Here is a 142,242-nt window from a genome sequence, read left to right on the forward strand (position 1 = left end):
GAGAGGGTGGGGGTGGGAAGAACACAGAAACTTACCTGAATCCTGGGATTTGGGTCACAAAGTGTAATTAGACCACAAACTCAATAACCATGCCGTGTATAAACATGCTGACTCAAGCATCCTAAAATGTTTTTCTCCCTGTGCTTATTTATAGATAACGTTTTACTATATTTGGAAGAATGTCTCCTTTCTACCCACCCCTCCGAAGGCAAATTCACCATGAAACCTATGGTTAAAAACCTTACAAATGTGAGCTCATTTCTTCTATATAACAGCCCTCAATGAAGAGTCAAGGTTGTTGAGCCTAAGACGACCCATTATTTGAACACCCAGCATCATTTGTGTCTGTATGCTGACCTCAGTATTAAAGTCCCTGCTTCATTCCTGCGAAGAGGGTGTGTTTCTGTGCCTAGCACATGTGCTACAGACATGGGCGGCCCAAGCCAGCCGGAGCATTCTAGAAGAGTAATTTTAAGAGAGAAGTGGCTGCTTGGACTCCACAGGGGGTTGAACCACCCAACATTCCTGAGTTAAAATAGCATTTGAGACCCACAGTTCCACAGACATGAGCTGGAACCTGAACCCTTTCTTGGCGTGCTTGGCTGCTATCCGGTAACTTTATAGCATCACCACAATCATGGAATTAGCTCGATTCCCCAGCTCCCCTAAGAATGGTGAAACGTGTGAGAAACCCAGGCAATACCCAGCCTTCTGAGAGCATTTTTGCCAATCCCTCGTGCCAAGATAGAAATGCCTTTTGGGTGCTCATTCCCTCTATCTGACAAGACAGCTGGTTTTATAAATCCTACTCTGGCCATGGGAGTGGCTTCAGTCGTGCTAATCTCTGTCCCACGGCTGGGGGGCTCCGCCTAGAGACAGGAAGACTGGCCTCATTAGGGCCCCCTTCCATTGGTCCAGCTCTCCTCGTCTGGGTGAAATGAAGAGAAACACGGTGTGCTGTAAATTGGGTTCGCTGAGTTTAGAACAGAACTTGGGAGATCCAGGAGGAAGCGGATTCTCTAAAGAAGAATTTCTGAGAAGCCTGGATGCCACAGCAGCCTCTGATTCTGTGCTGGGATTTGTGAGGCCTGGGTTCTAGGACTGACATCGCTTAGACTTAAAAGTTTCTTCTCTTGGAGATTTTCCACCCCTCCTATCTTCCCCTTCCGGAGTTTGGGAAAATTGTGTTTGTGACGTCTGCAAAAGGTTTTGTCTATTCCAAAATGTCTTTATATGAGGGCTGCAGGGTTTTAGGAAAGGTATTTGTACTCCATTCTGCTCCCAAACAGTTACCCCCCAGATAATACCATCTTCCTTCTTGCATGTACGGCATATCATGTGTTCTTGTACATGAACTCACTTGAACCTTTCATTAACTCCAGTGGTTCCCAAATTATGTTCTCTTTCCAGCATTTGTTTATAACATCTTTTTGGCAGACTAGAGCTCTTTGGGTTCCTCTATGTGTTTTGTTGCTTTCAAAGCACTTTTTTTTTCCCTTGCTGAATCATAGTATCACCAGCAAGTCCTGAAGAGAATCAAATATTCCTGAATTAGCTTTGCTGCATGTGTATCTGGGGGATACAGATGTGATTTGTAGACTCTGTGAAACTAAAATGGCCACAATTTCAGTCCAAAAATCCTTTGGCGGGGGGTAGGGATCAACATAGCTTTTCACTTCGGAAGTTTTGTGGTCCTTTGTCCCCATGCTGCTTTTCTACAGGCCCGAACTCTGCTGTAGACTTTTAAAATCAGGCATGGACTGCACGATGCTTTATTGAAAACTTCATTTTATTCAGAAGAAAACCCAAATCATAACCTCCTCAAAGGTAATAAGAAATAAATGGTAATCAGGAACCATGTGAAGACTTGATTAAAAGTGATAGAATGATTGTTGATTTTTCCTCACTGTCTGTTTAATGAAATCTTTTATGTTTTGCATTATGTGGGGTGTTGTTTGTTTGTTTGCCAGGAGGTAGTTTCCAGAGCACAAACTGTTACTGTATTCCAGCAGCTTCTGAGAAGGTTCCTAGACCCCAGGGTGTGAAAAGCAAGCAGCCAGTGTTGCGTGTCAAACCTGTTATGAGATTTATCTGTTTGCAGAAGGTCTCCCTCTGATGATCACCCGGTGTTTGCAGCCAGAGGAACATTTAGAAAAGTTTCATTGTTTTCTTTTGAGTGATTGCTAAGATGTATTTCCAAGGCCATAAATACTCTTGAGGATGCATCAGAATTTCACTTTGTACTTCAGCCTTTGAGTCTGAATCATTTCATGCTCTCAATTAAATCTTGCCATCGTGGGGCTCCGTTGCTCCAGCTTCTGCAACAATCCATCATCGGAGGAAGGGAAATCACCCCAGTTTGACAGAGAAGGGAGGGGCGGGGGTGGCTGCGGCAGGGGTTGGAAATGGGTGGAGACTTTAACTGTTTGTTTTCCTTTACAGAGAAAAGTTAGAGAATTTTTTTTTCCTTTATGGCCAGAAAAATCCCTTTTGTTAATTCTAACTTTATACTTTCTGAGAGTGTAGCCTACAGAGATACGATTAATTGATATCAAATTTCTGTAAGCTGGAGTTGGAGAGTTTTAATAAAAGACTATGTTATAAACCAATTATACTCTGTAAAGGGTAAAAAAAGGAAGGGGAAGCACTTTACAAAAATTGGGTGACCAAGAGAATTGTGTGTGAGAAGCCTTGAGGACACGGCGAACGTATTTCAGGGCCTTCTCCCCGCCCCGCGCAGATCTGCAGCCACATGGCCTTCTGCGGGGACCTCTGTCTAGGAAGCACTAAGTTTCTGATACAACCCCATGGGGGATGAGAGAGACTCCTGTGGGTTCGTCTCCCTTCATCCCACGCAGCTGCTGCCCTGTGATAGTTCACCCATCCTGCTGGCCGGGGTCACGGCCAATAGTATCTTTTTACTTGAAGGGACTTTTGTTCATGTGCAAAAGTAAAACATGTGTCTTTAAAGATCATGGGTCTTTCTAGGCACTTCCCGAGTGTCTGCCTTTCCCGGACAGGCCGGTAGGGGGCGCTGGTCTACTTGGGAAGCCAGGTCGGTCCTCGGTCCCCGCACGCAGCGTCCGGGAAGCCATCCGCTTGCCGGCTTCCAGGCAGAGTCCCTCCGTCCTCAAGGCCCCCTGTTGCTCTAGGGAAGGGCTAGCTTGCTGACTTCTCTAACAGGACAGTCACGACGCATGAGCCGTAAGCTCAAAAGGCTAACACTAGGGGCAGGAAGAAGCAGGGAGTGCCAGGTTACCGGGAGATTGTATGAAAGAAGCAGCAGACTCTGGGGTTTTGTCTGGATTTGTTGTTTGTGTTTGGTAAAGCAACATTCTGGAAGCATTTGATGTGCGCGGGCCAACCGCCGTCACATGTCACTATGCCTTGGGTTTTAGAGCCTCGTAAAATAATCCCAAGTCACCAAGAGAAGAACAGTATTCCCCAGGCTTTGGTTGGGAAGTCCGGGAAACAACATAGACCCAATTGCCTGTGCAAATTACACACGCATGCTTGGTCAAAGGGGTGTGTTAAAAAATAAACTTCAGGGATTGCCTGGGTGGCTCAGTTGGTTAAGCAACTGCCTTCGGCTCAGGTCATGTTCCCCAAGTCCCGCATCGGGCTCCCAGCTCCATGGGGAGTCTGCTTCTCCCTCTGACCTTCTCCCCTCTCATTCTCTCTTTCTCTCTCTCTTTTTCAAATAAATAAATAAAATCTTAAAATAATAATAATAAACTTCAGGGGTCCCTGGGTGGCTCAGTTAGTTAAGTGTCTGGCTGTCGGTTTTGGCTCAGGTCATGATCTCACCATCCGGGACCCAAGCTCTCTGTCCGGCTCTGCACTCGGCCGGGAGTCGGCTTGGGATTCTCTCTCTCCCTCTCCCTCTGTGTGCATGTGCTCTCCTGTTCTTTCTCTCTCCTCTCTCTCAAACAAAAAAAACTTCAAAGGAATACTTTCCTCCATCATTATGCCAGATAAACAATATTATTTGACTTCTATTAGGTACCTACCGTCTATTAGTTCATGTTAAGCCCCTTAGAAATACGAAGTTTAATTAGATGGGGAGGGACTGAATGTTACTGGTTTATGGTTGGATCTTTGCAAATGGTGAACCACGTGTTGGGTTTGAGGGAGCTCACCAGCACTCAGACAGCCAACTGTACAACATCTGAACGCTGTCGTGGCGTGCAATCCGGAACGTGCCCTTAAACACATCAAAGAACATCACTGTGCGTCTTACAGCCCAACCCTACTTCCCTGCTGCTGGGAGCCAAGCCCTTCAGATGTTTTGTAGGGATCACAGTTTTATTTTTTTCTGTCCTCCCTACCACCACTAGACCATCAGCTTCTAGGCAAACAGAATTCATTATTTTGCCCCTGGTCCTTAGCCCTATACAAGGCACTTAGTATGTGCTCTGGGCATCATTCTCGAGAGAAGAGCCCATACCACCGTGAGCAATACGGGACAGTATCTCTGAAATCCCAGATTGCACGAAACTCCTCTCCCCAACCACAGATACCACAGGACGCGAAGACACATTCCACCACGGACGCTAAGGGGACACAGGGTGCAATGAGGCACTCCTGCTCCCAAGGGCCTCATGGTCCTATGGTGGGGACAGACGCAAGAAAACAGCACAGCAAGTCAGTGCCTCCGGGGCCAGAGAGAGCTTGTAGAGGAGACTGGACGGCACTCGAACTATGTCGAAAGCAAGGTGAAGGGCGGCTGTTTGAAAGGGAAGGACAATCCAGGGCAGAGGCTCCGAGGCCCACGCATGCTCCGGAGAGATGACGATATGTGGACACAGCTGAGGGCCTCGGGCTCTCTTCCCCAGGGTGGAAGAAGGTCACAGAGAGAGCGTGAGCTGCAGAGCTTGGGAGATCTACCCCCGTAGGCACGTTGAGCAAGGTGTGGGGGGGGGGGGCAGAGGGGCAGAGGGGGGCCGGGCAGGGACTCGGGTGGGCACAGGGCACCCATGCGAGGCTTCCTTCGGGACTGACGGCATCTGGTGCCTGGCTGGAGGTGGGCAGCTGGCTGGGAAGCAAAGGGGGGGACTTGGCCTTATCCCCCAGATTCTGGCTTGGTGCCTGGTGGTTCTTCTTGCTGAGGCTCGGGACACACAAGGGAGAAGGGGGATGGGGTTGGAAGGGCAAGTCGTGAATAGCTTTTGGACATTCTGAGGGAATCGGAATCATTAGATTGTACCTAAAATATGGGGTCACAGGACACCTGGGTGGCTCAGTCTGTTAAGCATCTGCCTTCGGCTCATGTCATGATCCCAGTGTCCTGGGAATTGAGCCCGCTCAGTGGGGAACCTGCCTCCTCCTCTCTCCCTGCTTGTGCTCTCTTTCTCACTCTATCTTAAATAAATAAGATCTTAAAATTTAAAAAAACGGGGGCACATTACACTCAGATTGTTGCCTCCACAGGTCCGTCTGGGCTATAGATTTGGGCAGGGAGAGTGAGAAAAGGAACAACAGAAGAACCCGGAGAACGTGTGCAGTTAGGGAAGGACAGGCCATGGACTGGGAGGAGGTAGGAGGAGAGGCCAGAAAGGACCCGAGTGTCGCCCGGACGATCGGGCCACTGAGTGAAGTCTGGTCATGGGCCAAAGTGATCAGGATGTTCCTTGGACCTCTTAGGGTCTCTGGAACATGAAAGACCCAGGACAGTGGCAGCGGAAGGTGCTTCTGGCCATCACCTCTGCGTCTGTGTGCAAACCCAGGATCTGAAAGCTGAGCACACGGGGTCCAGTCCTGCTGCTGCATTCAGCAGTGACACAAACAAGCAAACATTTCAGTGCGGATGGTGAACAGCCTTGACTCCCCAGGCGTCCTGCCAGCAAGGACCTTTCAAACACCCAAGGACACCGAGACATGTGTGCTGCCTTCTCTTCCGCCTGTCCACTGGGCTGCTTCTCTCTGCTGAAAAAGGCTTTTTAACTAGCCTGGAGGCGCGGTGCATGGCCTTGCCATCCTTCTCTGCGTGCCAACTCTACAATATCAAAGGAGAAATTGAGGATGAAAGTTCTTTAAAATCCCGGGCCAGGAACAGCTCCTGCCGCAGCAGGGACGTACAGCCGTCTATCTGGAAACACCGGATCCGTGTGTCTGGGCTCAGCCGTTTGTGGCAAGATTCTAACACGTTGTGGGTGAGGTTCTTGCAGGGAAAGGGCCTCCCTCTGCTGGGGACTCATCTTGGGCCATCAAGAACCGTCCTCAAGAGCAGCAGGTGTCACTCAGACCAGGGACCTGTTAGCCGCAAGCCCCTGTGGCTGGAGCACTGCGCCCCGAGTGCGGGCTTCCCCAGAGAGCAGAGCCCCGCCTGCTGGCGCGATGTTGGAGGGCCCCACGCCCCCCCCCCCACAATGCCCTGCCCAGATTCTGCCACCCTCCAGGCGGGGCTCCGAGGCTTCCTGGCTTCCTGGGCACACTGCCTATCACACAGCGTGCCCAGGACTGCCAGGCCTGCCCAAAGCAAGCAGAGCACACCACAGCCGGTTTCGAAAAACACGTCTCCAGGGAGCAAAAGAACAAAGGCTCCTCTTCCTCCTCCGGGGAGAAGTCTTCCTCACTCACCGCCTTGAGTTGGCGCGGGTCCCGCAGTTGTGTCTGCAAGCATCGCAACGGCAGGATCCAATTTCCCACAGGAGCAAACATTCTCACCGAGTGGGTTTCTAGTCCCTGCTTGTTGTCCTTATCCTGGGGACACCTCCTACGGGGACAGCTCCTACGGGGATGGCAGGGCGAAACTGTCCCCACTTTCTAGATGTGGAGACACGGCGGGGGGGGGGGGGCACCCGGCTCCGCCCGCTGGAGGGGGCAGAGCCCAGAGATACCCCCGGGTCCTGGTCCGAAGGGTCGCATCCAATGAGCTTTTCACTCTGCCCACCCACCCGAGGGCCGGCAGTCAGCACTCTCGAGGCTGCATTTAGGTTTCAGAACAAAAACAAACAAACAAGCCAGGTTGCTGGAATCCTGTCGTTTGATTTTTTTAAAGGGGGGGGGCATGCACAAGCAGGGGGAGCAGCAGAGAGAGAGGGAGAAGCAGACTCCCCGCGGAGCAGGGAGCCTGATGTGGGACTCGATCCCAGGATCCTGGGACCATGACCTGGGCTGAAGGCAGATGGTTGGTTGTTTGTTTGTTTGTTTGTGTGTGTGTTTTTAAGATGTTTATTCATTTGCCAGGGTGAGAGAGAGAGAGAGGGAGGGAGAGAGAGCACAAGGAGGGGGAGCAGTAGGCAGAGTGAGAAGAAGAAGCAGGCTCCCTCCTGAGCAGGGAGCCCAGCATGGGACACAATCCCAGGACCCTGGGATCATGACCTGGGCCAAAGGTAGCCGCTTAACCACCCAGGCGTCCCTGAAGGCAGATGCTTAACCGACTGAGCCACCCAGGCATCCGGATATCCTCTCATTTAAACTAAAATGATGAAGCTGTAGTGGCCAGCGGCAGGGAACGCTGTGACTGAACAGAAACCACACCCCTGACACGAAGCCACATTCACGATCTGAAATGCGCTCAGTCAGCCCTGAGTGTTTTACGGGATAAAGCTGGAACTTTGACGTTTTTCTCGCTGCGTACACAGGTACTCAACATAACTGGAGTGCTCAGCCCTGCTGTTTACACACTTGCACCACACACATGGGGCAGATCTCCAGGCCGGTGCTCACCCTCTCCCGCAAAGAGTGTACGCAGGCTTCTTGCCTATTGCTAAAGCCCGTGTAGTTCTTTGCAAAGTACAATTAATTTTTCATCAATAACCTTAACCCCTAAGGAACTCATCACACCAATGAGACCAGAGATGAATATTTCAGTTTCACATAACTCTGTGTAAAAATAGAACCTAAGAAGTGGACAGGGATGGCATCATGACCAGGAGATTGTCCTCCGAGATTGCTACCAGACATACAGAAGGCCTAGGGATTAAACGCAGCCTGAGGCGGGGATGCCTGGATTGGTTCCTGCTCACATCATAGCTGTGTGACGATGGGCAAGTCATCACCCTCTCTGTTCCTTCATTTGTAAAATTAGATCATAGTAGCTACCTTGCAGGGTGGTGAAAAGGATTAAATGAGTTAATATAAGTAAAGGCTTAGTGCAGTGCTTGGCACATGGTCATTAATGCTGCATTAATTAATGTTAACTGTCATTACTACCCAGAACACCTTCCCCCAAACACTTGGACTTTCATGCCTCCCATTTCTAGATTCCTCTAAGGTTCAGTTCCCTACCGTGCAGTCCAGTATTTGATGACAGGCAGTGCTGTCTTGTGAATCCAGTGTTATTTCAATGTTTGAGTCTTAATGCTGCATCGTTGATAGACGGGAGATCCCTGGTCGTAGGAAACATGTCATTTACTTCTGCTGGATTCCTACAGCACACAGCCCCGTCCTGGGTAACTGCTGGACACATCAGCACCGCTGGAGTGAGTGCCTCACTACAAACAAGCAGGAACAAATCCGGTGCTCTGGCATCATATACGGGTGCCACAGCCAGCAGCTAACACGCTAAACGGGAAGACTTGGAGAGACGCAAAAGCTCCCACAGTGAACGTCTATTGGGAGACAAGAGCCCCCAACTGGAAACCAACCAGATGCCCTTCAACAAGCAGATGGCTAGACAAACAGCGGTCTCTCCACTCGAAAACGGCAAAATTGTAGAAATGGCAATGGATTAATGGTTGCCAGATGTTACAGAGGGACTCAGAGCAGGGGGGAGGAGCAGCTTGTGGGACCCTTGGAGGATGGGGAAGACCCACCTGCATTTTGATGGTGTCACTGTCAACATCCTGGTCATGGTATCCTGCTGTGTGGTTTTGCAAGACATCACTGTTGGGGGAAACCGGGCAAAAGGTACAGGGAACCCTCCATGTAATTTATCACAACCGCATAATCTACAATTGTCTCTAAACCAAATGTTTAATTTTTAAAAAGCCACTATGGCATTCCCAGCAGAAGCAGAAAGAATAGATTGGGTTGCCCACTGATGGGAGAAATATGGCAAGTCTCTTCTAGAAGGGTTTTATTTTTTAGGAAGGAAGTTTGTCGATTGTACTTAACATTTTTGTTTCCATTAGTACTTAATCCTTGGGACATATTAATAGCAGTGTTTAGTCATGCTAAACAACATTATTGTCTAACACCATCAGGATTCGCATGTTTTTTTTAAACTGGGAGGAGTCATCAAGAGCTAATCTTTTCCAATTCTCTCATTTCACTAATAACTAGCAGCATTAACCAAGACTAGGACCCAGTCATCCCAGGATCCAGGCCTGTACTTCCAACTGCTCTGTATTTTTATTTTCTAAATGCGGCACAATGAGTGGATCTAGATCAATCTCCTGAATTACCCCGGTGTCCATGCTTAGGGCCTGAGATGACTCATTGCCCTCCAGCAGGGGTGCCCCTGCCCAGTTACAGGGTTGCTGATGCTGGTGGGGACAGCAACTGACTCTGAGAATAAACCAGACTGATGGGCCCCTCACCCTACAAGCACATAATGGGACCAGGGTGGGAAATGACGGAATAGCCCTCGGAAGACTGGTTAGAAAGAAAACAGAGAAAGAAGAAGCTGCGAGCAGAGCCAGGATGAGAACCAGCTCTCCACACCCAGATCAGGGCTTCTCTGAGGAGGGACCCCAGAAATGGTCACCCCAGTGTGAGCTTTTCATCAGAGTATGGCCAGTGGTGTTTATTTAAGTCATCACCAGAGGGGGAAGCCAGGCTAGGGACAGAGAAACGGAAACCAAAGTTTCCAGAACACCGATTACCACCTGGGGCCCTGGGCAGGGCCCCTCCTTGCTTCTGTCTTGACTCAGTTTACCCATTCATACAACAAGGGGTTTGGATTAGCCAGGAGAGCCGCTCCAGATTTTGTCCACAGCTTCTTGTGCGGACTAAACACACGAACAAATAACTAAAATCAGCCTGGCAAAATAAGACTCGTTCAGATCGCCAACCAAGGACAAATGTGTAACAGACCTGAGTCATTTCCCGGGCTTATTAAATCAGCCCCTGCTTCCCCATGGGTGGCGGTGGAGATGCTGGCTGCAGGGAAGGGATGCAGGGAAGGAGCAGTAAAAATTTCACTTTTTGGGAGACATTTTGTGTGTTGCACAAACAGCCCCCACTGCCAAATGAGTCAGAATTTCCAAATGGCATCATTTTAGGGCCTCCTTGTGGTTCCCTCTCTGGGCCACTTCTGAAAGGGAGGCCTCAGGGCGGGGTTTCCTGTGCTCAATTCCAGAGATGCTGGAGGGGCTCTCCCCCCACATCCTTTGCCAGAATTTTCTTTCCAGAGCAGTTTTCGTCTCTACTCCTTTCTGTAGCCTTGGGTAATGCTGAAGATAGAGGTGAAGGTTTACAGAGTCCCTAGCTGCAAACTCCCCCTCTCTCCCACTTTGATTACTCAGCACATTCCTGGTCGGTGTGGACTACTTTGGAGTGGAGGAAGACTGCCACAGAATTAACAAAAAATCATGCCCTGTGCTGATGTCAGGCTTGAGAAGAGCAACGGGAGAGTGTCCTCACAAGTGACCAAGCCCTATAAAGCTGAAGAGAATACTAAGGACGACAATAAATCTCCTAATATTAGCACAGAAAGTATTTTTATCACATGTATTCTCACCCGTGGAATATTCTCGCTATGCCCACTCAAGAGATGAGCCTTTCTCAGAGGTTACACGGCTTGCTGGGGTTCACACAGGGTTGGAACAGAGAGCTGGGTCCAAAGTGTGGGTCTCACAGCTGTGAGGTGGCACTCTGTGCTGTGTGGTGAGGGTTTGGGGGTTGGGGGGGTCAATGGGGCCGCTCGGGAGACAACCCCCCGACACAGAATCATTGCACTGTGAGCTTGTCCTCTGGCAGTAGGCCTCCGTTTCTCACTCTCCATATCCCCAGGGACTCACACATAGTAGGTGCTCAGGAAATGTCTGATGATGTGTAACAAAACTGTCATGGCCATGCTCTGCCCAGAATAGCTCATATGAATGGGGTCTCACACCACCAGGTGCCAAACCATTCAAGATGGATTCTTATTATTGGGCGCATGTAACCGAAGAGGAAACTAAGGATGAGTAATGAGCAGAAAGTCGCCAGCTCGGGCAGTTTGACACCAACTTGAGTTCTTTACCCCAACTGTGCTAAACCATCTCTCCCTGCAGGAAGCTGACTTCTGCTGGCCCGCTGCTCCCCCGTTCCAGCAGTGCTGGTGGGACCGTCTTCCTCCTTGTGCCAAGCACCTGACCTCCATCCTAAGACAGACTCGGGAAACTTTTCTTAACCACCTGGAAGATCTCAGCAGAGATGCCACGAGGAGATACGCGTGAAAGTGTTTGGAAAAACAAAGTGCGTTTCCAAATGCCAAGTATCTTCATAATTGCTCATTGCTGTCTGGACCTTCAGCTTGGCTGTAACCCCAAGGGTTGTGACAGCCCCTCGGATGGAGGTAGGATGATAATGAGAAACATAATAGGGCACCTAAAACCGGTCAAGGGGAAGCGTGGGAGAGGCCATTTGTGGGCATCTCCTAGGGCCCTGTGCATAATTATAGCTTAATGAACAGAGTTCTGAGTTAGAGGGTGTGACTAACACCGGCATTGTGACTCCTGCTAGATCTACCCCAGTGTTACTTCTGGGCTGTGGCGTTCTTCGGCTTTGCCCTTGGTATGGAAAAGGCACACACACACCCCTACACACGCATGCATGAAGTGCACACACACCCCCCATTACTATCTGGTCCTGTTTTTCAATTTAATCTTTGTCTTCAGATACTGATTTGTTCAACCAATGAGGATAGAGGACCTGCCAACCTTACTAAGGAACAGAAGAGGAAAATACCCTCTGGGAAGCCATAGATCTGGGCCAGCTCCCTACTTTTCAGGCTCAGCCTTCCTGTTTTCTCTGCAAAATGGGCATCACCGCACCTGAATTGTGAGGACTAGAGTCCCCCTGGTACCCAATTCCACCAGCTGTGTCCCCTTAGCCGCTCTTATCCCCATGCACAGGAGACAGAACCATCAGCAAAACATGTAATTAGGCTGACAAAGATCAAGGCTGGGGTGGAGAGACAGTTCAAAGGGCCTTGGTGTGCCGGGAGCTAAAATCGAGGGGGTAGATAAGATTCAGACATTCTGCGGCAAGGCTTAAGAGTTGGTTGAGTAGCTGAGCAAGGGTGAGAGGACCTGTCTTTGGGGTGGGAGTGCGGCTCTGGGAGGAAAGAGAGACACTTCGCGGGCCTTGCTTGGGTGGGAGGTCCCAATTAGGCTAAGAATTCACATCCCTTGCGGCTCACGCACCGTCGCCCCCTGGGGGGGCCCCCATCTGAGCCTGGGGCCCCCATCTGAGCCTGGTGGCTCCAGGCGCTGGGTGGGGGGAGGGACCGGATGGGGCGCCCCCACGGTCAGGCCAGCTGATAGGTGTCACTTCCTTCTCGGATTTCTCGCCTCCGGGAGGAGTGCCCTGCCGTTAGCCCCACCGCGGCTCTTGAGGGGGCAAGACCTGCCAGCCCCCGAGCCTTCTCCCCCAAATCTGGACGCCAGAGGAACTCCCTCCCCGATCCAACTTTTCCCGGGGGAGAGGCATTTCTGTGTCATCCCCAAGGATGAGACCCCGGCAGAGGCAGGCAGGGGTCCGGAGATCCGGGTGGCTCCCGGGAGCGAGTGCGCAGCCCCGGGCGCGGGGCCGGGGGTGAAGATGGGGAGCCCCCGCGGCCGCGATCCCTCCTTCCGAGGGGTCTGAGATCGGGCGCCGGGGGGCTGGGGCGGTGCACCGGGGGCCTCGGCGGAGCGCGCGGAACCCCGCGCGTCCTTCCCCAGCCCTGCCGGTGGCACTGCCCGAGGGCGGCTCCCGCGGCAGGTCCCCGAGGGGACTGGGCGGGGCTGGGGCGAGTGTCCGGCCCCGCCCCGGGCCCGCCCCTCTCCGGAGCCTCCCGGGACGCAGGGAGGAGGGCGGCTGGGCCAGAGCTGCCCGCGGCGCCGCGCTCCTGCAAGCTCCGGACCGGGTAAGTGGCACGGGACCCGGAGGCCAAGCCGGGGCGGGGAGGGTCGGCGCCGCAGCCCCCCGCCCAGCCGCGACGCGTCCCCCAGGGGCATGGGTCGCCGAAAGTCGAGGGGACCCGGGGAAGCGCGCCGGACGCGGGGGCGGGGGCCCTGGCGTGACAGCTGCGGGCGGGCGGGTATTTTTAGTTTAAACCCAACCGTTCCCTGCCGCCTGCGAAGTCCCCGAGCCTTTCCGCTCCCCGAGCCCGGAGGTGCGGCCCCCAAGAAAAAGCCCCTAAGCCCTGAGCAGCGTGTCCCAGGCGGGCCGGGCGCCGCCTCCCGTCTTCGCTCAGCCTCCGCTTGGGGCCAGGGGACCTGTCACCGCGGACACGCGCCGCCGCGTGTCCCGGGCCTGGGCAGTAAACGCGGGCGGGAATCCCCGGTCCCGGCGACCACGCGCTCTCCTCGTAGTGCCTGAGGCAGCCCAGAGCCCGCGTGCTAGGCGGGGGAGGTCGCCCCAGGCTCCCTCGGTTTCCTTCACACACCTCCTGCCGGCTGTGCAGCTCTGGGCGAGCCCCTTGGCGTCTCTGAGCCTCATCCCATGTCTCTCAAGGAGGGCCTAGCGAGCCAAAGATCTCTTGCACGGCCTGAGTGTGCCCGAAATGGATGCTGACTCCCCTCAGGGTTTTCAGATCTTGACTCCAGACGGGGCACCTGGTAGGGGTAACCAGGTGGTCCACCCAGGAGCACGTGAGTGCCCCACGCAGCTCAGCCAACCTCTGCCTCAAAACTATAAGGCTGCGGCAGGTGATAATGAATGTTCTTATTTTATCACTTTGGTCCTAAACCTCTGGCCCAAGGCTGCCCTGGGACCCTCTCCCAGGTCTCCGCAGGGATCACTTCCTCCTGGCACCAGTGGGGGAGCCCGACGTGCCCAGGAAGCATGCCCCATCCCAGGTGAGAGAGGGCAGGGGGAGACATGGGGGAAAAGAGACCATCCTCCCACAAAAGGGAGGATGTCACAAAAATCACAGCCCTTCTGAGCATGGCGGGACAGCCTTCTTTATCCACCAAGGAGAGAGAAAGCAGGCCGGGAGATGAGGAGTGGTTTGCCCAGATCTGCACGACCAAGAACAGAAACTGGCTCCCTCCAAGGGTCAGGCCCTGCCTCCTGCACAGCCAGCAGCCCCCGGGGGTCAGGAGCTGGGAGGCGGGAGGGACAAGCTGGTGCCAACGGGCTGTTTTGCTCTGTTTCCTGTATTCGTGCCCCAGCGAGGCTCTCTGACACATGTGGGTCTGCACATTGCTCAAGCAGGACCTCACTGGGCTGCTGACAGTCACAGCTGTGCCAAGCCTGCCGGCCCCAGGGTGCTGTTTTCAGCTAGGGAGGCCCCTCTGGGGGCAGCTGGAGGGGGGAGTGGGCTGGGGAGGCTTATTTCTGGAACTTCTGCTTTGCTGGGGGTCCTGAGGAGGCCCGAGGATTTGCTAGTGGCCCTGAGGGAAGGTCTGAGAATCCAGACTCTGGTTTCTGCCCCAGGGTGCAGGCTGGCCCCCTGTGGGCACCCACTTTGGGGTGAGTTTGAACTCCTTGCGTCTCCATGGGAACAACCAACCCTCTCTCCCAGCTGCTTTGCATGTTCTGTAACTGCTGAAGACCTGTCCTTGTCTGTGTGGCCTCGAGGCCTCGTCATGCCACAGCCTGGGGCCAGGACAGCTGGGGGATCCTGGCATGGCTGCAGGGTGACCTCTGCTCTGGGGAGGTAAGACTGGACAGGTCCAGCATGACCCTCTAAAAAGGGTGGAGCCCCTGAGAGCCAAGAGGGTGATGGGGCCTCCCATGTGGCCCAGCTGTTACGAACAGGGGTGGCCACGTTAGACCCAGGCTGCCTTGAAAAGCCAAAGATCGTAGTCCAGTCCAGCTCTGGCCATGAAAAAGTCACTTCACCTTTCAGAGCTTGCATTTTTTTCCCCATGAGAGGGAGGTGACCATAATGTCCCCATCTTGGGTGCTGTGAGCATTAAATGAGGCATTCCAGGAACAGCGTTTTGCATCGGTCCAACAGAGCCCATGCAAACAGCTGTCACAGCTTACTGTGACAGGGCCCATGGCAAGGGGATACCTGAGTCCCCTCTGACCACCACAGCTCTGCCCTTTCTTCTCTGCCTTGAAAACCCATGTCTGTCCAGTGGCAGGTGGCCCTGGAGCCTTTACACCCCTGAAAGCTGGTCTTTGACCCAGGCAGAGAGATTGGAGGGGGCCTGCCAGGGAACCCCATGTGTCTGTGGGCTCTCAGGAAGCATTTCCTGTCTCTCCTATGGCCCTGACCACAGCCAAGGCTGCCACTCCTGGCCCATTTACAGATGAGGGGACAAATGCAGAAGCTGGGAGCAGCAGAGTCAGGATTTGAACTCGGGGCCATTGACTTGCTGCTCTTCCTTACACCCCACAGCGAGTCTCAAAGGAGGGACTGTGTTATCCGCTGGCCCTCAGGGGAATAGTACTGATGAGGCAGGACCCTGGTTATCACTAAGACATTGGTATTTGCTGGAAAAGAATGGATTGCTCAACAGGGCCCCCCGAGAGAAGAACCTGGGAGGAGGAGATGGGAGTTCTGGAACTGTCCGCTGACCCTCTCTACATCCCCCCCTCTGCCCCGCCAAGGAATCATAGCCTTGGGATCTGGGGACAGCGTTGGTGGGGCTAAGCAGCTAGGAAGCAGATGGGGGACAGTCCCAGCCGCCCAAGCCTCACTTTGGTCATCTCTAAAGTAGAGATATGAGGCCCCCACACCTCCCTGTAGGGTTGCTGTGGGGGATAAATGAGACAATGGGGGACAAGGCTCAGCAAATGCCCCGCAGGGTGGGGACATATCAGAGGAGGACTTAACCACAGTTTTATCACTACTAATCCTAGTGTAACCGGAACAATGTGCCGCGGCCTGCCCCTCTGGCCTGGATTTCTAGTTTGCATACTCTGGGCAGGGAATCCCAGCATCTCCGAAATGCTTTGAAAGGCTGGGCAGAGAGCTGCTAAGTACGAACGAATGTCAAAACACAAATGCTAACCGTGAGTTGTTCAGCGATGCGTATATGGGAAGTAGAGCAATGGTGAAGCGGGAGACGTGATCCCTTTTAATGAGTCAGAGATGACCATTGCAGGGGGCATCGGGGTGGAGGGTAAGAGGGGATTGGGAGGGTCATGGGGTCTGCGACAAAGGGGGTCTGTAACTATTGGTAGGGACATGTATGTTTTCCGTGCGCCTCTCTACATAGATCCTGTGCTACAGATTTAAGCAGATTTTATAAAAGGCAGGGGAAAACCAAACCCAGGATGGTTATCTTCGGAGGGGAAGAGGGCACAGGGCAAGGGAGATGCACCCTTGCTGGCATCCATCACGTTCTGTTTCTTCTGTTGAGTGGTACGCTCGTGGGTACTCTTTTAAAATAGTTTTATGCGTCTTCGTTTACAAGTATGTATCTGATTCTACACACACACACACGCACACACACACACACATATTCCATTGTGGATATCAAATCTTACATGCAAATAAAATGAAAAGGTAGTATGAAATATGAAACATTTCAGGAAGCTCTCTTAGGAAATCAGACTCTTCCCATGGATTCAGATGTTAATCCAGCTGGATTTAAGAAATAAAACACAGACAAATCCTAGTGTGGGACAGACACATGGTTTCCTCTTCTGGAGAAATCATCTCCCTCTTCTGAAGTCCTAACAGCTAGAAGATGGTGTGAACACAGCAATCTCAGGTTATCAACAGGAGTTTCTAAAGTCTCCATGTAATGATTTATGCTTATGAATCAGAAAGTCCTGAAATGTTTGAGCTGGGAGGGACCTCGTGTCACCTGGACCAACCTGCTGGTTTTATGGCTAATGGAAGTGCCCCGGCCAAAATCAGCATTAGGCACATAAGCAGGGAAGAGAGCTCACTCTGAGCTCCCACACCTGTGACTCTCATCAGGACCCCACCTGCCACACCCAGGCCACCACGGTGACAAGGGTCGCCTCCTTGGGACAGGCAGAGAAATGGGTGGCATATTCAAGACTACACTAACATGATCATTTTAATTCTTAAAAAGTCAGAAAAAAGCTACAGTGTGCCATGACCACACACATGACCACTTCTAGAACTTCCATGAACACAGACGTGATCATGTCCTCCAAGGGCGTTCATGAGCAGTACCCACATCCTCCTTCGCTACGAAACCCTCCTAGGACAGCCCCTTGTGTTCCTCCTGGTCTTTTTGGGGCATACTTGATCTATTCATAAGTCATCAAAAGAGCTTACTGCCCTGGGTATGCTTGCCCCCACTTTCAGTTGGGGAAACAGGATCAGAGAGGTTGATTGCCTTCCCCAAATCCCAGGGCAGGTAAGGGCTGGAGCGGGGGTCCCACCCAGAGGAAGAACTGAAAAGACAGAAACTGTTTTGCGTGTGCTGTGTTGTGAATGTGTCCTTCGCTCCCCAGAAGCTGCAGTCCCTGGTGGCTCAGCCCAGCGGGCGCGTCATGGGAACATGCCCTGGTCGAGCATACCTGGGTGGTGTCTGCCCACCTGTCAGATTGCAGAAGGCTCTGGAGGCTGCCAGCTCTAATGCCGCTTCTTCCTGCTTATGGCAGAGCAGGACAGCAGTGCTCTGAGATTTGGGGAATCTATCCCATTTTTGACCCTGGTGCTCCCTTCAGTTCCGGGCCACCTTCCTTCTGCCCAGATCACAGCTGTTCTTCGGGCCTTCCCTCTGCAGAGGCCAATGGGGCTCAAGGCGCCAGGGGGACTGATGCGCTCGGTGGTGGTTCTCCTGATCTGCAGCCGGTGCAGAGACGGCTGTGTGTCCAGCCTGTGCGCTCACCTGTGCGGTCGAGACCAGGGCCGGTCCCCGTCCCTGCCCTGTTTCCTGGGGCCAGTTGTGGCACCGTGAGCCCATCCGTCATGTGCCTGTCGGGGCTGGTGGTGCCTCCCCACCGGGCAAGGCTTATGCCCCAGCCAGGCGGCTTTCAGAGGCTGAGAAACAAGCCCTGCCTGTCTGTGCCTGCGGAGATTGTGTGTGCAGTGTTTGCGAAGGGTTTGCAAGTGACAGCTGCAGCGGAGAACAAGAGCCAGCCCGAGCCTTGTCTTCATCTCCTCTGGGCCTCTAATTTTCCCCGTGGGGAAACAGAGTCTCAGTGAGCGGAAGTGCCTGGCCCAGGTCTCTCTGGTGCCTCGGGGCCAATCTGGGATCTGAGATCGCATCTTCTGGTCCCCGGCTGGTACTCTTCCCTCTAAGCCACCTTCCCTAAAAGTCTGTTTCGTCTGCATTCGTGCCATAACACCAGGTGGGCTGGGCAGATGATGTAGACAGACTTGTCTTCGGGGTTAGGCCGTCTGGCTCATCACGGAGGCCTACATAGAAGAGGTAAGGCCCCTGGAGTCACTGGTGGGCCTCTAATTAAGCCAGGAGTTTTCTTTGAGGTCTGGAAAGGGCTGAGCCCCTCCCTAGTGACATTTGGTGAACTAATACAGCAGGCTGACTCAATGGGGTAGCCTCTTTCCTTGTTCTTTCAAAGAGCTGTCCCTTCTGTGATGATGGGAGGTGCTGGCCGGTCCCCAGGCACACTGACCTTTGCCTGGGCCAGTCTTGGCTCCCTGCCCTTCGAAATGGGAGGCTGAAATTAGGAGAGCTCCAAGGTGCCTTGAAGTCTGGATGTCCTCTCATCTAAGAGCAATGGCCTCGAAGGAGGTGTCTGGGGACATCTGAGTCTCCCGCTGCAATCTGCCCACCGTAGCGGAGAGCAGGTTACTTAAGCAGGTGAGCCCATGCTTGTCCCCTCCAGGGACTCCCCTTGCTTTGAGGACTAAGTCCCAGGCCCCCAGGCTGCCCGGCTGGCCTTTTGTGCTTTCTACCACCTGGGCTACCTCCTGGTCCCACGAGGCCACAAACGCATCCTGGACTTTCCCTGCCTCCAGACCTGTCCCCCTCCCCCAGCTCCTCCCCACCAACACCTGCTAGATATCTCCTCCTAGAAGCCTGCCTCGGGCCACCCAGTGGGGTTGAGGGTTTGTTTTCCTATTCCTAGTGTACTTTCTTTCCATTTGGTGTTTGAATTTCAGCTTTCGTGTCTGATTCCACAAGGATTATGACCTCCTTGGGGACAGAGATATGGGGTTTTTCATTCCCTTGTTGTTATTTCTTAATTAAAAGGCTCTACACTTCAAAATCGCATCTTACAAACTCTAGGGGTGCTGATGCCGCCCTAATGAGTACCCCCAACTGGAAAGGACAGGGCAGGTCCTAGTAATTCCCAGGACACCGAGGAGAAAGGTGTCTCCCCAAGGCTAGGGAGAGAAGGTGGGACACTGGTCGACTCCCTTTGTGGCCCTCTTTGGAGACTGTCTTCTTGGAGAGCTGTCCATTTTCCTGGGCTCTCCCAGGCGGGCGCCGGACCTAGGGCCTGTCTCGGATCCGACAAGTCTTAGCAACCCCTGGGGCTCACATCTGACGCTCATTCCCTCTCTGAGTCTCTCTTGCACTTATCACTCCCTGAAATCACCCTACCTATTGGCCCCTGAGCTTATCCTCTATCTCCCCTGTTGGCAGGTCAACTCCGTGAGGGCAAGGATTTTTTTTCTGTCCCCAGAGCCTCACCAAGGTGGTAGGCGCTCAGTCCCTATTTATGGGATGAATGGAAGTAGAAACTGACAAGGGGCACCGACTGCCCCCCGAGGGGCCCGGCACACTCGATCCTGATGGCTAACATCTGCTCAGCACTCAGGAGTGGCTACACTGCCCCAAATATCCCCTGCGTTTGCCCCTCCCTGTCCTCCCAGCAGCCCAGGAGGCAGGCTCTGAGGGTAGCCTTTTACAGAGACGTTCAATACTGTGCCCCTTGGCCACTTTGCAGCGGAGTTAGAATTCAGCTCTGACCCTCTGACTCCACAGTCCGTGCAGGGTACCCGCAGCCTTCAGTGGCCTCTCCACATTCCGTGCCGGGCACGCACTGGGCTGGCCGTGGTGAGTCACACCTAGAGTTCAGGCCTCCTCCCCAAGCATTGCGTTCTTGAGTTCTTCCTCGGCAACCCCCAGAGGCGCTCAGTCTGACAGGCCATTCCTCAGAGGAAATCCTTGCTGTGGGGCCAGTGTCACATGCGTCCAGGAATGCCACAGGTTTTCCAGAGCCAGGGCCCACCCCGGGGGCGCCCCACCCCAACCACGCCCTTTTGTCCCCGTGGTCCCGGAGCTCCGCCTGTGGCTTGCTCACTCCCTGTTGAGAACTTGGTGACCACAAGCCGGCCGTTGTAGGCTGGATGTGAGCCAGTTGGGTCTGTCAGGTTAAATTCCTCCATTCAGGACTGAGCAGCAGTGAAGCCTGGCTGATGTGATTTGCCTGTTTATCTGTTTGCTGGTTTCAAATGCAGCTTGGCTCAGAAATGAGTTTAGAAAATGGATTTGTAGGAAATTCCATCTGCGGCATCTCTTGTCCCCATTTCCTTCTAGGCAAAACTACCAGAATGCCTGGGAGGGGGGAGGGCAGAGGCTCCCAGCAGTCTTTGCTGCTTCGTGTGCTCCTTTGGCCCCGTGAGGGGGTGGCCCTGTAGGTCCCCATGCTGGTCCCCTCTAGGCAGCAGCGGGGTTAGTCACGAGGCTCCTCGCTGGACCCACTTTGCATGGAGAGCCAGAGAGACATGAGTTCGTGGCCGGGCTGTATAGCTCTTTGGTGCTGGAAGTCGCATGCCTGACGTCCACTGAGCTGGACGGGGGAGGAGGACTCCAGAGGCACGTCTGTGCCCTGTGGTTCGCAGGAGTCTTGTGGGGGAGTGCCATCTTGGCAAGTCATGTCACCTGCATGGGCTGGGCCAATTCACCTGTTCATGGGGCTGGTCACACGTTCCCTGCAGAGTGGCACAGGTGGACAAGGGATTCCCAGCTCCCAGTGAGTGCTTGGTCCCAGCTGCACTGGCTCTTCCATTTCCAGCTTCTCTGAGCACTCCCCCTTTTCCCCAGGGTGCTCCCCAGCTGGGGAAGTGACTTTGGTGGCAGGTGGGTCACATGCAAGGGACCTGGCCACTTCCGCCCGCCTCTGCTGGGGAAGTCCCAGTGGCTGGATCCGCATGTTGCTGATGAGTCAGCTTGGCTCAGGTGTTCCTGGCGGGGGCCCATGCTCGGGCGGGGCCCAGGGGCGCTATGGGTGGAGTTTGGCCCCCCAACCCTGGGAATGCTCTTATTGGGGTGTATAGGGTGCAGACTGTGTATCTTGATCACTCACATTCCTCCCAGCATCCCAGCCATCCCAGAGTGACTTTTTTCTTTTATACAATTGACTGTGGGAAAAAGTCAATGTCACCCCACTGGGCCCTCCAGTCTTATCCCACCCCTGAGCCTCGGGGTCCTCAGTACAGTATAAGGGTGTAAATGAGGTCCGAGGTCTGAGTTTGGACTGGGGGCTACTGATCACAGACAGGACAAATGTGGTGACATGTGCTCAGAGCAGGTAATGACCTTAATTCCCTTCTCCATCTTTCTATCCTCCCCTCTGACTCTTCCCCTTTAACCTTCAGATTATGCAATGTTTTCCTAATCACCTGGGCTTAGCTTTAGGTCAGTGTACAGATCTGGACCCAGGGCTGCTTACCTGTGTTTTTTCAAAGCTCCCTGGGCGATCCTGCCACTCGGGGTTGTTTGAGAACCGCTGGGTTCTGTCTCTGTGGGGTCCTGTCTGGCTCGAACGCTTGCCCATCCCTAACGATGAGCAGGCCTTGGGCACAAGCTAGCAACAGCTTCAGACGGAGTTAAATAAACGGTGTTTGCATGCACTGTGTTTATCCCTTATGAGGTTCTGTGCATGGTCATCGGTCCTCACTCCGGTTGTCTCTTTGAGGTAAAGATAAAAATTCTCCTTTTAAAAGAAATCTAAGTGTAAGTGGGAATAATAAAAAACAAAAAAACACTAATGAGAAAAAATAATCAGAGCGGGCATCCCTAGATATGGCCCAGACTGTTCACATCAGCTGCCTGGCCCCTGGGGAGCCAGGGTTAGCAGAGTCGGGGGTGATAGTGCCTGAGGTGTCCCCCTCTTGCTTTACTCAGTGACCCTCTCCTCCCAACAGGCCAGCTGGTCCTCTCTGTCACAGTGGGTTTCCATCTCTCCCGGATCATAGCGGCAGCTCAGGAAGCCCCCTGGGCCACACTCAGGGTTTTTCTTTTCCCCCGGAGACATTGCTGCATAAACCCAGTGAATGCAAAGTCACCAGGATCTGACTCCATAGGACCCTGGCACCCTCACTGGCACATGGGAGAACCAGGTCTTGGAGGGACGTGAGAAATCTGCTGCTTCAGACTTTGACTTTGCAGATGGAGGAGGGCCTAACCCCCTCCCTCAGTGCTTCAACTCTCCAGAAAGGACCTGGAAGCCGAGCTCCAGGAGAACAGACCCTGCCTGGCCCCAGCCCACTTTTCCTGCTTGCATCTAGGGGAGCCACCTCGTGCCACGGGCGAGCTGGCCCATGAGCCCCTCTTTCCTGACTGTGTGAGGTTCCTGTTGTCTTTTAACTGGTCAGCCCGATGTAGATATCAAGGATTGCAGACTTATGGCCGAAAGGAATAGCATGGAGTCTTCTAGATTTCCACACCTCTCAGGAATGCTGTGCTGATCGGAGCTGGAGGGGTGAGGTCTTTGTCTGGAGCTGATAAACAGCGTTGGCAAACCTTTTCTGTGACGGGACAGATAGTAACTATCTTTGCTTTATGGACCATGCAGACTTTGTTGTAATGATTCAGTTCTCCCGTTGTATGCAAGGCACCGTGGTTGCAGCCAATAAAACTTTGCTTACAGAGGTTGGAATTAAAATTTCATGTCATTTTTACCCATCATAAAATATTACTCTCTCAGTTTTTTCCCCCAACCATTTTTTTTAACAAGATTTTATTTACTGAGAGAGCATGAGAAGGGAGTAGTATCAGGAAGAGGGAGAAGCAGACACCCTGTTGAGCAGGGAGCCCCATGCAGGACTCGATCCTAGGACCCTGAGATCATGACCTGAGCTAAAGACAGATGCTTAACTGACTGAGCCACTGAGGCACCCCTTCATTTGAAAACAGAAACATCATTCTTAGCTGGAAAGCTGGATGCTGAAACAGGCAGTGGGTGGTGGTTTGCAGGCGCCTGTACTAGAAGCCCCAGCTGCTGGGAACGGTGGGTTTTGCAAATTGGAGTGAGTTGTTGTTCTAATCATTTTGGTTCTGGATGCTAGTTCTGAAACAGGTCTCAGTCTTTGAAGCCTGCTGCTTAAAATAGAACCTTGGGTTGGTGACTCAGTTCCTGCATTCAGTTAAACCTCAAGTCTAGTGGTGGGGAAGAGAGGAACCTGGAAGGAGAAAACTTGCCCTGTGCTGGCTGTGCAACCTTGGGCAGGTGGCTCAGCCTCTCTGAGCCTTGCTTCTTCCATCTGGAGAGGCAAGAATAGTGGGACCTACCACAACAATGGAATGATCAGTGCAAGGCTTAACACGTACCATGCACATAGCACACTCTCCAGGGAGGTCAGCTGTGTCCTCTCCCCCTGCAACGAGTTCAAGAGCACAGGTGGCTGGGGCAGCTTTTTTCCTTCAGCCAGCAACCCTGCACAGTAGATCTTACTTGGCACTTTGTGGAGAAGGAGGCCCCGAGAAGTTACAGAGCTCATCCAAGGCCACGGCTGATAATAAACAGTAGAACTGGAAGGCTGTGTAACTCGAAGGACCTCGTTCTTTCCATGCAATGTCCTTCCAGTGGACCAGAGCGGGGATTAAGTCTAATTCAGCTAAGTACTTGCTGAGTGGTTAATGTAATCATCTTTCCCTTTCTAGCCAGGCTCTGTACTGTGCCTCAAATTCTTTGGGGGATGAGCATCATTTGGGGGACTGTACAGACTTCCAGCAGCCCATGGCAGGCTTCAGGCTGAGGGTTTTCTGTAAATATCTTAGGGGAGAATCTTTGTCATTCTGCAGGGAGTTCTGGTTTAGTAGTCCCAGCCTGGAAACAGGCATCTGGAGGAAGTCTTTAAGTTTACCAGACTCCCCTTGGGCAAGAACATCTGTGGTGTCTGAGTCTCTGTAGGGTTAGTGGGGAAGGCTCTAGAAGGTTCTAGAAGACTGGATTCAGGGTAGCTGCATTTGAAGAATGGAATCCTTGGGGTCTTAGGAAACAGATACTGGCGGTGAGTTCCTAACCAGTGTTAGGCCTCGGTTTTCTGGTCTGTAAAATGGGGATGGAAATGTCATTGTTAGTGGCCTGTTGCCTGAGCATGTGTTTGTCTGGGCGCCTGCAGTGGGCCTTGCTCTGAATGCACAAAAGAAGGCTGGGGAGGAAGCCTCACCTTGGACTGTGGAGGCCACTGGAGATAAAGCCCAGGCAAGGGACACCGTGAAGGGATCACACATCTGGGCCAGCTGCGGTTAGGCTCTGAGCTGGGAGAAGAGGCCAGCCAGGGTCTCCAGCACTCCTTGCCCTTGTCTGAAGGCAAAACACACGGACATTGGGCTCGCTGGTCAGCTGCCTGCCTGTAACCTGGAGCATTTCCCTCTCTCGGCTACCTGAGGACAAGCGGCCTGGACACAGGCTGTGGAAACCCAACCCCACCTGTGAGTGGCTGAGAGGTTGGGGTAGGGACAGGGGCATCAGGACTGGGGGAGGGGTCTTGGGGGAGAAAGATAGATGGGCACAGATGGGACCAGCTGTCCCCAGTTTGCCCTAGATGGTAGAGTCTCTTGGACTACAGGACTTTCACGGCAGAAACGGAAATCCTGGAGCAAACCAGAACAGGTGGTCCCACTTGGTCAGTTGGTCGCACCGTCCCAACCGCGGCGCTGGGCAGTCTGGGTCGTGGCTGGGCGGTGTAGGAGGGGGTCAGCTCTCCCCTGAGCCTCAGTGTCTGCTCAGAGCCCCTGTGCATGAGGACTCACTGGGTCTGTGGTACATGACGGGAGACACCAATCCCCACCGCCCGCTCCTACCCGCCTGCCGCCTACTGAAGGTCCCAGAGCACAGAGCGCTCCATAAATGCTGTAGGGGGACTGGCTGGGGTTGAGGGTCTCCCCCACGCTGGGGCGAATGACTCAGATGCTCGTTCATGCTTTGCTTCTTTGCATGAGCTCTTCTCCGACCCTTGGCTCCTCACCACAAGCTGTGTCTCCCAGCCCCGCTGTGCCCCTCTGAGCTGGACCTCACTCAGCTCCATCACTGGGCTTCTGTGTTTCTGCATCTCTCTCCCCATATACTGTGAGCTCCTCAAGGGAAGGCCCCCGCTGTCGTGTCTCCTCTGCTGCACTTGGCACCTGGAGGCCCTGTAAAGGTTTCTTGGAGGAATGAATGACACTGAACGTGTAGAGCAGAGAGTCATTTATTCCTTGCTGAGGACCTACTGTGTGCCAGGCACGGTCCCAGGAAGTGGGATGTGAGCAGTGAGCATAACTGGCAGAGTCTCTGTTCTGATGGAACGTACATTCTAGAAAGCTCTAGAATCCTCTAGATTCAACAAGCAGGCAAGAACGGCACCGGCCGGACCAGAAGGTTGCACGTGCTCTGAAGAGGATGTGAAGGAAGAGGGGAGTCGCTGAACCCCTGCCGGTTGCCAGCAGGCCGGGGATGGCGCCGCCGATGGTTCAGACCTAGTACAGGCAGCGCCTTCCCATGGAGGCAGAAAGAAGGCACTTTCCCCTGGGTGGTGGCGGCCCTCCTGTGCAGTGTGGTCCACTCAGGCTTGGTGGCACGTGGGCCCTCAGTCCCTTCCAGGAAATCTGTGAAAGCCAGCATTGTGTGAGGGCAGGAGACAAAACACATTTTAGAAAGTCAGATGGTGTCGTGTCCCTCGTGTGGGAGCTCAGTATGTGTCTGCTCCTCTTCTTGGGGTGGGAGTACCAAGTGCCAGGCTCACATGTGGGCCACCCTTGTCCCCCCGCCCCACTGGGTGGGTGACCTTGCCAGGGCAATGGCCAGAACGGACATGGGCTCGCAAAGGGACTGGTGGCAAGAACCCGGGAGCCCAGGCCTTTTCAGGAGGAAAGGGATTAGTCTCACTCCAGCCCTAGGCAGGGGACTGCCAGGGAGAGGGTCAAGGGGGATATGGAGGGTGACCGCGTCATCAGATGCCATGGGTTGTCCTTGACAGTGGAGAACTATCCTGTGGGACTGACGGGGCACCCAAGCCCAGACACGGGCCCCTCCAGGAGGGGTGTAGGGCCATAGTGCCCTGGGACTGGGACACACACCACGCCCCTGAGCCCTGGAGGATGGCTTCCACCTGGTGCTGAGGTCCAGGCAATTTGGGTGGGACCTCTATGCCTACAAGGATGTCACTCTGGGGGTCACACCCTCCTGTTGAGATCCCAGAGCACAGAGTCGGCCTACAAGCCGGGTGCCCTTGGCTTTCCACGGACATATCCTGAACCTGGCATCTTGAAGCCCTGGCAGAAACAGGCATGTGCTAATTATAATCTGCACTGCCTGTTAACAGTTGACCTTGGACTGCAGAGAGATGAAGGTTCCCTGAGGGGAATGTCTCCAGGGTGCCTTGAGGCTTGCAAATACGAGGCAGGGGTTAACAATACAGGGTGTGGACTCTTCTGGCTGGCCCTGTGGAAATCACCTTGCCATTTCAGCAGCACGGGAGGATTTTAAACTTCTTGGGCTCTGCTAAGAGGAGAGAAGATGGCAGCAGGATTACTTGCTGTGTAACCCTGGGCAGATTATTACAATCCCCCTGAATCTTGATTTTCCTATAAAAAAGGCAATCAATCATTCCTGCTGTGCGTCTGAGAGTAGGTGGGAGACATCAATGAGCTGAATGTACATGAACACTGAACACAGTGCCGGACACCTAGTAGGTATTTAGCAACGTTAATTCCCAGCCCGCTACCCACTGAAAAATCCTGGAGAGCTTCCTGGAGGCAGTGATGGGTAAATGGAATCAGGGAGAGAAGAGCATAGAGGGGAGGGCCCTGCCCAGGAAGCTCCTGTTACAGGGAAGGAAGTGGGAAGTGAGGAAGGTAAGGCTGCAGAGATAAATGGAGAAGGACTTTAGGTGTCCTGTTAAGCATTGAGGATTTTCTCAGGGGCTATGGAGCACTGAAGGGTTTAAGTCCGGAAGGCCCTGACCCTAACCCCCAAGAGGAGAGGACTCTGGTCCTGCAAGACTTTCTCCTCTAGAGATACCTGAGGTTGTCCTGGGAAATATGAGTGTTATGTAAAGGACTCTAATCTAAGCTTCTGGAATCTTGCCTTTGTTCATATGTGTGCTGTTTTCTACACACCTGTCGTTTATATTCCCAGTATTGTATTCCATTATGTAGATGGGGATTTTTATCTTTATTTATAAACCAGCTATCTGTGGACCATGGGCTCTATTTCTGAAACTTCAGGGGCGCCTGGGTGGCTCAGTCAGTTAAGCGTCTGTCTTCGGCTCAGGTCATGATCCCGGGATCCTGGGATACAGTCCCGAGTCCATTGGGCTCTCTGCTCATCGGAGAGTCTGCTAGGCTGCTTCTCCCTTTCCCTCTGCCTTTACCCCTTGCTTGTGCTCGCTCTCTCTCTCTCTCTCTCTCTTTTTCTCAAAATAAATAAATAAAATCTTAAGAGAGAGACTGGCGGGCTTCTGGGGGAGGAGTCGAAGCACCCTGATGCCTAAGGCTTGGCAACAGGCATGGCTTTGGCTCTGTCTGGCCTAGGGTCTCCCCAGGGTTCAGTGAGCACAGCCCCCAGGGCTCCCTCCAAGAACTCCCATCTGGAATGAACACTCCCTTCCTGGGGCTGTTCTTCCCACAGCTGGAGTGCTTTTTCTTAATTGAAAAGTGATGTTCAAGTTGTTGTTTTCTAAACCAAACCTGAAAACCACAGCAGGGCATTTTTCTTACCTGGAAAGAATGCCCAGCTTTCTAATCTGCCTGTTCTTGATGGTGACACAGGCCCAGGGACAGAGGGATCTGGCTCATGTGGATCCTTGTGGGTCCTAGTGGGTCTGAGAGGCAAGCCCTACTGTGCCCCAGGCTCAGTGCCAGGCTTTTGTGTGCTTGTGGGTGCCGTTTTTATTCTCACTTTATAAGTGAGAAACACGGAGGAACAGAGAGGTTGATAAACTTACCCAATGTCACACAGCAAACAGAGCAGGCAAGTTCAGTCCCAGACCCGCCATACTTCAAAGTCTACCTGTTCTGTGCAGCATAATGTCATTGTTGGGCTTAATACTCACGTGAACTTGTTTGGAAAGTCTAACAGAACAGCGAAATCTCTGAATGTGCTATTAGAGTGTGTTACATTAAAGCCCTTCAATTTTTTTTTTTAAACTGTGACTACCACCTTAAGGAAATCGAAATTACAACAATGTACCTGTGATTCCACTGCTCTAAGAGTACCCCTTGTCTTTTTCCACATTCCTTTCAATCTGTATCTTTTTTTTTGTTTTGTGTTGACACAGCTTTTGCATAATTTACCAACAGGAGTTGGCAAACTACAGCCCCCGGCCAAGTGCCAGTTGTTTTTATAAACAAAGCTGCTGGAACCCAGCCATGCTGGTGGTTCACGCGTTGCCCCGGCTGTGTTGACACCACAACTGCAGATCTGAGTAGCTGTGACAGACACCATATGGCTGGGATACTCCCCGATCCTTTCCAGCAAAAGTTTGCCGACCCCTGGTCCAGAATGGGCGGAGTCTCCCGGACTTATGCCTCGGTGAGAACCGTCACATGTTTTCATTGTGAATGGCCCAGAATACTCCGCGAAATGATGCCTCAAACTTTTCTCCATCATTTCCTCTTTGCTGCATTGTTATATCGCATCTTGGCTTTGGTTTGTTTTCCTTCCTCCCCCCATTTGTCAACTTATTATTTATTTAAAACACTTATGTAACCCTTGCTGTTTACCTGCACTGTTCTAACCAGTTCACAACAGAGCTCACCTTTTTCTCAGATCAGCAATAGGAAGTTCATATTATTGTTATTACCCCAAATTTAAAGATTTTTTTAAAAAATGTATTTAAGAGAGAGAGAGAGCAGGCAGGGAGAGCGGGGAGGGGCAGAGGGAGAGGGGGAATCTCAAGCAGATTCCATGCTGAGTGGGGAGCCCAATGCCGGACTTGATCTCACGACCCTGAGATCATAACCTGAGTCGAATCAAGAGTCGGTGGCATCACCAATTGTGCCATCCGGGTGCCCCTCATCTTCCCATTTTACAGGTGAGAACGTGAAGTCAGAGAAGTTAAATCCACTTGGCTTAGGTCTGAATTTGCTAAGCAGGCTAGCTCCGGAGGCCTGGCCGCTTTGAGGAAGTGTCCAGAAGAGGCAGGCCTTTGCGCCTGGGTGGGAGGGGGCTCTGGGCAGTGACTCACCAGGATGAGCTCCACCCTGCCCCGCCCAGCCGCCCCACATCACCCAGATTTGACCATTCTCTGGTCTTCCTTGTCACAAGCCAGGGGGATAGGGCCCTGTGACCACATGTTTTGTTTCTTTGTGGAAAAGGGGGTTCGCCGCCGATGCTGGAGAGAAAGAAAGGGCAGGGCCAAGAAAACGATGTGTCCCGGTCTGGAAAATACCATGTGTGTAATACCAGCAAGAGTAGATCAGAGACTCAGTTGTTAAGTAAGTGATACATTTGCCAATTCTCTAGTCAAACTGAGAACAACTCCACCAAAAATGCGAAACAGGAATGGCTGAGGATGGTTGTGACATCCACCTGTGGAATGTTCTGGGGTCACTTACAATGAGAACTGTTAATGGTTAAAACCATGGGTGGTGTGGGGCAGGCTCGGTGTTCATCTTCCCCGAGTCAGGGGGCCTCATGAGACCTGCAGACCTCACCAGGAGGAAAGGCAGGCCCAAAAGGCGACATGAGGTTCCTAGCTCAAGGAGCCCTCGTGGGCCGCACCTGAGGGTCTCGGGGGACAGATTAAAATCCCTGGTTCACAGAGACATTCTGAAAGGTGAATTCAGTGAGTGCTTCCCACAGGATGTGTGAACTGGGGGGTTGCAGAAGGTCTCAGGTCGAGAAACGCTGTGTTACAGAGATCGGGGGTGGGAGGGAGGCTGTGGGAGAATGGTGAGCCCCGTGCCCATCGGCAGAAAGACAGACTGAGCTGTCAGGCCACCCAAGGGTGTAGGACCTCAGCGGTTCTCTTCCCTTCTGTGATTTTCACGCTGACCCACAACCACAGCGTTTGGTGGAGAGTAGGTGTTGAAACGAGATTTGCCATTAAAGGGACCAAGCCTCTCCCAGGCTTCCGAGCGGAGGGGAAAAAAGCCTGGTGTGGTTCTCGCTTAGAAGATGAAATGAGTCCAACCCAAACACCTGCTTCCTCCCTCCCGGTCCTTTGAGAGCCTGACCTTCATCTTTCCTTGGCCTGTCTGGGTGGAAGGAGAAGGCACAAGGAGGGAGAAGGGAAGAGCTGGGTTTTTCTCAGGCTTCATTTTCTGGAACCCCCGGCCTAAGACCCCTGCAGCTGGGACTGGTGACCTTGTCTGGCCATACAGCCAGGACACCTGCTGGGGAGGCGTCACCAGGCCCAGCAGCCGTCACCTCAAGCTATGCAGGCTTCTCTCCGGCTCGTCCCCATCTCAGCCGCGCTCAGTGTGGGGGGCTGGCCCCTGCCGGGGAGCCGCTGGGGTTTACCCCCGAGCTTGTGTGCCTCTGCAGTCAGTCGGGTGTGTGATGGGAAATCCTGTTCTGACTCAGAAAGGAACCCCCCTTCTCTTGCCTTCCTGACTCACTTCCTCATTTTGCTGGCCATTCTGCAGCCTGGCACGGGTGCTGGGGCAAACGGGCCTGAGCTTGCTCCCACCTCTGTGCCTCGGCCGCTGTCTGACCTGGGTAGGACAGCTGGGCCCTCTGAGCTTCTGTTTCCCCATTGGAGAAGGGGCACAGTCACTCCTGCCTTGGTGTCGGTGGGTACGGGATGCCCAGCACCTGCCCCGTGCCCGGCCCACGGCAGGGGGCCTCCCGCGTAGGAACTTCTGCTCCCATCTCTCCCAACCCCATGAGCCTCCTTGGGCATCCAAAGGTCAAGGTCTCTGATAAACTTGACACCCACCCAAGGGCAATTGTAGGTCATAGATGAGCCAGGTAGGGACAGTAGAGCAGGCAGAGTACCTGTTACCTACCAAACAGCATTGGCCACAGGGCGTGGCCGGGTGCTTTGCTGGCTGAGGGCCCACAAGGACAGGCTTCAAGTGCAGACGCTGCTGGGGGGCTGGAGGCCGCTTTCTATAGCTCATCAGACGTTTGCACATTTGATCAGTTGTCGAGAAAGATCTTTTGACTTGCACCCTTGCCCTTGTGAGGGGTGCGTTTGTGATGAGAAGGGAAAACGACACTTTAGGAGGCATTTTCCAGCATGTGGCCTGAGGTGCCAGGTTGCAAGGAACCTGCTCAGTCCCACGTTGTTTCACAGGGGTGGGCAGATGCTGTCCGCTGCTTGTGGGGCTGCCCCTGACTAGAGGATGCCACTCCCTCGCTCACGGACCCTCACTGGCTCCCTATTGCCTGCAGAGGACAGTCAGTCTACGCCTTCGCATCCCCGCCATTCAGACCCCGGAGCCTGCCTCTCTGACAACTGCCTCCTTCTGTCTCCCTTTAACAACTCCCAAGCCCCCTCTGCAGCCTGAACTGGGCCTTGCAATTTTCCACCTCCTCGCTTTTACACCCGCTTCTCCGTCCACTTGTCATGCTCTTTGCTGCTTTGCATCTTAGGCAGACCCTGCTTGTCCTCGACATCTCAGCCAGGGTGTCCCCTCCTCTGTGAACCCCTCCCGGGATCTCCCATCATTCTGTTCTCTAGGCTCCAAGCGCTTCTGGTGTGCTTCTCCACTTGGGCACCTGTAACGGCCCCATTCAGAGTCCGTGCTCGTGCAGACCACGAGCCCTACAACCGGCAGGCCGTGCCAGGCTCAGTGCCGGCCTCCGCACTGGGCACATCTGGGTATGGAAGTCAGATGAGCTTGGATTTGACTCCTTATCGCCCAACTACTAGCCCTGGGCCCCATGTAGGCCGTGCAACTTCTATCTCAGCATCTTCATCTATAAACTGGAACTGGGTATTGAGAGCCAACTCTCAAGTATAACAAAATATTTTTATGATTAACTCAGCAGAAGCTGTCACATCAAGTAGCTTCTCACAGGGGGGGTTTGCTCCTCCCAGGAATTCCCAGTACCAAGTGATGTGTCCTTGAGTTGCGAACCCTGGCAAGCCCGCTGGAATGCTTCCCCGGGCCTCACTCTGCTCCACGGAGTTTGCCCAGTGTCAGCCCGCCTGCCCTGGTGACGCGGTCCTGGCCGGCCGCACTGCGTGCTCCCAGGCCCGTGCTTTGCTCAGCCTGCCAGGCTGCTGCCTTCTGCCTCTCTGTGGGGTGGCAGAGTTTGCTTTCTGTTTGTTCCCGTTTCATGCCACTCATGTAATGTCCCAAAGCCCGGCTTGGATGCTGGCATGGTGTCAGGCTCTCAGAAGCAGTCTGGCCCGACTGGCTGGCTGGGCTGCACCGCTGGCGTCTGAGACACCCAGGTTCAAATCCCAGCTGTGCCTCTTGGGCAACCACAGTGACCAGTTCTGAGATTCTATTTTATTTTTGAGAGAGAGAGAGAGAGCGTGTATGAGAGATTGAGTGGGGAGAGGGGCAGAGGGAGAGAGAGAATCTTAAGCAGGCTTCATGCTTACTGTGGAGCCCAACAAGGGGCTTCACCCCACAATCCTGAGATCCTGACCCAAGCCAAAGTCAAGTTGGTCACTTTACCAACTCAGCCACCCAGGTGCCCCTGAAAGTTTGAAGTCAAGTTATTTCACCTCTTTGAGACTTAGTTTCCTTATCTTTGTAGTAGGGGCTATCATAAGAACCGTCAAAGTTACCTTAAGTGTCAGGTGAGGCCATGCGGGCCAGGAGACAGAGAGGTCTCCTGGTACTTAATAAGTGCTCAGTGGATGGAATGTATAGGTTCACCATTTTACAAAAGATCTCAGGTAGCCCGTTAACTCCTCATATAATGGCATACCACTGGTAGGGTTCAGGGTTTGGATCCCCGGAGGGAAGAACTTCCTTCTCCCCTGAGCTTTGTAAAAAGAGGATGGGCTGCTGTGAATAGGTAGTGAGCCACCCATCACTGGAGATGTGCAAGGGTCTTAGAGGCCTTTGGATGGGTACATTTTTAAGGAAATTCAAACAAAGATGGGTGCTTAAACTAGGTCTCTTTGAACGGCCCTCTTAGTTTTTGGATTCTGATCGTTTCTTAAAAAAACAGCTTTATTGAGATATAATTCACAACATGCACTCCACCCATTTAAAGTATGCAGTTTGATGCCTTTTAGTACATTCACAGAATTGTACAAAAGTTACTGTGATCATTTTTAGAATATTTTTATTCCCCCAAAAGGAAACCCTACACCACCCCCATCTCTCCCCAACCCTTGCCTTAGGTAACACAAATCGACTTTCCATGTCTATAGATTTGCCTGTTCTAAACATTTCATATCAGTGGAATCAGGTGGTGTGTGGTCCTTTGTGATTGGCTTCTGTCGTTAGCATCATGTTTTCAAGGGACAATTATAGTATGGCTTTATGATGGCTTCATTCTCTTTTCTTGCTGAGTAACATTCCATGGTATGAATATAACACATTTATTTACCCATTTATAAGTTGATGAGCGTATTGATTGTTTCCACTTTTTTGGCTATCATGAACATTTATGTACAAGTTTTCGAGTGGGGCCATGTTGTAATTTTCTTTTGGGTAGACACCCAGGGATTGCTGGGTCCTCTGGCAACTATGTGTTCATTTAAGGAACCACCAGGCCATTTCTCAAAGTGCCTGCATCATTGTATATTCTCACCAGTAGTATCTGGGGTTCCCCTTTTTCCACATCTTCGAGCATACTTTGTTATTGTTTATCTTTTTGACTCTAAGTGTCCCAATGAGCACAAAGTGGTATCTCATTTTGGTTTTAATTTGCATTTCCCTGATGGCTAATGATGTTGAACATCTTCTGATGTGCTTATTGGCCATTTGTACCCACATCTTTGAAGCAATGTTGTTCAGATCCTTTGCCCATTTTATAATTGGGTTTTTGTCTTTCTAGATAGACGTCCCTTATTAGATAAATAATTTGCAAAATCTTTCCTTCTGTGGGATTTTCTCTTCACTTTCTTTTTTTTTCCCCAAAGATTTTATTTATTTATTTGACAGAGAGAGAGAGATCACAAGTAGGCAGAGAGCCAGATGGGGGTGGGGGGGAAGCAGGCTCCCTGCCGAGCAGAGAGCCCGATGTGGGGCTCGATCCCAGGACCCTGAGATCATGACCTGAGCCGAAGGCAGATGCTTAACCCACTGAGCCACCCAGGCGCCCCTCTCTTCACTTTCTTGATAGTGTCCTCTGAAGCACAGAAGTTTATAATTTTGATAAAGTCTGATTTATCTAATTTTCCTTTGTTGCTTGTGCTTTTGGTGTCACATCCAAGATAACAGTGCCCAGTCCTAGGCCAGGAAGATTTATGCTTATGATTCCCTCTACGAGTTTCATAGTCCGACTCTTTACAATTTGACTTTTGATCTATTTTGAGTTACTTTGGTCTATGGTGTGAGGTAGGGGTCCAAGTTCTTTCTTTTGCCTGTGGATATAAAGTTGTCCCAACACTATTTGTTGAAAAGACTCTTCTCTTCTCATTGAATTGTCTTGGCACCCTTGTTGAAAATTAACAGTAACTATGATACTAATTGTTTTTTATCAGTGGGTCCCTTTGAAGAAACGTGCATTACATAGAATGTGTTTATACCACAGTAAATCCTGGCCAGAGCTCTGCTATTGAGTGAATTCTTGGGTGGGTCTCTTTCTTTCTGTAAGCCTCAGTCTCCCCATCTATAGAATGGCTCAGTGAGCTAAGAGGATTCCTAAGAAGGGGTCCAATTGTTACATGCTGAGATTCAGGGAGGTCTCTGTAGACTCTTTCGTTGGCTCTTTGGGGTATCCCGTCATGCTGTGAGCCCAGCCCTGCAGCCGGAGATCTGGAGCCAGTCTCAGATCTGAGGGCCATTTCAGCGACTCCCTGGTCAGGACGAAAGCCAAGCCTGCCTTTCCAAGAACGTCGATGTTGTGCTCAGTTAGTAAGCAGCACTGCCTTTCTCTACACCAACTGTGCTCCGGGCCTATGTGTACGGAGCAGGTGAGACACGGCCTCCACCCCCGAGGGCCACAGTCTGATGGGAAAGTCGGCACATCAGCGACAGTCATGGAGCCAAGTGGGGCATGCTGGGTGACAGGGGTACCCGGGGTGGTGCATACCAGGGGCTACAGGCGTGAGGGGCAGATGGCAAAACACTGCTTTGCTGATAAGGCCATAGGCCTGGCCCAAATGCCAACTCTTGCTCTAGGAAGTATCTGGAACATTAGGTTGAGCTGTACAGGTCATTCATGGGTCTTTTATCTGCCACCCAGCTACGGTATTTACTTTATTGACACCCTAGCCTTCCAGTCTTCCCTAACATGCCAGCCAGGTAGTACTGACCGCTTGTCCACAGGGAAAGAGCCGTGGTCGAGGAGAAGAAGCCTCTGGAGTCCCAAACTATCAGAGTTTCAATTCCAGCTTTGCATGCTTTGGGGAAAGTTATTGAAGATCTCTCTGCTTTGTTTCCTTACCTATAACATACCTTGGTAGGGTATGGCCCAGAGAGCTCGCTCTTATGAAGGTCTCCAGCTAGGACAGTTAGGAGTTGTGGGTTGGAACAATGTAGCGTTCCCTCCAGCATGGTAGATGGGCTTCCTGATGCCTTGTTATAGCTCATGGCTGTTGCACATTGTGACCTGGTAACAAAGTAAAATTAGCCTTTCTGTCCCCAGCACAGACGATGATCATTAAAAAGTCCTGCACTTTTGGATAGGGCAGGGCTTCTTGGTCACATATAATTCCTTTATTAAGAGTGATTCTGTTGGAAAAAAGTCCCAAGGTGAATTGGGTGTGCCCTTTCCCTTTGTGACAACCTTCAGTTTGAAAGCTCAGAGAGGATGGAAGTCAGGTGATGACTTTGATTGCTTCCACTTTGCCAACAAGGAGACTGGGTTTGGAAGCTAGGTGGCGGTAGTCTGCACTGGAACCAGGGTCCCCTAATCCCATTCCGGGGCCCATGTCACCCACAGGAAGGCTCTGATAATGGGTTAGCAGAGTCGCTGATGTTCCCCCTCCCGCATCCCCGCCTTTCTCGGATTTTCCCCAAACCCATAGCATGTATATGTACATCAAGGACAAGTATGGCCAGAGAGATGCTCCTTCTGGTTCCATATTTCTTACTTTTAGGAAAAAAAAAAAAAGAATTGAGCTGATAATTACCAAGTACCAACTTAAGTGACAGTGGGAGTAAATACTATTCTTTATAATTTCCAGATTTACCTGTCTGTTCACAAATATGTGTAACACCAGCCATGTTCAGTGTCTGTCCCAGGTACCTTGATCAAGGGAGCAGCAATCAAGACAGGCAAGGGCCAGGCTCAGATGCAAGTTCACGTTCAAAGGAGCTCAGTGCGGTTGGGGAAGTTGTCACTTTTCATCCCGTGGCAACCACTGAGGAGCTGAGTTGCTGAGTTGTGTGCAGGCATCCAGGTCCCTTTTGAACCCAGCCCGTCTGAGAGCTCCAGGAGCACAGAATAGGGTGCCCCCCAGAACCCCTGTTTCAGAGCTCAGAGAGACCGTCACATGCTACATGCTTCTGGCTGTTGGTTCAAGGGTTTTGGCCTCAGAGAACCACCTGTTCAAGGAGTCAGCTGGCAGGTCCCTTGGAATTGGAGCAGATTCCTGTTGGCTGCGTGTCCCCCTGTCACTCAGCTCCCTACTCCTCTGGCCTTCAGCCCATGGCCAGGCTGGGAGCTGAGCCAGGGACAGCCTGAAAGGAGGAGGGGCCTGGGAAGTGCTCTGCGGAGCCTGGGAGCTTAGTAAGGGCGCTCGAAGCGCAAACACAAGTCAGTCAAGTGGTTGGCCTTTTGGGACTGCAGATTAAAAGTCACAATAAACTATCCCGGCACACCGATTGGAAGAGGCTAAGATTGAAGTCCTGGCCGTGGGAGGATGTGCGGGAACCAGAACCCTCACACACACGGCTGGTGGAACGGACGGGGGTGTGGCCGCTTTGGAAAACAGCCTGGCAGTTTCCAAAAAGTGTAAACATCACACCAACCACGTGATCCAGCCTCTCCACTCCTACGTGTTTCTGCAAGAGAAATGAAAGGGAATGTCTATACACAAGTGTTCTGAGCCACTTTATTCGTAAAAGCTGCAAACGGTCCGTCTGTGCTGTCTGCGCAGAATGGGGCCGTTACAAAGCACAGAAAGGAATGAGCCATTGATACGGGCATCCGCGTGGATGTATCCCAGAGTAGCTGTGGCAAGGGAAAGGAGCCAGGCCAAAAATAAATACACACGTACATAGTGCACCATACGATTTACATGAAATCCTCCAGAAAAATGCCAAGTGCCCTGCAGGGACCGTGCACAGATCAGTGTTTGCCGGCGATGGGGTGTGGACAGAAGGGAGGGACCAGAAGTGGGATCAGGAACCCGGGGCGTGATAGATGTGTTCTTTATCTTGAGTGGGGTGATGGTTTTATGGGTGTACATGTCAAACCCTATAAATTGTGCGGTTTAACAATGCCTTATTCATCAGTTATACTCCCAGGGAAGCCGTTGGAAATGAAGGTGACCCCATCTCCAGTCCGCTAACCAGTAAGATGACTCTGACCCTGCCCTCCTTCAGAGAACTCCTCAGCACATACGAGCAATGGAACAGGAACAGCGCTGTCCAGCGGCCGGGTCCCATTCTGGGTCCGTGGCTTACTAACCATGCTGTGCCCCCCCCCACCAAGCAAAACCCAATTTTCTTTCCATGAGATGGAAACCATGATCCTAACTCCCTCCTAGGTCGGAAGGAGAACATGGGGAAATCCACAGATGGTGCTTAGTAAACCTATAATCAACAGCGGTGTACACAGTGTCCACGGGCTGCTGAGGAATGGAGGGGTCGTTGGGCGGGGAAGGAGGAAGCTGGGAAGGTCTCCACCTCTCTCGGTGGCTCTAAGTGGATCTTGGAAAGGAGATCAGAGAAGTGTCTGTTGGAAGGAGGCGCATAGGGGTGTGGTAGGAAGGGACTTACCAGCCAGAACTAAGCTGGAGGAGGGGGCAGCATCCAGACTCAAAGCTTCTGGAAGACTCTACAGTGTGCCTTGTGGTGCAGCAAAGTGGAGCTAGGGTTAGTGGGGAGCTCAGTCCTTGAGGGTCACGAGGAGCGCTGGCTTCATCTGCCAGTCCAAGGTTTCTCAAATTAGCACCCGAGGGAGATGTTTCTGGAGGCCACAAGTTGTATGACAAATCTAGTCTAATAAAAACAAATAAAAAGTTAAAAACTATACATGTTGGGGCAATGCTCTCAGATTGAAAGGCCAGATTTTCATCTAGCAGAAAGTTCTCATTTCTGGAATCCGTCTTGGTGAGAGTGGGCTCTGAGAATACGTTACGTGCAGCCACGATTTCTCCTTTAAAAAGGTTTGCCATCGCCTTTTTCCACAGGGGAGCCGCAGGAGGCATGGGGCAAGGTGTGCATGGTCGCTGTGGCCACACTTCCTGTGGGCTACGGTGCAGACCGTGCAGGGAGCAGGCTCCAGTTCTGGGGGAGGTGCTGTGGGAGGTCGGGCCAGAAGGCCAGGCAGGTCTTGTGGGTTCAGGGATGACTGGGGGATTTGCTGCTCCCTGGGGGAGACTCCCCCATCCCACCACCTCCAAGAGAAGGCGTGAGGCACAGGGGACCTGATAGATGCCTCAGCTTTGCAGGGCCAGTGAGAGGCCTGGAGGAGGGGCATGGGGATGTCTGTCACTGCCATGCTGTCACAGATCACTTGGGAAGGGAGGCCAGGGCAGGTGCAGGGACAAAGGGCTGACACCTCATCCTGGCTTCCACCCCATTGGGCCAGATCTTCTTAGGCCGGGGCCCTGGAGCCTGGGGCAGCACCTGCGGCTGGCCTGGATGTTCTCCCGGCCCGGAGCCTTAGGGGGTGTCATCACAGTGTCCTTGGGACTGTGAGCCATGTTTTTTACTGCCGGAGCCTGGATTGAGTCATGACCCACAGTGTGAAAAACCAACACCCACCTAACAATCTCTTCTGAATCAGAAGCCAGTAGGACCGCCTTGACCGGCCTGAGCGACCTCATGCCTGTGGTCTAAGGCTCTCTGTCCCAGCCAGGTCGGACTAGGACTCTGACACCCTGCCCAGTGCTCTCTGATCGCCATCTGACAGCCAGTCCCTGCCTCCTTGACTTCTCACCGCCCTGACCCCGCTGCCAGGAGCCGGCTGTGACCCTGGGGCCTCAAGATCCCTACAAGGAGCCCACCCCTTTGAGGCCTCTGACTGGTCCCCGCCTGCCCCCTGCCCCCCCCCCGCCCCGCCTCCAGCCGGCAGCTGGAGCCGAGCACACCTGTGCCCAGGAGCCCCTGCCCTGCCCCGCCCCAGGGGTGCATTCTGCCCCCATTCTCTCTTAGTGGCCATGTGCGTTCTCTCCATCCCCAGATGTTTGTATTTGACCTCTGACCATGCTCGCCAAGGTTAGCGCTCCCTGGGTAGAAATTGTGGCATCCTCCGCGCTGTGCCTTTTGACAGAGAGCTTGGCTTCAGTCGACTGAGAGGACTGGGACACGCTGTTTCAGAATCAGAGTCTGGGGCAGGAGCTGGGCCAGAGAACAGTGTTCACTGCCAGCGGCCGTTTATCCGTGACGGGGGCTGTTCGAAAATCGTTCTCAGAGCCCTCGTTGTGAAAGCCGTCGCTGGCCGGTCCCCTCTGTGGCTGGAATTGTAAAGTGGACCCCACAAGCCTGGTAGGATGAGGGGGTTTTGGTGTCAGCAAATGGGATGGGCAGGGCTGGGTTGCGGTGGCCTGTCGTCTGTGTGGCTTTGGGCTGTCCCTTAGCCTCTCTGAGCCTGTCCTTCCCTCTGAGATGGGACAGAGCCCAGCGATTGTCCCGGCTCTGGATTCAGGCCCTCAGAGGCTGTTAAAAGATGAAATAAGGTGGTGCCAGACTCTGTCCCCACTCTTCACGCTTTGTTCTCAGAATCACCTTCTGGGCATGCTGGGCAGGAGAGAACTGCCCCAGGACCGTCCTGGTGCTCCAAAAGACACTCTGAATGGTGGCCTGGCCACATCATCGTCGCCACACATAAACAAAAGAGCGCATTCCCAGAATCCACTTGAAATAAGCTTTGGGATTCAAACCAGCTGCCTGAAATTCCATCTGCATCCATGAGAGCAGCGGGAATGAGTAAGGATGGAAACTGTGGCAGGGCAGGAATGAGTCACGGGGAAGCTGGGCGAGTCACGGAAGGGGCGCGAGCCCCCTTCCCTGGGCTCAGGGTCAGCGTGTGGTGGGGGCCGCTGGCCAGGCTGGCAGGGCAGGCACAGCGGGCTGTCACTCTCCATAGGGTCTGCCACGGGTCCAGGGGTTACTGAGGTCTGTGTGCTGAAGGCTTCTGGGTACCAGAACGAATGCCAGTGGCCAGGCACTGCATGACCGTGGCTGCCTGGTAGCAAGGGCCAGATCTCTGAGCAGAGGCCCAGATTTCCCCCTGGAGTAGCCTTTTTGGAACTTTGACGTTCATCAGAGAGGATCCGCGGGCTCCCCACACTGCATGGGCAGCCCTCACTGGGGTTGGGCAGCTGGGGGCCACGGGCAAAGGCATGGACGCTTCGTAGAACCGTGGTGTTTAAGAGCAAAGGCTTTGGACACAGGCCAACCTGAGTTCAAGTCCTGCACCTTCTACTTAACGTCCCTCTGACTTCGGGTGACATTCTTAGTATCACGGATCCTTAATTTTCTCAGCAATAATGTGGGGGTAATGCCGAGTCTCTCACTGGGGCTTTGTAGGATAAATGAGTTAATAGCCATAAGCCCTTCATCCTAGAGTTAGGCACACACACAACGCCAGACCCTTGTTGCCTATCGCAATTATTATCCTTAACCCTGCGTCCGCCCCTTGGGGCAGGCTCATTTGCTTTCCTGGGTCTGTTTCCATCTTTGTAAATTGGTACCAATAATGCCAGCCCCATGACAGCCACTCTGTGAACCTGGCTTTGCTCCTCTCTCTGCCCGGGGGGTTTGGGTGTCCTGGGGTACTGCGTTCCCCAGTGGAATTGGGCGAGATCCTAAGCAGGGTGGTGACAGCGTCCAGATCCCCAAATGGCACGTGTATTACAGTGTGTGCACGTTCCCAGAGGAGGCGTTGAAGGGATTGAGGCAGGGGACGGTCCCAGCCTGGTCCTTAGGGAGTCTGGTGGCACCGCAGAGCCAAGGAGGGACCTGCACTGTACCGCCTCCGCTCTGCAGGTCCTGGGAAGGGGAGGGGGGTCTGTGCACCGACTGTCAGGAGACGGGCTCTGAGCCCCAGCTGGCCGTCAGTAGTCAGTCAGTGGTTTTGTTGCTGCAGTGCTCGGTCCTGCTGCTCAGTGGCTCCCAGCCCTTGGTCCCTCCAGTTGCGTGAAGGTGGCCGATCTCCCGGCTCCCTCTGGTCTTCTCGAGGCTTCTCGGCTCCTGCACCCCTGCGTTGGCCGGCCCCAGAGGTTTGCCGCTGGACTGAGTGGATTTGGCCCACCTGGTGGGATCCTGTCCAAAACAGAGTCACTGCCCGCCCCGGGGCACTTCTGTCAGATGCCCCAGGGGGCAGGGAACTGGACTTGGCTTTGGAGACAGTGTGGTCCGCGGGACGGGCACAGACTGTGGACTCTGACAGAAGGAGTTTCAGCTCTCAGCCTGAAGCCGTGGGTCTGTGTGTCTAGTCTCAAAGTTTTTTTGTTCTTGTTTTTTCCCAAAGATTTTATTCATTTGCCGGAGAGAGAGAGAGAGAGTGCGCATAAGCAGGGGGAGCAGCAGGCAGAGGGAGAAGCAGGCTCCCCGCTGAGCAAGGAGCCCGATGTGGGGCTTGATCCCTGAGCCCCGAAATCATGACCTGAGCCCAAGGCAGACGCTTAAACGACTGAGCCGCCCAGACGTCCTAGTCCCAGTGTTCTTACCTGCGAGGGGAGAAGTGAGGGGGCCAGCGCTGGGCTCGAAGCACCTGCTTTCCTGACGAGTCCCCACGACATTCTACAAGGAAGGTGCTGGTGGACAGGGGGAGGCTGAGCTGAACTCCCGCCGCCGGGCAGCGTGAGTCTGCCGCCCCCTGTGTCACCTCCCTCTCAGGTCGGGGTGGGGGGTGCCCTGGGCCAAGTGCCTGGCGCAGCGTAGGCCATTTACCATGGCAGCTGTGTTCGTGCCTTTCTCTTCCCTTTGGGCTACATCCCATTTCCAGCACCCTCTACCACGGCACACATATCAACTGCGTTTGGGCCCCTCACTTTGCCCTGAGCCTCCCTCCTCAAGCTCTAGTTCAGCTCCCCCCCTTCTGATCCCACAAGTCTTGCCTACTAACATGTCAGCCTCTCATACTTAGGGGTTTTGACCTGGGTTCCAGCTGAGCCCCTGATCTGTCCTGCCTCAGCTTTATTCCTGGGCCCTGGCCTGGCTTGTCTGTCGTCAAGGCCAAAATGTCATTTCTCTTCCTGCCATCATTTGTGGTAACCACACAGGAGGCTGGAAACTGGGACCATTTCCTTTCGCTCTCTCTCCTCCTACGGACCAGCCCCGTGCTCACTCCCATAGCCTTCCCTCAGGGGTCCTCCTGCCCCTGCCCCTTTAGGCCCTAACCCCCAGCCTCCGCCCACCCCTGTGAAGGCTTCCCCTCTCTACCCTCCCCGGCCAGGGTCACCTGCCCAAAGCTCAGAAATAGTCGTGTAGCGAAGCCCCATTGTTAGCTCTTGTGATTTAATGTGTTAATAAAAAATTGTGTGTTTGTGCATGTATATCTCATTGATTTAGTCTTTTGATAACTATGGGTTGTTTTTTTTTTTTTTTAAAGATTTTATTTACTTATCTATTTATTTATTTAGAGAGCAAGCACAGGAAGGGGGCAGAAGGAGAGGAGAGAGAGAAGCTGAAGCAGGTTCCCCTCTGAGAGCAGAGCCCCACGTGGGGCTCGATCTCACGACCCTGAGATGGTGACCTGACCCGAAACTAAGAGTCTGACGTTCAACATTCTGAGCCCACCCAGGGCCCCTGATAACTGTGTTTTCAGATGATTGGTTTCCTTTGTAATTCTTTGCATTCTATTGTTGCCATTTCAAGCCTTTATTCAGAGAAAGCTCTGGAAGTCTAGAGCTGTCCGGCTTCCCTCAAACCACCCCCACGCAGGCCCGGAGCACACTCATCTGCAGCCCACATGCGTGCTCAGTGTGCTGCTTCTCTCCCATGAGCTTTTTTAATTTTTTAAAAAAGGATTTTGTTTACTTGAGAGAGAGAGAGAGCTGTGAGCACAAGCAGGGGCGGGGTGGGGGGGTGGGAGGGAGCAGACTCCCTGCTGAGCAAGGAGCCGGACGTGGGGCTCAGTCCTAGAACCCTGAGATCATGACCCGAGCCAAAGGCAGACACTTCACCAAGCGAGCCACCCAGGTGCCCTTCTCCTGTGAGCTTCTTGAGACAGGTCTGGCTGCAAGCTTATGTTGAGTTCCTGTGCGTGTCATGGGGAACGAAATGGTTGCAAAACAGGCTAAGATGCCCCGGTCTCCTGAACTCCGCCTGGGGCTCCCCGAGCCCAGCCTCATGAGGTCCCTCAGTGGAGGCCGATCCAGGGGTCTGAGGCCCACCTGAGCCCCACCGTACCCCACTACACCCCAGGTGTCCCATGTAATGTACATCGTATGACGGTGTAACGTACAATGTACATCAGGGTCTCCAAACCACCCTGCCTTACAGGCCCTGGGCATTTGCCACCAGAAGGGCTCTCCCAAGCCTCTCTAGGGCCGTGTGGCAATGAAGAAAGTTCTTGCCAGCGGTCCTGCCCCCAGAAACTCTGGAAGACTCCTTTCTGCCCCTCCCTTGCCTTGCTTTGTAAAGTTACGTAAAAGCTGAGCTTTCTGGAAGCCAATCAAGTCCCACACTAGACAGGAGATTAAAGACACAATGAACCAATTTAAGCGCCCACACATTCTACTGTGCTTTACAAACGGAGCATTCAAAGACAGGGAGTGGCTTCAGGGAACTTATTAAATTGTTAGAAAAAAAAATCAAAACAGCTCTGAAAGGAAAACAACAGGATGGGACGCTGAGCTCCAAACTGCAGGCCCAGGTCCCCCTTGCAGACCGCCTGCTTCGGAGGTGAAGGCCCGTCCCCTGCACTCTGGAGACACAGCCCAGCCCGTGCGGCCCTGGGTGGGAGCTCAGAGCCTCAGGCCCTCCGTCAAGACTTGTTGGACCACAAGCTGATGATCAAGAGGACAGAGCCAACACACAAGTTAGTTCAACCTTGTGAAGAAACCGTTGTTTTTTTTTTTTTTTTAAATTTTTATTTTTAAAGGGGTGGTTGCTCTTTCTAGAAAATTCCCAAAGTGCCTGTGGAAAAATAAGGAAACCGAAGCTTCCAACTCTATGTTTCCACCATCCACAGGCCAACAATCTCTACCCGAGCAGCCTCCAAGGACACTGTGCCAGGAAAAGAGAGGCCTGAGGTCACGTGGGATGTGGCTTCAGCCACTGTGGGCCATGCCCCCTGCAGTCAGTCACGTGGACCCGTTGTGGCCGGACTGCCCGACCTTTCCCCAGGAGCTTAGTTTTTTGTGGCTCTGTTTGCTTCTAGTGTAGTGTTGTAACTACTAAATATACAATTTTGCCGAATGTTTTGGTGTCGTTATATTGTAAGAATTCTCCATCATCCATTCATTTTAAGCGTACTTTTCGTGGGCTGCATAATATCCTGAAAGGTGGGGAACCCTGCATCCCTTAACTAATGCCCCACTGTTGGGCATTTGGGTTTTTCCAGTTTTGCTTCATTTGCCATTTTAACCAATGCTACATTCGTTTTTCAGTGCCTTAAACTTTATACCAGTCCTGGGCCGTCTCAGCATTGGCGGAGGGCTGACTCTGTGCAAGGCGTTATGGGAGGTTGGGGATAAGCTACACACAATCCCTTCACATAAGATGCAGATATAAATAACTTTAATCTGAAGTCGGTTATCGTGGCATAAGCAGACAACTAGAGCTGGAATACAGAATAGTTTTGCCTGGGTTTAATGGGATTCTAGGAAGGTTATGGGCGAAAATCTGCGCCCTGGTGTCTGCAGCTGAAAGGTAAGGGCGAGGGAGCGGAGGGCACCGTAGGGAGGGCTGCTTTAGCTGGGGGATCCAGGCCTTAGGTCTTCCCCTAAGGCGGCAGAGCAGGTGGGTCAGTTGAAGGTGCCAGGTCATCTCAAGCGCAAGGTCAGTTGAATGTCCGTGGCCACCACAAGCTAGGTGGTCTGTGGCTCAGCGGAAAGACACCAGTGATCGTCCCCCATGGACCCAAGTTCGTGGAGAGCTAGCAACAAGACCCCTGGCGGATGGGGCCCATCCCCATCCCTGAGATGGTAATATTCAGGAGGGATTCCGGGGCTGACCTCAGCTTGCGTGATGCCAAAAATTATTTCTCAGGGTGAGACTACTGGATCCATTGAGATCATGATTCATTATATGTCATGGACATCTCAGACTGTATGTGATTTGGGATTCTCCTTTGGAGGGGTTTCAACCCACAGAGACAGAAGAGGGTTGGTCCTGAGTCCCCAGCTAGGGTGAGCGGGAGGCAGGGATGCTCAGAGGCCGGGGAGAATTTCTGCCAGCCCGGCGCCCAGGGCCTGCTCTCCCATAGGAGAGACCCCGTCTCCTCCGTGGTCCTTTGGAGGACTGTGCAGCCGAGTGGGAGCACCAGGAGGGGCGCTGGTGGGATGCGGGTCTGTCCCCAGCGTCGGTTCCACCCCCCACCAACACTACCAGACGTTCTCACCCGCCGGCCTGATCTCATGTGGTCCTGCCTTCAGCCCCTGCAGGTGCCATGACTCAGCCGCCCCAGGAGGACTTCGACAGGAGCGTGGAGGACGCCCTCGAGTGGATGAAGGCGGTGCAGGAGCGACTGCAGGTCAACGACAACACCCAGGGGCCCCGGGCGGCCCTGGAGGCCAGGCTGCGGGAGACAGAGGTACGCAGAGGCCGTGGCTTCCGTGGCCCCATGGCCTTGGCCGTGTTCCTCCCCTATCAGGCCTCAGGTTTCCGGGCTGATAAATGGCAGGGGTGTGTCTCAAACTCGGATGTGTTGGAATCTCCCGGGGATTTGGGTTTGAGTGCTGATTCTGATCTGGGAGGTCAGGGCAGCCCCCCCCCCGGACCCCCGTCCCCACCGACGGTATGGCTAACGTGATCCGGGTGACGCAATTGCAGCTGGTCCTGGGACCATGCTTGTTCAGCCGCCATCTGGTTCTTCTGCACCGGCAGAGGCTCCATGCGGCCAGATGGGTCCCTAGCATCCTTCTGCTTCCCTGAGTCCCTGAGCTGAATGTCCCTTCCAGGTCTGGGTGGGTCCAGATTGGCCTTCAGGAGGGAGGTTCTGCCTAGTGAGAAGTGACCCCAGGGCCAGGGTCTGGCCTTGCTCCCCACAAGGCAGGGCTCAGGGTCTGTGGTGCTATGCCTACTAGAAGTGCTGGTGCCTGGGGCCTGGCCTGGCACTGTGCTGTCCCCATCCGCGGGCACCTGCTCCAGGCCCAGGGACAAGGCAGGAACATCAGCATGAATCAGAGACCTGGGTTGGACTCTCCATGCTGATGCTAATGTGCTGTGTGACCTTGGCCAAGTCCCTCTCCCTCTCTGGGCCTCAGTTTCCCATCTGTGAGCAAAGCCGAGATGGACACATCTCTCAGGTCACCTCTATCGGGATATCCTGCAATTCTAACTTGTCACCTAACAATGGCCGCTTTTAAGGGAGGCTTACTTTTTCCGACACAAACCGATCTCCCAACCAGGCCAGAAGTCGAGCTGACCCCACACCCAGTGTCCTGGGTTGCTTTCTTTTTTTCATGTAGTCTTACTGATGTGGTGCATCTTTCTGAAAATATCTAATGCTCTTTTTAGAAATGGATGGTCAAAATGAAGAAATTCATATCACCTTTGTAGGGCTGATATTTAAGGCTCAACACAACATTGTGAAGGAGGAGCCTCAGTTACATATGGGGAAACTGAGGCCTAGGTCATGTGACTCGTCCACATTGGAACAGTCTCTGGGTGGGACATTCCCTCCTGGAATTCGGATCTTCTGAGTCCTTGTCAGATGAGTTTTCTGCCTCCCTAGAGCGTCATGTGCTCCTCTGATGACCAGAGATGCTATTCACAATAAAACTGTGCCCAGCAGGGCAGAAAGCAGAGCGTTCTGGTTTCTCTGACATTCTTCTCATAGAACAGCTCACTGGATTTGAGTGACACCAGGCTATGGAGTCTGGACATCTTGGGTTCAAATCCCACTTGGCTTCTTGCTGGTTTTGTGAGCACCGGCCAGTCATTTGACCCTGTTGGGCCTCTATTTACTTCCTTTCTAGAAAGGGATGTGCTAATTATCTCAGAATGGCGCTTCTCATGCCTTCAGTGGCCTGACTCTGGTGGACCAGGGACCTGCCCTTTTGAGTCATGTTTTTTCACTAGCTTCCCCTGCAGCAGGCCTCAGACCATGGCCTTGGGACTCCCAGGTGACCGACTCATTCCTGTCCGCTGCCCTCAGGTTGCTCCCGACACAGTCCCTTGCCACACACCTGATTAAACACAGCCCTGTTCCTGCAAGGTAGGCGTGGAGGGCCCCCCCCCCACCTCTCCCAGTGGGGGGTGTCGCCTGCTTGCTGGGGCAGCATGAGCACTTGCCAACCTGGGCCACGTGTCCTCCTAGGACAACCAGGAACAAGTGCTTGATGGGGCTGGTCAAAGCCCCCCACCAAGTGACCGTCAGGGCAGGAAGGCAGGGACACTTTTAAGTCCTATGATCAAATGCTTCCCGATTGGACAGTGAAGTGAGCGGAGAACCCGGGGCTCTTGGAGAACCCCAGGGAGGTTGTGTCTCCCAGCCTGGGAGATCAAGAGCGTTCTCTGGGTACAAGCGACTTTACTGTTGAAGCTCCAGTACAGAAGAGGTAGTCAGGTGGAGGACTGCAGGGGCGAGGCTGGGGAGGAGGGGGCTCCAGGCAGAGGGAACAAGTAAGAAGGGCCTGGAGGTGGGCAGAGCCTGAAGCACACACTCGGAGCCCTAACGGGGCTGGTGTTGGGACAGCACCGGGTGTCAGGCAGAAGCAGGGGATGGGGCCAGAGAGGTGGTTAGGGGTCAGAGGGGGATAGCCTGGAGCACCAAGCCGGGGGGTTTGGATGTCTCTTCCGCAACAGGGGGGATGGTGGTTTGGAAATTCGGAGGGTCCGGGATTGAAGGACTCCCCACTGGAGGGGAGCTGCCAGCCCGAAGCCCCTTCCCGTGTCAGACTTGGCCTTCCCCATCAGCAGCATTGTTATTGACACCAGGAGGCACGTATCCAAAGATCCGTCCTCCCAGATCACTGAGAGCCGGGGCGCGACATTCATTCACCACCTGTCAGTTCCTCTGGGCAGCACTCTCCGCTTTCATGTTTATTTTACAAAAGCCCTGTGAATGCTGTTTTACTATGCCCACTTTTCGATAGCAACCTTTGATTCCTGGTCACAGTGAGGAGCCAAAACTCCAGAAAGTGACCTCGTCAGGGCTTGAACCCATGCATGAGTCCTGAGCGTCGCTGGCCATCCCCATGCAGGGGCCCGGGGCAGTGGAGGCAGGCGAGGTCCACCTTACCCCAGGGCTCACGACCTAAAGGGGGACAGGTGTGCCCAGAATCCACGCCACACGGGGTGTCCTGATGTTACGATGTGATTCTCCTCCTCTAAAACCTTCCATGGCTCCCTGTTGCCCACCAAAGAAAACCCAGACTTCACCTGGTGTCCAAGTCTGCTCTTCCCTACTCGACCCTGCTTTCCGGCCTCAGCTGCTCCAGCCCTCACCCCGAGCAAGCACACGTCCTCTCCTGTTGGCAGACAGCCTAGATGTCTGCTCAGCAGGCCTCTGGCCTGTGCTCTTGCCTCTACTTGGAACACCCTTTACTGAGTGTGGGTGTGGGTGTGCTTGTGAAATGAAGCACTGCCCCCCGCCCCCCGCCTCTCCACCCGCAGCCCAGCTCCTGATGCTCTCAGTCCTGGAACACTACAGCCCTGTATGACCCGCTGTCTCAGGTACTACCCATCCCTTTGGACCTGGCACCCGTATACCAGCAGGTCATCACCCTCTGGTGGTGTGAGGCAGGGGTGGTAAGCCGAGGCGGGGGTGGTCCTGAGGAAGAGCCTGTGCCCACCCCTGGAGCCTAGGGGGAGGGGTCTGTCCTGGGTGCTCCACCACCGGCTCTCCCACGGGTCTCAGGCATGCTCCGTTCTGGGCTCTGACATTTCAAAACCAATTTTGCAATAAGAAAGAAAACATTTCGCTCCTGCCATCTGGTGAAGGGAGCTGCTAGGGACTTTTCTACCTCCCCAGTCCCTGGGACCTCTCTCTGGGGTCTCGGGGTCTCCCTTGTGGGCCCCCCCGCTACCCCAGCTCAGTGATGTGTGTTCCTGGTAATCATTTGCTGGAGTGGCGAGGGTGTAAGTTCCAGTCCAGCTGTGACACCTCATAGCTCTGTGGCCAGGAGTGAGTCGCATGCCCTCCGCAAAGTGCAGGGAGGGTCCTCTCCCTCTCCGGCAGCTCAAGGACCCCCAGGGTGGTGGAAGCCTTCTGGGAAGGGAGACTGGAGAGTGTCACTCTGGAAACTGGGGCTCTGGCAGGCTGGAGTTCGAATCCCTGCGTGGCCGTTTCTCCCAAGAAACTTGGGAGAGTTTCTGGAACACCTGGAGCTTAAGATTGTTGGGGTGGAGGTGGGGTGGAGGGAGCAGGGAGGCAAATGGCTTACTGGGGTCCTTGGCCAAGTGCAGGCCCCCTGGCAGAGCCGGCCCCGTGGGTGAGGTAGTTTCTCGTGGTTTCGATGCAGGAATGGGTGCGTGCCGACCCTCCCTGCCCGTGCCCGAGCCTCCAGGAGCTGGTCCCCTGGGTGCCAGCATCTTGTCTCTTTGCCCTCTGGTTCCCAGCCTCCGTGGCCCTGCTCCGGGGCCATGCCTCTGCTGGGCTGCTTCCTGGCTGGCTTCCAGACCACCGGCTGTGGTCAGAAACAGGCTTCGTTCCCTAGGACTTGGCTTCCAAATGCCGGACACACTGTGCCTGAACACCTTGTGCTCCTCTACCTCTGCTCAAGCCCCCATCGCAGAAGCTTGCATGTCACTAAGAGCTGGCGCCAGTGCCACCTCCTCACAAAGCCTCCTCGGGTTTCCCCACGTCCCTCCTTGGAACTCTGGTCATTACCTTGTTGTGTCTGTGGCTCATTTACAGTCCTCTGTGCTCTTGGCTGCAGACCCTACCACACCCTGAAAGCACTGGGCCGTATTGGTTCATCCTGGACCCCAGGACCCAACACAGTACCCAGCAGAGTACTGAGAATAGTACCCAATATAGTACCTAGCATCATACCCAGCATAGCACCCAGCATAATACCCAGCACAGTACTACACATAGTACCCAGCATAGTACTCAACACAGTACTGAGCACAGTACCCACCATACTGCCCAACTTAGTACCTAGCATAGTACTGAGCAGACTACCCAGCACAGTGCCCAGCACAATGGCCAGTATATTACCCGCTATAGTTAGTGCCTGGCATAATACTCAGCACAGTGTCCAAGTCAGTACCCAACACAGTACTGCACATAGTGCCCAGCATAGCACTAAGCATAGTACACAGCACGGTTCCTGTCTCATCCTGGCTGCACTGGTGAAAGCCCAGACGGACCCTGTCCCTCCAGCTTTCCTGATCTGGTTGTTCTCCTCTCCCCTGAGGTTTTCGCGCCATCCAACCCCCACCAGACTGTGACTCTCACTGGCTCCTTAAGCAGGATCATTCTGTGGCTGCAGGTCGAGTGCCCCTTCCCAGCTGGCCAGCGCCTCCTGCCAAGCGCTCCTGGATCTTGCCTTTGATCGGCTGTAAAAGAGCTTCCCACCAGCCAGAGACCGTTGTCCTGACAGTAGTGAAGGAAGGTGGAATCGGCTTCTTAAAAGCTTAGGCCCAGCCTCCCGGCCTCAGGCCGATAGCAACTACCCGACTGGTTGATATTTTGGTTTGGGGACAGATGTTTCTGCTTTGGGCCAGGAGGGGCTGGCATTCTGTCTGCCTTTGGGCCTGGCCAGCTCTCCCCTGTTTGGTAGGGAAACCTCAGACTCCCTCCCCTGCAAAGGGCAGAGGTTTGAGAGGGCTGCCGTGTCCCCTCCATCCAGCCTGCACCTCTCCGAGCAGAGGAGGCAGGAGAGCAAAGGGCCAGAGGCCGACAGGAGGTCACGCCGTCAGGACACTAGGTTGTGGGAAAGGGGCCGTTGTTTCCTGGGGACTTTCCAGGCTTGGCTGGCGCTCTCTCTCTGGGGGTGAGACTGAGCTCAGCGTTTGACCCCCCAGCCACTGGCCCCATGGGTTTATAGAGCCAGATTCTGACGGAGCCTCATTTGGGGGGCAGGTATGAGGAGGCCGCTCCCACTGCTGTGGAGAACTGTCCCGCAAGGCTTCAAGTTTCTGTGGGTTCCCAGCGCCCTTGCCTATGAAACTGCCATTACCGGGGCACCCCTCTTGTGAGCTCAGCGTGTGGGCATTCCATCTACTCCTTAACACTGGGGGTCAGAAATCTCGGGTCCTTCATCAAATTAGATCTCTGAGATGACAAGAAATTCATCCTGAGCCTCACTGCGGGATCCCTGCTCCTGAGTGGAATGACATGGTGGGTAATCTCCCTCAGCCCAGAACATTCTGCAGGGGCCCCCAGATCTTTAGTCCATGCTAACTACTAGGGTGTCTTTGTCTTCCACATCACAGCCTGATACTGAGAGGGACCCAGCAACTCTGTAGGGTTCTTTGGGGTCCTGCTGTATCCCCCTGCTTGGCCAGGCCCCAAAGCAAACAAAACCTCTTTTCCCCTCTTGGGGTAGCTCCCTGCTCTCCATTCTGCCTGTACCACCCGCCCCGATGCTCACAGACCACAGAGAGCCTGAGAAAGGAGCTTGTTTAATGTCACTCTTTGAAAATACAGGGAGGACGACAGGCCCCTATCATCGTCATCACCGTAATTGGTAACCATTCTCCTAGGAGGTGACAAGGGCTGACACCACTGCCCATTTGCACATGTTGGAAAAGGCCCTACATCATATCTCAACCTTTTAGAAAGTATACTAACCCAGCAATGTTTTAAGTAACTATATTTGTTTAGATTAATGGCATAACCCTATGAGGTAGACGAAGTGGGAATTGTTATCACTATCTCAGGGTGTGAAAGGGAGGACCAGAATGATCCGTTGACCTGCCTGGGGCCACACAGCCATCAGTGAAGTGGCATCTGGCTTCCCTCACCTGGTCCCAGTGCCCACCACAGAGAAGGGTCCCAGAAAGCCAGGCCCCTGGGACTTCATGCCGAGAAGGCTGGCAGCCAGTCACCAGGGAGACAGGTGGGATAACAAAGCTTGAGCAGTAAGCAAATGTGCTGTCACCGAACAGGGATCAAAGGTGGGAAAAGTCAGTGCTAACAGTGGACAGTTGGTAGCTGACAGTGGAGCATGGCCAGGTGACGGTGTGCCCAGGGCTCTCCCTGCATCAGGGAGTGTGACCATGACCCTGGATGGCGTCAGGCTTGCATTTTACAGGCCTGGAGAGTCTTAAGTACTGTGATGAAGGTCACGCAGGTAGGAGGGAGTGGTTTTGGAATTGGAATCCAGTTGTACTTTTATTACAGAGACCATACTTTAGTGGCCAAAGAAGTAAATAATGCCAGTCAATAAGGAGACAACCTGCTGTTAATCAAAGGCATGCTAATTGCTACACATGGTGTGTTAGTCTGGGTCCTCCAAGAGGCCAAGGCCAAGGTGAGATAAAAGCTCAAGATGGTTTAGTACTGGGAGTCCTGGCCTCAGCATCAGAGAGCAGAAAGAAAGAAAAGGCACCCAAATTGGCAAAGAAGAAATCACTCTGCCTTAGCAGATCACATGATTCTCTATGTAGAAAACCTGAGAGCCCCCAGCAAAAAATTGCTAGAACTGCTACAGGAATTCAGCAAAGTCACGGGATATAAAATCGGTGCACACAAGTCAGCTGCATTTCTATATACTAACAATGAAGCAGAAGAAACAGAAATCAGGGAATCGACCCCATTTACAACTACATCAAAAACCATAAGATACCTAGGAATAAACCTAACCACAGAGGTAAAGGGTCTATACTCTGAAAACTATAGAACACTCACGAAAGAAATTGAGGGAGACACAAAGAAGTAGAAAAACATTCCATGCTCATGGACTGGAAGAACAAAAGTTAAAATGTCTGTGCTACCCAAAGCAATCTACATGTTCAATGCAATCCCTACCAAAATACTATTGACATTTTTCACAGAGCTGGAACAAACAATCCTACAATGTGTATGGAATCAGAAAGACCCCAAAGAGCGAAAGTGATGTTGAAAAAGAAACCAAAGTGGGTGGCATCACAATTCTGGACTTCAAGCTCTATCACAAAGTTGTAATCATCAAGACAGTATGGTACTGGCACAAAAACAGACACAAAGATCAGTGGATCAGAATAGAGAGCCCAGAAATGGACCCTCAAGTCTGTGGTCAACTAATCTTCAACAAAGCAGGGAAGAATGTCCAATGGAAAAAAGACAGTGTCTTCAACAAATGGTGTTGGGAAAATTGGACAGCAACATGCACAAGAATGAAACTGGACCATTTCCTTACACCACACACAAAAATAGACTCAAAATGGATGAAGGACCTCAATGTGAGACAGGAATCCATCAAAATTCAAGAGCAGAACCCAGGCAGCAACCTCTTCGACCTCAGCCACAGTAACTTCTTGCTAGACACGTCTCTGAAGGCAAGAGAAACAAAGGCAAAACTGAACTATTGGGACTTCATCAAGATAAAAACCTTCTGCACAGCAAAGGAAATCATCAGCAAGACTAGAAGGCAGCCTACAGAACAGCAGAAGATATTTGCAAATGTCTTATCAGAAAAAGGGCTAATATCTAAAATCTAAGAAGAACTTATCAAACTCAACATTCAAAAAAACAAAAAATCCAGTCCAGAAATGGCCAGCAGACTTGCCCAGACAATTCTCCAAAGAAGACATGCAAATGGCCAACAGACACATGAAAAAAACCATGTGCTCAGCATCACAGAATCAGGGAAATACAGATCAAAACCACAGTGAGATACCACCTCACACCAGTTAGAATGGCTAAAATTAACAAGTCAGGAAACGTCAGGTGTTGGCAAGGATGTGGAGAAAGGGGAACCTTCCTACACTTTTGGTGGGAATGCAAGCTGGTGCAGCCACTCTGGAAAATAGCATGGAGGTTCCTCAAAAAGTCAAAAACAGAGCTACCCTACGACCCAGCAATTGCACTATTAGGTATTTATCCAAAGAATACAAACATAATGATCCAAAGGGGCACGTGCCCCCCAGTGTTTATAGCAGCAATGTCCATAATAGGCAAACTATGGAAAGAGCCCAGATGTCCATGGACAGATGGATGGATAAAGAAGATGTGGTATATATATTCAATGGAATACTATGCAGCCATCAAAAGAAATGAAATCTTGCCATATGCAACATTATGGATGGAACTAGAGGATATTAGGCTAAGCAAAGTAAGTTACAGAAAGACAAATACCACATGATTTCACTCATATGTGGAATTTAAGAAACAAAACAGGTGAACATAGGGGAAGGGAAGGAAAAATAAAATAAGATGAAATCAGAGAGGGAGACAAACCATGAGAGACTCTTAACCATAGGAAACAAACTGAGGGTTGCTGGCGGGGGCACTGGGTAACTGGGTGATGGGCATTAAGGAAGGCACGCAATGGAATGAGCCCTGGGTGTTCTATGCAACTGACAAATCACTAAACTCTACTTCTGAAACTAATAATAATACATTATATGGTAATTAAATTGAATTTAAATAAAAAAAAATTTTTTTTAATCTCAGTATGTTTGATAGGGAAACATTTATGAGAGAAAATGAGTTGGGAGCCCCATCAGGCTGGGAGGGGCAAGGTCAGTCTGATGGAGTTCTGACCCCCCAGTCCAGGGGATCAGGGAGTGTCTGGGACTGTGGTGTGGTTCTAAGGGAGCCTGGTCAGGCCTCAGGGCCTCCTGGACCAGTCACCCATCAGAGGAGCTTGCCTTGATGTTCCTGCTTGGTCCCTGGAGGGAGCAACTGAGAGGCCCTGGGTCAAGCCCACCCCTGCCAGTAGACCTGAGAGATTCTCATGGCCCCACACACCGTGACATGGACTTGCATTTTCTCATTTTATACTGAAAAACAACAATGAAAGAAAAATTTGGGAGCTAGTTACTATAAATGACCCCATTTTACAAATGAGAAAACCATTTGTAATGGGTTCCCGGGCACTAATGCAGCTTGTCTGAGCTCACACAGCTAGAAATGGTCAAGTGAGAAAGGGAAGGAAGTTACACCATCTGACAGCTCTGCGGGGGCGCGGTCAGCTCCGTGGCTCCCTGCTTCCGACCTCAGGGGTGCTAGCTGGCTGCCCACGGTCACGGGAGAAGGAGGCAGGGGCTATGGGGAGAACCCAGCCCCTCTGACCTCCAAGGCCTGGCTCTTGCCATCATGCCAGTGTCTTGCCAAGGTTCTGTCCACTTGGACTTTCTTTGTCTCACCCCTGGAAACTGGCTTTTGTGTCCATGACAGAAACTGTGCCAGTTGGAGCCGGAGGGGCGTGTGAAGGTGGACCTTGTGCTGCGGGCGGCTGAGACCCTCCTGGCATGCTGCCATGAGGACCAGAAGCCCCCAATCCTGGCCCAGCTGAAGGACATCAAAGCCCAGTGGGAGGAAACGGTCACCTACATGATTCACTGTCACAGGTAGGGTGGCTGGGGACCCTGCTGGGGACCCTCCTTGTCCACCACTGCACTGTCCGGGGGTCCTCTGCCCAGGGGACATTTCTCCAGTCCTGGGATTGCTGGGAACAGGGCGTTCTCTGGGGATTTTGGCCAGCGCTGCCTGCCTCTTTCTAATTATAATCAAGCTTAATGATGATAATAGACAGCGGGAGCGGGTCGTGTTTTGCCAACAGTTAGTTCTTAGCAGACTTGCCTGTGTTCATCCTTCAGCAGAATGGCAGAGTGAAAATTAACTTGATAGCAATTTAGCCTAGATTGTCCGCCTAGACCTGGGAGCCAATGAGGGATGGGGTATTAGACAGACCTGAGATTGCCCCTTGTTCTGCTGGTGACTTGCTGTGTGGTCTTGGGAAAGTTACTTGACCTCTCGGAGCGCCAGGCTCCTCCCCTGGATAAGGGTGTGATCAAGTGATCCTTGAAGGTGGCTGAGAAGAGGGAAAAGGGTAACAAATGTCAAGGGCAAGGCACGGTAGGCCCCCGGTACACGGGAGCTAACAGCGTCCCCTCCATCTTTATGAAACCAGACGTGAGTGGCTGGGGTGACTTGGCCCGGTGCTGTCGGCTTTGCAAGCCCCTTCACTTAGAATTCCAAAGTAGTTCGATGTTGACTGGATAGATGGGGCCATCTCCATGTTACAGATGGGGAAACTGAGGCAGGTGAGGAGTCAGGGAGATGCAGCCAGTTCGTGGCCCCTCTGAACCCACATGCAGGCCCCCAGTGCGCTGCCTCCCCGGAGCCCGGGACAAGCCCCCAGATACTCCCGCACTCTGGACGGTATTGGATACGGCAGTTCACAGCCTCACGCCGCTCTGTCCACAGCCGCATCGAGTGGGTGTGGCTCCACTGGAGCGAGTACCTGCGGGCTCGCGATGAGTTCTACCGCTGGTTCCAGAAGATGACGGTGGCGCTGGAGGCCCCCGCGGAGCTGCAGGTGGGCCTGAAGGAGAAGCAGTGGCAGCTGAGCCATGCCCAGGTGCTGCTGCACAACGTGGGCAACCAGGCGGTGCTCCTGGACCGGCTGCTGGAGGAGGCGGGCTCCCTGTTCAGCAGGATCGGGGACCCCAGCGTGGACGAAGATGCCCAGAAGAGGATGAAGGCCGAGTACGGTGCGGTGAAGGCCAAAGCCCAGGTGTGTGAGGTGTGGCGGGCTCCAGCTTCGCCCCTGCGTCATTCACCCCTGCCCTATACCCACACAGCTAAGCACTCGCTCCCTGCGCGTCCGCCCCCCCAACCTGGACGTCCCCTCATGTACTCACTGTCTGCGGTGCAGCCCCCCAACACCCACTCATCCGCTGGCCCCCGCCCTGCAGCGACCCGCCCCTGCTCCTACCCACTCCCTGTCTGTCTCCTCCCTCACTAAACTACCTGATCTGCTGTTGGCTCTCCTGCCCCTCACCCCCCTGCCGCTTACCCCGCCCCCCAGCCATCGCTCTGTGTAGGCACCCTCCTGGCCCTCTGTTGACTCACTCGTCTGGTCGTCTCCCACCAGCCTAACTGAGCTCATATTCCATAACCCCCCACCTCTCCATCCGCGCACTCCCCCATCGGGCATCAGCCCACCGCCACTCACTCTCCGCTGTCCACCACCCGCTCACTCCCTATCTACCTTGTGCCCCCTGCCCACGCACTCATGACCACATACCTGCCTTCCATCCGGTCACCGCCCACCTCTCCACCTCCACCCTCCCACCAGCCTCTCCTGTACCGTCCGGACACCTGGGGCTGCCAGGGGCTGTGCACACATGTGGTGCTTAGCCCCTGTGCACGGACTGACCGCCAGTGATGCTGCCCTCTGCCCACCTTCTCTCCTTTCCCCCATCCCTCCCCGCTTCTGCCACCCTCCAGCCCTCCCTCCTCTGCTCTCCTGACCTTCCCTTTCAATCCTTCTGCCCATTCTTTGTCCCCATCCCCACACATCGTTATATCCTTGCCCTCTTTTTAGTACAGATTTGATTGATTGATTGATTGATTGAGAGCATGCAAGCATGCTCTTGGGGCAGAGGGAGAGAAAGAGAATATCAAGCAGACACCCTGCCGAGCAGGGTCCAATGGGCCCATATATTCTTGATTTTTATTTTATTTATTTATTTATTTATTTATTTATTTAATTTATTTATTTTATTCCTGATTTTTAACCAGTCCATTGAATTCCCAATTTCAATTAGTATTTTTAAAAGAAATTGTAATTTTGTTTTCTGATCTCCACTGCTCTTTCTGTCATTGTGTAAATGTTGCCCTCCTTCCGGATCCGGGCTCTATCTGTCAGTGTTCTCAGTACATACAGTTTGTAGTCGCCATCACACTGTTCAGGTAGCTGAGGTTCCAGAGCCTGACTCTGCTGTCCATTGGGTCTCCTTAGAGGGCAGATCATTTCCTTGGGGACTTTGTAGTTTTGAGCTGTGAGCTCACCCCAAGCGGACTCTGTCTGCAGAAGCCCCGTGGCTGGGGCCTGACCCCTAAGTGGCCTGTGTTTGCCTCAGCCAGGCTCCCCCGGGAATTCACCTGCGTGATTCCTCTGTTCATGTCAGTGTGTTCGCTGGGGAGTTCCTGTTTCCAAACTTGAACCCCAAGCCAACATTATGCGAGAGGCTCCTAGCTCCATACTCTGAAAGGTGATTGTTTTTTGTTTGTTTTCTATTTGTTTGGTTTTATTTTTATCCTAGAGCCCAAGAGGAAACCCAGACTTCTTTCTTGTATTTTGCGTATAGGGAGATTTTTCTGGTTCACCCTTAAGGGTTCTGACATTTGGCATTTGCCTCCGCCTCCTCTGGGCCCAAAGTCCTACTTCCTCTTCCAGCCTTTGCACTAACCTCAAGCACACCCATGAGTTTAGCAATCTAAATCTTTGCTTGGGGTCCACGTGATGTCTCTTCCCTTGGTGTGTGCACACACAGGCCTGCGTTTAAACAACGCTTTGTTAAATTGTATGTGGCGTTTTGGGCTGTCGGTCCTGGGGAGGTATTCAGGTTTTCTAGCCTGCCATATTGCTGGGTTCCTTCTGATCACAATTTAAGGACAGCAGTCCTATAACGGACAGGAATCCTGGAAAACCGTAGCAAGAACAGGACTCCCGTCCCCGAATACTTGGGAAGGGACCTGGGTTCCCTCCAGGCTCTGCTGCTTCCCAGCTGCGTGGCTCGGGGCAGCTCACCCTATAAGCAGCCGGGCTGAGGACTGAAGGAGTTACAGGTGAGCCCTTTGCAAACCGGCAGGCGGCCTCCCAGCAGGAAGGACACCTCTGCTCTGCTTGCAATAGCAGTGAGAGTAAATAGCGACCACGACCACTACCACAATGCAGCCTGGGACACAGCGGGTGCCAGGAGCTATTTACAGAGTGAATGAGAGCCCTGCCTTTCAGCCTGGAGGCGCACAATTCCCAAGGCCCCGGAGGGAAGGAGGTGGTGGGGCAGCTGCGCTGGGGACAGAATGGACGGGTGGGCCAGGCAGGCAAGGAGCCTGGTTCTCATATGTGAGGCCAGTTGACCCTCCCCAAGTCCCGGGCAGCAAGGACAATTACTCTCCAGGTCTGCCCCCGGGGCCCCCGGCAGAGAAGGCACCAGGCCCCCAGGGCCTCCTGGTTGTGACTTTACAGGAAACAGGTGCTGCTGTCAATCAGCAGACAGCCTCCGCAGCAGGCAGAGGACAGGAAATGGAGCGTCGTTAGGCATGGGGGGGTGTGTTTTGTGTGTGTATGCATGTGTGCGTGTGTGTGGAGAGGGTGTGCCAGGGACCCCGGGTGAGCACCAGTCCACGTGTGGAAATGATCACCTCAGAGATCCTCCTGGTCACTCCGGGGGCCCTCCCCCTCACTGGATCCGAAAGATCATAGAAAGCACAATTCTTCTTGGCGATGTCTGTCTTTTCTAAGTCTCTTCATGTCTTTGGCCTCACCGGGTCCTTCCAGCCTTCTCTGTGGTAGATAGAGCAGGTTTGCCTAGGCCTGTTGTGCAGACTTAAAAAAAAAAAAAAAAAAAAACCCAAGTGGCAGTCCCTACTGTCCCTCTAGAAAGACCCAGAAGGTTCTAGGTGACGCTCCAGCTAGGCTCTACTCCCAGCGGTGCCTCGGGTCCTCGCCCTGCACCCTTCAGGGTCATGCGGAGAAAGTGGCAGGCAACAGCAAGTGGGAGATCTGGAGCCCCTGAGGAGGGAGCACCGTGCTTCCCGCAGTGTCTGGGAGGCAGGGAACAGCTATCAAGGTCTGTCGAGCAGAAGCTTGGGGGCTCCCATGTTTGCAGGGTGACCTGGTCCTGCGTGGAGAAGTGAGTTCAGCTTGGCTTCCGGCTGCTGGCTGAAGCTCGCAGACGCTGGGTTTTCGCTTCCCAGCCACCAGAGCCTTGGGAGCTCTGTTCCCACTCACGGGGAGCCCTGTCAGCCCATGGTCATGGGCGGGAGCAGCTGCCTGTCTCCCCCAGAGCGGGCCGCAGCGGACCAGAGGTGCTGGCTGGGGAGGGCCAGGGTGGGCTCCGCGAGCCGTCCAAAGTTCTCTGCAGACTTGCGTGAGTTCATTTGCCTAGGGCAGGAGCCATAGCTTCTTCCAGATTCCAGAGGGGGCCTGACCTCCCGAACACTGAGAATTTTTTTTTTAAAGATTTTATTTATTTATTTGCCATAGAGAGACACAATGAGAGAGGGAACACAAGCAGGGGGAGTGGGAGAGGAAGAAGCAGGCTCCCCACTGAGCAGAGAGCCTGATGTGCAACTTGATCCCAGGACCCCGGATCATGACCTGAGATGAAGGCAGATGCTTAATGACTGAGCCACTCAGGCACCCCAAGACTCAGAATTTAGTGAGCAAATCCAACTTTGGTGCTGTCCTTAGAGATTTAACTTCCAAGCCCAAGGTCCTCATTAGTGAAATGAGACAGAGCCCCCGCCACACAGACACCAACCCCCAGGGCACACCCCAGCCCTGCCGCCCTAGACCACAGGAACATTCCGGAACTCTGAGCTAAGCAAGGCGGGCAATACTCCATGTCCTGGGGCCCCTGAGGATCCATTGTGGTCCAGATGCCTCCTGTGCACCTGCCGTGGATGTTGGAAAAAGGCTTCTCCTTGCATGAAAGGATCTCCCCAGGCAGATAAGAAAGCCGTCCCGAGGCGGGCCTCTGAAACGCTCCTAACCCAGGGACAGGACGAGGCCGGGTCAGAATGCCCAGGGATCCAGGCCTGTGCTCAGGGTGGGCCTCTGCGGCATCGTCCTCGTCCGCTCGGGCTGCCGTCACACGACACCACGGCACAGATGTATTTCTCACAGTTTTGTAGGCTGTGAAGTCCAGCATCAAGGCACTGGCAGGTTTGGCTCCTGGTGAGGGGCCTTTCCTTGGCCTGTAGATGGCTGCCTTCTTGCTCTCATGGCAGAGAGGGGGACAGTAAGCTCTCTGCTGTCCCTTCTTCTAAGGGCACCAATCCCATCCTGGAGGCCCCATCCTCATGGCCTCAAGTGACCCTGATCTCAACGGCCCCACCTCCAAATACCAACATGTTCAGGGATTCGGCTGCAACCCGTGAATCGGGGGTCACAGCTCCAGCTGTAGCAGACATTCTTGCGTTAACACCTGCCTTTTCCCAGTGAAGAGTCCATTTCGACTTTTCTCAAGCTAGTCAGCTGCCCGTTGCTTTCACCCTCTGAAAATCCGTGTTTGACTTCCGATGCGTTCATTAGCCGGTGTTGAGGAGGACAGGAGGACAGAGGCACTGTGGGGGCCACTCTGGGCTGTGGCCTTTGCGACCACCCCTGGAGGGAGACCCCGGGACTCCATTCATTGGCCAAGCCCTGAGGTGAGCAGTGTGGCGCACTGCCAACCCCAGCCCTCGGAAGTCAAGAAGAGAGCAGGCTGGTTGCCAGCGGGGTCCTGCTAGTTTACTACGAGGTGATTTTTTTAAACCACCCATTATGTTTTGTGAAAGGGCCAGGCACCCAGCAGCATCCTCCTCCCCCGGCTTCCCCAGGTGGCTCTCGAAGGGGGCGTGTCTGTCTGGCATCTGGGCCGTGAATCAGAGCCGTTGGCACAGACCTACAGACATCAGTCCACGCTGCCCTTGTTAATTGGTTGGGTTTTGACATTCCTGACAGCTCCGCCTGCCACAGATGGTTTAATTGTTTGGTCTGATGCGGGAAGGCTAGGGAGGCCCCCATTTGTCACCCCCGTCATCCAGCAACGGTGCCTGCCCGGCCGTGGCTGAATTGTGCCCGGTGACCGTTCTGCCTGGCACAGAGCAAGTCTGGACGCCTGCCCTTCTCGACCGCGCTGGGCTCTGAGCGCCTGCTCAGTATCACGGAGACTTTTATTGACTCTGCCTTCCCTGAGCGTTGGCCAGCACCTCATTGCTCACCCGCAGGGCCGCCGGCCAGCATGTTCGGGGGAAGGGGGTGGGGGGACACTTGTCACCATCAGCATCAACCTGCATTTATTCTCTGTTTGTTATTCCTGACCCAGTTTCAGAAGTGAGGCTTTCCTGCGGAGGGGGTAGCTCTTGGAGGGTTTTGATGGAGGCACACGATCCCGCGGGAAGAGGGAGCCAGCAGGGGAGGTGTGGAGCGGGTCATGGTCTCTTGGTCCACATTTGGAATTCGGGCACCCATTGGGTGCTGCTGGTGGTGCACCAAGCCTCGGTCCATTACTGGGAGGCTCCCGGCTCTTCAATGAGGGCCTTGGTCCCGTGCCTTGGTTTCCCCATCTCCAAAATGGGGAGAGCTCCTCCTCCCTGTCCTGGTTGTTAAAAAGGTCTAAATGAATTACTATTCCTATTCCCAGGTTTGGTGAGGACTTTCTCAAAGGGCGGGGAAGTTTTTTGAATCCACGGGTCTGTCCACACTTGCCATTTGGGAACTTCTGACTTCGTTTCGGAGAGGGTCAGTGCCCTCCTGGACACTGCCTGCTCCCTGGCCGAGGAGGAGCTGAGGCCAGCAAACGAGGGCCTGTGGGCCCAGTCCACCCCATCTCCTGATTTTGTATGGCCTGCGAGTTGAAAATGGCTTTTACCCGCTTAAAGGGAGGAAGACAAAAAACAGAATCTTTCAGGACATGTGAAAATGATACAAAATTCATATCCCAGCACCCACATTTGAGTTTTATTGGAATACAAGCTTGCTGGATGGGTGTGTCTCTGGTGGCTTGTGAGCCACAGCCTGGCGCTTACATAACTGCCCTACCAGATGCTACAGGGCGGACAGGCCAGAAAACATCCAGCTTCTAGTCTGCCCGCCTCCGGATTGGAGCCGGGATTTTGGAGTCAGGCACTGGCCGTTTAAATCTTGTCTAGAAGGCCCTTCTAGAGTTACGTGACCTCCCAGCATCAGCCTGGACATCTGCAGAATGGGCGGGCTGCCCTCCTTTTGGAAGATAAGATCCCGCATGTCCCGTTCCAGGCACTTAGCGGGTGCTCATGAGAAGGAGGTCCCCTCTTTCGCTCTTCTTGGCTCTCCTTGAAAACATCCCTCTGCTGGTCATACTCTATGTTGATTTCTTCCTGCCGTTAGGGAAGTGTTCATTCTCAGAGCCACCCTGCACAGGGCCTGGAGAGGAAGTCAGCCCGGGGCAGCCTGGTGTGTAGGGAGCCCTTGGCTCGCTGAGAAGGTGACAAGGGTGGACAAGGCCAGGAGGGAAGCACAGGACAGGGGGAAGGCCGCTCATTCAGCCTGGGAGCAGCCGGCCAAGGCAGAGAGGAGGTGGGGCCTGGAGGTCAGCGTATCCAGACGGAGCTACTCTCTTGCCCACTCCCGCTCCGCTAGGTGTGACAAGAGCACAGGGGACAGCAAGTGACAGGAGTCAAAGGCTCATGGGCATTAGGGGCTGACTAGCCACCCATTGTGGTTCTGGGGTTCTGTGAGCTCTGACCCATTTAATCCCACTGCACCCCGGTGAGGCAGGGACTGCTACTAACCACATGTATAGATAGGGAGACTGAGGCAGGAGGCAAGCCAAGGTTTAGGTCATGGGCAGGGGGCTCCTGAGCGCAGGGTATTGACCTCAGAGCTACAGCCACATCGTGAGGTCCTGCCCTTGACCCATAGGCTATGGCCATGAAATCTGGGCCTATGGGCAATGGGGAGCCTTGGAGGGCTTTAGAGAAGTGGGGCTGTGATCAGGGGTGTGTTTGAGAAACAGAGTCCCTGGGCACACAGGTCTTATAGCAGGGACACTGCTAATTCCCAGGTGACAGCCACCCTCAGGACACCATCTTGTCCCCATGTGGTTAGAACAAGAGTGGGATTGTCTGCAAAGTGAGGTAACCGCAGCCCATGCCGGCAACATCACCGTACCCAGGAGGAACTGGGGGGAGCCTCTGTTTATTAGCATGCCTGCAGACACCGCTGGCCCCGTCTTGCCTTCTGGGTTTGAACCTTGGCACTTTCCTACCCAGGTGACCTTGGGCAAGCACTTTCTGAGGCACCTCTCTGTGCCTCAGTTTCCCCATCTGTCCAACCAAGATAATAATAATAATAGTGTAAGCTGATGGGGTGGTCAGGAGAGCTCAAGTAGATGATAATACCCATGAAAGTTCCTCAAGCAGTCCCGACACCTCAGTGAGTGCTCCCGTGATGGTTTTGTGTAGTAAGAGTTGTTGTTACAGCATGCCTGTCTTGAGGGCCACCCCCAGGACATGGCAAGACAAAAAAACCAGCTGTAGAATTGACAGGCCCAATGAGGACGTGCTTTGACCAAGAGTCTCTTGGTTGATAATAAGGTAGAGGAGAGCATCTGGGACCTCTTTGCCTTTAGCAGAAGGACAGAAGGTTGGCTGCATCTCACACCCCCTAAACACACACACACACAGAAGCAGGCAGGCAGGCCTTGAAGGCCACGGGCCTTCATCTCCTCCCCTCCCACAGGACAGAGTGGATCTGCTGGAGCAGATGACCCAGGAGCATGAGCGTTTCCAGGCAGATGTGGACGAGTTCCAGCTGTGGCTGAAGGCAGTGATGGATAAGGTGAGCAGCTGTGTGGGACGCAGCTGCAAACTGTCCACCCAGCACCGGCTCTCCATGCTGCAGGTAAACTGGGCTGTGTCTCCATCGGAGGGGCCACGGAGGAAATGCTCCAGTACGGGGGTTCTGTCTGGGTTGTCATGTCTTTAATAGGACACCCTAGGGACCACAGGAGATACAAAACCCAGGGCACGCAGACCTCCACATGGGGAGGAGCATGGAAGCTAGTGGAATATGTTTGGGAGCTCAGCTGCTTTCTGGAGCTCTCTGAGCCAGCAGGGCATTTAGAAACCCGAGGCCAGGGCAGCGTGGTCTCTGGACCAGTGGGTCTCAAATAGGGGACATCCCAGCGATGTCTGGAGATGATGCTTAGGGCTGGGGGTAGAGATGCTATTGGTCTGGAGGGTGGAGGCCAGAGATGTTCTGATACATCTTGTGATACACACTGCAGCCCCCACAAGGGAGTGACTCCCCACAGGTGTCAGAATGCCATGGTAAGGAATCCTGGCATAGGCATCAGGCCTGTGGTGGTGAGAGACATGGTCTGTTCTGGTGTTCCTGAATGGCCGTGACCTTGAATGAGCTTCTGACGTCCTCTGTAAATGGAGTGTTGGATCACCGTCAGAAATTCAAGGATCGCATTATAAGTTTTGCCACAGATATCCAGCACCTGTACCACTTATTTCATATTTGTACTTAAGGTGACTCTTAAAAAAAAAAAAACAACACACACAATGAACAATGACTCTAAAAAAATGTTACATGACTAGTATGAGAATATTTGCCAGACCTTATTTGTAATAGTCCCAAACTGAAAGCAACTCAGATTTTAGTCAGCAGAGTATTAGATGTTGTGGAACAGGATGTATATATATATCTATCTCACAATTAAAAAAAAGAGGTACTCCTATATACAACATGGAAGACTCTAGAGGGTATTTTACTAAAAGAAGCCAGTTTCCAAAGCTGATATAGTCTGTGACTTCAGATATGTGAAGTTCTAGAAGCTCTGGGGATATTAGAAATTTTGGGAACAGTGTGGACCACACGGGCATGAGTGTTTCTCAAAACCACCTGAACAGTCATGTTTAAGATCTGTGTACTTGACCCCATGCAATGACACTTCGATAAAAAAAAGTAACATATTTGGAAGGCACTTTCAAACAAAAGAGGTTGAAAGGTGTTTCTATAAATTTGTTTTTCATTAAAAGTGAATGAACACTGTATTTGAAGGGAAAATGGAGGTCATTGTCGTGAATGGAAGGCCAGCACTCGCTCATAATTAGTAGATAACCACGCAAATGAATATAATGAAACCAAACAGGTCACTAGGCTCTGTTCGCCCTCCTACTTCTGAGGCTTCCTCTGTCCTCGTTAAAGACGAAGATCAGCCAACACCAGAGAGGGTTAAAGACAGAAACACCCAACAGAGATTTTCTCCGGGACTTAATCAAATGGGTATAAAAGGCAAGGGAAGGGAACCCTATCGTCGCGTTGCGAGTCAACCCCATTAAGGCAGACAGCACACTCCTTGGAAAGGCGCCCTGGACCCTAACCTGGGAGTTAACCTAACCTGGGATGGGCGTTTAACGTGACATTCCCAGGGGCTCTGGGAAATGTGGCAGATTCTCTCTCTCCCCGCTCACGTGTTTCTCCGCCCGACCCTGCCCCCCCGTAGGACATCGCTGATGAGTTTCCGAGGGCTGAGACGTCCTTGAGGCGGCTGGAGGAGCAGGCTGCGGGCGTCATCCAGAACACGTCCCCGCTGGGTGCAGACAGGATCGCCGAGGAGCTGGAGGACATGCGCAGGGTTCTGGAGAAGCTGCGCGTCCTCTGTGGGGAGGAGGAGGGCCGGCTGCAGGGCCTGCTCAGGTCCATGGGAGCCCGTGAGCAGCAGCGGTGGCAGCTGGAGGCCGAGCTGGGAAAGTTCCAGCAGGACCTCCAGAGGCTGGCCGAGGAGGGCCTGGAGCCTACCACCAAGGCGGGAACCGAGGACGACCTGGTGGCCCGCTGGAGACGCTACTCGGTAAGCAGAATTTGGCGAAGATATGGACCATCCGGGGGCTGTGTGTGCCTCGGGGCATCACCTTGGGGCATCACCATGTGGAGTTCCCTTGTCTGGGGGGGAGAATCAAGCTAAGCCTTAAGCACACTCACTCTGATTTCCCTGGGTCTTCGGGAACCTGGATTCCCTGGGTGTTAATACACAAGTTGGGTGTTCATACCCATTTTCCAGATGAGGAAACTGAGGCCCAGAGAGATTTCACCTCTCCAGCCCCGACCTCCCCAGGATCACACGATGACCCAGAGGTGGATTGGCTTTGAGTTTGCCATTCCTTTGCCCAGTGGTGGGATGTGGGATGGACTTCCTGAGCCCAGAGCAGGGAGAGTTAGGTCAGAGGGAACGTGCTTCAGTGTAGAGATGCTAGGGTTCTGGGGAGACCCCGCAGACAGTGCCCATCCCGGGAGGGTGGGCTGGCTTCCCACCCAGACGAGAGTATGCAGTCAGAGTGCATCCGCCTTCCTCCTACCCGTGTGCACACTCAGCGGGTCTGACTTCCGCCCAGAGAGATTTTTAAAGGATTCCCACCTCCCCCACTCCTGTCTTCACTTACTCACTCACCGGGTCAGCTCCGCACTAGTGCCATGGCGGGAAACGTCTAACAGAAAAGCTGCCCACATCCCACCTCCAGTCTGCATTGTCACTTGGTTTCTTTCCCTTCCTCTCGCCCATATTCAGACACATTTTCGTGTGGGTAGAAACAAGGCACATAGGCCTTAAGGCTCGCCGAGCCTCATAGCAGACCAGCTTCCACTGCGGCGACCAGCTCTGTCCGGAGGGAACGGCTTCCTCTTTAGGACTGTCTGCCTGGCACAGGTGGAGGTGGCGAGTGCAGGGGTCAAGGGCGTGGGCTTTCGGGTCAGACCGCTAGGGCACAGGTCCTGCCTTCTCTCCTTGCTAACCTCGTGGTCTTGGGAGAAGTGCTTTAACCTCAGTTGTATGCAGAACAGAAATGACCAGATGAAAACTTAAAAAGTGCTTAGCATTAACATGCCAAAGCCGGTGCTCAAGGAGGACCAGCTCGGGAGGAAAGCCCTAGAAAGCCCTGCCACTATCCCATCATGACAGCTCCTTGCCTGCGCCCGGCTGTGTGTCAGGAAGCCTGTCCCGAGGCAGGAGCCTGACCACCGCCCTACAAACTCTCTGCGCCACCTGGTTCCAATGTCTTCTCAATTACAATCAAGTTGTCAAGTTGTGATTCACCGAAATCAATGAAAAAAGGAAGTTTGGAATTTATGACTCAAGACTTCTGCTCTTGAGTGAGCCCTCACACAGATATTGTTTGCACTTATCTGTGTTCTGTAGGAAGGAGCAGGCACACACACCTGACCTGCTCCAAGCCAGCCATTGGAGTCGGGGGGGTGGGGGGGCACAGAATCCACCAGGTTTGGCCGGGAGCCGGCGTGGCCCGGCAGAGTGCACGAAAGGTAGAGGACGCTTGCCGCACCTTGCACCAAGAAGGAAATGAGAAACAGGCAAACTTCAGAGAAGCAGGTGGTGTCAGGCCCCAGGTGAAAGGGCGATGTGCTCATCTTCAAACCGACGCGATGTAGGCATTGCTTACCGGCATGCTGAGTACTGGACAGACCTCTGCAGGGGGCACTGCCGTGATCCCCTTTTATAGATGGGGAAACTGAGGCATTCAGGAGTTGAAGTCTGGCCCCTGCTTATGCACTTTACAGGTGGAGGCAGGGATTTGAACCTGACCCTAGACAGTCAGAATCCAGAGCACACGCTTTTAACCCTCAACTCCCAGTTTTAGGAAATTAGCATAGTGAGAGACAAGGACCAGGAACGAGGACACTGGAGCTCAGACGGGCTGAGACCTCCTGGTCTCTCTGCTGGCCGTCCCGAGACCCGTCCCCACGGAGAACAGGGGCCGGGAGTGGTCTGCGGCATCCCCAGGAGGACGGGGCGGGACCGTTCATCCACTTCAGGGAGACTTTTAGCGGCTGAGCTTGAAGTCAGCGCGGTTTTGTGTCTAACCCAGCCTTGACCACAGCTGCTTCACACGGCCCCCCTCGTGGGCATCCCAACAATCCAGCCACTAAAGATGCCCACCTCATGGGTGCAGAAAGGGCACGGCAGGGCTGGAAGGGTCCCCCTGCCCCCTTATTTCACAAGGAGGGCAGCTCTGTCTCATGAGGAACGTGGCTGAGCCAGACCAGCGTGTGGGCAGGCAGCCTTCCACCGTGCGTCCTTGCTGGTCTGTCCCTGGTCACTTGACGTTTCTGTGACCTGCTCGGCCCCGCATTGACTCTTGACCGTCGTGGGGTCTGGACGGGCCTTTCTTCCAAGGCAGCCCACAGTTCTTTTTTTTTTTTTTTTTAAGATTTTATTTATTTATTTGACAGAGATCATGAGTAGGCAGAGAGGCAGGCGGAGAGAGAGGAAGGGAAGCAGGCTCTTTGCTGAGCAGAGAGCCCAATGCGGGGCTCGATTCCAGGACCCTGGGATCATGACCTGAGCTGAAGGCAGAGGCTTTAACCCACTGAGCCACCCAGGCGCCCCCTGCCCACAGTTCTGCTCCTCACCGCAGACCCCCGCCCGGCGTCGGCCAAGGCTCTCTTGTCCGCAGGCTGGCCAGCCTTCCAGGGAGCTGATGTGCGGGGCTTCCTCGTGACTGGCTTGGAAACTGCGAGTTCACACATACCAGTTGTGTCTTCCTCTTCTATGAAAACACACACAGATTTCATTACATTTGCTTCATAACTGAATACAGACAAGAATAATTTGGAGCATGAGTAAGTCTGCCCAGGCAGGTTCCACAGCTCGCTGCCTGCACAGCGTTCCCTCCTGCCCTGGCTGCTGCCTCCCATCCCTCCAGCTGACCTTGCTCCCTTGAGCTCCCCGGGTCCCAGTTCACTTGTGGTTCACCCAAGACTGAGGCTGCCTGGGGCTGCTGCTGGTCCCTGTGAGTGTACAATCTGGACCAAGGCTCAGGCTTGCATGTGGGGCAGCTGAGGAGCGGCACGGCTAGGCTCCTGCCCTGTGCCCAGTGCCTGGTCAAGGGGGTGGCCCCATTTTAGCAGTGAGGGAACAGCCCGAGGTTGCCCAGCTAGGAAGGGGCCGAGGGGAGTTCCCGGACAGCCTGTGCCATGCCAAAGCCCAGCACTTTCCACTACCCCATCTCTCCTCCTACCGAGCACGGGCCCAGCAAGCATCAAGGTCAAGGTCAGTCTGCCAATAACGAACCAGATCCACAAAGCACCTCAGACTGTTGTTTTCCTCTAATGCTGCAGAGTCTCAGAGCCGGAGGGGCCCAGCTCCCACGTCAGGTCCACGGCTTACTGGCTCCAGAAAACTCTTAGCCAGAGCTTCCCTTGGCTGTTCAGTGGGGATCCAGAGAATTACTTACCAGGGCCTTTGCCCAGCTTCAGTGAATGGGACACCCAGAGCACGCGGCAGGTGCAGCGTTCCCAAGATATTCGTTATTGGTGTTATTAGGTGCGGGTCCTCGCCACCAACACTGAGGTCAGTGATGATAGAGACAAAAACCAGGTTGGTGAGAGCAAATGCCAAAGTCAGGGCCCAGAGCCGAGAGCAAAGGCTGAGCTTCTGGAGACCCCAGTCCCTGCCCTGGGTGACGGGCTTCTCCCACCTGCCGCACTCTTCTCCCATCGCTGACTCTCCCTGGTCCCTCTGGTTTGGTCTGTGTGCCTCAGGCGACACGGATGGCCCTCGAAGCCGAAGAGCCCCGGGTGGCCCGGCTGCAGGCCCAGCTGAAGGAGCTCATCGCCCTCTCCTGTGAGCCGCAGCCGCTCTCCGACAGCGTGGTCGCTGCCCTGCAGGAGTTCCAGAGGTATCCGCACGGAGGGAGGCGGGACTCAGGGTGTGCCTTGAACCCCACGCGCAAGGGGGGCTTCTGACTGCCTCGAAGGCCATCGCCGGGAAACGTGTTTGCTTTCTCTTACAATCTGGTAACTCTAACATAATTCTGGTACCCCTCAATCCCTGGGATTTTGCTCCCAGAAGGACTGGACTTGGCTTTGTTCCAGGAGGCGTGGCTCATTCACCGATTTCCATCCGGTCTCCGTGTAGCTTCGCCCTGGGGAGGCGTCCCCCAAGTCATGGCCCAAAGGGAGGGCTTTTGAGCAGACAAACACCATCCCCCTGCCTGCAGACGGTGCTGACTCAGCATCTGAGCCTGTCTTCAGACCAGCCTCTACCTCCCCCTCGGCCCATGGGCTCAGGCAGAGCTGGGGCTCCAGTGTCCTGGCTCAGCAAAGACCAGCAGATCAGAGCACGACCCGCGCTGGAGCCGAGCACAGTGCCAGTTTGCAGCCTGTAGCTCTTTTCGCTCCAGGAGCCTCAGAGCGGTTGTAAACACAGCACGCTGTCCACATATCCACAGCACCTCTCCTCCCTCCACCTGACACACAGGTTCCTTCTAAATGAACTCGGGGGCTCCCCACTTGCTGTGCATCTGTACCTTGGAGCAGGGGCCCGGATCCCCTGCGGGAAGCTAAGGCCGTGGCAGGGCCGTGCACTTCCTCTGCACGGCTAGCCGAGGGACTCCCCTCCAGCTTCTGCTGAGGCTTTACGTGCTGGCTCTCTGTGATTGGATGTCGTAGTTGAGAGATTATTTCTAGAAATTATTAGGGCCCAGGATGATGGTCTCTCACTCAGGAAGGGATTTTGCTTTAGCTTCCACAAGGTGCCTGGGGGTGGGCTGCACCAGGCCAGGGGCTCCATGGTTCCTCTTCAAGGCTTGAGGTTCTCGGGTCGTGAGGCTGGGCTGCAGGTCTGTCTGAGAACAAGCTTCCTTCCAGCGCACGTTAATCCAGCCGGTTAGACCCCCGAGGCCCCGTAGCCACGCCCAGCAGGCTGCGGGAACAGCGTGTGCTGGGCTCCGCGGGAGTCCCCGGTAGAGGCCTCAGTTCTGGACTGACCCCACTCTCTCCTCTTTCCGTGTCTCTCCTCTGTGGCCCTTGCAGCCTGAAGGGGCAGAGCGCCAAACTTCACAATGCCACGGGGCTGGAGCTGTGGCAGCGTTTCCAGCGACCCCTACAGGATCTGCAGCTGTGGAGGGCCCTGGCGCAGAGGCTCCTGGACATCACCGCCAGCCTGCCAGACCTGCCCTCCATTCATACCTTCCTGCCCCAGATCGAGGTAAGCAGGTCCTGCCAGGAGGGCTGACCAGCGCAGAGGGGAGGAGGGAGGCCACACCCGCTAGGCGCGACACCACAGTCCTACTTCCAGTGAAAGGCGTGTTCCTGGGTGCTCCAGGAATCTGGGCAAAGTTCATCATACCCCTGCCTGGCAAGTTCTAAGTAGACACAGGAAATGTCATCAGTGACCAAGGTCATCCTCAGTTCTTGGGTAGAAGGCAAAGTCTGGTAGCTAGTGTGACCACAGGACTTTACCGACCCTCCCACACCCCTTCCGTCCAGGATCCTCTTGCAGACAGTCCTCTGGGGGAAGCATGAGCAATTTTGAGGGAGGGCATGTGAGGCCATTACTTTTATTGTGTGGGTATCAGTTAGGAGGCATGTGACAAGTGACAGAAATTCTGACCAATGGTAGCTTAAAACCCAGAGACTTTCAGGTGGTTCAGGACTGGCTTGACAGATCAACAGTATCTTCTGGGACCCAGGCTCTTTCTAGCTCGAAGCCACATCTCCCTTCATGGCCCCAAGATGGCTGCCACCACAGCAAGCTTGCATCTTCCCATGAACAACATCTTGTTCAGGAAGGAACAGTTTGGGGACAAAAAGGATTTCTCTATTCACCATTTTGAACAGGGAGGCAAACCCTCCTTCTAGAAGGCCCAGGGGATTCCTTACAGCTCAGTTGCCAGGTCACATGACTTTCCCTGGGCCAATCACTGGTTGAGAATGATGGGTTTGCCAGGACTGGTTTATACCAAACAGATTGTTTGGTGTCAAACATGATTAAAGAAGACAATTGAGAGGAGACAAACCAACTTTGTTTAACACTTCATGAGGCGGACAGCCTCCTTTTGGAGAACTGCAAAATGGGGCAGACAGCAGGAAGGTTTAATAGGATAAAGAATGAAGGACAAGGAAAAGACAGATAGAAAACCTCTGACTGGCTGACGGTCAGCCTTGTTTGTGTTGAGAAAGCCGAGAGTTGGCTTGACATTTGGGGATTGTAGGCTAGATACACTGTGTTTCTGGTCAAGCTGAGCATTTACGGGGAATCAGAACTTATCTGGAAGTTTCATTTTGTTGCCGTGGCATCCAGGGTGGAGGCAGACCCATCCTGACCCTAGAAACTTATTTCAGCACCCGTAACCGGGCACTTTGCCATCCGACACAGTGCTGGTTGTTGGGTGAGCAAGAAGGAGGGATGAGTGTTGGGCAAGCAGACCTCAGCATCTCCCACAAATGCCTATCAACATGGCAGCTCTGATTAGCCCATCAATGCTGCCCGATAGTACCCAGTGGAGGTCTGAAGTCCATGAAATACTTTCAACCATTTGAGTCTATAAAATACTAGGTCCAGGGATTCTAAGACACACTGAGTGGGAGGAGACGCAAAAGAATGTCAGATATAAGCCTCACTTTATATTCATTTTCATTCTGGTTATGAAAGTCATGCCTGCTTGGAGATGTGAAGATTTGTGAAGAAGGAAGCAGAAAGCGTCCACAATCCCATGCACCCTAGGACCACTCTTAACATGTGGAGGGACACAACATCACATTTTCTATCCAACCTGGTATTTCTAGAGGCCCTTCAACACACATAAAATTCACTTGGGGGAAGCCTGAGGATCTTACATGTGTTGGAAAAATCAATTTTAGGTCAGACAATCCCAAATAATACACTTTATATTGGTTGAAAATCCATCTAGTCATTTCTGTGCAATGTGGTCACCATTAGAAGCCTTAAATAATTCATGACAATTTTTGTGTATTTGGGATCATGTTATATAGTTGTGTATTCTGATATTTGTAGTTGGCCCATCTGAGCTTTTTTTGGGCATCATTTAAAATGGTTCAGGGAGACCCATGATAATTAGAGTGTCAAAACTTTAAAGAAAGAATCTTAAAAGCAGCAAGAGAAAAATAATGTGTTACGGATAAGGGAAACTTCATGAACTATAGGCAAATTTTTCAGCAGAAACTGGGCAGAGGGTCTGAATGGCATTTTTCCAAAGAAAACAACCAGATGGCCAACAGGCATATGAAAAGGTACTCAACATCGCTCATCATCTGGGCAATGCATTTCACAACCACAGTGAGATAGCACCTGTCAGAATGGCTAGCATCAGATGACAAGGGATAACAAGCATCAATGAGGATGTCGAGGAAAGGGAACCCTTGAGCACTGTCAGTGGGAGTACAAATTGGTGAAGCCGTGGTGGAAAACAGTATGAAAGTTCCTCAAAAAATTAAAAATAGAACTACCCTATGATTCAGCAATACCCACTTCTGGGTACTTATCTAAAGAAAACAAAAATACTACTTTGAAAAGATATCTGCATCTCCCTGTTCATGACATCATTATTTACAAAGGCCAAGGCCTGAAAACAACTGAAGGGTCCCCTGATGGGCGAATGGATGAAAGCAGATGTGATAGATAGGTCCGAGCATACATAATGGAATGCTACTCAGCCATAAAAAAGAATGAAATCTTGCCACTGAAAGTAACATGGATGACTCTTGGGACATTACATTAAATGAAACAAGTCAAGCCAAGAGAGACAAATACCACACGATCCCATCTCTATGTGGAATCTCAAAACAAAACAAAACAAAACTTGTAGATATAGAGAACAGAATGGTGGTGGCCAATGAGGTGGGGTGTCGGGAGTAGGCAAAATGGGTGAAGGGGGTTGAGGGGTACAAACTTGCAGTTACGGAATAAATAAGTCATGGGCTGTTAGGTCCAGCATGGTGACTATAGTCATTATTGTAGTGCATAGTGAAAGTTTCCAAAAGAGTAAATCTTAAAAGCTCTCATTGTCGCGGTGCCTGGGTGGCTCAGCGGGTTAAAGCCTCTGCCTTCTGCTCAGGTCATGATCCCAGAGTCCTGGGATTGAGTCCCTGCTTCGGGCTCTCTGCTCAGTAGGGAACCTGCTTCTCTTCCTCTCTCTGCCTGCCTCTCTGCCTACTGTGATCTCTGTCTGCCAAATAAATAAGTAAATAAAATCCTAAAAAAAAAAAAAAAGCTCTCATTGTCGTAAGGAAAAAATAATCCTAACTTTCTATGGTGATGGATGGTGCTAGATTTCGTGTGGTGATCATTTTCACAGTGTACACAAATACCAAATCCCTATATTGTGCATCTGAAATATGTTATAGGTCTATTATACTTCAACTGAACAAATTTTAAGGAAAAAAGATAAAATGTTTCCAAAAAGTCATCACTTTAAATGGCTGCATGATATGCTTTTCCTTTCTTACAATATTTAGGTTGCTTCCAGTTTTCCTTCTCATCATTTGTATATGTTGAATATCCATGTACAGATTTTGGTCTCCATTTCCATCATTTTCCTCCTCATGTTGCTGTTGAGGGACCAGAACCAGAGAGAAGTTAGGGTGTTTGTTCAAGGTCAGGCAGAGACACTCAATTTCAAGGTCACTCGAGAGGCAGAGCTGAGGCTAGAATGGTGGATTCTAGCCTCTTATGTTCTTATTCCTGCCGTTACATTGGGTCCTGGGAAGATGTTTGTGAAGCAAGCAGGACAATTAAATCATTATCCTTTGACTGTTAAGGAAACTGTGTCCCAGAGAGGGGAAGGCTCTTACTCAAGGTCACACAGCAACAGTGTCAGGACTGGCTTTGATTCAGTGACAGGTGCTTTTCCCACTGGATCCCAGTTGTGTTTCCATCCTGTCCATCTCACTGGGGCAGAAAGCTAACCAGGACCTATGCCAGGCCGGAGGGGGAGGTACTGTCTTTCTAGAATGTGACTCAGGACCGCCAGGCCAGGAGTTTCATAGAGCAGTATATTGGAAAATCGGGCAGGACTGTGGTTTGTCCGTGTTTAAATGCTGTTTGCTGGCTGCGATCGTGTCTTGGATTACGCTCACCAGCCTTTCCCAGGAAGCATGGGTTTCCTGGGCCAGGAACAGGCTGCCAGCCCTATATTTCTTGGCTCAGCTCCTACACTGAGCCTGAGTAGTCTATGGACCCACAAAGTTCTTCCGGAACCCAGACACCAGGCCCCAACATTGGACATGGCTGAAATACTTGTTTCCGGGGGTAATTGTAACAAGTCCCCAAACTGGGTGTATTAGAGCAGCAGAACCTCATTTTCTCATGGTTCTGGAGACAGCAAGACCACAATCAGGCTGTCCAGGGGGTCATGCTGTCTCTGAAGCCTCTAGGGGAGAAGTCTTCCCTGCTTCTTCTAGCACCTGGTGTTTGCTGACGATTGTTGGTGTCTGCTGGCCTGTAGACCCATCCTTCCAATCTCGGCCTCTGGGGTCATGTGGACAGTTTCTCCCCTTCTCTTCCATCTGTGCATGTGTATCTGGGTCCAGATTTCCCCTTTTAGTAATGCACAGGTCACCCTGAATGAGGGTCCCCCTAATGACCTCATTTCAACTTGGTTACCTCAGTAAAGACCCTATCTCCAAATAAAGCAACATTCGGAGGTAGTTGGGGATGGTGGCTACCATGACTTCCTATCTTTCAGCGGGGGACACAGCTCATCCCGGAAGAGCTGGTGTACTGACGCCAGCTGAGAAGGGCCGTGTGCTAGTGTGTGCCCACTGTGGGCTGTGCACCGTGTTAAATGCTGGCTGGGTCTCCCCTCATGTCAGCCTCATCCAGCCCCGTGAGTTGGGTGTGACTACGCCCATTTTACAGATGAGGAAACTGAGTCTTGGAGCTACCCAAGGCCTCCCAGTTAGTACAGAATTCACACTCACAATGGCGACTCCTCAGCTTGAATTTGTGACCCCTGTGGTATGGTGTCCAGGTTTGCTGAAAAGGGAGTGCAGGTCACCCCCTCCCTAAAGAGGCTTGTCCTCTCTGGCCGATCACCAACCACAGGCCCTTGTAGGAAGGTTACACCAGTTCAGTTGTGTCGGCCGTGTTTATGCTGCCGTTCCTCCAGAGACCCTCTCTGCCTTCCCAGGACTGTTGGAAAAACTGCCTCCTCTGGGAGCCTTCTTGGATTTCCCCAACTAGGAGTGTTCAGCTCTGCCTTGAACACCCAGAGGGCTCTGCTGAAACTTTCAGGAAGTGATCACTTTCTGCCTTGGATTAGAATTACCTACCTGGCCGGGGGGATCTTCGTTCTTCCTTCCCAGCTCCGTGACTAGCTCAGTATCTCAGTAATATCACAGGAATAAAGTGGATGGACTCTGCCAGCTAATGACAAGACCCCTGGGGGCCCTCTGAGTCTCAAGAGGTGCTTACTCCAAATGGCAAATTAATCAGCGGGAACCTGAGGCTTGGCCCAGGGCTTTGGGGCAGGAGGAGGGAGCATAGGCTGGGGGGATGTGGTCAGGGCAGGCTTCCTGGAGGAGGTGGGGCCTGGGCTGTGCCGCGTCTGACTGTGGCTGCATGGGAGCCAGCTTCTCATCACATGAGTCTCCTTTAGGCCCTCCCTCACCTAGCGAGCCCCACACAGCGGAATTCCACACAGCGGTCACCTCTTCTGGGGGGCCTTCCTGAATTCCCACTGACCGCGCTCCCCGAGGCCCCTAGACCTTCAGAATGTCCTAAACAGCGCCCAGGGGGTAGGCCCATTGCTGTCAGCGATGGTGGGGTGGGGGACGGTCATTGAGGAAAGGATCACTGGACCCTGGCGGGGGGGATGGCTGGAGAGGAGGTAGACTTCTTGCCCAGGTTTTGGTGATTAGATGGAAGTGGGGGGGTGACAGCGGATTGCAGTGACCCTGAAATGCAGGGCCTCCCCAACGCGTTCTGCCATCCCCTCTGCTCCGGGCATGAAAGGCGCACGTCCTGTGGGGCGGGGTGGGGGGGGCAGCAGTCAGCCTCCCAGTGCGGGCCTGCCCTGCCGGCCCCTGGGGTTACCGGATGCCTTGTCTGCCTCAGGCGGCGCTGGCCGAGAGCTCCCGCTTGAAGGAGCAGCTGACGGGGCTGCAGCTGAAGAAGGAGTTGCTGAGGAGCATCTTTGGCCCGGACAGAGCCACGGCCCTCCTGGAGCAGGTGGCGAGCTCTGTGCGGGACAGGGACCTGCTGCACAACAGCCTTCTGCAGAGGAAAAGCAAGCTGCAGGTGGGTGTCCCGGGTCACCCCCTGGGCACCAGCCCATCTGGGGAGGGAGGGGGGCGGCCTGCCTTCCTGCCTCAGTGGTACCACCGGCTGCCAGTGGCCTGCCCTCTCCCTTTGTCCCCATGGCCTCAGCTCCTCATCTGTACACGGGATGTGATGAACGAGCGAGCCTTCTAACGAGTGTCCTGGGCACCTGCCATCCCCTCCTCTGCCCCCCAAACCCCTGTCTACACTGCTGTCACACACAACCGGCTTCCCCGGGGTTGGGGGGGCAGGAGTGTCAAAGATTTCTGTACTAGAGAGCGGAACAGCAGTCATGTGAGGACCCCCATGGTGATTCCAGGGAGGGCGTCCAACCCCCGCAAGGGCTCCAGGAAGCCTTCCTGGAGGGGGTGATGCCTGAGTGGGTGTGAGGCGGCCAGGAGAAGGCTGGAGAAAGAGCCATGGGGGTGTGAGGGGCAGGTTGTGCAAGGTGCGTGTGAGGAAATTTAATTTCTGTGCTGCCCATTATGTGTCTCTGCAGAGCTTGCTGGCCCAGCACAAAGATTTTGCGGCTGCTTTTAAGCCCCTCCAGAAGAAGATCTCGGACCTCCAAGACAGGGTCCAAACTGAGAATGGGCTTCAGCAGGACCTTCCTCGGAAACAGGCCCAGCTCTCGAGGTTGCAGGTAAGGGCTCGGTGGGGCCCGAGTGGTCCTGCTCAGGGGCTCCGCTGCGCCCAGAAGCAGCTCCCCTCCAGCCGCCACGGAGCCTCTCACCTGAGCTTGGACCTTTCCTCTGAATTTCTGCTGATTTATCTGGTGGCTTCCGGCCTCCGAGAGACCTTTAGTACGTGCAGACAGATGATTCCCAAGCCCAGCAAAGTGGTGTTTACTCTGTGATTCCAAAGTCTACTGTGGGTATTGTTTTCCTTAAATTGCTTTGCTAAGGGTTCCTACTGAGTTCAGCGGCCTTCAGTTAAATAATTGGATTTTTGAAAGTGAAAAAAATGCTTTAAAACACCTGCAGGCTGCGCACAGGCTGCCAGTCGATAATTATCGGCTTGATAAGGAGCTGATAAGATTTTAAATGCACGTGATACAAGGATCCTTTTAAAACTCCAGCAGAGCTCATCCTTCCGTTGAGAGGGTTCTTAGGAAGACTTAAAAATGGTGCATTTGGGGGCTTTGAAACTCAGGTTGGGCTGTGATTCTTCTCCAGGTCAAGTGGTCGTCAAGTAAGAATTCACATGGGAGTTTGCTCCCCAGAGAAGCCTTCCAGGCTTGTCCCAGATTTTTTTTTTTAAGATTTTATTTGACAGAAAGAGCACAAAAAGGGGGAGTGGCAGGCAGAGGGAGAGGGAGCAGCAGACTCTGTGCTGAGCAGAGATCACAACACGGGGCTCGATCTCAGGACCCTGGGATCTTGACTGAGCTGAAGGCAGATGCTTAACAGACAGAGCCACACAGGCGCCCTGTCCCAGAATGTTTTTGCCTCCTTTTAAAGATCTTACCAGCTCTGAGAGGGGGACCTGTCAGATGGCCATATGGTGCAACCTCAGGGGTGGGGAGCCCCATCATGCTGGGACCCTCCCAAGCTCCTCTACTCAGAATCTCTCCCCCAACCCTGATCGGCTCCCATGACAAGAGGCAAACAGGACAGCCACACTTGCTTTTTCTGCAGGGGCTTCAGGAAGAAGGGCTGGACCTGAGGGCACAGATGGAGGCCCTGAGGCCTCTCATCCAGGGGAACCCCAGCCACCAGCACAAAATGGACCAGCTTTCCACCAACTACCAGGCCCTGCAGAGATCTCTGGAGGTAAACCAGGCTCCCGGGATCCTACACTCTGGGGGTCTTCCTCTGTCTTTTCTTCCTTTATTCCTTCCAACCTTTCTGTGTTTCTTTTTCCGTTCCTATCTTCTCTTCCTCATTCACCCAGCAGATGGTTATTGAGCACCTCCTGTATGCCAGGCAGCGTTCTGGGCCCCAAGGCGGAAGGCTGCACCAGCCAGCCAGCCAAAGCCCCTGCTCCCGGGGGGATTGTATTCTAGTGGGTGGATGGACCATGAGTCAGCAAAATAGCAAGTTAGATATATTTCCAGTTGTGCCAGGAGGCGGAGGAACAGAACGGGCTGCTCTGATCCCCACAGCAGCCCCGGGGGTGCAGTGGGCGTTGGCTATGTTAAGGGCAAGTTGAAAGTTGCGCTGCAGCTGCCCGGGGCTTCCTCTGCAGCGCCCTCTAGCGGCCTCCCTGGGCTTTGTCGGGTCTGCACCCTTCCACCCACCCCTTGAGCCCTGGGAATGGGGCGGGGTACAAGCTTCTTCAAAACTGGCCTGAGGACAAGTTTCAGTGACTGATTCAGGTAGGGGCCCGGGTCTGCCTTGGTCACCTGTGCCCAGGGGATTGTGGGGCCGGCCCTCAGGCAGCCATTCCTCAAGAAAACAGTCTAAGGCGGGCTTCTCCGCGCTACGGGACCTGGCCTATTTTAATAACAAATGTTCCCAACATCCTGTGTCATCCCGAAATTCATAGAGAGTCTAAGTGGCCCACGCAATGTAAGGACGGCATGTAATGCCTTTCCTGTGATACGAAAGAGAAAAGGCAGTAGTTAGAATAAAATGCTTTTGGCATGTAAGTGTGGAAGGTGGTCCCAGGAAGGCGCGCCCCGTGTGGGTGACCGCCCCCCAGCGCCTCTACTTATGAGATTCTCCGAAAATGTGAACAACATTTGGTGAAGTTTCAGTCACACCAAAGCACAGTCTTCCATCTGTTGATGGAAGTAGAGGCATTCCTGGAAAAATCAGCCTGTTTATTAGGACCAGAAACCTCTGTGTTTGTCCGTCAGCTGGGGAAAGTGTCCAAGCTGGGGTCATGATCAGCATGTTTCTCAGCACTGCGGGTTCAAGGAGGGCACGAGGAAACCTTGCAGGCCATGGGGCAGTGGGGTGGCCACACCTGTCACTCTCACTGTATCTGCAGGTGTCACTCCTGCCCCATCACTGTCACAGCAACCAAGCCCCACCCCCACCCTGCGAGCTTCCAGGAAACATGGACCCACCTGTAGATGCCCACTGATCTGCGTGACTGACTTAACTCCACTTAATAAATTAGCGGCTAGTGGTCTCAAGGTGGAGGCAGGGGGCGTAGAGAAAAAGGAATCACCGTCCCTGCTGCTTGGGAGCCCACAGAGCCCAGAGAAGCAGCAAGCCTGAACGCTAATGCTTGTATCACGTGATGAGTCTGCTTGATCGTGATAATAATTAGAAGCAGCATTAGCTGAGCCCGATTAGTAGTGGGGGAACGCGGATTCTCCAATCGTCTCATGCTTCTTCATTTGTTGTCTACATGCTTTTTCAAAGAAGTCATGCCCCCCCCTTTATTACTGGGGTACTCAGGGCTTTTTAAATCCTTTAAGTGCAAATAAGTCCTTCCCCCACAGCCCAGGTGACCCTCCTGTCTCCCCTTGGGTGGCGGGGCACCTACCCCACTAAGCAACCCGAGGCCACTGAAGGCATTGGGTCTGAAGGTGCCCAGGGGACGGGAGGGGCAGGTGTGGTGACACTGCGGAGCAGTGGAGTCTTAGGTGACTGTTCAGGCTCTGGTCACTGGTTTGTTGCAGGAAGATGGGATGCAGTGTCTGTGTGTCCCCAGCTCTAGCGGGCCTGGCGTCCAGTGGTATCAGCCAGCATCTGGAATGCAAGAGGGCAGGGCCAGCGGTGGCCTCAGCCAGGGCTCGCAGAGAGACCCGGGGGTCTGACTGCGCTGCGGTGGGCTGGCGGGAGGGCTCAGAGGGGCCCAGGTTGGGTGACCAGGAGGACAGACAGGCGCCTTCCTTTCCTGAAGACGGAGAAGAACAAGGCCCAGCCTCAGAGAGCTGAGAGGGGCTGACCCAGAGGAGGGGCAAGAAAAAGCAAGACCATTTTCAAAAACTATCAGAATATAATCCTATCTAGAAAAGCAAACGTCTAAGTGTGCAGTTGGATGAATTTTTAAAAACTGTCCACGTTACCAGCACCCAGATCATGACACAGAATAATAATGGCTTCCCCCGGCCCCCAGAGCCCCTCATGCCCCCCGCAGTCACTGCCCACCACTCCTGGCACCTGAGGGTTACCCCGACTTTCAACTTGGAACACCATGGATTGAGTTTGCCCAATTTTAGATGTTATTTTAATTGAATCTGACAGAACGTTATCTTTTGTGTCCAGCTCCCAGCTGCCCACAGGTTGGCTGTAAATTCATTCACAGTGCTGCATTAGGTTCTTGTTTAAACTGTTCATTCTAAAATATTCCACTGTCTGAAGATAGCTCCGCATACGCACCCGTGCTTCTGTCACTGGGCACCTGGCTAGCTTCCCGGTCGGGACTCTCACAAGCAGCACCACTTGCGGGCGTGCCTTTTGGTGAAGATGCTTGTGTCTGTTACATTTACCTCTGGAGTGAGATGGTTGAGGCACAGGGATGCCTGTGTTCAGTTGTAGTAGACACTGACCTTTGGTTCTCCCAAGTGGTGTGTGAGGGTTGTGCACACAGGTGGTGCGGGGAGCCCTGATTGCCCGCACCCTCATCTGGACACGGTGCCGTCTGTAAAAGTCATGCCAGACTAGAGGTACTTTAAACCACAGCTGGTCTGCCCAGGGTAAATTCGCTATACTGGGCAGAAGGGAGGACTCGCCTCTTGTGTTCCTGCTGGTGGGGAGCCCTAGGGGCCATCTTACTGGGGGGCCTGTAGGATGTGGGGGCGCCCAGGGTCCCAGCCCCCTCTGGTGCTCAGACCACACTGGGCCCCCCGGGTCTGTGCCGCAGGACCTCACGGACAGGTGCCAGCAGGGTGTGCGGGAGCACTGTACCTTCTGCCACGAGCTGTTGGAGCTGCGGCAGTGGATTGCCACGGTCTCTCAGAAGCTGCGGTCACACCAGGAGGACGCGGGCCCCTGGGATGCCCCGTCCCGAGAGGTCGAAGTCGAGGTAAGATGGCTTACCCAGTTCCCTCCCTTGCCTCCCAAGAAGCAGGCTTGGGAGGTCAAAGATCAACACGCGGGGACCGGAGACCCCTGCCCCGACCTCTCACTGTGCGGGGCCGCGTGTCCGGTAGAGGCTGCTGGCTGAGCTCCCGGAGAAGGAGGCCCAGCTGCCCCTGGTCGAGGCGCACGGCCAGCTGGTGATGAAGAAGTCGTCTCCGGAAGGGGCTGCCGTGGTCCAGGAGGAGCTGGAGGAGCTGGTGGCGTCCTGGCAGGCCCTGAGGCGGCTGGAGGAAAGCCTGCTGAGGTGAGGGTCCCTGGTTCGGAGCCTGGTCTCAGGCAACACCCCCTTACCATGCAGGGGAGAGCCCTGGGGTGCCCTTAGAACAGGAGGCCGGGGTTCCGCTGGGCGCCAAGCATGATGCCAGGCGCAGCTCTGGTCTATGCCAAGGGCAGTGTCCCAGCCTGGGACTGAGCCTCCAGCCCACGCTGCCTGGGGCCTCCCCCTTGTCCATGGGTACCTGCACTTTAATGACAAGGTCACGTGGGTCTCCAGTAGGAAACTGGAAATGCATGTGCCAGGGGAGCGTTCCAGCAAACCCGAAGGATTGGCGACCCAGAGGATGGGCTCCTACCACGCGGTGCCCCGGTTCTGTTACTTCCATGACCTGGCGAGTCCCCATCGCATCCCCGCGGTGACTGGCCCGTTTGTCTCCTCAGCCTCATCAGAAACCGGCAGCTTCAGAGGATGGAAGTGGACTCGGGGAAGAAAATGATTTTCACCAACAACATCCCAAAGGCCGGGTTTCTCATCGATCCCGTGGATCCTGTTTCTAGGCGTCGCCGTCAGGTGCGTCTGACTCGCGGGGCTCCCGGGGGGGGGGGGGGGGGCCGGGGCCGGCGTCAGGGATCGGGGATGGTCTTCAGCCACGTGCTCAGCTCAGGACTTGGCTGGGTCCCATCCTGGATGCCCCTGCCCCTGCTCCTTGTGCCACGGTACTGAGGGAGCCAGAGACCCCAGACCCAGGCCCCAGGGAAGGTCAGAGGTGTCCCTTGTGGGGACAGGTCCTCACCCCTCAGACACGAGATAGCCAGCCGGCCCCGCAGGGCTGAGGGCTTCCTGCTGGCCCCCGATTGCAAACTGCAGTCGTGTAGGGTGGGCCCCTCCTTGTGCCCTAAGCTGTATTTTGTTCGAGAGATCTAAGCTAACCACCTTGCGTTATCTGTCCCTTCTCTTGACGGCCAAGGAAATGCATTAAAAAGACATTCCTTCTTGGTTCTTCAGAAACCAATGCCAGCTCTCATTCTCCCCTGTATTCTAGTACTATCCCTTCCCAAATGACCTGCTGGGGGTCGCTGTGACCGGTGGGGTGGTTAGGGTGGGGGAAAGGTGGTCCGCACAGAAAGGTGGTCCTGGCAGAGCTGGGACCTGGGGCCCTCAGAGGGTCACACCCACAGCCTCGCTGACCACAGCCTTGCATTTTCGACATTCCCTCTGGCCACAGAGCCCGGAGAGGGCAGGTGTGGTGCACAGGTGACCACTGTTCCAGCCATTCTGGTAAGGAATAGTGGCGGCTGCTGCTAGGACACCAGCAGGTGGCCACGATGACCCACTGTCATAGCTCCAGCAGCTCAGGGCAGAAAGTGCTGTGATCCCACATGCCCCGCAGGCACCCATCCATGAGATCCTGTGGCACAGCCCTGGGGGACCCAGGGCGCCCTGAGCACCGGCCGAGGCAGACCCCTGGGCCACCCCAACCCCGCGGGACCTCCGGACCTGAATCAGAATTAAACTCCTAACATGGCCACATTGAATGGAGAGACATGCCTCCTCCCGCCCAGGCCTCTCTCCTTCCCTTTGTGCGTCCCCATCCCCACCTTCTGCCTCAGTGGAAACCCCCAGGGTTCGGGGCTGATGGGCTGTTTCACCTCTGATGCTTTGACGGCACTGTGTGCTCCGCAGGCAAATCCACTCCAGGACCAAGGCGGCCATGAAGGTTTCTCCCGGCTCCAAAGGGACTTGGAGCAGTGGCTGGAGGAGGAAAATGCCAAGCTGGTTAGAATCATCGCCATGAGAACAGCCACCGCCAAGGATCTGAGGACCAGAGAGACAAAGCTGCAGGTTAGTTCTCACAGAAAGGTTTCCCCCCGTGGATGTGCTTGCCACCAGGGAGTTTTTTAAAAAAAAAAAAAAAAAAAAAAAAGAGGACACACTTGGCTTGTGAGCCGTTTTTACTTATGTATAAGTAACAGTTCTTAAACTTTTTGGGTTCATGTATTTCAGAAGAACTCTAGAAGAACCATTCATTCCTTAAGCCTAGGGAACTTGGAAAATATCACTACTAATCTCAACTTTGATATCAGTTAGCTGTTGCTGTGTAACAAACCGTTCCAATGGCTTCAGACAGCCCGTTTCATTTAACTCATGATTCTGAAGGTTGGCCGTCTAGGCTAAGGCCATCTGGGCAATGCTTCTGGTCTCAGCAGGGCTCCCTGATTTGCTGTCAGTTATCGGTCGGCTGGGCGGCTCTACTGGGGGTTGGCAGGCTGCTGGAGATGAACCACGCATCTGCTCTCCTCCTGTGGGCAGCCCAGGCTTCTAGTAGCAGAGCCATTGCCTGAGAGGGTAAGTGGGGGAGCCCTTCTGAGGCCTAGAGTAGGAACTGGTACATGACTTCCCCTGTATTCTGTTGGACAAAGAAAATCACAAGGCCAAGCCAGATTCAGGTGGAGGAAAAAGAGTCTCCACCTCCTGATGGGAAATACTCAAGGTCATATCACAAAGGGCATGGATATGGCAGGGGAGGTGCGTTAGGAGCATCATAGCCATTTTTGCGATCCTTCTACCACCAATCTTCTTTCTCCTTCACTTCCATGTCTAAACAGTCCCCCAGCCCTTCTGGATTCCACCTCCTGGGTGCGTTTTGTTCTGTGCCCGCTTGCTACCACTGTGTTAATCTAGGTAGTTACCACTTCTGACCTTGATTATGGTGGTAGGCTCCCAGCTGGCCTCCTTCCTTCCTCTTGGGCCCCCATCCAGGTCACAGCTCAGTTCTGCAGCCACAGTGACCTTCAGCATCCTAAACCTGCCTTTGTTCTTCCCTTGACGAGAGCTTTTCAGTAGAGAATCCAACCACATCCGCACCCTAAGCATATCACACAAGGTCAGCTCAACCAGGCCCCAGCCTACCTCTTTTTTTCCTTGTTTCTCTGCAGTTTTCCTGGGATATGTTAGGGTTTGGAATTTTTTTTTACATTTTTCTTACCTGGAACTCATCTGGATTCTGGAATCTGTGGTTTAGACTCTTTCTAGAAAATTCTGTGATACGTTAACATATTGCCTCTGTTTATTGCCTCTTAACATACTGCCTTGTTCCCCTTCTCCTCTCCTTCTGTGATGCTGCTGAAACATGGTCTTCCTTCTCACTGGGGGCTCTATGTCTCCTCCCTTCTCTTATGTCTTGTTCATCCTTCAGTCTCTTCCTGTTGCATTCTGGAGACTTTTTCTACCCTGCCTTCGAGTTTACAGATTCTCTCTTTAGCTGTGTCTCATTCATTTTACACATGTCTGTTATGCCTTTACCTTTTGATACTATGTTCCCCAGTTCTAGAATTTCTACCCAGTTCTCTTGAAATAACCACTCTGTCGCTTTCCATAGCTTCCAGAACCCTGCTGATCTTCTTAAGCCTGGTGTTTAATCCTTTGAGCCTAGTAAAGAGACCTGTCTTACCAAGTGTGTCTAATAATTCTAGTATCTCAAGTCATCTTAGGAACGTTTCTTCTGCGTGTTGTTTCTGCCTGTTCTTGTTGTCAGTGTCTTGCAGGTGTGCGGCTGCTTTGCTTTTGTGCTGGGCATCGCATGTGGCGAAAGAAGTATAGGGCTCATTTGAAATTGAGGATCATCTCTTTTCCAGGGAGGATTTTGTTTGTGGCTTCCAGGCAAGGAGGGCTTTATTATTCTGAAACCAGGGAATCCAAGTTCAATGTTGGAGGCTCCCTGCACCCCCTGATGACGCAGACTTCAGTCCACACAGGGTGTGAGTTTATTTCTGATTAACCTTTAGGAAGTCTCAGCCACAGGGAGAGTGGGTTATGAGAATCTCCACTCCTACGGAGCCCAGACCTTGACCTTTGTCTCTGTAGCCCTGTGAGGCTGCCAAAATCATGATCTGCTTCACAACTCTTTCTTCTAGATTGGCAAGTGTCCTGCAAGCAAAAGCAGGCCTGACACTGGGCTTACTTCTCTGGGCTTCATCATTTCCCAGGTTTTAGCCTGATGTGCCTCACTCTCTTGCCAACTCCTGGATGCCTTCTTGGTGTTTTTAGTAGTTTGTCCTCGGCCAGAGGTTTGGTCCAATCATCTAGGGGACAATGAGCAGGAAGTCCTTCCTGCGGACCTCCTACTTCACATTTGGCCACAATTCATTTCTTGATTTCTTGCCACCACTTCCCAACCCCAGTTGTATCACAGACAACTTGCGACTGCCCCAGGTTAAGCCTCACTCTTGTCCAGCTCACACTCTAACGGGTTCTGAAAAGCTAGGCAAACTGCCTGTATCACACTGTGAGTAGGATGGGATGAAAGCAAGGCTACAAAGCCAGAATTTAGACCCATGTGCTCTGATTTGGAGCCCTGCTCCTACCCCCACATCACTACAGCCCCAGAGTCCTGAGGATTATCTGCCTAATCCCTATAGCCCACGTTGAGGCTTGCCCATGCCAACAGAAAAGCATGTTCAACAGTGGTAGCTTATTATAATGAGGGCAACTCTGATGTCAGGCTCTCCAGAGGACCCGGTTCTAGAACATTAGAGATGGAAGTAACCGTGGAGATCATTCTGGATTGTTCCTGAAAGTGACTGCCTGGCCTTGGCTTGAATTTGCCTGAAGGGGTTCTCACCTTACAGGTTCTGCCAGCCGCCTCTCAAGTGAAATTTGATTGGCTCTGTGTGACCGGCCAGGTGGGGTGGTCTGGTCCATTTAGAAGGCTCACAGGACACTGCCTTTTCCCCACAGGAGCTGGAGGCTCGAGTGCCAGAAGGTCAGCATCTCTTCGAGAACCTCCTTCAACTCGGGCCAGCAAGGGGGACCTCCAACGAGCTGGAGGACTTGCGGTACCAGTGGATGCTGTACAAGTCCAAGCTCAAGGACTCCAGCTACCTGCTGGTAGGTGCTAAGGAAGCGTGGGTCCCAGGCCCCGGGGATGGGATTCTGGCTAAGCCCAGGCTCACGTAGGGAGACGAGCTGGGCCACACACTTTCTGCCCTGGGCCTCCACACTCCAGACTGAAGCGACCACTCCAAGAGAGCAGTGCTCGGTTACAAAATGTCACATGGTCGTCTTGCTGCCCTGTGTGGCTGGCGCTCTGGGAACGATGGAGGGAGCCATCACAGTTAATGTGTGAGGATAGCTTTGCTGCCTACTGAGCTAAAACCTTCAGGACCCTATTCAGTCCTGCCTCCAGTTTCCAAAACAGGGGCTGAGACTCAGGACCTGTCTCAGGGTCATGGAGACAGGAAGCCGCAGAACCAGCATTCAGAGCGCCCCGCCCGGGGAGGCGTGATAGAGGGGAGCGCGGCCCTCAGCCCTGGGATCCAGCCCTGTTCCCCCACCGATTTTCTCTGTGATGTGGGACAAGCACCTTCCCCCTTTGTGTCCCCATGTCCCCTTGCACAAAAGAGAAGTAATAGTCATGAGAGCCTTTATGAAATGTGATGTCCATGTAACAATCCTATAAAGGAGGTGCTGTTGTTATTCTCTGCGATGCGATGGGGAAACTGAGGCACAAGGGCTAGCCCGAGGTGGGGGCCATTGAGGTAGCCTCGGGGAGGGTGGGGGCCCTATGGGTCTTCAGACCCCAGACACCAAGCTTTGGCGCTCCAACTCCGCTGTCCCTGCAACTACCAGTGCTGGCCACTAGGTGTCAGCATAGCCCCGGCCAGGGGCCCCCTGGCCGGCGCCTTCCCAGACAGAATCCCACCTGGGCCTGAAGTGCGTTAAAAAGCTCATTAAATCGAATCACCTGCTGGTTCAGCCTATCCAGATGACCAGAAGTTTTAAAGAAACACTCCCCTGACAGAATGAATATTCCATTACAGGCTCTGTTGGGATTTGAGTTTCACTCACTTAATGTCTTTTTTCCCCTTTTCCTCTTCTTCCCGAAAATAACAGACACAGAGTTCTCCAGGGGAGCCGACTGGATTCCAAAAGGTACCGTGTCTGCCATCTGCTCCACACGCTAGAGGGCAGGGTGTCTGTTGGCTGGTAGGCCTGCGATGCTGAAGCCAGACTCCTGGGCTTTCTGGAAGGTTCCATGAGGTGTGAGGCACATTTTGTGGGGAACGAGCTCTGGGCTGCCCTATGTGGGGCCCCGGGGCCCTGGGAAAACCCCAGAAGGGTGCAGAATGTACTCAGCTGTGACACACCTATGATAGAGGAAGGACCCTGGAGTTTTTCATGTAAAACCAGGATGTGGTGGGGAACGGACAGGGACACTGTTGATAGTTATGTGGGGACAACAGGTATACACCGGGACTCTCCAAGGAAACCCGGACCATTACGGGCATGCTGGATTGTGTGGCCCCCTGAGTGGTGGCTGGGTGTCCAGGGGTCAGGGTAGGGACAGAAGGGGAAGGGGGAGTTGTGCCTTTCCTGTTCTACCAGCAGGTGTTTCCGCTCGGACCCATTAAGAAGTGCCAAGAACCCCTCCTGTGGTGCTTGCGGGCCAAGACAGTCACAGTGACAGCAGTAATAATCCTAATGAGTAATAATTATTATTGCCCTCAATGCTAGGTAGTAACTGTCCACTGTGTGCCAGGAATCGTGCTAAATCATGATCAGGGCATCTCATTTAACTGTCCCATCAACGCTCAAGAGGCATCATTCCCTCCACTTAAGCATAAGGAAACTGAGCCAGGACTGGATTGGAATGACTCGTTCAGCCCAGGCATGCAGCTTCCGGGTGGTCTTTGACCTCTGGCTCCAAAGCCCACATCTTGGCTTTCCATGCTGTGCCTTGTAGACGGTATCCCAGGGGCCCCGTGGGTATCCCTGTTTCGGGGAAAACCCAATGTAAATTGATGTCACCTTTTCCAAGGAAACACACTTGTTTCCCTGCCAAGCACTGGCCCGTAACGAAGGGAGCCTTCAGCGTGCTCTGCTCCAAATAGCTCTGGGTTCCTCGAGATCCCTAATGCCATGGAATCTGTTTCCAGGTGCTTTGCGCACCAGGATTTCTTCTTGGTCTCTGGCTGGGGCTCACATCTCACATCTGCAGGGGAATGGGTGTCCCCTGGACTGGGTGGGGCCGTCACAAGACCAACACTGTGCTTTGGGCCCGGCGTCACCTAGCCTGGATCGAGTTGCTTTGCCTCTTGGGGCTTACTTTCCCATCTGTGAAATGGAATGATCAATTATCAATTATCAACGCTGACTTTATTTCCTTCATGAATGAATATGGAAGATCATGTGAACGGTTATTCGTAGAATTTTTCAGAGAGACTAGAGGCCTGGTTTAACCCCCAATTTGGAATAACAGAGGGTCTCCCCAAGAAATGGGGAAGAGCATCAGGAAGAACAGGGTGTCTCCCACAGTCTAGCCTGGTGACTCCTGGTGGCCTCCGCACTGTAAGCCCCTCCATGGGAAACCCTCTTCTGATCTAGAGCTCCTGGTTGGACTCCATGGGAGTCTTGTCTGGGTCCCTGATGCCTTGCACACAGTAAGTGCTCACTGAATGTTTCTGTGTAGGGGGCCACGTGGCTGGGGGCACCAGGCCTCCCGAGGAGGCTCAGCGTCCCAGCAGCCTGTATTGGCTGAATGTGGAGTGTCCACAGCCCTGTGTTCACTTGCTGTCTCCCACTCATTCACTCATTCATTCATTTCACAAGGGTTTACTGAGCCCCAACTATGTGCCAAGCACTGATCTGGGAAATTGAGATCCATGGGTGAGCACAAGAGCAGAGACCCGACCCTGGGGACTGGGCGTCCTGGCGGGGTGGAGGGCGCCTGGGAGGAGGGCTCACAGGTCCAGCTGATGGTGCTCAGGACAGTGAGTGTCTCTGGGGCGGGGGCTCTGAAGAGCAGCAGCAGACTGGGGTCTTATCAGGGATTGTCTTATCCGCAGGCTGCAGACGTTGGGCACAGTTTTGTAGGGTTTGCAAAACAGGCAGGCTCTATGTGGCTAAAAAAAAATGTGCTTATTCGGGCTCTGTAGAATAACTAAGTATGTGGAACATCTGAGTTCTGTGCTGGCTGGCTGGCTTTTGTGAAGCCGGCTGCGGGGAAGTACGCAGCCTACGAGCCAGTGTGCAGAGACCATCGTGGGCTCACTGATGTGACAGCTGAAGCACAGACTTCTGGGTCCCACTCTGCGTGTCTGATTCACAGGGGCTGAGATGGCCCAAGAACCTGCGTTTCTAGCAGGTTCCCAAGTGATGCTGAGGCCGCCTGGGACCACACTTTGAGAACCACGGCTTTGTGCCTCGGATTTGAATCTAAGACCCACCGTTAGCGTGTGTGCCTGTCCACGTGTCCCTCAGCCACAGTTTTACGCTGAACATAATGAGGGTCCACTGAGCTAACGGTCTGCAGAGTTCCTGTAACAACCCGCATACAGTAGGTGCTTACTTGCCCCATCAGTGAGGCCCCGGAAGACTTCTGCGGACACTGCCCCTGCTTATCTTTCTGAGAACAAAGGGAGCAGTGACGCTCCTGGGGGTGGAGGGATTTCTCCCTTTGGTTCGGTTCTTGAGTGGGTTTTGCCTGTCTGTGTGTGCGCATGCGCATACCTGCGCCAGTGCGCGTGCACGTGCACCCACGCGCGCGCCCGACTGGCAGAAAGCAGACTCTGTCTTCAGGCGTTGTAATCTTGCCAACTTAAAAACCTTTCGTATGTGATTTTTAGTCCAAAAGGAAGGGGGAGAAAAAAACCTGCCCCAAAGCTAATTATTTATGAGCAGTTGGTTCTCTGCACTTTTTTTTCCCTCCATGCACCAAGTCATTGAAAGCTCCAGCGACGTCAGTGGCTTCAGCCTGCTTGTTTGTATAAACACAATAATTAAGATTTATTAAATTTGCAGCTGCCTACACACTTGGCAGCTCGGTGCCACCGGAGACGCGTGCCTGCAGCATTCAGACACAGGACACGTAATTGCTTTTTCAATCGCAAGTGGGCCGTGAGTCGACTGCATTTTTGCATGGGCGCGGGGAAGGGGCGTGTGGCCCTTCTGGAGACAAACTTTTGTTTGCTGAAGAACAGATTGGCAAGGGTTTCTGGTTGCCTGGGTCGACTGGGGCAGGGCCAAGGCACCGGTTTGCACGGCTGGAGAGCAACCCCCACCCCCTCCCGTGCGCACTGTAGCCCCTGTGGGTGTAGCCCCAGACCCCGAGCCACCCAAAGTCACATTTTATTTACTCCATCATATTGTATAGGTCTTAAGACTCGTGATTTTTCATATTTTCACATTTCTGGAGTTTGGGCGACTTACTAGGATCTACTTCTCTCCTCGAGGATTTGGGCTTGCTTCCCTCCACCACCCAGGACGCTCACCACCTGAGATTTCCCTAAATGGAAAATCTTTGCTTGCAGGTGGTGTCTTGTTTTGTTTTCCTTCAGCTCACGCTGATTGTGTAAACTCAGAGCCCCCCCCCCCAACACACACACCCAGGAGCTGTGGGTCACGTTTGCAGGGAAGAGGAACTCTCCTCGCTTCACCTAGTACCAAGATAATACCTTGTATTTCCTTGTTTCCCCTTTCTGGGAGGTGGGATGACTTCTTGTTTCCCCTGACAGGGAAGGTGAGGCCCCTTGGGGCCCAGATTTAGGTGGAGTCTCCCATCAGGTGCCCCATCTTGGTGGGTCGTGTCCTTTCTGAGTGGTTTATAAAATAATGACACACCTCGCAGTCGGTGTCCTAGATCAGAGGAAATACTGAGGTGTCAAATATGAGGAAGCCTTAGTGAGTTCTCTAAGTTAGATGGCAACTTTTTAAAAAATAATCTTTTTTTAAAAAATCTTTACTATGAGCATGACACTCTTAACACTCAGGTGCCAGCTTTTGTCACTCGTGACCACCTTCTTTGTAGTGGGAGGAACATGGCCTCTTGGCTCGTTTTCCATATGTGACAAAGGGCCCAGTTGGGGTGGGGACAGAGGAGATGTAACGTGGCTTTGTCCCGCTGTGATTCCCTGTGTGATTTGGGGGGCTAACTTTGCCTCTTTCTTGGTCAAAGGGTTGGGCTTTCTGGGACTGTGCAGTCTCTGACCTTGAAGAGGAGAGAGCCCAGGCTGGGCCTCCCCCCATGTGCTGTGTTATCCCAGGCCCCTGTCTGTCCATCTGTCCACCAAGCCCAGAAGCGACAGGCTACCACCGATGTAGGAAAGAGTCTGTGCTAACTCTTTGGACATCAAGGTTTTAAAACTTGCCTTTGACTTCAGAAATCCAGACAGGTTCTTCTCTATGTGCTCTATGTCCTCATCTCCCCCCACCCCCCGTCACCCAGCCCACCTGCCTTCTGCCCACCTCCCCACTCCTCTGAAGTTCACCCCCAGCGAAGTAATGGTAGCTCCTGCTTCACTAAGCCTCATAAGCGTGTCTCTGGCCTCCTGTCCCTGGCCTCTGGGCAGCCCAGGCTGGTGACCGCGCTCCCCGCCCATAGCTGCTCTGGCGTCTCTTCTCGTGCTGGGTCCTGGGTGCCTCTGTCTTTGTCTTATTTTTTCCAGTGAACACAATCAGTGTTGGTAAGACTCAGTGTGGGTGAAATTCCATTACTTAATGCAGAGTCGTTATTCAAAATCTTAAAGCTGCCTCGATAGCCTTTTAAAAAATTAATAGACTTTTTTTGGGGAGCAGTTTTAGGTTGATAGAAAAATCAAGCAGACTATACAGAGGGTTCCGGCTAGTTCCTCTCCTCGACCCCTCTCCCATCTCTCCCTTATTATTAACATCCTGCATTGGTATGGTCTGTTGGCCACAATCTATCTGTCACAATATCAACACATCACTGTTAGCTGAAGCACGGAGTTTACATCAGGGTTCACCGTGAAGTTTGTTCTGTGGGTTTGACAAATGTGGAATGGCACATATCCACCTTCCTCGTGCCACGAAGAACAGCTTCACTGCCCAAAAAATCCCCATGCGCCACCTACCCAACCCTCCCCCGCCGAGCCCCTGGCAACCACGGATTGCTCTACTGTCTCTGTAGTTTTGTATTTTCCAGAACATCGTAGAGTTGGAATCAGACCATATGGAGCCTTCTCAGACTGGCTTCTTTCAGTTGGTAATATGCATTTAAGGTTCCCACCTGGTTTTGGGTTTGCTTGAAAGCTCATTTCTTTTTGTCACTGAGTCATATCCCATCGCTTTAATATTCTAGTTCTGGTCTTTTTTGTAGACCTCTTTCCTCCGTGCAGGATCCAGTCCAGGGTCACCCACTGCATTCAGTTGGTACATCTCTTTGGTTTCCTCTAGGCTAGAACTTGTCTTCTGTTTTCCGACCTTGACCTTGAGTCCAGGTCAGAGATTTTATAGGATGTCCCTCAAGGCACGTTTCCCTGGTATTTCCTTGTGATTGGAGTCGGGCTGTGCATTTCTGGCAGGAATGTTGTGAAAGGGTTGCTGTATTCTTGGTGCCTTACTGGGAGACCCATGATGTTGCTGGGAACTCATGCTCACTCGGTGACTCAGGTGACTTACCTTTCCCCCTCCTCGAGACACTGCTGATAGCAGCGCCACCAGGAGGGCCTCTCCGCTGTGTGGGTTACAAGAAGTCTGGTTTTGTAAAATCAGTGACAAAGGGCTTCGGTGAGTGAGAACACTTGAGGCTGGAGGCATAGGGTCAAGTGTTATCAACCTGGAGGAGATCGTGTGGCAGGAGGTGAGGTGAGTCAAGTGTGAGAGCTAAAGAGTCAGAAGTGCTCAGATCAGAACCTCCCAACATCCACATTCAGCAATGCTTCCTCACCACCACCACTGCCGTTGCCATCCTCCCCACCTTCCTTACCACCATCACCATCCTCGCCATTGTCACCATCACCTCCGCCACCATCACCACCATCGTCATCATTGTTATCCTCCTCACCACCCGCATCGTGATCATCACCACCACATCACCACCACCATCGTCACCATCATCCTCATCATCCTCTCCACCATCACCACCATCACCACCTCCACCATCATCACCATCTCCATCATCTTCACCTCTTCCACCATCACCACCGTCACCACCACCATCATCATCACCATCTCCATCATCTTCACCTCTTCTACCATCACCACCACCACCACCACCACCACCATCACCATCCTCATGCTGTCACCATCACCACCACTACCACCATCACGTCATTACCGTCATCACCACCACCATCATTACCTTCATTGTCATCCTCACCATCACTTGACTGTAGCTCTTGGTTCCTGGACAGTGACCCTTTGGTTCTTCAAGGACCCAACAGATACATTCTACAATAGTAGTCCTACTTATATACTTTTTAAATTGGTATATAGATATACTTTGCTTTGACTCCTCTCTACAACCTGACAAATGGGGGTAGGTGTTTTATCCCCATCTTGCTGAGACTGAAATGGCCCAGAGAGGTTACTGACTCTGCCAAGGTCATAGAGATACTGTGTGACAGAGTCCACATTGGACCCTAGTCGGCCAGGTCCCTAAGAGCTAGGCCTCTGCCCTGCACTGTGCTGTCTTTGGGCCATGGGGCCTCTACTTCCCTGAGTAGCCAGCTCTTGGGCCTGCACTCTTTGGCAGTGAGGACATCCCACAAGGCCACAACCCAGCCAGTGCCTCTAGACTTTGGGAAATGTGTCTTGGCAACTTTCATGGGTGTTACAGCAAGATCGTTGATTAGGCTTTCGGACCCATGTGTCTGGCCTTTGGGTGATATTGGCGGTGTCGATGGTGACGGTGGTGATGCAGAAGGTGGAGGAGAAGGGGGAGGAAGTGGTGCTGGAGAGCGTGGCGCCGAGCACAGCGGTACCTTCCCTACCGTGACTGCCGTGAGAAAACCGGAGATCCTCACTTCCAGCAAAACGGACATTAGCCCCACTTCCCAGTCGGGCAAACTGAGCCCCAGCTAGTCGGCCCAGAGCCGCTGCTCGCCTAGCGTCCCCCTCGCCCTCCCGACCCGCTCAGGGCCCCTGAGCCCACTCACACCTGCCTTTGTTCTGCAGACTCCGCAGTGGCCGTGGCAGTGGCGGTGGCCGTGTTGGTGGCGAGACCCCCGCGCACTCTTCCGGAAGGCGTGCCGCGTGGCACTGCCCCTGCAGCTGCTGCTGCTGCTCCTGCTGCTGCTGCTGTTCCTGCTCCCGGTCGGGGAGGAGCCCCGCAGCTGCTTGCTGGCCAACAACTTCGCCCGCTCCTTCCGGCTCATGCTCCGCTACAGTGGCCCGCCGCCCACCTAACCCGTGGGGGACTCAGGGGACTCTCCTCCCTGACCCTCCGCCTGCCCCGGGGCTGCTTCCCAGCCTCCGGCGGGGCCGCCTCAGTATACATACCGTATTAATGTGCCCCAAAGAAAACCACTTTTTATACGGTGTTGTCTTAGCCTATTTATATGGAAGATGGACTGTGCGTGACCAGGGAATACCGGATGGACTTTTATATCCTCTGTGCGTAGATGCTCCGTCTGTATTGTTTCGTATAGGACATCTCTTTGTAGGGGGGACATGCCTAGCAGTGTGCATGTCCGGTGGGGTGGGGTGGCATTTTTGCCCTGGTCTGCGGTCCCCCCATCCCCGCGCCCCCCTCCCCCCGAAAGCGGGAGCAATAACGTCACTTACGGCCACCGCTTGCCCAGAAGCCAAGCCCCGAGCCCAGACGTCAGTGAGAAGACCCCCAGCTGTGGACGTGAACGAGCCACACAGGCCCTCGCTCAGCGCCCAGTTACTCCTGCTTTGGGCACAGTGAGGACAAAGGACAGCAGCTTAGATGCTCCGTGTTGAAAGCAGAAATTGTGATGATCGAAGGCGGGCCTGGTGACAGCAGTGACAAGTGACAAGTGATATCAAGGAATGAAAAGAAGAGCTGGAAGGAGCCCCAGCACTGAAACAGCACACAGCAGGAGGGCTCCGTGGGGGCGGGGAGGGGGTATGGAGAGCTCGAACCCCGCCCTCCTCTGCCTCCCGTAGCACGGAGCCATGGTGGACGTCTGGGGCCGTGACCCTGATCTGCCCGCAGCTGAGCTGGGGCTCCACGTGTACTATGCAAGGAGAAGAGAAAGAAAGAAACCTCATTGCTGGGGTCTTCGTGCAGAATGGGGAGCTCTGTGGGCTGCACCCCTGGGGAAGACCGCTCTCGGGCTTTTTTTCCTGGTCTGCACTGGAGCTGAAGGGCCAGAGGGGAGCAGCCGGCGCGCCAGGCACCGGGGATCTGGGATCCAGGACAGAGATCAGAGATGGACCTTGGAGCTGAGCCTGTCTTGGGGGCTCTGCCTCTTCCTCCTCCAACAAGGGACCTCAGAGAGAGGCAGGTCTTCTGGGCCCAGAGTGTCCCACAGGTGTCCTCATAAGGGCCCATGGCCGAGGCCACCCCAAATCCCAAACGAGGGTCCCTCTTGGCAGGGCTAGGCTGTTAATCTCCCAGCACCCCCTGGGGAGGAGCGGGTGGGGGGGGGACTCCATGCTGGGTCCTGAGGCCAGAAACATGTCCCTTCCTTCCCAGGGAACTCTCGATGGCTCCTAAGTGCATTATAACTGGATCGTGTTTTTCCCTAAATCAACACTAAGTGGCCTTTTAGAAAATGCCTCGTGCCCATTCTTTACAAACTGATTTCGTCTGTTCTCCTCTAGGAGGAGACCAAGGGGGGTGGGGTTATATAGGCCTTTGGGGTCATAAAGTGTCCAGACCCAGGAAGGCCCTCTAAAGGGAGGGAAATTGAGGACCCAGAAGGGTCCTGATTGACAGCACCAAGCCCCGCCCCACAGACCTGCACAGATGGCCTCTCCTTGTCCAGTGTCCAACGGCCCAAAGTCAGGCCTCCCTGAAGCTCGGAGAAGCTGGACATTCACAGGCAGGAAAATGGTATCGCCCAGAAGAGGTCTTGGTTTGCACTCGGAAAGCACACTTTTCTCCAGATACCAAGAAACCGAACCACAAGACTATTCGCCGAGACCACTACCGTGGACACTTAGGGCTGAGGGAACCAAGGCCTTGGGCCCAGGTGGCTGAGCCCAGGTGCTCCCTGGGCCATGTGGGTCCGGTGCTGGAAGGTCAAGGTCAGACTAGGGCGGGGCCTTGGAGCAATCTCCATTTCCACTCTCCCACTTTGCAGGTGGGGAGGCTGAGGCCCATCGAGGAGAGGAACTTAGCCATGGCCACACAGGGAGAGGCGAGAAGGCCAGACAGAGCTGGGCACCCCTGTCCCCAGGCTCACGGTGGCAGGACCCCCCTCCCACCATGTCAGCAGCTCCACAAGGAATAGGCACTCCAGGGAAGGCAGCTGTGGCCACCATCAGGGAGGGGGAGGGGAGGGCTACAATATGCAGGGCTGGTGGGGGGGGGTGTCTCTGCATATTTTTTAAACTTTGATAAGGAGGCCATAGAGCCTGCTTGTTTGCATAATTTTTTTTAAAAAAGAATTGATATTTTCATTACTTTCTTATGAATACAGTTGTGAAATAACCGCTTACTCGCTGGTGCTTTTCAAGTGTAATCTCTTCTGCTTCAAGTGGATGCAGACAGTTATGATTTTTATGACTTTCCAGCTTCCTGAACAACAACCGCAAAGAGCTTTCAAGTGCCATTTGAGAAAGGTGCCCCAGTGGGACCGGGCGTGTGTTTATTTTTCCTCTGTCCCCGGAGTGAGAGTCGTGGAAAGAGATGTGACTATCACAGCCTAGCTCCACAAGCTGGCGCGCGTGCGTGTGTGTGTGTGTGTGTGTGTGTGTGTGTGTATGTGTGTGTGTGTGTGTCACACAGAGAGAGAGAGAGAGAGAGAAGGAAAGAGGGAGAGAAGAAGAGGGGAGGAAGAGGAGAAGAAGAGGGGAGGAAGAGGAGGAGGAGAGGGGAGTATGGGAGGAGGCAGGAGGAGAAGGGGGAGGGCAGAGGAGGAGGGAGTATGGGAAGGGGAAGCAGAGGGAGAGGGGAAGAGGGGAGCAGGGGGAAGAGGAAAACAGTATGATCAAAGGTGCTGGTTCCCTCCTCAAGTGGCCTTCACCAGGCCCTTTCCCCAGCCTCACCTCCGTGGGGAAAGGCCCCAGGCATGACCTGACGGTGAGGGGTGCGGGGGTGCGGGGGAGGGCGGGGGGGGGCGCCCAAGGTGACTCGGGAGGAGCTCCGCATCGGAGCGGAGCGCAGGGACAAAGGCATCCTCCCAAGAGTGCCTTCTATTCGGTGCTTGCGGGTGCGGTGCCCGGCCCTTGCTTGGTGCCTGAGGAACTGTATTTCGTTTCATTCCTACAACAGCTCTCGGGGAGTGGCATTAACTCTGCCTCCACTTGCAAGACAGGAGAGCTGAGACTTGAAGACATAGAGATGCTTGCCCAGGCAGAGGTGGGATTCGAATCCAGGTCTGCCCGTGCCAGCCCAGGCTGGCAGGAGAGGAGGGGGCTTGGGGCTGGCCCTGCAGGGGAGCAGGTGCATTTCAGAGAGCGAGCGCTCTGCCCTCTGCTTGGCGGGAGGGCAGCTCCCATGTCTGCTTCCCTGCTGGTCTTGCCCAGGGCTCTGCACAGGGTCACCCCCCACCGTGGGGCAGGTGGGCAGGGGGCACAGTCCCCAGGGTCCTCTACAACACCTCCACACCAGTTACTTCCCGCTGCACTGGGAAGCAGGGCTTTCTGCCCATCGCAAGGCTGAGCCCCTCTCTGTCCCCCTGCGCGGTCCCAGACATGGCTGACGTGCCCTGTGCCCAGCACGGGGTGGGGACTTCAGCTGTGCTTGCTGCATCGAGTGAAAAACCCCAGAGGCGAGTGTGTTTGACACCTCAACTCCCCTCCAGGACTCAGAGGAAGCGGTTCCCGGTGTATGGGACTCACTCCGTCACTCACCTCCTTGCTCGGTCTCTGCTCTCACCTCTTGTGGCCGTGGATGTGCACACCCTCAGATCTTCCATGTGTATTGTCATTTTTTTTAAAGATTTTATTCATTTATTTGACAGAGAGAGATCGCAGGTAAGCAGAGAGAGAGAGGAGGAAGCAGGCTCCCTGCTGAGCAGAGAGCCAGATTCGGGACTCGATCCCAGGACCCTGAGATCATGACCTGAGCCGAAGGCAGAGGCTTTAACCCACTGAGCCACCCAGGTGCCCCGTGTATTGTCATTTCTGTTCCTGGCACAATTATTCATCTGCAGTCATGGGTCATGGTAAAAATTTGTGGGTGGAAATGCCAAGTTGAGAAGCCCACTTTCCCCCACTGGAGATTTCCTGGGTTGGAAGTATAGACAGTCTAGTGATTGGTTTGGCCAAGGAAGGGTCCACACCGCTGCGGAGCCCCCCCACCCCCACCCCGGAGGCCTCAGCCACCTCCCTACAACCTCTCTACTGTCAGCCAAGTCCACAGGGGCAAAGCTGCGCCATCTTTGCAACCTGACACTGACCAGCTGTTTACACCGGTCTGGTTAATGCAGTGTGGGCGGGTAGAATGGGTGTGTGTGTGTGTGTGTGTGTGTGTGCGCGCGCACATCACGTAAGTGGGTTTTGGCATCAAAGGCAAACTAACTTCACTGTTTAAAATGTTCTGTTATGTAAACAGTATTCGCAGGGACCATATCCACTCTCATCATATTATTTGTGATTGTAAAACACGCGTTTGCAATAAATGAAGCTTTCTGGGAAGGCAAGCCGTACCAGAGCCAAGTGAGTGTTCTGAAACGTGTGTGCTTTATCTCGGTTCACATCAAGCCCACAGCCGGCCTAGAGCCTTTCCTGCTCAGGAGGGAGGGACGCGTGGGCTCCTCTCGTCTCTTCTCCGTGCTGTGTTTCAAAGCCCCTTTCTGTTGCTCTAGTTGGAAGGAGCTGTGTTCCCAAAGTCTGGCTTGTTTTTGTTGTTGCTTTATGTGTTTAAAAATGTATCTGCTTTATGTTTGGAAATAAAAAATCTCTATTTTGGTCTATGAAGCAGTGTGTGGTTTGGAACATCTTTTTCTGAAGTTGAGGGGTTTTGTCTGAAGGGGTTCTGAGGAGAAAGCGGGTAGGTGGTGAGGCCTGACTGGTTTTTAAATTCTGACTTCTGGGCGGAGGCCACTCTGGTCAGGTCAACCTCTGGCCTCAGGGCAACAGCGGCTCTCAGCTCGACCAGAATGTCGGAATCACCTGGAAGCGTGCTCACAAACATTGCCAGCATCTCCCCAGTGACATTTTGAAAATTCCAAATGCACTGAGGAGAGAGGCGGCCCAAAACAGAGGCAGGCACCAGGCAAATAACAGAAGGCCCTCCCAGCACTTTGCTCTCACCCCTTGGATCAAAGCCCCATGTTGATGGTTTGTTTAACAAACAGTTCTTAGGTCTGGGGGTCTGGTTTCTGAACCCACAGGGCACTGGGCGCTATCCCCAGAGAGGGCGCAGATAAGGAGAAGGGGGGAACCATTCGAGGGGAGGTCTCAGAAACCAGCAATGAATCCTGGACCCACTGCCTGTTAACGACCCCTCCTCCTAGCAATGGCCCTGGCTTGCCAAGAAAAGGGGAATTTGTGTCTAGAATCTTCTGTTTACGAAGTATACCCACTTTCCATGGGAAGGCTTTAGAATAGAAAGGCTTTGCCTTTTGTGTTATTTACTATCCCCCCCACCAACCTCAAATTTAAAAAATACGCTGTTAACTTCAATACTGCTTGTCATACTTTTCCTGGTCTGTTATCTGAAGAAACCCTCATCACTTCCTGAGAGGAGAGAGAGAAGGACCTCTCAGGTGAGAAGAAGGTGTCTGTAATGCATCCGCCCTCAGGGGCTGGTAGAAGGTTGAACCAAGTTTTAGACTCTCTGTTCCTCTAAGTGCTGTCCAGAATTGTGAGTGAGAATGACTTGGAATCTTCTAGATGCAGGATCCGGTCCCAGAGCACGTGCCCTGGCCCTCAACACCATTCCGATTGCTCTCTGAGTCCCTGACTTGAGTGGGAGAGGCTGCTGTGTTAGAAGGGGGTCCTCGGTTTCCACAGCCCGGCCTACCCAGCAAGGGAAGCAATGAAGTCCCCAGTGCCCCAGCTGGTAGGAGCTGGTGCCGAAGGACAGAACGATTTTCTACTGTCGGACTAGAGCAAGAGCAGTGTTTGCTCGCTGCAAGGAGTATCCTGAAAGAAATGTGTCCACCAGGGATCCTGGGACCCACGGGCTAACGTCTTAAGGGAGCACCCAGGGCCCGTGAAGAAACTCTCGTGATTCCTGTGGCTCCTTGACTTCTAATTGGCTGTCCCCCAAAACAAAATATACGTGGTAAAGAAAGACAGAACCCCATCCCCCGGGGTGCTGTGCCCTTTAGGATTATGTAGGTCCTGGGGTTGGTCTGTATAGTTGCTTCTAAATGGCCTTAATCCGTAGGACGTGAGAGTACGCCGCACATCGTTGATGGTAAGCGTGGGGGCGGACACGCTTGTTTCTACAACGGAGGAGTCAAACCCTGGGTCAGGCATTTCGGTGTTAGAACATCATCTTGGTGGGAAAACCATAGTTTCTAAATCTTAGCGGAGTTCTCATCCTCCTGGCTAGGTGATCAAGTCATTATTATTTTTAAGAGAGAGAGACACTATCTCTTCTTTAAAAGAAGAGATTTTCCTTTTTCTTTTTTAAATGTTATTTATTTATCTGAGAGAGAGAGCGAGAGAGAGAGGGAGAGGGAGAAGCAGGCTCCCCATGGAGCAGGGAGCCCAACTTGGGACTTGATCCCAGGACCCTGAGATCATGACCTGAGCCAAGGGAAGATGCTTAACTGACTGAGCCGCCCAGGGGTCCCAGAAGAGGCTTCTCTTATAGAAAGTTTTTCTTAAGCTAAAACAGATTTCATGTTCTCCATATCAGAAAGAGTATGAAATGCAAATGTACTGACTCCCTTCCTGCCACCCCTTTTGGGCCCCATCAGTCCCTCATTCTCACCTGGTAGCTCGTTCAGAGCAAAGTCTGCTGTGCCAGAAAAAAATGCCAAGGTGAGGAGGCAGAAAAGGAGAACTCCTCCTATCACGACTGAGTTCCCAGCAGCCTTTCCTTCGAATTCTCCCTAATGGTGGACAGAATGGATTTGAGAAGTACAAGACTGAAAAGGCAGGGGGATGTTCCCATGCTTCTCACCTATGTCACTTTGGGGAACGTAATTTCTTGGTTAATCTGTTTACCCATCCGTAGAAATAAAACAATAATACTGCTGAAACAGAGCGAGAGAGAGAGAGAGAGACGTGGGGGAAGGGGCAAAGCGAGAGGCAGAGAGAGAATCTTGAGCAAACTCCACACCCAGCGTGGAGCCCAATGCGGGGCTCGATCTCACAACCCCGAGATCATGCCCTGTGCTGTAACCAAGAGTCAGACGCTGCACCGACTGAACCACGCAGGCACCCCAAGTCATTTTTGCAACTGTGGGATTTTTTTTTTTTTTTCTCCTACAACCAGCCCTGCTATGGAAGTAATTATCTTCCCTGTTTTCATCTGTAGCGTCCCGGCCCGGCCATGACACCTTTAATTGGAGAGATTCATCATCTTTCGTGGAAACCCCTGGGTGTGAACGTTATTCAGCTACTTGGCCTTGGCCCTTCCTGTCACTGTCTCGCCAGTCCTGGCCCCCGCCTCTCCTGCAATGACCTCTCTCCACCCTGCTTCCTTCGATTAGGCTGCGAAGGGAAGGACCCCAGCCTGCTCAGGGCTCCCGGGGCGGGGGTTCCGGATGGCAGTTGCATTTTGGCACATGCCTCCTGCTCAGCCACTGCTTCCAGCTCCCGCTGGGTCTTTGCCGTGGCCTTCTGCTGCCAGTTTCTAACAGGGGCCTCCACTACCAATGGACAGCAAGGGAAATTGCTCCAAATTGTCCTGCGACCGTCTCTCTCACACGTGAGTGTGGGTTTCCCGTCCTTGAGCATGTGCAAATAATTGAGGCCCTTTTGCTTTGGAATCAGGTGACAGGATGACAAAAAGCGAAGTTAAAAAAAAAAACAAAAACCAAATGCAATTCGGTATCCTGGACCGCATCCTGGAACAGTAAAGGGACATTATCAAAAAACTCAATGAAACACAAATGTAGTCTGTAGTCTCCTTAATAACATCGCACGGGTGTGAATTTCTCGGTTTTGACAAGTGTCCCATGGCTACGTAAGATGTCAGCATCAGAGGAGGCCGGGGGGATGGGATCTGGGAACTGTGTGCCGTTTTTGCACCTTTTCTAAAAGGAGCCCAAATTTAAAAAATTGCTTTTAATATAGTCTGGGTTTTGTTTTTTTTTGGGGGGGGGTTGGGCCTTGGGAAAATCGTGGCAAGAATCTTTTGCCCTTAAATTGCTCCCCTAACAATGGGGTTGGATCTGTTCATGGAGTAGACGCGGAGTCAGCCTGATCTGTGTGTGGCTCCCTGCAACCATATCATCAAGGTCCTGACCTTGGGGGAGTTCTTCAGTATTCTGGAATGATACTCACCACAAGGGGACGTGGTTAGGAGTTCAAGGGATCATGTGTGGAAGGGGCTGGCACCGCGCTTGGCACAGAGGAAACACGGAGCGATTGGGAGCTACTCATTCAACCTTATCCCAGCCACCTCCTCCGTCATGTCCGGCAGCTTCTGCAGACTCGTCTCGTTGTAGCCGTCTGAACTTGGAGTCTGTAGGGCATTGAGGTTGATCCCAAAGGGCTGCCCCGCTACAGCTGCTAGGGGTCTGGGGTGTCCCTTGGCCCTTACAAGGTCCTGGGGATCCTTGTTGCAGAGGGGCGTTCTAGAATCAGGGTTCCACTGAAGACTGTAGAATCCACTCTAGCTCGTTCAAAGAGAAAAGGATAAATTTCGGGGTATCGCGTGGCTCACAGAATTGCTGGAAGAATTGAAGGCACAGAATCGAGCCTGAGATCCAGGAATAATTCCGGCCCAGGACCACTCTGCAGAAAGTCGCCAAACCAGGAAACCAGGGCAGCGGCTGCCTAAGGAGTCTCGTTGTCTCCACTGCCCCCATGTCAGGCTGTCTCCTGGTGTCCCTCCCTTCCATACCGCGCATCCGTGCAGGAGAATCTGGGCAGGCAGAACCTAGGGCACATCAGAACCTGGTAGCAAAGGAGTCGGGAAATGTCCCTTTAGCTTTCCCTCTCTGCTTCACAGGTGGGCATCTTGCAAGGCTTTAGTAGGTGATGAGGGAGCACCCCACCGTCCACACCTATCGATACATAATATCCATGCACACCCCTATTTCCGTATCTACACCTCCTAGTGAAAGCAGTAGCAGAAACAGCCAGCTCCCACTCCTGGAATGCACCTGCCTCTCCTGTAGAAACAGGTGCACACTGAGCCCCGTGTCTCACAGTTCGCTGCATCCATTTCCATGCTCTGTCCCTCAGGTTCATTCACAACCTTAACTTAGTATCCCAAAGTCTGTAAACTGAATTTTGAGGTTAACCAACCAGTTCCTACCCCCGTTTCAATGTTGCCCGTAAACTGGCACTGGCGTAGCTGGGGAAAGAGGCTGTGGGATTGCCCGTCCGACTCTCAGGAGGCTCCTCTGTATAGGCAGGCTTTGGGGGAGCTGAGAGCCCACACACACCCCTACGTATGAGATCTACTCCAAATGGGCCACCCATAAGCCTCTTCCCCAAACCTCCACGTGATCAATCTCCAAACTTGACCTTTTCAAGCACTTGACCTTCGTTAAGTCAAGAATATGACTAAGCTCCTGTGATATGTCAGGGACAGATAAGATGGTGGACAAACACAGTCAGCCTTCGCGGAGCTGACTTCCCAGTGCTGGCCACTGCCCAGCATCCATGTAGATTGGTACTGCCAGCTATGTGTCCTTCCAAGGGCCAACGGACAGCTCAAAGTCAGCCCATAGATGGGCTTCGCTTCCCTGCTGTTTTTCATCACCAGCCTTCAGCAGGACTCTCCTTCTGACTGGTTCCACCATATCATCCAAAGCCATGTGGAAACTAGGCTCAAAGTCTTTCCTCCTCTGACAGCTGGTCATGGGGACTTCCAGGTGAGACCATAGGCAGGCTGAGGGGGCAGAGGCTGTGCAGCAGGCGTGGGTGCCCTGGGACGTGAATCTCCTAGCCATGGAGCTCACAGGGTGACCGCATGAGACGAGGGGCCAAGACTTCACACCTGGGCACTCATCCAGCAACTGGACGTGGTGCTGGGACCGGGCAGTGTGAGGTTCTCACCCATGGGAAGACTGGACGAGCAGATGGGGGTCCTCTCCTCCACCACAGCTCCTGACCCCACTGGAGCATTGTCCACAACATGGACTTCTGTCCATGTGCTCCTCGGGGTACTGCTGGGAGACCCTTCTCTGCTAACAGGCTGTGACTGAACTTCTTACACCTATGACGCCGACATGCCCTTTCCCTCTCCCAGGCCCCCTCCCCCCAGGCTAATTTATGACCATTGGTTTGCACTTTCTCTTCCCCAGCTGCTCTTTGATGCCTGCTCTGTCCTCTCATCCCCTGGCTTTGACCATAAATCCAGAGCTATTTGGTTGTTCACATCCTCTAGGACTGGGCTGGCCAGCAAGCCAAATCCTCCGCCACCTGTTTTGTGTAGCCCAAGAAGATAACAATGATTTTTAAATTTTTAAACGGTTCTATGTTTAAATGGCCACATATCGAGTGGTTGTCTAAGTACCTACATAATAGCTTCAGCTTCGCTTCTTAGCCTACAGAGTCCTGAACTACTGCCGGCTTGGCCACACAGAGAAGCATTACCAACCCTCGCTCAGGACGCTGCTTAGGCAGCTCCCCGCCCAGCCACTGCATGTATCCAAGCTGTTCACTCCTGGATCCCAGCCAGATCCTTCGGGAAGACCGGCTCCCTGTCGGCTGGTCCTGATCCCCCCTGAAGGGGACCCAGGAGCAAGCCCGTGGGACTGGGTGTCAGGAGAAGTTGCTTCCAGTCCCTGCAATGGCTACCACCTCCCTCTGAGCGTGCAGGTAGCTCTGGAGTGGCCGCTCTGCTCCTCCACATCCCTCACTGTCATGTGGGGTTGGATGTGAATCGCTCTGGGGAATTCCCACGGGGGTGTCCATCCTCTTTAACCCAACCTGCCCTCGACGGCCAGGAGCACGCAGAGAGGACGACAAGCAGGCAAAGCCGGGGAAGCTCGGGAAGAACCTGCGCGGAATCCTTCGCTCGAGGGACACGTGTGCAGAGCCAGGCTGGTGCACGTGCACACTGACACAGAGGCACACTCGACACACAGTAGATACACGCACATGCTTGCACACACACACACTGGACACACCTGCACGCATGCACGCTCCTGCCAGATACAAACACGCCAGCTCCCCACACACGCTGTGCACAGGTGCACCTCGTAGATGAACGGACACCTGCACACGTATGCACGTACCACGCGTGCACAAAGACACGCACACCCCACGCAGTTACCTTCCCCGCGAACCACGCACAGAGGCGCACCCACACACAGCCACACACACGCATGGCTCGCTGTCCAGCCTTCATGACTGCTTTTCCTGGGGCGTTTCCCCCAGGAGCCCCAGCAGAGTTCTGGGGCCCATCCCTGGAGGGGGTCCCTCCTAGACTCTTGGCTGATGAAGTCTCTTCAGAAACCAGAAAATTAAATTTGAGACCAATTTTCTGTTCCGGATATTGTGCATAATTTGAGGATTACTGTGGACAAGGGAAAGAGAATGGATATTTCTCTCTCGCTCTCTCTCTCTTGCTCTCTATTTTTTAACTGAGCTTGGAAAGAAAAAAGGCTGTTGTGTGGGTTAATGAGCCTTTGGATGGGCAAGGTCAGGAGAAGGTGGGGGCCCTGGAGCAATCCAAGCCAGCATCTGAACACGCAGCAAGTCTTGCCTTTCGGGGTCAGGGAGGGGGTCAGTAATGCGGGAGCTATAAAGAAGGAGATTGCATTAATTAAAGAAACATCTTCTTACGATCATGTTTGTGCTGAAAGGCATGTCCGACCCCCGACCCAAGGCCCAGGGGGCCAAACACAAAATATGCAGTCTGGATTGCCAGAACCCCTCCTCCAAGCTACGTTTGCGCATGTATCAAAACCCGAGTTTATCCAGGAGTGGGAGGAGACGTCAGGGAGAGAGCCATTTATTTTATGAGTAATGCACACTGGGCTTAATAACATGATAACGTAGTATTCACAGTTTGCTGGGTACTTATTTCATTTGGTTCTTACAATGATGTCAAAGGCATTACTGTATCCAACCCCCAAGACTATTTATTGGGTACGGAAGAGAGAACAATGCCTCAAGGTGAAGACTACAGCCGGGCTGGAGAGCGGGGGACAAAGTCACCCAGTGCAGAGGTACCTGCTAGGTTCACCTGAATCATCGCCCAAAGCGCTGGGTTAAGAAAGACTCCGAGGCTTGAACTAAGCCAAGAGCTCCAAGATCTTGTGGTAACGCCCAGGGCAGTGGTGGGGGGAGGGGCATATCTGGATTATCTTCTCTTAGTCTTATTTGTCCCGAAAAGTGAGAGGACTGCGCTCCATCGGGCTCACAAACTCACATCCTTATGGAACCAAGCCAGGAAACGCAAATAGAGACGAGACCACGTGTGAAAAAAATATCAGGAAAGAAAGGATTGGGGCGGGGCTGCCGTTTGTCGCCATGTGGGTGTGGGACCCATGGGTTACTGAATTTGACAGTTCTGAGATCACACAAGATTTCAGATTTTAATATTAGAACATTTGTTTTCTTTTTAGTGGCAAGTAGTTTGAATAATTAGAAAGTACAAACTGTGTGTGTGTGTGTGTGTGTGTGTGTGTGCGCGCGCGTGTCTTTAGGCTCCAGGTGGCCCATGGGCCTTTGCTTCACACCCTTTAGTCTAAATAATCCCCAAGATTCCTTTCGGTTCACATTTCTAGAATTTTATGTGGGACCCAGATCCAGAGATAGTGCCCATGTGATATGTTCCTTGGTGGGACCCACAGTTCAAAGCCTGGTCACTCGCCTGCTGGGCCCGAAAGTGGTTTGCACACCTGATATGAGCCTGTCAGCAGCTCTGACACACTGTCTCACTCAGTGTGAGTGAGACACTGGCTGGCTCTTCTCATTCTTCATGCAGCTGAAGACACAGGCTCAGAGAGGTTAAGACTTGCCCAAGATTACTCAGCACACAGCCAAATCGAAGTTGACTCCTTGGTGATTTTTCAAGCTTTCCAGGTTTGTGGGTAGAAATTCCATGACAATCAGCACCAGAGAAAAAGACTCCCTGAACACCAATAACCGCGTAAAGCTGAGGAGGACTTGAACCCCATGCGGTGTCTTGGTCCACTGTGGCATTCCCCAGTGCGCCGAAGGTTGTAACTGGATCCTTTTCAGTGGTTAACCCAGTAGGCATTCTCGGGGGGTGGGGGGGCCTGGGCCAGTCCCAACACCCCTGGGCAAGCAGTCCCTTGGCTGCCCTCCAGCCTGTAAAGTGTCCTCAAGGGCCTCCTGGTTTGGCTGTTGGGGGAAGGTGGGAGTGGAGAGGTCCTGGAAGGCCGCATCTTTCCCGTCTGTTCTGCATTACGACGCTGTTAAATATTTCATGCTCTCCATTGTACCAACAAATAAAAGCAGAACTAATCTCTTTGTTAAAGTTTCCCTGACCGACATGGCTGATGATTAGCAACATACTTATTTTCTCACAACTGGAGGGTACTGTTTCTGTGGGATGTTTGGGAAGAAAATGGCTCTCACCCATGAAGCCAAGTGGGAAGTGTCCTGATGCTGATGGTAGGGGAGAAGAAATGACAGCCCTGGAGATGCTGGTGAGAAAGATGCTTTTCAGTTGTCTCAGCCATGGAGATGAGAGATGAGAGCCTGGGAGATGAGACTTGGGAGAGGAGAGCCTGGGAGACAAGACATTCTGGTGTGTATCCATCCATCCATCTGCCCATCCATCCATCCCCTGTCTGTCCATCCATTGTCCATCTGTCCATCCGCCCATCCCTCCATCCATCCATCTCTCTGTGTGCCATTCATTCATCCATCTGTCCATCTGTCTGTCCATCTGTCCATCCATTCTTTTACCCCTGTTGCCAGAAGGCAGCCACAAGCCCAAAGGTGCACATGACCTCTAGGAGCTGGAAAAGAGAAGGAGTGAATCCTCTCCTAGAGTCTCCAGAAAGAACACAGCCCTGCTGATACCTCAATTTTAGCCCCATTTTGGACTTCTTATTAATCTTTTTTAAAGGATTTAGCTTATTTATTTGAGACACACAGCGAGAGAGCACAAGCAGGGGGCAAGAGAGGGACAGAGGGAGAAGGAAAAGTAGGGTCTCCTGCTGAGCAGGGATCCCGATGCGGGGCTCGATCCCAGGACCCTGAGATCATGACCTGACCCGAAGGCAGCGGCTTAACCCACTGAGCCACCCAGGCGCCCCAGACTTCTTATCAATCTTATTAAGATAATAAATCTGTGTTATTTCGAGCCACGGAGCATGTGGCAGTTTGTTACAGAAACAGTAGGAAACTAACACACTGCTTCCTAGGGTCACTGTGGGTGTCGAACGAGCCAATATTTAAAGCACTTAGCCCGGTGCCTGGCATACAGGAGGTGCTCAGAAATCGTCTTGCCCTTGCTTCGATCACCACCGCTGTTCTGACATGCTGTGGGGACAGGGAAATAATGATGTCTTTTTTATTTAAAATGTAATGCATGCTCACTGAAACAAATCTGGTAGGCAAAGAAGGTGCGATGCTGTTACTTTCTAAAAGGATCCCTGTGAGAGATGGATTGATTATATTAATTACCCCAAATCTTCACTCCTCTCCCCCCACTTTGGGCAGGTCACCAACCGGGACCCCCTCTGTCTGGGTGGGTTGCTCCCCACGCCTCTGTTCTGGGCTCAGCCGGATGACTTACTGGACCACTAGCTTGGCAGCAAGCATGACAGTAAGCAGAGCCCTGGGAATATTTGTACCTCCGCCCCCTGCAAGAGGACACGGCGAGGCTAGCCGGCTGGAGGAGGGGAGTCCTGTGGCCCATCCATCCGCCCATCCATCTCCCTGTGTGCCGCGGCTGCAGTGGACTGCCAGCCGGTGACGGACCTGTGACCGAGCCCAACCAAAGAGCTGTCCCACCAACCCAAATCACTGACATGCATATTCATGAACTAAACAAACGATTCCTTTGAGTGGCTGGATGTGGGGACTGTCTGTCACACAGCACTATTGCTTCGACTGGTGTACAAGAATGCAGCGCTCCATGGACTGGCGGCTCATGACGTGCCGGGCTCCGTACAAAGTCCTTCGGAGACACGAGGGTTTCCTAGGGACAGACGGGGGTGAGAATCACCCGGAAGCTTGTCAGAGGGTCCCAGTGTCCCAGCGTAGTTTCACTTCATCAGAAAACCGCAGGAGCCCAAGAACCTGCATTTTAACCATCTCTCCCTTCACTCTTGGCACCATCACCCCTGGGAACCACCAGCACTCATTCGCTCGTTTCAGCTTTGCAGCCTCCCAGTAAGGCAGAGAGCCTCATACCCATTTTACAGACGAGGTAAGTGAGGCTCAGGGAAAAATGTTTGCTCCTTGGAGGTGGGGCCACAGCTTGACCCCAAGTGTGATGGTCAAACACAAGCTCTCGGTCAGTCCCCAGACACTGTCCGCTGTGGTCTGGACGAAGCTTCACTTTCTGCCTGACATTCTAGGCACCTCCCCCCTGCCCCGGGCCACCCCGGCCCATGTTTTTCTGGGCCCACCTGAAGCTGGGCCTGCTCCAGGCAGAGATGAGAAGTGTCTGGGGAATGATGAAGTCGGGAGTTCTTTACTAAAATGGAAATTATTGTTAAATAAGAGCATAAATATTTAATTACCCACTGAGACTTCTCTTTGCATAACAACTTTGAGTCCAGATTCAATAGGAAATGGGCTTAAAGTAAACACAGGCTTAAGGTCTCACGCCTCCCCTGCCGAAGTGGCCTCCGCGGGGCCCTCTGGCCAAGGCCAGCTTCCCACGGTCGGGACTGAAGAGAAGCCTTCTGTTCCATGCTCACCCTCTCTCGTGCTCCCTGTCCACGGCCTTGGGCACCGTGAACGGCTCCAGGGTGAAGAATCCCAGCCCTTTGCTGTGAGGCGCCCTTCGAGGATGGCCCCACGACCTGGGGTGCGCGGTGACAGTGGCCCTGTGGGGGGCTCCTCATTGTTCCCCAAACAGCAAGCTTCAAGAAACAGGTAGTACTGTCTCTTCGTGACTCACACCCCTTCGCCTGGATTTTTCCCTCTTTTAAATTCAAAGCAGGAGCAAGGAGCCCTATTGCATCCCCCATCTAGTGGGCATGAAGGCCGCACCCCGCAGCCTGCCAAGGCTTTTCCAGGCTGGTCCCCCGCCATCCCCCTTCTCTGGGGGGTCCTCCTGCCCATGAAACGGTCAGTGGCCACGGATCACCTCTCGGGAAAGCTCCCTGCGGGTAGCATGTCGTCACCTCCTTTGAGGTCTGTTTCCAGGGGTCCTTCCTCCTCAAGGCACCAGACTCATTCTCCATTCGAACCCTTTAAAGATGACATCAGCAGAACCTTGAAACAAATCCCGGGGATGTCCCTCCAGCTAAGGGGGAATCTGAGATGGTCCAGCCTCTGAAAGGCACACAGGTGCCTGGGGATGGTAGGAGTGTGGGGGCAGGGCAGAGGCGGACAAGACACAGGGAGGGGGTTGGGAAGCCAAAGGCCGGTCATGAACAGGGAAGTGACAGGAGGGATGGTCACACGTGCTGATTCTCACGTGGTGGTCACCTTATGTCAAGCGTGTGCTAACCGCCACACATAACCCCCGCATCACTCCCGTGAGGCGGCGACAGATATTACCCCCATTACACAGATGAGGAAGCTGAGGCTGCCTGGGGCCCCTGTCCACAGGTCCTGCCTGACTTGTACCCAGCCCTTCACGGGAGGGTCTTCCTTCTGAGCACCCCCCGCTTTGATTAGACCCTCGAGATGCATTCCCACCTCCACTTAAAGCCTACATCCAACCTTTGGGCGTCCGTGGTTCTCTGCTGATCCTGACCACGTGCCTGAGCAGCCAACTGCTCCCAGCCACCATTATCACAGGCCACCAACTGTGTGGCCCTCGTCCCACCACCCACAGTACGTCCGCCCCACCCACCTGCCCACCCACCGTGCCAACCTCATGCCTTGGGTCTGATGGCACCCAGGTCCTGGCCAAGACCAACTACCCTCGTTCCTCCAAGACACAAAGTGGACCCCCACTGAGACAGGGGCTTCTTGCCCCCAGGACAGTGTCCAGCTCAGACCCAACACCGCCCACCCTGCTTCCTGTTGCAGCCTTTCAAGTTCCAGGCGCCCGGAGGCCCTGTTCCCTGGGGCTCCGGTGCGGAGGCGAGCCTGGCAGTGGAATGAAAAGACTTGGTGACCCATGCCTAAAAATAAAAATATTATTCAATTGTCATGTCTGACAGAGTGCCTGACGCAGAAAGCAAACCCATGGCAACGGGATAAACACACTGGAAACCTTTCTACGCGGGTGGATTAGAACAGATCTCAGCTGGGCCTTCTGGAGACCGAATGAACGGGCGTCTTCGAAGCTCTCTGGTTTCTGGGCTCGGGTGGGGTGGGCTGGGGAGTGCGCGAAGGAGAAGGGCAACGGGCCCCCCTCGGCTTCCACTGCCTCTTTGGGTGTCCCCTGCTCTTGGGGGGAAAGCAGCCTTGGAAACAATTTCCACCAAAATGGGGAGGTCCTGGAGTGTAACTATGAATACCCCATTTGCATCCCCAATTAACAAGATCCTCTCTCCTTTTGTACCCATGGGAAAATGTGGGCACTGGACTAGACAGACTCTTCTTTGACCTGCTCTGCCCTCCATCCCTGTGACTCCATTGCGCCCACTGATCCTGTGCCCTGGCCAAGGGGGTGGTCACGTGACCCAGGCCTGGTCAAGCAGAGCTTCCGGTTTTGCACCCACAGGCAATGCGGGGGACTGAGCAGGACCTATCTCCTGCTGGGACTCTCAGTATGGAGGGAGAGAGCGAGAAGGTCTACCTTCAGTGTGACTGAGCTGGGATGCCAGATGCGGGGATTCTCTGGAGCTGTGACATTTTGTCTCCTTGGGGACAAAAGGGAGAAACTCACCTACAGCAGGAAAAACTAGCTCTGCACACAGAGGACCCCAGAGAGGGATGTTGGGGTGTGTGTATGTGTGTGTGTGTGTGTGTCTGAGTGTGACAGACAAAGGGAAACTGAGGCCCAGTGATAATATTTTAATCATGGGGCCAGCCCCCTTCATGAACTTCCCAGTTACATCGATCAATAAATCCTCATTTTTCCCTCAACCAGTTGGGTTTGGTTTCTCATCCACAGTGAGAAAGTCCTGCCCAACCCAGGAGGGTTGGGTGACATGAAGCTCAGACAGGCCCGAGAGAGCAGGCCCGGGCTCCGGAGAGGTCCCAAGGGAGAGTAAGTGCATGCCCCATGGAGGGCCTTGTCCAGAGATCTGTTCAGTCTAGACCTAAAGGTGGGGCCTTTTCAGGAATGCCTGTCTGGACATCCATTTGAGGCCTCAAACCCCGACTCCGGACATCCTTCCGGGAACCATCACCTTCCCCTCCCTCGCTGGGCTTTTGCCCATATCGCCATCTTGGGAAATGTGGAGTAGCAAATGCTGGTTGACTTGCTTTCTGGAGACAGACCCAGCGCACCACGGGAGGGACTGGCCCCAGACGAGAGGAGTCACGCCTTTCCTGCTACGACAGATGTGAGGGAGGGACAAGGACCACTACTGGACAGAGGCTGAAGGTGTGCAGAGACCGATGGCTTCTCCTCTGTCAACCCGACTGAACCACGGGGTGCCTGAATCCTCTGGGTGTGTCTGTGAGGGTGTTTCTGGATGAGGTTAACGCTTGAATCACGTAGAATGAGTCAAGCAGATTGTCCGCCGTAATGTGCTGGGCCCCTAGTTGGCCAAGAGCAGCACAAACAAAATGAGTCGGCGGGAATCCCACCTGCCTGCCCGCTTGAGCGGGGACGGCGGTCAGTCTTCCGCCCTCGGGCAGGAGCTGACGCCAGGCCCTCCTGGGTCCCTTCGGACTCGGACAAGAACGACAGCACCGGCTCTCCTGGGTCTCCTGCTCGCCCACTGCGGATCCCGGACTTCTCGGCTCCCTCTGTACCAAGTCCCATTCCCGCTACGCATCATGTCCTGTTGGTTCTGTTTCTCCCGGGAAACTTGACTAACACACCAGGCAGGAGTGGGACACACCCAGGAGCCCTTCCTTTCTTTCTGGGAATCAGGTGTGGAGTCCTCGCCTGGGATGGAGAGCCTGGGAGGGGAGGGGAGCTGGTAGACTGAGGGAAGCTGGGAAGCGCGGGAGAGGGACAGGAAGCTGGGAATGGCCCAGATCGCTCAGGTGGGGCCCAGGTGACCTGGAGAAGTCTTGACTCTTTCATCCCGGGGCAGGGGAGGTGAAGGGGGACGGCCCCTGTGGGCGAGGACCCAGTGGAGACCTGAATAACACAAAGGTGTGAGTGTCCTGCACTCTGGGGGAAAGGGTCTGGGGAGGGGCAGGCAGCTGCACCAGGACCCCAGGACAGGACCCCAGGACAGCCCCTCAGTGGACCTGGGTCCCCAGCTCCGTCAGGCACACACCCTCCCCTCACCAGAGTCTCTGCCCCCCTGTCCCCTTGTCCCAGAGGCCTTCCTGACCACACTCCTCACGAAGCACTCTCCCACCCCTGTCGAACAGCAGACCCCCAGCCTTTACTTAGTCTGTGGGTTTCTCTTTGGGCTGCTGGTGTCTCTGACCTGCAGGTTCACCTGTTGTGACTCTCCATCTCCCCGCCAGATTGTAAGTCCCAGGAGGACAGGGACTTCAGTCTGTCCACTGAGTGCCCAGCACCTTGCTCAGTGCCTGGCATGTACCAGGCTCCAGGCTTTGTTCTTGGGGGGCTGGCGGGAGGTGGTGTGGGGCCCTGTAGGCTGCAGGAAGGGTTGAGGTCTCCCACACTCTAAGCCTGAGCCACAGGAGCGGTTTGAGCAGGGAGCAGGGGATACGTGATAGGCTTTATGTTCTGACAAGTTCCCTCCGGCTGTTGCTGAGGGAGGTGGCAGGGCCAAGAGGAGAAGCAGCAGGGAGTTGTTAGGAGACCCGGCCAGAGAGGACTGGGGTCAACTTCAGCTCTGAATGCACAAGAGGCAGGCTCACAGTTGAAGGGGCGGCTGGGACGCCTGCAAACCCTCTTTCCAGGCCAGAGGCCGTGACTAGACCAGCCTCCCTCCCAGCATGTGCAGGGGCCCAGGGCAGAGCTGGGCTCAGGTGCAGCCAAGAAAATGTGAGAGGTGCAGGGTGGGGAAAGGGAGCTCTGCCCCCACAAGCCCAGAACTAAGGATAGAGGCAGGTGGAGGGAGAAGTGGGTTTTGAGGATGCAAATGGAATCTTACTCCTGGACACTTTAAGGCAGGTCCTTCACCCTGCCTTTTGCTGCAGAATTATCCACGCTTCGTGCCAGATAACGATTCTTTTCCTGGGCGCCCCAACCTTCAGTTTATTTTAATCATATGAGAACTATTGGATTGTTCAGATTCCTTCAAGCCGGAGACGAGTGAGCTGCTGTAAGATTTCTCGCTTGTCCCCAGCACTTCCAGGGACAGCTGAGACTAGAGATGAAGCGAGTGGTCCCAATGCATACACCTTCTCCAGGTGGGGGCCATGGACTCAGATGTCCTGGCCCAAGCCCTGTCTTCACCATGGTTGACCCCAGTAACCCTTGGGAGCCCCCACTCCCTCACCTGTACCTCCCTGGGGTTGCCTTAAGGACCGGCAGGAGCTCCACCGGATCCACGGAAACTGACCAATGAATGTTAGTTTCCTCCCTGCTCAGCCTGCCTTTAGGAGCTGGGACGGGGGGACGCCTGGGTGGCTCAGTCGGTGTAGCAGCTGCCTTCGGCTCAGGTCATGATCCCAGGGTCCTGGGATGGAGCCCTGTGTCAGGTTCCCTGCTCAGCGGGGCACCTGCTTCTCCCTCTGCCTCTGCCCCCTCACCCCTCCTCTCCTCCCTCCCCCACTTGTACACATGCTCTCTCTCACTCTGTCTCAATGAATAAATAAAAAATCTTTTAAAAAAATAATAAAAGCTGGGACTGTCTCGGCACAGCCTGGTGCCTGGCACACAGAGAAGGAAGTGAACAGTGCTCGGTGAATTGAACCCGCTCGGGGAAGCAAACCCCCCGACAACATACGTTTATAAACTCATCCTGTTTTGGACTCTCCTGCTTCCCTAATTTTAGGAAAACCAAGATACTGAACTTTGGTGACCCTCCTGTCTCCCCCAAGGGCTGTAAATTCTGCCAACAAGTTCTCAGATAATAAATGTTTTGCTTGAGGAATTTTCGGATTCTCTTGAACACTGAAAGTGACCCTTTGGCCTCGCTTATCACATTTCATGACAGAGTCAGGCCCAAATGATGGGCTGGTCCGGAGGTCATAGAAACGTCTGGGCAAAAGCAGAAGATAATGCCCCCTCCAGACGAGGGCTCCACTCCCACCACGGACGCACTTCCTTAGAAACTCAAATCTGATTTGGGTCCCACAGGGGAAAATTAAAACCAGAAACTGTGACACCAATGCCATATTTTGTTCCATTCTACATATTTGTTTTGTATGTGCATTTTAAAAGAAAGAGAAACCCAAATATCTTCCTGTTCGGATTCTACTTTCAAGAAGGTTAAACTCCCTGAGTCATTGTTCCCAAGGGCAGAAATTGTGACTTGAGAGGTTTGGAGATTCTTTTATTGGTGCGCATCAAGTTTCGATGTTATGGGCAGGAGAAGAGAACTGGAATTCTCCCGAGTACACACACTATCTGGCTTGTCTGTTGCTAGGGCCCAGCCCAGGCCTGTCCGTAACAGATGCTCACCCAGTATTTGCCTCAGAGATGAATGAAACCACAATCGCAACCCACCTCATCAGTCTGGCAAACACTGTGCTTTCATCCCTCTGTCAATAGAAGGCCCAGAAGAGCTCAAGTCCAGTACGTGTGGGCTTCAGAATGGACATTTGCCTAAAGGACAGTGCTTAGACCCTCCCCCCATCTCCTGTAAGGCCCCAAGTTCCACTGGCCCCATAGCTAGACAGAAGCTGCCTCCTTAGCTGGAGGCTAGTTGTCTTCTCATTTCTCATGGAAGGAATGTCCCACACACAGTGACACAGGTGCCTTCAATGTATTCTTTTTTGGTTACCTCTGAAGGCATCTCACCAGCAGAAATGTCTCTGAAATTCCTAGGAAGAATTTCCAAGTCAGGGGCCCATACATTTCCAGCTGTGTATTAGAAAGAGCACAGGACTGCTAGAAAGGGGAATTAAATCTGAGTAATAGCAGAAAAACACGAGAAAAAGATAAAAGTCAGGCAGGAGGAACAGTCAGGACACTCAGTCGGACACCTTATTTTTAAATATTGCATGAAAACAACAGAAGAAGGAGCTCTGTGAAGTTAGGGTTATCTGAAACAAAACTGGGAAAAGTTCAAGAAAATTACCTGAATATTCAAATGAACACTCCAAAATTATCAGGGACAATCCTATAGTGAGTTATTATAAGAAAAGAGGGGGATGCCTGGGTGACTCAGTCAACTAAGCGTCTGCCTTCGGCTCAGGTCATGATCCCAGGGTCCTGGGATCGAGTCTGCATCAGGCTCCCTGCTCAGGGGGGAGTCTACTTCTCTCTCTCCCTGCCTGTGTTCCCCCTGCTTGTGCTTGCTCTCTCTCTTTCTCTGTTGAATAAATAAATAAAATCTTTAAAAAAAAGAAATAACATTTAAAAAATAAGAAAAAAGGGAATAAGAAGCAAAATCATAAACCCACAGACAACAAGGTATACCAGAAAGACATGCTCACAAAAATAGATCAAAATGGAAATCTACTTTTTTTAAAAAGTCAAAAGTCATTAATAATATGATACAAGTCACGCAAAAACATATGAAGTGTATCTAAAAACAAAAATGAGGAGACCAAATTCAAGAATTGGAAATAAAAGAAAAAATATTTTAGAAATGAGGACAGAACTAGAAGAAACAATTGCATCAGCAGCACAGAAAATGCCTAAAGAGAAACAGAGGATGAAAAGCAGATATATTTTAAAAATGAAAGTAAAGAAAGAGACAAAGTTTAAAAGGCAGTGACAAATGCTAAAAATAAAAAATTAAAAAAAAAACAAGATCCAACATATGGATAATGGGACACCCTTAAAAAGAAAACCAAAGCAAGGAAATAGAAAAAAAAAAAAAAAAAAAAACCACCTAAAACCATAATTCAAGACCACTTTCCTGAAAGCAAAATATCTGGAGCTTCATACTGAAAGAGCCCACTGTGTACCTAAGAACATCAACCGAACAAGTCTACTAAAACCACAGACTTTAAGGAAAAAGAAAAAGTCCTTTGGGAGCTTAGGGACAAAGAGCATGTGACTTATAAGGGTAAAGAAAAGTGACTTGCTGTAGAAAACTTTTAACATCAACAGTTTATACCAGAAAATGTAATCACCTAGTCAAGATACACCAGAGGAGAAAATGAGAGCCAAAGATTATACATGCGGGAAAACCTACATTCAAACACAGAGGGTATAAAGATGACACAAAGTGTCATCCATGTGCAGGAATCAGGAAATACTGTCTGCATCACTGCTCCTGAAGAAATCTACTAGAGAACGAGCTGTGATCACAAGAGTAGAGAGGCATCCACAGTTGGTCGTGGGGAACATGGAACACGTACCTACATGTAGACGTGCTGGCCCCGTGGTCTGATAAGGGAGCTACGAGACAGCAACAGAACAGTGGGCAGAGGAGAAGGAAACATATGGCAAACATTTTTAACTATGGTCAGTAATCAGAATTGGTGGTGGTTGTGTGAATATTAGTATGGCTGATGTGTCTATGAGATCCCATAAATGATTAGTTATGGGATATTTGAATGTGGACATCTGGGTGTCCTTGATAAGTGGGATGCTCAGTGAGGAAGGAAGAAAAGATGTGATAGAGAAGTTAACTAATGCAAATAAACAACAACAAAAAAAACACCGTGTTGTTTTTTTTTTTAAGATTTTATTTATCTATTTGACAGAGATCACAAGTAGGCAGAGAGGCAGGCAGAGACAGAGAGGTGGGGAAGCAGGCTCCCTGCTGAGCAAGGAGCCTGATGTGGGGCTCGATCCCAGGACCCTAGGATCATGACCTGGACGAAGGCAGAGGCTTTAACCTACTGAGTCACCCAGGTGTCCCAACACCCCTGGTTTTGATTTGGCTTAGAAATATCAGTATGAACTCGTGATGCACTGTCTGCATATTACAGATATCCTAGCACTGTTCACCAAGAAGGGCAATAAGCAGTCAGTACCCATCACCGTACACAGACATTAGCTCAAATAAATCACAGACCTAAATGTAGGAGGGAACACGGTCAAACTGTCAAAAAAAAAAAAAAAAAAGAAGAAAATCTCTGTGACCTTGGGGGTAGGAAAGATTTCTTAGACAGGATACAAAAAGTACTAGCCATCAAAGAAAAAATTGACCAGTTGGACTTCCCTACGTTAAAACATTTTGCTTTTTAAAAGATACCGTTGGCTCAGGAGGTATATGGGAAATTTCTATACCACTTACCTGCTCAATTTTGATGTGAACCTGAAATAATAAAGTCTATTTTAAAAAGAATTTTCAAAGAAGAGACCAAAGCTTTGCATCATTTTATAGAAACACTTCATTATTAAAATTTTGTATTCAAATTATAGTGACATTTTAAGGGCTGGCAGAGTACAGAAAGAGAAGTTTGGGACCATCAGTTAATGGGATGTTTTGTGGCCCCTCCTCTGAGGGGGTCCCATCTCACCGAGGAGACGTTCACTTTCAAGCAAGGTTGGGTTCTATAATATCTTGGTTCCCCAAAAGGATTTAAGGATATAATGTTTTTCCTAAAGTTGTCTTGCTAACACACACTTTCCCACCACCTTACTGTCCGCTATTCCCCTACGTTAATGATTTGAAAGCTCATAATCCTTTTCATGACTAAAATGAACAACTCTGACACATGCTTATCGCAGCACATGTATGTAAGAACAAATATGCATTTTTCCTTCAGCTCATTGACGTCATTTCAACACATAAAGCACAGAAGAGATTCACTCCGAGCTGCATCTAGGAGGCTTACGGATATTTCAGAAAGGATGTTTAACAGTTAACAAATCTGAAAGCCATGCCTTGTTCATACCACTGCTCTTGTTATGATGATTAGATAGGAGACAATCACATGATTGCTGACCACACACAAGTGCAGGGATGCCAGAAACGACCTTGAAGTTGGCATCGACTATTTGACCTTCCAAAAGCCAACCCAAAGCTAAGGCCAAGTATCCGAGTTTGGGTCACTACCAAAAAGCTGAAGTTGACTTCCAGTGTGTCACTTACTTTTTCCTGACTATAGTGTTTAATTTTTTTTAAATAAGAAGCATGTATTTCTTTACGATTTTGAGCAGATATTTCTATTAAAATCCCACATTAGAAACACTAGCAGTCTCCCACTCGCCCAGGAAAAAAAAATATGGGTAAGAACGTTGGATTGGATCTCTAAATAGTTTGGAACATTTTTGGACGCTGAAAGGGAAAAAAAAAAAAAAAACCCACACACCATTAATGTGCACCAAAAAGAAGTATATTTTTCGGTATGGAAAGTATACTATGATAAAGTCATTAATAATTTTTTTAAAGCAAAAAAAAAATTGCTAGGAGAGACTACAGCTCTTTTCTTATTTGTAAAAGCAACAACAATAAAGACACCGTTAAGAAACTGAAAAGGCAAAGCAGAGACTGGGAGAAAATATTTGCAGTGCATCTACCTGATAAAGGGCTTGTATTCCAAACACACAGGGGACATCTACAATTCAACAATCAGGAAACAAACAACCTGATTTTAAAAATAGGCACAAGTCTTGAAGAGAAGCCTCACAAAAGAAGATATCAATGTACAGTACAGATGAGATACACAGCTAAAATAAAAATTTCTAAAAATACGAAGTGCTGGAAGACAGGGAGTACCTGGAATTCTCGTAGATCACCCAAAATACACTGGAGGGATGCTTTTGGAAAACAGTCTGGAAATTTCCTACACAGTTAAACATCAACCCACCCCACGTCTCAGCAATCCTACCCCCAGGTCTGTACCCAAGAGAATGAAAACGTAAGATTGCATAAAGACTTATTCAAAGGAATATGACTCCGTAAAAAAGGAAAGAACATTTATGAAAGAAGCCACTCTTGGAACAGAATATTCTAGATGTCCCATGCACATGAAGCCGCAACATAAGCAAACTATTCCATAATGACTGAAATCGATTGGAAGTTGCCTGGCTGGGGTGGGTGTGGCTATCCACCTGACACAGAGCGCACGGGAACTTTCGAGGATGATGGAGGTAGTCTCTGTCTTGACAGGGGTAGTTATCACGTGAGTACATAATTTGTCACACTATACACTTTATGGTACGTAAAAGATATAGCAATAAAGTTGATTAAAAATAATAAAGTAGAAAGTCACATATTCTTCTGTACAAATATTGGGGCTCGGGGGAATGCTAATTAATCACACCTCTTTTTTGCTTCTTTGTGTTAAGAAACAATTGAGAAACAAACAGATGGAGCTCTTTTTTTTTTTTTTTTTTTTTTTTTTTTTAAGAGGTTTAGTACCAAAATGACCAGATTAAAGGATCCGGTTCAGCTGTGTGATCACTATTCGGGTCCCTGACACTTCCCCTCCCTTGCCGAGGCTGGCAAAGCAGATACACTCAGGATCACGGCACACATCCATCACACTCATGGGGGACCCACTGCATGGGACCCTCAGAGAGGCATCCAGAGTCCCTCACAGAACTGCCAAGTTACTCATTTGAGTATCCCCTGGCGTGTCGCTAGGCTCAAAGCAGGTGCTTGGCATCCGCCACACAGTAATTACTCAACAAATTCAGGAGGGAGGGCGGGGGAAGCTTTCCCCCTGAGAGGGGGCTGGTCCTGGGACAACTTCACAGCCTCAACGGAGACTGCAGACCACGGAGCCACCCCCATCCCTAAGGCTACCCTGAAGAGACATTCCTGCTCACCCCCCTTCCCCCCACCACCAAAGGCCATCTTCTGTGTCTCTGGCCTGGCCACCTTCTCCTGCAACTGAAGTCAATGCCCAGGGTAGCTCTCAATGAATGAGGGATGGTTGGATGAGAAGACACCCCAGTTTCCTGCCCTGGGAGGGACAGTTCTTAGCAGTGCTACAGTGTCCCAGAGGGTCCTCTGCAGGACTGAGGGCCCATTGCTCACAACAGGAACTCACGGGTAGCTCACCTTTCCTTGGCTTTAGGTCTTCCTTGCCCCTCACAGGCTTCCCAGAACCACCTCCCTGTAAGCCACTTACACCCAGGTCTTGGGATCCACTTCTCGGGCAGCCCAAACCACCAAGTACATGGCAGGAGCAAAGGGCAGTGAGGGTGAGCTGCCCGTGGACTGTTTACAGATAAAACGAGCACACACGAGCACAGATGGCCAGTGTCTCCATGTCAACCTCAGCTATGCCGTTGCCCCCTCAAGTACCACCAAGTACAAAAAATAAAATTGGGGATGCGTGGATGGCTCAGTCCATTAAGCGTCTGAATCTTGGTCTCAGCTCAGGTCTTGATCTCAGGGTTGTGAGTTCAAGCCCCACATTGGGCTCCATTCTGGGCAAGAAGCTTACTTAAAAAAAAATAAGTTAATTCAAGTTCTACCGGTAACTTCCCTCCTGTTGCTAACTGCGCTTGCGTGCTAGGGCTGCGGTAACAAAGCACCACAGACTCTGGTCTTAAACAACAAAAATCTATCTCCTCACAGTCTGGAGCCTGGATGTCTCAACATCAAGGGGACAGTGGGCTGGTTTCTTCTGAGACTCCTCTCCACTGTGTCCTTGCAAGTCCTCTTCTGTGTGCGGGTCTATGTCCCAATCTCCTCTTCTTAGAAGGGCACCAGTCAGACTGGGTCAGCGTCACCCCATATGACCTCGTTCTCCCCTAATCACCGGTCTGAAGACCCTGTCTCCAAATACAGTCACATTCTGAGGTCTGGGGAGGGGTAGGACTTCAACATCAGAGTTTAGGGCAACACCCTCCAGTCTATAATACTGCCCTTGAATCTTTTATGTAAAGGGGGATGGTTGTTCATTTGGTTTGGGGGTCACCAAATGGAGAAAGGACCACAGGATACCCAGGACCCTCTGGACCCGGATGGCAGATTCTTCCAGGGCACTTCCTTCCTGCCTCAGCGCCCACGACAACCCTGCCATCGGTCCCCTCCTTCGAGAGGAGAATGAGCTGAACTCCCCGGGCAGTTTTTTTCATTTAAATCTCCTGGTAGAATATTGATCCCGCCCGCCTCTTTTTTCCTACTCCGGATCCCAAAGGAGCTGGTGGCAACGGAGACCCAGCCATTTGATCTTCTCTCACCAGCAAGCTTGGGTCCCCAAGGTGTAGACGAGGTGGAGTGGTTTTTATTCGCGCCTTAATGTCTTCAAACTCCAGAGCACTTCCCCTCGGCCCTGGAAGGGCTCAAGCCCTTCGCCTCCACCTGCCGGCCGCAGACACAAAGCTCCGTTTGTGTCCCTGTGGCTGCGGGGCAATGGCCGCCCCGCGCCACCTCATCCACAGACAGGCCACAAAAGCCCGGCACGAGGTGAGGATCAGAACAGGCCAGGCCAGGCGCTGCCAAGCCAAACACAGAGGCAAGGGGGTGCGAGCCCGGCAGAGAAACCAGATTCCCCTGGAAATCGCTGCTCCCCAGCGCGTCTGGAAGGCCGGTCCAATAAAGCGGCTCCGGAAGGCCCGAAGGACCCCCACGGCCCTCATCTTGCTGGAGACGCCAATAAAAATCTCCGAACATCCAGGCTGCAGGCCCCCCGGCGCTGCCCGGGGGCCATAAACCGGGATATGAGCCGCTGGGGAGCCGGGAGGGAAGAGGCCTGATCCCAGAAGAGGCCTGATCCCAGCCAGCCAGCCTGTAGGCCAGAAGGTAATGGAGCCGCCATCGGGGAGACGGAGGCCGAGGCCGCTGAGCCCGAGGGGAAGCCGCCTGCCCGGCCCAGGCCTCCGCTCCTGAGCCAGGCCCGAGCTGTAAAATCCACGGAACGGGGGGGAAGGCCCAACGGCTGCCCAGCGACGGCGGCTCTCGGGGAGACTGGGGAGGAACCCGGCCTCGGGAAACAGCTCCAGGCCCCAGAACCGGGAAAAAAACCTTTTGAAGACACGCCGGGGACCGAACGAAGCCCAGCGACAGAGGAGGGGGCAATAGGATGCGCGCGCGCGTGCGCGTGTGTGAGCGCGCATGCGTGTCTGTGAGCACGTACGCATGCACATGCGCACAGGCGCACCTGAAGACAGGTGTCCTGAGCACGTGTGTGTATGTGCACACACAGAGATATTTGCGCGTCCACAGAGACGATGCCCCGTTACGCTTCCATTTTAGTATTTAGTATTACTCTTTTGATAGAAGTATCCCCAAATACTGCCTGGGGTACACTTAGGCTAAAGTTATGCACGGTTTCTTTGAAATTCAAATGTCAGTGAGTGCCCTGTGTTTTATCTGGCAGCCCAAGGTGCGCACAAGTATCCAAATTTAGAGCAGAACAAGGCATTTGGGATGACAGAAGGGGGTTTTTGCGAATGAGGCAAAAAAATTAATAATTATTTTTATTTATGTATTTATGTAATCTGTAGGTATTTATATATTTGTTATAATTTATATATTTATATTATATAGTTTGTATAATTATTATTGATATGATATATGATATAATATGATATGATATGATATTATTAGTATGATAGTCCTCAAAATTCTCCTAACAGGTGGCTGGTCATTCTTTGTAAGAGGTTGTTTGCCGTCTAAGGTGCAGCTACGACCTAAATGCGTGTAACTTGCAAATTTGTCTGCAGGGGCTTGCAGAGAGAGAAGTTACACATAAAAATGGTGCATTTGTATTTCCTGCTATCCCTCCCAGAGGATAGAGGCCCCAAGCAACCAAGTTCAGGTGGGGAGACGTGAATCTGGGCTTCCCCACCATCTTAGTCCTGAGACCCACTCCCAGCAGTAGCACTTGCCATCCTGGGGTTTTCTATGGTTTAAACACACACACTTTTTTCTACCTCTGACATTGAAGTGTATGCCAGCTCCTTCCTTCAGAGCTTATCACCCGTCCAGACATCTGTTTGAGGGCAATGGAAAGAAGTAATTTGCATCTTCTGCACTCTAGAGGAACTGATCTTCTAATACAAAGACTTTTTCCCTGTGCAAATGGTCTTGGGTTACACACTCCCAGATCCTAAGAGGATCCTCAGATGAGGCACAGCAGCATCCCTGCTACATTGCTGCTCAATGGAGCAGACATTTCCTGGGTCTGGATGTGAAGGACGGACGTGCCTCTGCAAGCAAGGCTTCACCTGGTGCTGGGTGTCTACCCAAACCGGCCCTACAAATGCTTTAGTTGAGAGGGTCTCAAACCAGCCACCTGCTGGGCAAGTCTGGCTGGTCAGCCGCTCACAATGTATTTTAGATGTTTGCATTTGAATGCACATAGCACGGCGTGCACCCCCATTCTCGCCCTCTACCATCTACCCACTATGATCTTAGGATCCTTGGACCGTCATATGGATAATACCTGCCTGCTCCTGCTTGGGATTGACCCCTCAAGTCGGGGCTGGAACACAGGCCCTCTGACTCACAGGTCAGGATGACAGCGTAAGCAGGAGAGCAAAAGCAGGCAGGTGTGGCTCTAAACCCTGAGATAATGGACTGACTTTGCAGAAGGTCATGCGGAAGACAGCTGCACCTTGCAGGTGTGTAGTAGACCAGGGACCAGTGCCTTCCCCTGCCCCATGCTGCTCGATTGTAACCCAACCCAACTGCCCAAGGGGCCGGACTGTTCTTCCCATTTCCTATGAGGAAGCTGAAGAACTGAGCTCTAAACCCCAGGCATTCTTGGCGCGCCTGGTGGAGCACAAGACTCTTGATCTCGGGTTTGTGAGTTCAAGCCCCATGTTGGGCATGGTGCCTACTTAGAAATTAAAATAAAAAGCTATTTAAAAAAAGAAAAAGAGATGCAAACCCCAGGCATTCTTGAACACTCATCACAAAACTGCCACTTCCATGTACCGCCCATGCTGTTATTTACTGAATACTTATCCTCAAGTCTACTGGTTTACTTTATTAAATTTCATGTTCAAAGGAAGTCGTACTTCACTACCAAACATGGGAAAACAGCAGTGCCTGCTATGAAGGACTGTAGCCGCAACAAAGAACCCAAGGACCGTAAGCTCAGTGTACTAAATCCCAGCCAGATGGGAGATCACGGGTCCATGGCTCTGAACCTGGGGCCTGGCTGCTCTGGGTTGAGGAGGGAGATCATCGAAAGTTGAGGAAGCGTTAGAGACAGAGCAGCACGAAGCAGAGGCTCTCCTTGACTTCACCGGATGTTTGTAAGCAAATGGAAAAGGGAAAGATTATTTCACATTGTGGTCTGCTATTATAACAACGGTCCCTGTGCCATCAAAATCCCTTCTAGGTTTCCCAAGTCACTGCAGTCTTGAGGAACCACTGACGGAAGTGGACCTATGTAGGTCTTGGGGATGCTAAGTGGGCAGCCCAGTGGCACACAGCAGGACAGCCAAGAAGCAGAGTCTGCGGCTGGCCTCTGGCTGCTCAGCCCAGCTGTTCCTGCTGCCCCCAGGCTCTGGAAATGCTCAAGGAGGGACACAGAGGACTTTGCTTGCTCGGAAATTCTGTTTCTGGACTTGGCAGAGGCAGACTCATCCCAGGAATGGGGCGATCCTGAGCACTGGTGGCTTGGCCAAGGCCATCACCTCCCGCGGAGATACTCATGTTCCTCATGGCTGCTGATTTAGAACGGGGCTTCTCAACCTTGACACTGATGGTATTTAAGGTCAGATCCTGTGTTGTTGGAAGGCTGCCCTGTGCATTGTAGGGTGCTCAGCATTAACCATGGCCTTGACCCATCATATGCCACAGCATCCCTCCTCCAGTGGGGACAACAAGAAATGTCTCTGAGGGCAGGGGGCAATCACCCCCGACTCCGTTTGAGAATACTCCTTTTGATGGAATGAATGTGATCTTTAGTCCCCGTGGGAAATTCTAAGATTATTTGGGGGCGGGGGTAAAAATGTTTTAAGAGAAAGGATGAGAAATGGGCAAGTAATATGTATTTATTTTAAAAACAGGCTGCCCAAGAACTGATAAGCACTGGAAGGGGAAAGGTCATTTATTATTTATGTCACTTGAGGCAAACTAAAAGCTAATGGGCCTCAGGGCAGAAGAGAGGAGGAGGGAAATAAGGAGGGAAGGAAAGAGGAGGCAAGTGTTGAGCAGCCACTGGCGTCAGAACCTTCCTGACACCCTTTGTCCTCTTCACCTGTCTCCAAGAATCCTGCAAGGGAAGCGTTGCAAAGGTCTTACGCAGGTGAGGGCAGACCTGGTTCCTCTGTGTGGGGCAGACCACTCCCCCTACCCGGGGTGGGGACAGAGGACGAGAGCGTCAGTTGCTCCAGGAACTGCCAGGGCCTGGAGGGACTTGGAACCTGGCAGGTCTCATGTCCCAAAGCGCCAAGAGTGACAGGACCTCCTTCCGGGAATCAGCGGACTATGACCACAGCTCCTCCTATCATCAAGAAGAGCGCAGAGAGGCACCCTTAGCAAACGCTCCTCGTCTTCTTGAAGCTTCCCAAGAGCCCACGAGGCAGACACTCTCCTTCTGAGGCTAGGGGAGGAGGAAACCAGTGTGTACACTGAGGAGTCACCATGCCTGGAGACCGGCAGTCTCTTCACCCTCTGCTCCAGCCTCCGGCTCAGCCACGTGGCCCTTCTTTCCATTTATACACACACAGGGTGCGGACAAGTGTCAAGAGAGCAAGGGAACAATCCGATGTCCCCGGCAGGGTCCCAGTCGCTGCAGACCTGGGATGAGGGCATTCGAGACCACCGGGTCTCTCCCCTGCCTTCCCCTCTCCTTCCAGCGTAGCACCTCCCTGCTCGGTTGCAGACAGAGGCTGAGGTCTGAGGGACCCGCCCCTTTAATTCGGACAACCAGGGATCACACACAGCTCGCTCCCCAGGCCAGGATACCCATCTAAGTGTGTTTGGCCGTGCTTGGGTGAGAAAGTCTGGCTCCCAGAGTGAGAATCACATTTGCTCGTTTCATTCAACGTGTGAGGGGAAGTCACAGCTTCTTCCCGACTGGCCATGCTGACATCCGAGCAAGCAGACAAGGAGCCCCACTGCCACCCTCTCTTCCTGTGGGAAAGACCAGGGGACCAGAGGGGTGGGTCACTTCCAGGGGAAGTTCTTTCTACCTGGGTGGGTATTGGCCCTTCTCGAGGCTTCTCTGTGTCCCAGATGCCCAGGCTCCCATCAGCTCCATGGCAAGCTTGTGAAACACTGGCTGGAAGAGAGAGATGAACACGGCCCCTGTCTGAGATGGGAGAACTTCGCAGCGCAAAAGGCTGTTCACAAGCACGGAGCTCTTCCCGGCTCCTCGGAGGGGCAGCCCACCGTGGGGGCCCTTGCTCTGTGGGCAGCGTGGAACCTCCCCTTACTGTCCTGCAACCAGGAAGCCGGGGCCAGGTTTCCCGGAATAACTCAGCTCATTTGTCCGGAGTCCCCTCTACGTGTGTTCCCACAGAGGACAGACACTACAGCTCAATCGGAGAAGTGGAGAAATGAACTCAATCGAACCAAGCAGGGCAGTCCTTCGCACGATGGGGCTTCTCCGGCTGACACGGAAGGATTCACCTGGGATAAGGGCCAGGACGATCTTTGTGAGCGAGCAAGGGGCTCCTTAGCGGGAAGGATCTGTCAGGCCAGCCAGGCCCAGGGCCCCTCCTGCAGGCCCCCCACCCCACCCCTGCCTTGTCAAGGCCATTGGGCCCCTCTCCCGGCTCTGCAGACTATCCAGTAGGGGGCACTGTTGGCTCCGCAGAGCTCAAACACAGGCCACTGTCAGTGTGGCCCCAGGCCCAGGCCAGCCCCGCAGCAGGCTCCGGGAACTGGCATCTGCAGGCTGCCCAGGCCAGTCTCTTTGGCCTCCCCCTGCGATGACCACTTCTGCATCCTTAGAGACGACAGCCACAATCATTACACGCGCCTACTGAGCGCCTACTACATTCCAGGGGCTCTGTGTCACCTCACCAGCACGTCGCAGGGACGCTGTGGGTTGGGGTGATTATCTCTCTCGCGCAGATATGAGAAGCGAGGCGCAGAGGGCGCCCTGCCAGTAAGCACCAGAGCTGGGGTTCTCTGTGTCCCAGGCCTTGTCGTCCCGCAGGGCCTGCCTCGGCCCTGGGCTCCTAAGTTTCCTTGACTGGATCTAGATTCCACACCCCACCCCCACCCGCCACGGGAACAAGGCTAGCCGGCTCGAAGTCAAAGCATGACCTTGGACGAGTCCCTCGCCGTCCCTGACCAAGCCCCAAATCCCCCGTCTGTAAAAATCACCTCCAAGGGTTGTTGGGAGGCTGGGGGAGAGGATGTCTGGAAGCACAGAGGAAGGCATTCACCAGCCAGGAGAACCCAGCTGGTTCTTGGTTCTCCGTTCAAGGTGGGGGTGACCACGGCCCACCTTGGACCTCAGGATCTTGGGCCAGATCCAGGGTCTGGCATGGAAAAGGCTTGCAGAATTTGCTTCTTATGTGAATGCTTACTGAATGTTTCCAATCTGAAGATGAGGTCCTCGAAGACAAGGTCATGCCCCCTGCAGTCGCCAGCAGAGCACCGAGCACACAGAACCCTCTCTTCACCTGCTCTGATAGGCAAAGAAAATAACATATAACCTCATCTTTCTCCCACCGGGGACACCCGGCAACGTCTGGACATAGTTCTGGTTGTCACGACTGGTGGGGGCAGAGGGGTGGGCTACTGGTATCTTCTGGATGGAGGCCAGGGATGTTGCTGAGTGTCCTACAATGCACAGGAGGCACCCCCGCAGCAAAGAACTATCTGGTCCCCAATGTCAGTCATGATGAGCATGAGAAGCCTGTCTTCGCCCAAGGCCTCTGCCTCCTAACATTTCACTGATGGGGAAACTGAAACCCAGGGGAGATCTGCTGTCCCAGCTCTGCTGAGGCCCACAGATGTTACAATTCTGAGGGTCTCAGTGTGAATCCCCATGCCACCCGGCAACAGCGAGGCCAAAACCAGTACCAGGAGCCCACGAGCCTGGCTCTGTATGGGGTGGACGCACATTGTCTCTCTTGATCCTCAGGGCAAGCTTAGGAGGTAGGTACTATGATAAACCAAGCACAGGGAGGTTAGACAACATGCCCAGGGTCACACAGCTATAGGAAATAGTGCCAGGATCAAAGCCCATATTCTTGCCACTACCTGGCTTGCCTCCTGCAAAGGTCCCATCAGAAATACAGGCAACCTTGTTTTCTGAAACAACAAAGTATCCTTCCATGATTCCTACCATCATTGCTCTCGGGGTCACAATTGTGTTTTAGCTGTTTGGGGGCCTTGTAATCCTCCTCAGGATTGCTGCTTTCCTGTGGCCTTGGCCAAGCTCTTGGACCTCTCTGAGCCTCAGATTACACCCTGGGAACAGGTTTCAAGACCTATGCGCCCTGTGTGCACAGGGCCCCTGCATGGAAGGAGATCCCCAGACATGGTTCTTCCCCAGCGGCGGCCTGGCCCGGAGTCTGTCCCCTCTCCCCAGCCCTCGTTCTCCTTTGCAAGTCCAGTTCTAGCTCTAAGGTGACTGGTGGGGTCTCCACAGCCAGAGTTAGAAAAGCTTGGCATATTTGTGTGGGCGGCTAAGCAGCCCCCACGTGAGCCCCTGAACAAAGAACTCTCATAACTCTACCCTGTGGACCCACGGCCCAGGCTCAATGCCGTACTTGTGGCCAAACCAGTGCCCGTTGTGCATTGTCTGAGACCAGCGCAGCCCCTGGCGAGGGTCCTCGATCCAGGTCACGCCAGGGAGGCGGGGTGTGCGCAGAGCCCACAGCTTGCCTCCAGCATAGCCTCTGCCTCGCTGTGGGTTTGTCCCATGTCTCCCCGCCTGGGCCGTGGTGGATTCAAAAAGAAAGCCTTCCCCTCCCGGGGCACCTTTCTGCCCTGGAGAGAGAGACATCCATTCTGGGTAACTGCTCTCAGAACTCGGGGTGGGCGACCCGGCCCCATATTCCTCCACGGGACCCTGAACTGAAATGACCCAAGAACCCAAGGTGGAATGAACCCCCGGATGAAGCCAAATGTTCGCTCGTCACTGAACTGGAACAACACTCATGAGCTTTCTAGAGTTCTTCCCTTGGACACTCGTGCATTTATTTATTCATCCAGTAAACATGTATTGGCCACTATCTCGTGGCTCAGCCGCAGTTCGGGTCACGGGGGCTACGCCAAGAGGAAGGCGTGCGCTCTGTCTCAAATTGTCACAGCCGTGTAAACAGACATGAGGGCGCATTCAAGAGACGGTGGCCACGTCCAGTCCACGTTCTTGGCATAAGAGCAGCTCCGCTGGGCACGCCAGGAGAGCCTCGCCGTGTTGGGTGGGGAAAGGAAGATGGCAGAAGGGGGGTAGAGAGGGAGGGAGGGAGGTGGGTGTGTGACCAGCTGGTACAGGAGCAGGAAAGGTGAGTCTTGCTCACTCCCCTGGCAGCCTGAATCTAAGGCAGACCTGAATTCCCCCTACTTGAACTGCAGGAAAGTAAGTAAGACGAGAATAGTAAGGGACGCGATAGAGTTTTCAAGGGTCCAGAAGCTGCGCTGAACAGAATGCCAGGTTGTTCATTCGTTAATCCACTAATTCATTCATGATTCTTTCACTCAGTGACCATTTGAGGAGCGCCCACCCTAAGCCCGGATCTCCCTTAACCCCCAGGCCTTCCCATTCCCGTCAGGACAAGGAAGCATTACCTGCGGAAGCCCACTCGGGCATGGACGCCCGCAGAGCTGAGTGCAAACTTCACATCCAGGGGCTGGCATGAGCAATCTCATTTAACCTGCCTTACAGCAATATTGGGAGAGGAGGGTATAGCAAGTGTGTGGAGCTAGAACTTAGAGGTTTGGTCCAAGAGTGTTACAGAGCTTCGTGACGATGCCCAGAGATGCTGAGGACTGGTATTTCCAAAGTAATGAGTCACATCTGACATCTAGGAGAGACTCAGGATCAGACACCAAGCATCTGCTGCCTATCTGGGGCACATTAGTGGCCCAAGGAATGTTCTAAGGGGACTGCCTGATGAGACAGATCTTAGTGTCCAAAGATAGCCATGATAGTATCTCCACTCCATGGGCTCTTCTGGACTGTGACTTCCACTCTCCCTTGGGGACAGGGAGTCTAATTCCTCTCTTTGTGTCTGGGCTGGCTTAGTGACTTGCTGACCCTTAGAGAGTGCATTGCTGATAGTCTGGGACCTTTAGGTCTACGTCCTAAGAAGCTATGCACCATGAACTGGGGCGTCTTGGGTTGATCCAGGAATGGTCTCTCTCCAAAGCAGCCACCATGCTCTAAGAAGTCTGTGTGAGAGACCCCATTTTGGGGTGTTCCTGTTGAAGCTCTAGCTGCCCTCGCAGCATGCCATCACCCGACGTGAGCCATCTTTGACATTTGCAGGGGACCATCTTCAGATAATTCCAGCCCCCGCTGAATTCTGACGTGCAAACAGCATGGGAGACCCTAAGCAGGAACCCACCAGCTAAGCGCAGACAAGTCCCAAACCTCACGAGATACTGATGCATCCGTGTTTCAAGCTAAGAGCTGTGGATGGCTTGTTACATACAGCCGTGGATAACTGCAACACCCGCGGGTAAGCTTTCGAGGCTCTTTGGCTAAAGAGAATGTGGGATAAGAAATTAATCAGGGGGTGCCTGGGTGGCTCAGTGGGTTAAGGCCTCTGCCTTCGGCTCAGGTTGTGGTCCCAGGGTGCTGGAATTGAGCCCCGCATCAGCTCTTTGCTCAGCAGGGAGCCTGCTTTTTCCTCACTCTCTGCCTGCTTCTCTGCCTATTTGTGATCTCCGTCTGTCAAATAAATAAATGAAATATTAAAAAAAAAAAAAAGGAAAATTAATCGGGGCCCCTCCTCTGGGCTCTCAGGGCTCCCAGTGTGATCAAAACCAGAGTATCTTGAACCCACATCATTTCGTTGCTTGTCTGTCCCACTAGACTGAGATCCTGGGGTGGGGGGGAGGGACTATTGTTAGGATGCTGGGGTTGTTAGCAGTAGAAACAAACACTGGTTTATTTAAGCAGAAACAGTTGATCTGGAGAATTTGGGAGAGATTGAAGAATTCCTATAAAAATCAAAACACTGGATTCAGAAAGGAGTGAGGCCTATGGATCCAAGCATTGGGGACCTAGGTAGGGTCTTTGCAGGGGCTGTAGATAATAAACCACCTTCCATCTTCATGTCACTCTGCTCGGTATTCAGATTCCAGGGGGAAATTCTTGGACCACAGAAGGAGAGACCCACCTGGATGACAGCCCCACCAAAGTCATAACCATTGGGTGGGACTGTCCCCAAAGGAATGGGGAGTGAGTACTGAGCAGGCAAAGCTGGGTTATCATACTTACCTTGGCAGTCCCAGTACCTTGCTCAATGGCTGGCACATAGTAGGTGCCCAAGAAATTCTTGTTTAATGATGAAACAATCAAAAGACTAAATACACATGAACGGATGAATGAACAAGTGAAGGGATGCCCGGACAGTGACCAGCCAGTGTGCCAGGCTCTGGAGTCACCTGCCACACAGCATTTGACCTCTCCTCCTCTCAGGCCGCTCTTCTTTTCTCAATGGAGTTTCTAAGCCTGGATTCTGGAGTGTGGAGAATTTTACCCCCCTCATCCTGTCTCCTTGAGAATGTTACACACTTTGAACACAGCCTGTGGTCATTCCTGAAAACACTCCTGGAGCAGGGACTCTGTAGCCCTGCTTGATTTTAATTAAATTTTCAGGGCCAGGTGGTGAAGGAGACAGGTGCGAGGGGGAGTTGGCTCTGAGGCCAGAAGCTGGGAGGTCTGGTGATTCTTTTTCTGAGTCGACCAGCTGTGGGGCAGAAACAGCTGGACAATGCTCAGTTGGCTGGAGGCCACGCGCTACCCAAGGCAGGTGTTCATCCGCACACCTGCCCAGAAGCTGCCCACAAAGGACATCAGATCATGGTGCCTCCGCCCTTCCCTGATCTCCTGGGAGTAAGTGGTTGGACTTGGCCAACCCCCCAACAAGATCCCGCTGCTTCAGTTTGATATGCCCTTGGATGCACATCCTAAGTGTATAACACAAAGTAGAAGCAAAAGGCTAAGTGTTTGCCATATTGAATAAATCTCTGATGCCTTTATAATTCATTAAAACACACACAGTTGAAGAAAAATGAATAAGCAAATTGGCTTGGAATGTATTGATACCTAGAAATATCCTAACTTAATTATCTGGTGGTAACTTAAGAGCTGCACTTCAGATAGGAGGGAAAGGGGATGGGAGGGAAGGTCATTTGTGCTGAGCACCTACTATGTGCCAGGGGCAGTCATACCATATCATGTCCTCTTATTCCTGCCATACACTGGAGGTTTGTAACCACCCCATTTTACAGAGGAGGAAACTGAGTGCTGAGAGGTGATCACCCAAGGTTGTACAATAGCTAAGGGGCAGAGCCAGGCCCGGGACATAGGTCAGACTCAGGGATCTATCTCCATTTCACGGGGTCACACAACCTCCCAAGCAGTCGGCAAAGGAGGCTCGGGAGGGGAGACTCAGGGTCCTTGCTCACTGCTGATGCTTGCTTTTACACAACTCTCACAAGTGTGATTGATCTCCTGGCTCACAGACAGTTAGACATAGCAAATAAGTGGGAGGGTTGGCTCCATGGGGAGGTACATGGAGAGTGACAAATAGTGAGGTAAACTTTCCAGCTACAGTACACAGGGTCTTGTTTTAATCAGACTAACCCTTCTGATGATAACAGTTAAAAATCTCTGGGCAATACATATTTATTTATTCAGAGAGAGAAAGAGAGAGAGAGAGTGTTCACACATGCATGAGCTGGGAGGAGGGGCTAAGGGGGAGGGAGGGAGAGAATCTTAAGCAGGCTCCACACCCAGCACAGATCCTGATGCAGGGACTTAATTTCATGACCCTGAGATCACGACCTGAGTAGGAATCAAGAGTTAGACACTTAACCACCTGAGCCACGGAGGCACCCCTGGACAATACACTTTTAAAAACCATCTGAAGGGGGTGCCTGCGTGGCTCAGTGGGTTAAGCATCTACCTTTGGCTCATGTCATGATCCAAGGGTCCTGGGATGGAGCCCCACATCTGGCTTCCAGCTCAGCGGGAAAACTGCTTACCCTCCACCCCTCCACCCAGTATGTGCTCTCTCTCTCAAGTAAATAAATAAAATCTTAAAAAAAAATTAAAGCACTGGAGAGAAACCAAAAACAGGAGGCGATCCAACTCTTGAAAAAAAAAATAGGAAACACATAATTTTATTGCTCTTCTCAAAGAAAAAGCACTTGATTTCATTCTCCAGTTTTCAACATCACTGATTTCTAATTTATTTCATTATTTCTTTGCTTCTGACTTTGGGCTTAATTGTTCTCCCTGTTCTTGTTTCTTCAGATGAGAGCCTAGGTCATTGCTTTCAGAACTTTCCTCTTTCTAGTGGCAATTGGGGCTATAAGTTTTCCCCTAAGCATTGCTTTAGCTGCATCTTATAAACGTTGATCTGTCGTATTTTAATTTTCATTCAGTTCAAATAACTTTCTAGTTTCACTTTCAATTTCCTCTTGGCCTATAGGTTAGTTAGAGGTGTGTTATTGTGTTTCTGATATTGTGGAATTTTCCAGATATCTTTCGGGTATTTCCTATTTAATTCCCCCACCACAGAACACAGTTTATGTACCTGGGATGCATAGATGTGTACGGTGACCTGGTCTGCAGCCCAGAATGTGGTCTGCCTTGGTGTGCGTTCTATGTGCATTTGAAAGGAATGTGTTTTCTGCCACCCATGAGTGACATTTCTGCAGACATCAAGTGTGCCATACTGGGTGATAGTGTCCCATTTGTTTTTTGTTTCATTTTCCTCTTCTTCTGCCTCCTTTTAGATTATATTTTTTATGATTCCCTCTTATCTCTTTTGTTGGTTTCTTAGCTATAGTTCTCTGTTGGTGTTAGTGGTTGCTTTAGGGTTATAGTGTACATTTTTAATTATCACAGGCTCCCTTCACATGATATTACATCACTTCACATACCATATGAGACCCTTCCATCAGTGAACTCCCACGTCCTCTCTCCGGGCCTCTGTATGTTAATGTGTCAGACATTTTTAACCTCAATATGTGTTATAAGCTGCATACTATGTTGTTAGTATAATAACTTTAAACAATTATCTTTTTATTTTTTTTAAGTAGGCTCCATGCCTAACGTGGGGTTTGAACTCACGACCCTGAAATCAATAATGGCATGTTCTACCAACTGAAGCCAGGCACCCCACAGTCCCCTTTAAAGGGATTCTTTAAAAACAGAAAAATTGATATTTACCCACATATTATCATTTCCCACGTATATCATTATCATGAATGCTCTTCATACCTTTAAGAAGACTGACTATACCAAGTATTGCCAAGGGTGTGGAGCAGCTGGAACTCTGCTCTGTTGGCGGGGATATAAAATGATACAACCATTTTTGAACACACTTTGGTGGTTTCAAGCTAAGCACATACCTAGGTATGATCCAGCCACTCTCCATGGAATTTATACGCAAGAAATGCAGGTCTATTTCCACATGAAGGCCCATACATGAATGCTCACAGCCGGTTGTTTTGTTGCAATAGCCAAAAACTGAAAACAACTCGTGTCCATTAATAGGTGAGTGGATAAACAAACTGTGGTACATCCGTATAACACAATACAACTCAGAGATAGGAAAGAATGCATTACTGACCCCTGCAACACTGTGGATGCGGGCAAAATCATGATACCATAAGAAAGAATCCAGACAGAAAAAAAAAAAAACAAAGTGCATTCTGATTATATAAAATTCTAGAGAAAGCAAGCTAATTTTTGTTACAGAAAGCAGGTCAGTGGCTACCTGGGAATGGAGGGCAAGAGATGGGAGGGAGAGATGGGAATGGCTTTCAAAGAAGCACAGAGAAATTTGGGGGGTAATAAGTAAATTCATTTTCTTAATCGTGGTGATGGTTTTATGATGGTTGCATTTGTCAAAATTTTTCAAAGTTTACACTTGAAATATGTGTAATTTATTATATGTCAATTACACATCAATAAAGCTGTAAAAATGTATGGAGTGAACTTAAAGCAGACTGGACATAAGAGAAGAAATGGTCAGTGAACTTGAAGAAAACATAATAGAAATTATTCAAACTGGATAAATAGTTAGTAGGACCTAACCAGCAGCTTAACACATGTTCATCCAGATACTCTGAAGGAGAGAGCGATAAGGGAACAGAAAAATGCAAGGACAAATAATGGCCACATTTTTTTTTTTCTTTTCAAATTTCCGACAAACTGCAAGTCCCAGAAAGGTCGACGAACCCCAAGTAGGAAAAAATATAAAGAAATCCACATCACAAGCAAAATATCTGAAAATGAAATTTAGAGAAAATCTTAGAAGCATCCAGAATAAAGAAAAAGGATACATTAAGTACAAGGCAACAGTAACGGGAGTGACAGCTGCCTTCTCAGTAGAAACAGGATGACAGAAGACCACAGATTTACAGCTTTACGAGTGTGAAGGAAAGTGATTGTCAACCTAGAATTCTGCAGCCGGTAAAAGTTTTCCCCAGAAACACAGGGAAGTGAAGACATCCTCAGATAAACAGGAGCTGGGAGAATTCACTGGCAGATCCACACCACAAGGAATCGTAAAAGCAGTTTTTCAGGTTAGGGGGACTGACGCAGCTGGAAATGTGAATCTCATGGAAAGAAAGAACAGTACTGGGAATGTTAAGCATGACGGTAAATATAATGATGATTTTTTTCTTAATTTCTTTAAAAGACACTTAAGCACTTAAAGCGAAAATGTTTTAAGTGTATTGTAGGGTTTATAACTTATGAAGCTGTAAAACATATGACAGGAAAAGCACAGAGGACAGGGCAAGAGTAAATGGATTTCTGCCATCCATTGCAATGCTTGCATTTTATATGAAAGGGCATAATACTAATTCGAGGTGAGCTGTGATAAGTTCAGAATGCATGTTATAATACCTAAAGGAACCAGTAAGAAGTAACACACATGCTAAAATGGAACACTAAAAATATTCGGTTATCTCAAAAGAAAACCCAAAAGGAGAAATAAAGACACAGAGGGAAAAGACCAAAAAATAAACAAAAAACAAACAAACAAAAAACAACAAGAAAAAGGAGAGGGGCACCTGAGTGGCTCAGTGGGTTAAGCCTCTGCTTTCAGCTCAGGTCATGATCTCAGGGTCATGGGATCGAGCCCCACACCGGGCTCTCTGCTTAGCCGGAAGCCTGGTTCCCTGCTCTCTCTCTCTGCCTGCCTCTCTGCCTACTCGTGATCTCTGTCAAATAAATAAAATCTTTAAAAAAAAAAAAAAAAAAAAGGAGAAAAAGAAGATCTGCACTGGACCATATCAATTCCTTTACCCATAAAATTAACACTCCAGTTGACAGCAGTTGTTGGACTGGATCGAAGAGTAAACAGTAAGAAAATTAAAGCAAAACCCAACTCTACACAGTTGACAGGCGAGAACTCTCAACATAATGAAGAAAGCAGATATGAAATTCGAATGATGGGGAAAATGCATAACATGGAAATATGAAGCATAAAAAGGCTGGTGTGGATATACTCACATCAGAGAAAGAGTTCAAGACAGGGTGTATTTCCAGAGAAAAAGAGGAAGATTCCATAATGAAAAGGATCAATTCATTAAAAAAAAAAATGCAATAGGGGCACCTGGGTGGCTCACTGGGTTAAGTGTCTACCTTCACCTCAGGTCATGATCTCAGGCTCCTGGAATCGAGTCCTGCATTGGGGGGGGGGGGTCCCTGCTCAGTGGGGAGCCTGCTCCTCCCCCAGCTCCTGCTCACTCTCTCTCTCTCTTAAAGAAATAATAAAAAAAAAAAAAACCATAATAGTCTTAAAAATATATGCTTAAACTCTAACCTTAAAAATAAAGCTTCAAATCAAGTAAAGCAAAAATTCACAGAATTAAAGGCGAAATAAGCACATTCACAATCACAGTTGGAGATTTTGACAATCACTCCATCAATAACTGATAGAACCAGGGCCAGGATTAGGGTAAGGCAAGTGAGGCAGTCACCTTAGGTACAAAATGTAAAAGTTCACAAACAAGCCCTGTCATCATAATAAGTAATATTTTAAGGAAATAAATTGCCTTTTTAAAAAAATTAAAAAATTATTATTTTTTAAAATTTATTTATTTGTTTGTTAGAGTGAAAGAGAGAGAGCACAATCAGGCAGAGAGGCAGGCAGAGGCAGAGGGAAAAGCAGGCTCCCCATGGAGCAAGGAGTCCAATGTGGGACTCGATCTCAGGATACTGGGATCATGACCTGAGCCAGAGGCAGCCACTCAACCGACTGAGCCACCCGGGCATCCCCCCAAAATTAAATTTTTAAAAAATGAAAATTAATGCCAAAAAAATCCATGAGGAACAAAACACCAAAACTTTAAATAATAGTGGGATCGGTATTTCTGATCTTTCCCTTTACAAACTTGAGGGTTGTCCGTACTCTAATGAAGTGGTAGGGACATGCGTACTATGATTTAGAAAGCTTTTTAACTGGGAAAAAAAAAAAAAAAACACCTAAAAAATGGTCCAGGTTTGAAAAGGATTGTCAGCTGTCTAGGAAATAAGGACCCCTAGAAGCTGATTCTTGAACAAGAAGCTCTGGATTGCATCATGTGCTTCACCAGCTGTGGCTTCATCCCTCGACCAGGGACTGGGAGGAGGGTGCTGTTGATGCTGGAAGACCGGAGGTAGGGGAAGGGGCCAGGGTACTTAGGTTGGCAGGTTTGAAATCCCAGCTCTGCCCCTTACCAGCTGCACGAGTCTGGACTGCCCCTCAGGGTGCTCACTGGTCCCAGCTCCCGGTACAAAGCCACATCATTCAGATCTGCCCTGGGTGTGGCTCATGCTGACCCAGCCACCTCCTCTGAACTGGCTGGGGGACCAGAAATTCCAGCCACAAGGGTCCTGAGAACACTTCCCTACAAGGCTCTGGTCCTACCTACACCCATGGACAACGCAGAATCCACTCACACCCACCCAAGAACCACAGTAAAACATCAAGAAGAGATGGAGATACTTATAGGTTTAAAAGAATATGCCTTTGCCTGTGCGCGTACTTGACCACTTGGGAAGCCCTACTTCTTAGCTCATTTGGTTTTCACAGCCATCATCTATGACCCTGAGGTACAAATTGCATGCCCATTTCATGGAAGAGAGAACTGTTAATCAGAGGGACATAGTGACTCACCCAGGGCCCACAGTAATCGCACAGCTAGGACTACAGACCTATCCAAGTCTTTGTCCTCCCTACCCTGGGCTGCACAGGCTTCCCTTGTTCCTACCAGTAATGGAGGTGATGTGCAAAACTCTTGTGGGTGCTGAAGACCTAGCTGGGGCATTTTTGCTTTGTAATGGACACTTGTAAATATCCCTGGAGCCAGGTGGGGCCAGTAAAATGTTAAACAAATAAGAGCTATTGTTTGGAATCTGTAAGTCGCTTCCTGGAGTCAAAGCCAAGCAGGTGTGGTGGGGGTGGGGTTATCCCTTTTGCTGTAAAGGGACCCAAAGCAACCTTTGGGGGTGGTGAGCTTCTGGGGATGGTTTGGTTTACTCCCCAAACCTGTGTCAACATCTGAAAGGTTTCCAAAGGCTAGAGTGGTATTTGCCAGGGTGATACAACCAGACAGAGAAGGAACTGGAAGGCAGCTTGTACCACGTGAAAGTGGTGCCGATTCGCTGTTCTGGGCCAGGCTTTTCCCACTGTGTCATCTCCCCCAGGTTTTTCTCCCCACCTGCATGAAACTTGCTTCTTTTCAGAAGCAAAAGTCTGGGCATCTTTCTACACTCTATCTTCTCTCCAGCCCCACTCTGGGATAGATTTCAGACCTTTGGC

General features: G+C 52.4%; 1 protein-coding gene across 1 annotated transcript; it reads left to right on the forward strand.

Moving 5' to 3' along the window:
• The first annotated feature begins 12,884 nt into the window (after positions 1–12,884).
• On the forward strand, positions 12,885–96,629 carry SYNE3 (spectrin repeat containing nuclear envelope family member 3). The gene is made up of 18 exons (XM_032837509.1): positions 12,885–13,000; positions 45,881–46,038; positions 55,723–55,895; positions 56,755–57,064; positions 64,769–64,930; positions 66,543–66,890; positions 70,592–70,728; positions 71,864–72,038; positions 77,907–78,089; positions 78,610–78,753; positions 79,748–79,882; positions 82,872–83,033; positions 83,161–83,333; positions 83,747–83,876; positions 84,990–85,148; positions 88,044–88,193; positions 89,199–89,237; positions 96,219–96,629. Exons 2-18 carry the CDS (start codon positions 45,895–45,897, stop codon positions 96,447–96,449), a joined length of 2,955 nt encoding a protein of 984 aa, XP_032693400.1. The 5' UTR covers positions 12,885–13,000; positions 45,881–45,894; the 3' UTR covers positions 96,450–96,629.
• Positions 96,630–142,242: the final 45,613 nt, after the last annotated feature.

The sequence above is a fragment of the Lontra canadensis genome, unplaced genomic scaffold (genome assembly GCF_010015895.1).
Source record: "Lontra canadensis isolate GAN:19392208 unplaced genomic scaffold, GSC_riverotter_1.0 scaffold98, whole genome shotgun sequence".
In the NCBI taxonomy this organism is placed as follows: domain Eukaryota; kingdom Metazoa; phylum Chordata; class Mammalia; order Carnivora; family Mustelidae; genus Lontra; species Lontra canadensis.

Excerpts from the sequence above, each read along its gene's own strand:
- SYNE3 (XM_032837509.1), top strand. The coding sequence starts at position 45,895 with ATGACTCAGCCGCCCCAGGAGGACTTCGACAGGAGCGTGGAGGACGCC. Across the intron at positions 72,039-77,906 it reads CCTTCCTGCCCCAGATCGAG|GCGGCGCTGGCCGAGAGCTC; the intron begins GTAAGCAGGTCC and ends TGTCTGCCTCAG. Across the intron at positions 83,877-84,989 it reads TTTCTAGGCGTCGCCGTCAG|GCAAATCCACTCCAGGACCA; the intron begins GTGCGTCTGACT and ends TGTGCTCCGCAG.